Here is a 141,610-nt window from a genome sequence, read left to right as displayed (position 1 = left end):
TCCTCCTGTGTATCAGATTTCTTTCCTCAAACACTTCCTTAGGTACGCTCGTGCTTCTTGCACAACTCCTGTTTTGTATAGGAAATTTTAAGAGGAAACAATTATCCCTTGTTCTGAGTGCATCCTGTAAAACACACAAATGCACAATGTTCACCCAAGAGAGAAGTACAAATCTGTGCTCAAACTTTTATCCTTTACCTACCTGAAAGCATCTCTTTTCTCCCTGGGTACTTTTTCTGTGGAAAATATTGCCTCTCCTCACAAGCCTGCCTTGACTTGTAATTTAAGACCTTGTAGTAGAAATCCTACTAGTTCTGTATGTCCTTGCCCTCTTTGCCAGTTTTATCCTCATCAGATATATCAGAGGGAATTAATGAATAAAGATGGAATGGAATAGAGCTCAAAAGCATGTAGACACATATTCACATGAGAGACCTGAAAATTAGAATGCATTATTTTTTTCTTATTTTTTTTTAACAACCTCCTAAATATGTCTACAATGGTTTTATCTATTAGGATTCAGCTTGATTCTGATTTACTGCTTTTACAATCAAAAAATTGCCCAGGAAAACAAGGATTTCTATAAGGAACCTGGAAAGGTAAGAGAGATATATTTGTCCTGGCTCAGAGCTCTTACTACTGAGGCTGTGGGCTAATGTTGAAAGACTTGAGGGGCATTGAGAGGTCTGATGAACTTGAAGGAGAGGTTTTGTGTGCTGGGATGCAAGGGAAGAGAGGGTGATGAGGTTAGGATGTTGATTTAGGAGGGACTAAATGTGCAGAAAGAGCATGGGGCAGACAGATGGATGTGGGAGGATTGTGGGGAGATTTGTCAGCAGGGATGAGGTCGGGTTCCTGGTCTGGAAAGTTGAGTGTGCAGATTTCAGAGTCATCCTGGCTGACTTGCTCCGTGCTTTTTTTATGTTCTTATTGACTTTCACTGTGTGTGAGGGGAGAATCTAAATCTGGTAGGGGGCTTTACACACATCTGTCCACAGGGGCTCTCCTAGCTGTGTCCACAGCCTCTCCTCCAGAAGTGTACATTGCAAACAAGAGGCTGGGCCATTAAAAACTCTGCCATGCTGGCATCAGGCAGCACAAGCTGGGAGCCACATTCTCCCCATCCCATGGCCACTCCATCTGCTCTTCTGCAGCATTCACAGTGACCCAAATTACCCATTTTCCTATTTCCTGTGTCTCTTTCCTTCTCCTGCACTTGCCTGCCCCCACTGATATTGCATGCCTGCCATCCCATCCTTCATTTGCAAGACTTCCCCATTTTAGGCACTGCACTAAAGTCAAAGTTTTCTCTGAATTATTGTAGTAAATCTGTGGGAGTGAGTGATGGTGGCCAAGACATCCCCCAAGGCTGCTGACTGTCACTGCTCCTTAGAACAATGAGGAGCTTCCTTCCCAAAGAAAGTAGGGCACTGAAATGCTGAGTGTGAACCGGGCAGAGATTCCAAGAGCTCCTTTGGTCTGCAGCAGATGCTCTGTCCCCAGGGGAATTGTCTGACTCCTGGTCACCAGTCTGATCTGAGACAGGATAAATCAGATGCCAGGAGTGCAGGGAAGATCCTCTTTGCATGTCTGACCTTAGAAAGGTGGGTTTACAGCCGGCCTTGAGGATTGCTCTCATTCTGCTGGTGGAGAATGCTCCCACATCACCATGGTCTGTAACTCCTCAAGCCTCCCTAAAAATCAGGGCTGAGGCTGTCACTGCTGAGTAAACCATTGTGCTGGATTCATTCTCATGCTCTTTCTGGCAGCTGAGCTAAGCAGGACATACAAAAGAGATGCCAAACATACCTTGATACTTTCCTACTCTGTCTTTCCCTTAATATGATCCATTCTAAATGAGACTGTTACCAGAGGACTGCTCTTTCTTTTGAGTCCTGAACAGAACTAGGTATAAAAAGCAATTTTAACTGTTTATTTTCACTCAGTGCCACACTTGTAACACTTTCTCCTTTTTTAACTTTTCCTACTTTGCTTTATTTCATCCTATTTTGATGAAACAACCGATGTAGCTTCCTTTTCTCCTCCATTTTTCTTTTGAGGCTTTCAGTATTTCTTACACTTGCCCTCCACTATTTTCATCTGCAAACTGCCTCAGTCTGCATGCTGTGTTGTGGAGGTGATGTGTGTGAGGGGAATAAATTCCTTTGTAGGAACCATGTCAGATCAAATTCATTCTTCTCTGTTTGGAGCATTACAGTGATGCAAAATATCAAAGTAGTTCACAGAAATGAGACTCAGCTCACCTTTCTCTGCCTTCCTCACATACCTGTTTTTGCCAAGGGAGCCATTTCCTCTATTCTCCACATTTTACTTTTTTTTTTTTTTTTCATTTTTTATACTGATTTTTCTGCTACAGTCTTTTATTAAAAAAAAAAAAAAAATAAAGCTCATGAGAATATCCAAACATCTACACTTTGAGTTTATCTGATGTCTCTAGCCTTTGATCACAGGAGTGGGTATGACAGATTTACCCAACTTCAGAGTCTCAGAGGGAACAAAAACAGGTAGAGCAGCACTTGACATTGAAGTCCTGCACAGAAGTGAGTTCAGAGTCCTGTGTTACTTCACATCCTGGGCCCAGTTTCATTCCTCTGTTTGCCTTTATTTCCTGGGTATCACCTTGTCTCTCTGTTCTCCAGGTCTCCCAGCCTGCATAGATTGTTCCTGTCCTCCCTTTCTCTGCTTTTACCTACTGCAGCATGTATTTTTCCACTGAAAAGTCATTTAATTTGTGACTTGTGTTTCTTTGGCCTTAACCAAGATGAGACTCCACTATGCTGAGAGATGCACATTCGTCAAATGAGACTTTTTTTTTTGGCCAGAGCTACTCGTGATTATATTTAAGTGCTCATCAGGAATAGGTGAGTGAAGTTCAAATCAGCTTCAGTTCCCAAAATAGCCATGCTGGGTCAGGCTCAGTGCTGGTCCTACCAGGATCCTGTCTTCTGCAGTGATCAATAGTCCTCCTTGGAGAAGTAATGCAAGAACAGTCAAATATAGAATGACCCTTCTTCTGTATAATCTCCATGACAAATGGAGTGTCAGGAACTTCTCTGGATGAGGATGATATCTGCATTTTAATAGCTTTTGATGGGATTTTATGCTATGCTGGATCTTCACTGCAATATTCTCCTATCACTGATTGATTCTTTTAGCTCACATATACATTTATCCTCCCTAATAACTTATATAATTTATTTAATAAGGACAAGAATTCTCTTTTAAACCTGCTGTCTCAAAAGTTTATTGCCATCCTGCAGTTCTTATGTTATGAGAAAGAGTAACTCATCTCCTCAACTCCTCCAGCAAAGTTGTGTGTGATTTTTACACACCTTTTACTCCATGTCCCTTCAACTGCCTCTTTTTCAGGCTGAGCCAAAACAGTTGGGAAAATCACCCTAGATTATTGTTACCCATGCTTAGACTGAACAGAATAATGATTCCTGTTCATTTGCAGGAGGTCTGGCCTCATACTGGAATTAATCTGTTTTTTCCTGAAGGACTCAGGTGATAGCACAGAGCAAATGCTTATCCTACCTGCAGATGACAAATATGATAAGAGTGGGAGCACCCTCTGCAGGGCAGAACTAAAATTAAGAATTATGTTATCATGCCAGAAAATTCATTTAAGGGAAAAAAGGTTCATAATAATTTTTTTTTAAATCCGTGTTTTTGCATTTAGCTAGAAACAGTTGTTTGTGCAAATCCATCATGAGGGAGGTATTTAAGCAGAGGTAAACAGATTTAAAGCTGAACAGTTGAACATAAGTGAACAAAGATTTGCAGCAGTGAAAAAGGCAACAGTCAGAGCAGTGTGTGTGCAAAGGTGGCCTGGCAAGGTTTAAGGTGTGTGTTCTCACCTGTAGCTTTGGTAAAGGACAGACCTGGGGTTTAAAGGAGGATGCAGATTATTTTGAGATTGAAAGGAATTCAGTAAAAATTATGAAAAAAAGGTTGAGGAAATGTGCAACTTTTCCATTTAAAACAGGTAAATCTAAGAGAAGGCATGGCGGGAACTATCAAATAAATGAAAATTCCTAGCAAGACAGTAAGCTTTTCTCCTTGCCCACTTTTTCAGACAAATAACTGGGAACAGAACAGATTTAACATAAGAAGAAGGCTCTTAGAAAGCACTGACAGCACACAGAGGAAGCCCCTGGAATCAAACTGGAATCAGTTGTCTGAGTTTTGCAGAGACAGAGTATTTCTACCACCAGGGTTTTTAAGGACAAATCAAACATCTGTCAGGGGTTCTTAGGTCTAATTGATTCTGCTGTACAGCAGAGATGGACTAGGATGACCTTTTGAGATTACTTTCAGTGTTCTTTCTTCTACTGTAAAAAAGAAGAATTAAACCTAAGCAGGCTAATCTTGGAAGAAACCAAGAGAGAAACAAAAGAGAAGAATACTAAATTAAAAAAAAAATCAACAAAAAAAAAAAATCAACAAAAAAAAAGGGAGACTGGTTAAGTTAATCAGTTACTGACAGACCCTGCTTTTATTCATAACAGCCTAAGTCTAATGTTCAGTCATTACACTGTTTAAAAACCCTATCTCTGCTTGGCAGAAAAGAGAGATGAAGTTTGGAAGGAAACAAGAGGAGTATCCAAGGGCAAGGCACCTTAGTCAATAATCAATATCCTGTGTCTGGTGCTTTCAGGCAGGGATTGTAGGAAAAGGCTTCCCTGGCACAGGAAGGGGGCTGGGATGCAGGTGAGGTGTGGAATGGGCCTGTGAAATGTGGAATTTATGCTTTGAAATTATTCTGTGCATCGTTCAGGCCCTTGGCTATCAGCTCTGCCTGATCATACCTGTCTGGAAACAAAGGTTTCCAGATGAAATTTAGCTGGCTACTGGTAGAGCTGATCCAACATTACTGAGTCAACACAATTCAGTGGGAGAAAAGGAGGAAAGGTTTCCCTGCTTGAGCATGACCTGTGCTGCTCTGGCTGCTCTCACCCATTTCTTTGGTGCCATAGACATGAGTGGCTCATGTTCATTTTGGAAACTCCTAAAATTTGTTCAACAGGGTGAAGTGGATGATGTTGCTGAAAGAAAAACTCTTTTTTAATGTCAGAGGAATACCTTTGTATTTCCTTTGTATTAACCTTAATATTTCCTTGGTATTAACCTTAACAAATGAATGCCCTTGTATTTCCTTTGTATTAATATCTTTGTATTGACCTTTGTATTTCCATAAGCTAAAACTCATTTTGTTCTTCCTGATCTCTCTAGAAACAGTGAAACTCTTTAGAAAATATTTAGAAAACTGTGTTAATATTCAGTTGTAATTATTTTTTTCACAGAGCAATAATAAAAGAAGATATTTTTGCAGTGAACTCAAGCCAGGAATAGGCAAAAGCCTGAATGACCTGACAGTGCTTCGTGGTAACATGTTAATAACTACTTCAAAAAAAAAAAAAAAAAAAAAGAAAGAAAAAAAAAAGAAGAAAAAAACCACACAAAAAACTTTTTTCTTTTTTAAGATGACATCTTAAAGAAAATCTTTCAGTTCTTATTTTTTATTTTTGGCACATCAATCTACCCCATTTTAACTCTTAACTCTGTTAGAAATCTTCTCAAGAGATGCTCAGAGGAGATATTTATTCAAAAGATGAACTTAAATTTTCTGGTGTACTGATTTGCATAAATCTATTTCACTTACCATGTAAAAAATGCAATTATATAAAATTATATTATATATTATATATTTACCATATATAATTATATATATTTATATGTATTTATATGTACATAGTGCCTATATACATATATATTTATATATATATTTATATGTGTATAGTGCCTTATTTGCAAATAAGGCACTACTGTCTTTGAAGCCATATGAGGCAAATTATGAAATCTGTGTCTTCCAGCAATTTATAAAATCTTGGCTATAAAAACAATTCTTCCTGATATTATTCCTTTTGTTGATCTGATACTCAAGCTTTCCTTAAATCTGTACCTCATAATGTTCTTGCTGTTCTCATTCAGCTCATCAGCCTTGTAATATTTTTCCAGCTGGGTGTGGCTTTAATTTTTAACAGAAATTCAAATAAACTATCAAGTCAGCTTTTTCAACAGTTATCCTCTCAGAAAATCAACCTTTGGGGGTTTTTATGGAAGGATTGGGTACCTGAAAAGGTTCCTGCAGAGCTACAGGTCTGGTGGACAGTCAAGCTGTGGGAAGACAAGATAAGCAAAACAAGTTTCTTAACATTTTGTGAGGTTTTTTTTTTTTCATTTTAAGAAAAAATAAATTGTACTCTGTGTCACTACACGAATTTCTGGAAAATGAGTGGGAAATACTGAACACAATGCCAGCTCTAACAACAAAAAATCAGCAATGAGAGGAAAAGATCGGTGGTTTTTATAGCAGGCTACAATACAAGCTAGAAGGACTGGTTGTCAAAATATCCTGAATGGGTGATCACTGTAAGATATACTGAACTTTTTAATTTTACCACACTTCTTTTTTTCCTTCTAAATCTCACAATATATTAATTCTTAGCTGGTTTCATCAGGCACTGTAGTGATGGAACAAGGGGCAATGGCTTCCAACTGAAAGAGAAGAGGTTTAGATTGGATTAAAGTTAGGAAGGAATTCTTCCCTGTGAGGGTGGTGAGCCCTGGCACAGGGTGCCCAGAGCAGCTGTGGCTGCCCCTGGACCCCTGGCAGTGTCAAAGGCCAGGTTGGATGGGGCTTGGAGCAACCTGGGACAGTGGAAGGTGTCCCTGCCCATGGAAGGGGGTGGAACTGGATGCCTTTTCAGTCCCTTTCAATCCATACTATTCTGTGATTCTCTGAATCTGTAAAACACCAGTGTGTCCAATCTCTGCTGCAGATTGAGACCATTTATTGGTCTCTTTCTCTAGGCAGCACTGACAGAACCAGAGGACACAGTCTGAAGCTGTGCCAAGGGGAATAAAGGTTGGATATCAGGAAAAAGTTTTTTACAGAAAGGGTGATAAAGTTCTAGAATTGTCTGCCCAGGGAGATGGTGGAGTCACCATCCCTGGGTGTGTTTGACAAAGCCTGGATGTGGCACTGGGTGCCAGGGTTTAGGTGAGGTGTTGGGGCTGGGTTGGACTCAATGATCCTGAAGGTCTCTTCCAACCCAGTGATTCTGTGAATTCTGTGAAGAACCAGAAATGCCTTAAGGCATTTCTTAACTTCCTTCATCATCCCTAACTTCCACTTCCTGAAGAGCTGTGGTAATAGCAATGAGGGGGCTGTAGAATAGTCTGAGCATCACTGATCTTCCCAGAACTGGTTGCTTTTCCTCATAAGATAAATAAAACTAACAGACCCCAACTCCTGCAGCTTGTGGCTGGGTGGTTATTGCTGCAGGACTGTGGTTAATTAATGTTTATGTTCTTTAAAATTATCTTGTACTGCTGTTTCTGTGGCTGCCATTAATTATAGAGATATATAAAATTCTTTTAATGCTACTGAGAGAAGATGATAAAAGACTTTATTAATTTGTATTTCACATCCCAGGTTTTGCTGAAGGCTAAAGCACTGGAGGCCAGCAGAAAGGTCAGTGGTTGAGGTGCCAGGCAAGGTCCATGGGGTGCACTGCCTTGGTATAAGCTTTGCTTTCAATAGAATCCTTCATTCTGCTTTCAAAATCAACACTCTTTTCCAGACCTAGCAAAATATGTACTCTTTACCTGGGACTCGTTAGTTTTCTTTTTAAAAACAAGATCCAGCATAATATTTAAACCAAATACTCATAGTCCACACAGAAATACAGATGGAGTAAAGCCCTTAGATGTGGTATTTTAACATGAATTTTAATCCCATACTTTTAGAACTCTCCTCTAGTTCTAAAACTAGAGGAGTGTGTCTGCAAATTAAACATTGTACTCAGCAGTACAGACAGTATTTGATTTAAGATCAATTACTTCCTTAATCCCTAAATAAAACCTCACTTCTGCATGCAAGAGTGAGTTTGTTTGCACACAATTTTTAGGTGCAGTGAACCTGTCAAGTGGCATTTCACAGGAAAATAAAAAAATCACATAAAGCTATGAAGAAGGGCGTATCAGATGTAACAAAAACAAACCTTCTATGGAGGAGAGTGACAGCTTGAGGCAGCCTGGCTGTGACACCTTTCAAAGCCTCTGAGCTCCTGGCAGAGTCTGTCCTTAGCAGTGTTGGCAGGTGATAGAATGAAAAAAGCATTATTATAGAAATTATATAGAGCAGTATATAGAAATATGCACTGCTACAGCCAATGACCTATACAATGGAAAGGGTTTAATTTGAGAGTATCTTCTTACTTTTGGTTCTGATTTTGGCCCTTCAGCATTGCTTTGCATCTTCCTCTAGACTCTGTACAGCATCAGGTTGACCAATATTAATCCAACTACCAAGAAAAGAAAATCTTTAATCTGATCTATTTAATGCTCTCCAGAAAGACCTCCATATATGAAGCACATATATGTGCATAAACACATATAAAGCATAAACTCTACCTTATAGAGAATTTTACAGTGCATTTCTTCTTTTACAGTGCATTTCTTCTCCAGCAGACTCAAACAACATGAGAAACATGTTTTCTTTTGATGGAAGGAAGAACACAGTCTGTTTCCACTGGTGGGGATAGAAGCTAGAGTATGTGATGAAAAAATGAAGTTCTCTGGTATATTCAAGCTCTATATTTTTTTTTATTAAAGTCTATTGAAAACCAGGCTCTATTGTTTTATTCAAATATCGTGTTAGGAAGGGAACAATACACAAGCAAACCATTGTACGAGGATGTGTCACAAGCTTTTTACACAGATTCACAGTGATAAATAGATAAAAAGACATTGCTTTTCATCTATGCCAGATAGGAAGAACACAAAGTGCAGCTTTTTAATATGATACAGTCTCACCCAGAGGTGTTTCACCAGAAGTCTGGCACATAAACTTCTTTTTGAAAATAGAAGTTTCCAAAGCATGACAAGCACTAAAATTGCTTCACCCAGATCACTGGGACAGAGTTGCTGGCACAGGCTCCTTTTAATGTCCATTCCCACCTTCAGAGAGGATCCGTGAGGGCTCTGTGTACTTTGCTGTCATCAGGTAGAAGAGAGCAGGGGCAGGTACCAAGGCAAGCAAAGGCAGGTCCTGCTCAAGCTTATCCAGTTTGGAAATGGAGATGATTCCATAGGCATGGAGTAACCAGTGGCTGAAGAGGACAACGAGCCTTTTCTTCCTCACAAGCAGATCCTTGAAAAACTTGCAAAATAAACACAATATCCTGTTAGCATTCAGCCTGTTACCCAGCACCTGAAATTTAAGAGGTGTGACAGGTAAGAGCACAAAAACCATGTGAAGCCTCCTGGGTTTGAGCCCTTCCAGCACACACCCAGCTTCTCAGTGCACCATCAGAGGGAATTCTCACATGAGATCCCTCCAGCCACGAGGGGAAGGGATACAGGTAAAGGCTTAAATGTAAAATACACCACTGAGAAAAGGCAAGACACAAAGTGGTCTCTGTTCACTCAAGTCTTTTTTACTCCTTTAACATGGGAAACATGTTTACCCACCTCCACTTCAGAAGCAGACAAGTACACAGCCAGTGTAACCAAAGAGAGCACCAGGATGATGTATGGGAAGGCATAATCTAAAGGCAAACATGCAACACGTTAGCAGGCAAAAAATGGCACAGCTTATCCTTCAGCAGAGAATTTTTCCACAGGTGTGAAGCAAACTGAGCTGATCTAGCTGCCTCTTAGCAAGGCACCACACATGCACAGCAGTGAGGGTCAGCCAAGCACAACCTGCACAGCTGTTCCCTCTGGGGTTTTCTGCTATTTCTCAGTGGAGTTACTCAACACTTACACCACAAACTGAAAAAGGCACATAATGAGAAAAGTAGTCAGGCTGAGTGGGGATTTTGTGGCACCTCTCCAAATGTGACAAGAATGCTGGAAGCTAAACCAAAAATAGCCAGTCTCCCCAAATTTACACTGAAACCCATCTCCAAAATCAGACAAACTCTGCCTTAGCAAAAAGTGGAACTAGCTCGCTCTGAAGTACTTTCCTCTCCCACCCCCTCTGCTCCTTTTTTGGGAAAGGGACAGTGTCTAGCAGCACTAGCTGAGGTGAAACAGTGTTGGTCAGGAGCCTGGTGAGGATAGAACTCCTAATGAGCAACCTTTTCAGGTGAAACTCCTCAAAATAACCCTAAACAATATCCTTATTCCCAAAGCAAAAAGTGTCCCGTCCTTCTGTCCCTTAAGTCCTTTCTTAGTGTGCATTTATAGGTGTGTTCAGGAGTGGTTTTAGGAGAGAACTCACAGAGGAGGCCTCCTCCCACGGCCTGCAGCACGGTGAGGATGGGGAAGAAGTAGAGTGCTGCATAAATGCTTTTAAATCGGTCAGACCTTCCCAAACCACAGGCAATCTTCTTAACCAGGAGAGGCCGAAGCAGCATCATCAACACGAGACAGAAGGCATAATAGATAAACACAATGGTGTACCTGGAGAATAAAAAAAAAAAAAAAAAAATTCCTCAAAATGTGCAGTTTTCTCATAGAGATTTGCATCACAACCAAGGAATTTGGGGTTAGTCATGAACTCTAAAGACTTTATAGGCATAAGGTTTAAACACAGAATGATGGGCTCACTTTTCCATAGGGGAAACAGTAGTTTCCTTTCCAAGGAAAGGAAAACAAAAAGAAAAAAAGAAGTTTTGAGCTACATAGTGATAGGCTGAGAGGACATAGTCTCAAGCTGCACATGGGGAGGTTCAGGTTGGACATCAGGAGGAATTTCTTCACAGAAAGGGTGACCAGACACTGGAATGAGCTGTCCAGGGAGGTGATGGAGTCACCATCCCTAGAGATGTTTAAGGAAAGACTGGAATTGGCACTCAGTGCCATGGTGGTGTTGGGCCATAGGTTGGACTCAATCATCCCAGAGGTCTTTTCCAACTAAATTGATTGTGTGGTAGCCTGAGCTACGCCACTTTCTTTGATTACTCAGAAAGCCATGAAGTGTTGCTAAATCCACGTAAAACAGCTCAACGCACAAAAGATTCGGGGGATTGACTGCCATTGATCCCAGCTCTACCTGAACACTTTTGGCAGCTTGGAGGAGAGGCAGGGGGGTACACACTCACAAGGGGTACACGCTCATGGGGGGTACACACAGGAGGTACATGCTCACAGGGGTACACACACACAGGGGGTACACACACACAGGGGGTACACACACACAGGGGGTACACACACTCACAGGGGGTACACACTGGAGGTACACACACACACAGGGGGGTACACCCTCACAGGGGTACACACACACAGGGGGTACACACACACAGGGGGGTACACACAGGAGGTACATGCTCACAGGGGTACACACAGGGGGTACACACAGGGGGGTACACACACACACAGGGGGTACCCATAGGAGGTACACGCTCACAGGGGGTACACACTCACAGGGAGGGTACACACTCACAGGGAGGGTACACATAGGAGGTACACGCTCACAGGGAGGGTACACACTCACAGGTGCTGCACACTCACAGAGGGTACACACAGGAGGTACATGCTCACAGGGGTACACACACAGGGGGTACACACTCACACAGGAGGTAAACACTCACAGGGGGTACACACACACAGGGGATACACACTCACAGGGGATACACGCTCACAGGGGGTACACGCTCACAGGGAGGGTACACACACACAGGAGGTACACACTCACAGGGGTACACACTCACAGGGGGTACACACACACACAGGGGGTACACACTCACAGGGGTACACACTCACAGGGGGTACATGCTCACAGGGGGTACACGCTCAAAGGAGGTACACGCTCACAGGAGGTACACGCTCACAGGGAGGGTACACACTCACAGGTGCTGCACACTCACAGGGGGTACATGCTCACAAGGAGGGTACACACTCACAGGAGGTACACGCTCACAGGGAGGGTACACACTCACAGGTGCTGCACACTCACAGGGGGTACACGGCCTCGTGGGTGCAGTGCACGGTGGTGATGTAGTCGGGGCTGGGGTTGTAGAGCATCGTGTACCAGTCCGAGAGCTTCTTCACGCGGCAGGAGCGGATGTGCAGGGAGCCCACGGGGTCGCCGAGCAGCAGCGTCACCACGGCCGCCACGCTGCACTCCAGCAGCGCCGTCAGGTGCTGCAGCAGCGCGCTGGAGCTGCGGGACAACAGCACCGTCACACTGTCACTGCCACGCTGCCAGCTCCTGCAAATCCCAACGCCCGCTGGAATCCCTGCACTGCGGGGCAGAGCCTGCTGCAGAGTTAAAACCTGCTCAGTGTGGAAACTCTTTGGTAATCTCAGGTGATTCAGTGAGTAAAGGAAAAGAGCGGTGAGGGTAACGCACCGCACGTCTCAGAAGAGGTGACGTTGTGATATAAGCAGAATTTCCACAGCTGCAGGTCTTTGTTGGAGATGGTAAATATTCATATGTTAAACATTCCCAGTCCCCTCTCTGTTCAGTGCTCATAGAACCACAGAATGATTTGGGTTAGAAGGGACTTAAAGACTATCCAGTTCCAACCCTCTGCCATGGACAGGGACAGTTCAGGACACTCCAGAGCCATCACTCCTTAAAAAACTCCAGTCTAACACCTAATGGCCACATGCAGCTGTGCATTTAGACCTCTTTTTTACAGAACTTCTCTGATGTAAAGGCCACAGCAGCTCTGCTATCAAGACCCAAACCCAGAATACATATTTCTAAAGAGAAAACTCAAACCCATCCTCTCATTGCACTTGTGCAGCCCTGCTGATACTGACCCTGGGGAGAAGGGATGATAGAACCTGCTGCTTCTGTCTGCTGGGAAACCAAATCCAGCCCAAACTGCCAGATGGACTGTGCACTGCCACATTAAAGAGGAACAGACCATGCCCTGAGGGCAGTGACTGGACAAGGTGCCTTGCAGGACACTTACATTTGTAAATAAATCCTCTTACAGCTGCTCTAAACTTCTGTGCAACCGTATCAGCTCAATCAACAACAAGGGTGGATGGGGCTCTGAGCAACCTGGTCTACTGGAAGGTGTCCCTGCCCATGAGAGAGAATTGGAACTGGATGATCTTTAAGTTTCCCACCCAACCCAAACCAATCTAGGTTTCCAAGAACTGCTGGACACTTCAGTTCAGCATCTCAGATTGATCACTCATGGATAAAAGATTTCCAATTTTAAACAACCCATCTAGAGAAAGGGCACACGAACCTCTTCTTTCCAGAATACCACTCAATAAAGAACCAGTGTAAAACCAGGGGCAGCATGGCCATGAAGCCGAGGTACAGCCAGTCATAGCGGTCTGGAGATCCCAAACACTCCCGGCAGATTTTGTTCTCATCGGTTCTTTGGCCTCTAGGACACACCTGCAGAGGGCAGAGGTTGTATTTAGAACCCCACCACCAACAGCAAATCACTGCAGTTAATGGAAAAACAGCTTGAAGCACTACGGGGCAAGACAGAGATCAGATTTTTAAAGACATGAAACAATAACCCCAGTAATTCCTCAACTTACACTTGCTCTCCGTGGCTCTTCTTTTTTAATATAAACAAGGGGGAAGCATGATTAAAAGCCTTCATGCAAGCCCCCATTTTCCTCTCGTGCTGTCACACCACTCCCTTTCATCTCAGCTCCCTCACCAGGCTGCTCACAACCGCTGTCCCCCCGTTTCTTGCTTCCCTTTCATCCATCCCACCCCTCCTGGATCTCGCTCTCGCTTAGCGCTCCAGTAAAGCCGGCGTGCACGGTGATTGATTTCAGCACAGCCCTCCACACCGTCCCGTCCCAGCTTCTCCAGCCCCTCCACTCAGCTCGGGTACAGCACCGCGCCTCCAGCACCTCCCTCGGGAAGCGACTCACGGTGCCGCTCCTGTTCCGGTCAGGGAGCCGTTCTCGCCCCGGCAGCCCCCGTTACCGACCCGCAGGGGCTGCGGCTCCCGGCGGGCCCCGCCCGAGCCATCCCGCCCGGGCCCGGGCCTCGCACTCACCCCGCAGTCCCCGTAGGTCTCCACGGAGCCGTTCACCGACAGCACGGTCCTGCCGCAGTACAGCCCGAGGCAGGCGGGCTGGATGTCCACAGCTGCGGGCAGAGCGCGGGCCGCGTTACCGGGAGAAGCACCGAACGCCAGTCCCGGCCCGCTCCAGCCGCTGACAACACCCTCAACCCCATCCACGCCACCACCCGCATTCCCAGCCCCGTCCCGGTGCCCCATCCCGGCCCGTCCTACCGGCGCGGAACATCGCGGTAACCCAGCAACCGCGGGCCCCGGTACTTCCGCCGCGGCACTTCCGCTTCCGCCGCGGGCCGGCTCCGCCCGGGAATGCGGGCGCGGGAGCGCAGGGGGCGTGGTCTATGGGGGTGTGACCCCATTGGGGCGTGGTTACGCATATGGGCGTGGTCATGGGGCGTGACGTGGGCGCGGCCTCAGGCTGGGGATGCGGGAGCGGGGCGTGGCCTCTCAGTTATGGGCGTGGTCTCTCGTTGTGGGCGTGGTCTCTCGGGGTGTGGCCTGTGGCGCGGGCGCGGCCCCGCCGTGCCGCCCCGGCCGCGATGGCGGCGCAGGGCGGCGGCCACGGTGACGGCGGCGGAGCGGGACGGGCGCTGCCGCCGCACTCGCCCTCGGGCGCGGTGCTGCAGACGGTGGAGATGCACACGGGCGGCGAGCCGCTGCGCATCATCCCGCGGCTGGAGGCGGCGGAGCAGGCGGCGGCGGCGGGGCTGTCGCTGCTGTCGCTGCGGCGGGAGGTGGCGGCCGGGCACGACCACGTGCGGCGGGCGCTGATGCACGAGCCGCGCGGCCACGCCGGCATGTACGGGGCCGTGGTGGTGCGCGGCGGGGCGGCCGCGGAGGGCGCGCACCTGGCGGCGCTGTTCCTGCACTGCGCCGGCTACAGCGCCATGTGCGGCCACGCCGTGATGGCCCTCGGCCGCTTCGCCCTCGACTACGGGCTGGTGCCAGCGCCCACCCGCCCCGAGACCGCCGTCCGCCTGCGCTGCCCCTGCGGGCCCGTCACCGCCTTCGTGCCCTGGGACGGCCGCCGCAGCGGCAACCCCGTGCGCTTCCACAGCGTGCCCGCCTTCGCTGCCGCCACCGGTGGGCACCGCTGGGTGTTGCGCGGGGGTTGGTGGTGGCCGCGCTGGCGTTGGGGGCTGGTGGTCTGGCTGAGGGGCATCTGGCAATTATCTCCCTAGTCCCACTGTTCTTCAGAGGTCATCAGGGATGCTGTAAGGTGCCATAGGAGTACTTAAGTTATCATCCCTGTCCACTGCCCTTGCATGTGCCTGCGTTCCTTCACTCTGTATGCAATCCCATGGCTCAGCACAGTTTTGCCTCCTCACCTTCCTCCCTTTCTCTGCTCAGACTTGGCTGTTGATGTCCCTGGCCATGGGAAGGTGGTGGTTGACATCGGCTACGGTGGCACCTTCTACGCCTTCCTCAGTGCCGAGCAGCTGGGCCTCGATGTGTGCTCTTCAAAGACCAGAGACCTTGTCAGTGCAGCGAGTGCAGTGACAGAAGCGGTGAAGAAACAGGTATGGAGGAGCACTGTGGGATCCCAGCATGTTCCCTTTGGGGTGGCTGCACTAGACAGATGCTCAGGGTGGTGGGAGAGTCCCATCCTCCTGGCCCCATGTTAAATTTCAGAGTCCTTATGAGGACAGGAGAAGAAGCCTCCCTGCTTCTGTCTTTGTTGCCTGTGAAGCAGAGGTGGAAACGCAGCCATGTGGCCTTGTCCCCTTCCTCTGGTCTCTCACAGAAGCTGCACTGCACAAATTGCTGCTGTTGTGTGCATTTGTGACCCTCTCTGTGCTGTTCCCAGTTCAAGCTTCATCACCCTGAGAGTGAAGACCTGGCTTTCCTCTATGGCACCATACTGACGGATGGGAAAGATGCCTTTAGTGAGGAGCCCACCACCAACATCTGTGTGTTTGCAGATGAACAGGTACAGAAACAGGCTCTTCTCAGGCACAAGAGGCACCACAATTGTCCCTCTGTCCCTTAGATCCACTGCAAAGAAGAGAGACTGTTCTGGTTCTTAGTTTGGGCGGTGATTCCTTGTGCTGCTGTCATGTCTCTGGAGAGCTGAGTGTCGATGCACACATTCTGGTTTTGCTCCTAATAGCAGAAATACTTCTGCACACCTTAGATGGTGGCGTTTTAAAAAGGTTCATACCCAAAACCTGTTGATTGGAATTGTTCAGGAGCTGAGACAGGATCCCAGCATAGTGCGTGTCACTAAAGTCCTAATCCAGGGAACATTGGCTGGGGATGAACAACAGGAGAGAAAAATGGGGTGTTAAAATTCTGTTCTTGTCTGCAGTGCAGAAGGTATCACATAAATGGCGGGGGAAGTTTTGGTTGGACTTCCCAGCAGTGAGGAGTGTGGAGCACTGGGACAGGTCACCTCAGAAGCTGGCTAACACTGTGGTCTTGGAGATTTTAAAAACCAGGTTGGCCAGGAGCCCCCTCAGGGTAAGGAGAACCAATCTTGCCTTGAGGTGTGAGAATGGGGCAGCCCCTCTCAGTCCTTTTGAGATGGTGCTGGGAAGATTTCAAGTGCTCCTAAATAGCCTCAGTGTTTATTAGATCATCCATCCCTAAGTGTGCCAAAGCCAACCACAGTCCAGAAGTACCCCAAACCTGCTTCCTTCTTCGTTCTCAGTTCTGATGTATCTGGATTCTCTACAAAACACTGGGCTGGGGGAGTTTCCCCTGAGTGCAGTGTAAAGGTGGCAGAACTGAGGGGAGGAATCTCACTTTGTATTAAACCCCAAAATCTAAAGCTGGTTCATCTCTTCTGCTGTAGGTTGACCGAAGTCCGACAGGTTCGGGGGTGACAGCTCGCATTGCCTTGCAGTACCATAAGGGACTCATCCAGCTGGAGCAGACCAGAACCTTCCGGAGCAGCACCACGGGCTCCTTGTTCACTGGGAAGGCAGTGAAGGCAAGTGGCCCGTGCTGGACTTTCCCCCTGTCTCAAGGGCTGCTGGAAATGTGCTCAGTGGGGAAGCAGAAAAGCCTTTCTGTGCCTAGGGAAGGAGGGAGGTGTCTGCGGGTCTTGCCCTCCCACAAACCTGGCACTAAAAGGATTTTAGGACCTTGTGTTGCGTGGCTGCTTTGGGATGTACCAGGGCAGGGGTGTCTGCATAAATGTCGGGTAGCACTGGAATTCTGTGGGGTTGGGAGAGTGGAGAACCTTCTGTTGCCTCTATCCTCATCCTGATCCCTCTGCAGGAGGCCAAGTTTGGGAACTACAACGCTGTCATTGTGGAAGTCTCAGGAGAAGCCTTTTACACTGGCACAGCCACCTTCACAGTCGAAGAGGAGGACCCACTGAAACACGGCTTCTTCCTCAAGTGACCCGAGCCACGGGTGGTGGCAAAGCCTCATTGATGGTGCTGCGCTTCTCCTGCCCATTAATGTCTCTTTTGCTTCTCCACACATTGCAACAGGAACAGCCTTGGGTGGTGTGACAGCATTTGTCACATTTCAGGATAACAGGCTTGTTGCCCTGTTGTGATTAGCATATTGGGTGCACTGTGATTAGCATATACAAGCTGCTCTGAAAAGCTGTAGTATTTCTCTTCTTTTTCTTCCCCATAATTCACAGAAAACTGAGCTGATTTTGGAGAGCTGCCTTTGGATTTATGTGCCTTCTCTATGTCTGCAAATTATGAATTTCAAAGTTAGATTTCTATTAAATGCCAGCTGAAAACTCTGCCATTTTCCTTGTTTTCACTCCCAGATCTCATTTGCAGGATTCTGCTGAGTATGTCATGACCCTGGGTTTGAATTGCGAGCTCTTGTTGTCTCCTGCTCAGCCAGCTCTGCTGCTTTGTCTCATGCCCCAGCTTCCCTGCTCAGCCTGTCCAGACAACCCCTTCCTTGCTCATTTCACCCCACCAGGGCTCTCCTGCATCCTGGGGCTGGATGCAGGTATTTGATCAGAATTTCCTGTGTTCCTGCTGAGTGTCCATGCTGTGCTGCTTCCCTAAGCCTTCCTCTCTTGCTTATCTTGGACCACTGGCTGCAAATACCCTGTGGTTAACTTTCAACAGGAGCAGCTGTGTTTGAAAGACTGAGCCATTATGACCTTTGACTGCTAATTATTTACTGATTTTGTCCCAGTCCAGGGGCAGCTTGTGCAGCAGAGTGCAGTCAGTGCTTGATTTGCCAGACTCCCTCCAGGGAAGAACCAAGCATTTGCAGTGGCAGGAGCAGACCTTCAGCCCTCTGGTGGCCTGTCACTTCCACTGTGTCTCAGGATAAAATGGTGCTTCTTAAATGAAGACACTCAAGGGAGGAACTGGCACTTGTTAAAATGAGACATGAAAATGAGAATGATCATCTCATGGAAGCTCGTGCAGCAGAAGGGTGCATACTGGTGAACTTGGATAAGGTTGGCACAGAAAAGCCTGGGAGGAATTTCTTCTGTCAGCTTGAAAATAACTTTGTAGCACGGGGAAACAAAAATCCCCTGATTTATGCAACTGCTGTGCTGCCAATAGAAGTTTTTTGGGATGCTGTCTGGGGCTTCTGCTACCAGCTTTCCTGTAACTCCCTTTTAAGTCCCATACAGCCTCTGGTCCAGGAGAACAAGAAGTGACACACACATCCTCCGTGCTTGCAGGAGCACACTCTTCCATGTGTTTTCATCTTCTGGGCATCTCCCTTCTGATCAGCCCCCTAGCCTGGCTCTTTGGAAGGAGCTGGGACAGCAAGTCACAAAGCCCAGCACAGGATGTTTGGAGGTTCTTCAGGCATTAATTGGGATGCATCCTTCATTGCCATCCTTAAGAAAATTTTCAGATAGGGGCAGGCAGCTATGGATGAGAGTGGTGGGAAGGGTCCTGCTGCTCATGTGGGGGTCTGATCCCTCAATCTTACAACTGATGGTCCCTCAAGCCCCAGCCTGGTGAGCCGGGGTGGTGGTCCCAGCCTCCAGCTGAGTGTTTGGGGGTAGCTGCTCCTCCGTGACGGGCTGCGGGGCTGCCAGGGGAGCACATCTGTGGGCACCCATGGGATGATGCCGCTGTGGGGTGCGATCTCCCGGCCCCACTGCTCGCCTCTAGGGGCTCCGCTCCGCCGCCCCCGGGTCCAGCTGGGCCGGGCCGGGCCGGTTCCCCGGGCAACGGCGGCCGAGCGACGTCAGCGGCCGGGGGGGCCGGGAGCGGCGGGGCCTCTGCAGCCGCGGCGGGGCCGGGCCATGAGGCTGCGCATGGAGCCGGCGGCGGCCGTGCCGGGCAACCTCTCCCGCGGCGGCGGCAACGAGAGCGGCGGGGCGGCGGCGGCGGGGGCAGCGGGGTGGTCGGCGGCGGCGCTGGCCTCGCAAGCGGCCGCGCTGCTGCTCATCTTCGCCCTCTCGGCGCTGGGCAACGGGGCGGTGGTGCTGGTGATCGCCCGGCACCGGCAGCTCCGCACGGTCACCAACGCCTTCGTGCTGTCGCTGTCGCTGTCGGAGCTGCTGGGCGCCCTGCTCTGCCTGCCGCTGGCCTTCCTCAGCCTGCTCAGCCGCCCGCCCGGCGCTTGGCTCTTCGGGCAGCGCCTGTGCCTGGCCAGCGCCGCCCTCCACGCCGGGCTGGGCATCGCCGCCACGCTCACCATGGCCCTGCTCTCCTTCGACCGCTACTGTGCCATCGTCCGCCAGCCGCGGCACAAGATGGGCCGGCGCCGCGCCGCGCAGCTGCTGGCCGCGGTGTGGCTGGCCGCCCTGGCGCTGGCCGGGCCCTGGTACGGGCTGGCGGGCGAGGGGCGGCGCGAAGCCCGGCCCGGCGCCTACCGCTGCGTCTACGTGCTGCCCTGGGGCTCCTCGCGGCTCGGGCCGCCCTACGGCGCCGCCCTCATCGTGCTCTGCTACCTCCTGCCCTTCGCCGTCATGTGCTTCTGCCACTTCAACATCTGCCGGGCGGTGCGGCTGGCCGAGAGCCGCGTGCGGCCGCTCACCACCTACGGGCACCTGCTGCGCGCCTACGGGGAGATGCGCACGGCCACCACCGTCCTCATCATGATCGTCTCCATCATCTGCTGCTGGGGGCCCTACTGCATCCTGGGGCTGGCCGCCGCCGCCGGCCGCCTGCCCTTCTCGCCCACCATGGACGCCGTGGCCAGCGGGATGGCCTGGGCCAACGGCGCCATCAACCCCCTCATCTACGCCGCCCGTAACCCCAACATCTCGGTGCTGCTGCGGCGCAGCCGGGAGGGCGGCTACAGGACTAGGAACAACATGGTCGCCTACCTGTCGGTGCCGGGCCGCCGGCCGGAGCCCCGGAGCCGGGCTGAGCGGGTCCGGGAACGCTACATCAATCGGCACAGCGGCCCCCCGGGCAGCGCCCTGTCCTCCTCCAGCCCGGCCAGCGGGGGAGAGGTGGCCATGTGGGCCTGCAAGACTCCCGCTGTGCTCTTCTGTCGCGACGGGCAGCCGGACACTGTCTCTGAGGCCACCCTGAAGGCCAAAGCAGGCGCCATCGACACCAGCCTCTGAAGGGATGGGGGGCCGGGATGGAGGCATCTGGGCCCGGGGCTGCCTCCCTGGAGAAGGTCCTGGTGCTTGGAGCCCTTTGCAGCCGGATTACCAGGGAACTGTGATGGGACTGTGTTTCTTCTCCACTGTGTGAGCCCTGGTTTGGTGACCCCATGTGCGGGCAGCAAGAGCTCCACAGGGGAGGGAAATCCCCCTTCCTTTTCAGCAGGCCCGATGGATGCGTCAGTGACAGCCACCGAGCCCAGCCACCGCAAGAGCTCAGCTGCGAGAACAGGACAGTGTTTGCTCCAGACCTGCAGAAAGTGCCACTGCCAAGCTCCGAGGCTGACACACCAAAGCAGCCCAAACTGTCTGAATGACTCTGTGAGCTGCTTGTTAAGTGCCAAAAAAAGCAACTGAAAGCTGAGCACTGACAGCTGGAAGCCACTCTGAAAACACCACACTGTGAAAAACCGCATCATGGCAGGAAAATGTTGCTTTTATCTGTTATATGTGGAAGTGCCAACAGTCATAAAGTCACAGACTGTAGGACCGGCTGAAAAAGTGATCTTTTTTTTTTTTTAATTTAAACACTGAATCATAACAAGAAAAGTAATTGTGAAAGGGAAGATGTATGATACTGGGAGGGAAGGAAAGGAAGGTAATACCTCAGGTGTCAGAATTTCAGCAGCCTTTTCTCTTTTTTTGAGAGTACAGTCAACTTAAAATACTATGAATATGAGAAACATGAGTTCCTCAGACAGACTGAAAAGGGTGTGGGCGTAAACTGTGGTGTGCACAAGATGTATGTTTTCTTTTTGAGCTCATCCAAAGTGTCTCTCATCTCCAAGGGTTTTACCATAATTAGAGGAGCTGTGTGAGAGAAGTGTCTGAAAGGAGAGGCAAAGCAATACCACGTGTTCTCTGTGTGCTCTGCAGCATGTGAAAATGCACAGGACAGATATTGTTGTATTGTTGAATACAATATTTAAAAACCAGCTGTTTGCTGTTGAAAAAAAAAAAAGGAAAATAACACTGTGGAAATGCGATTGCACAGCATAAATTTGAACGAATTTATCAGTGTAATTTTTTTGTTCAAGGGCCCAAAGCCTTAAATTAGTATTTTGAATCTGAAATTAAGATTTGGCCTTCATTTGTCTTTGCCAGAGTTTAGTGTGAGACAGTATTTTTCCTTGTACAGGCTTTAAAAATACAGTGTTTTGGTTTTACTGGATTTTTCAGCTGTTTGTGATGCAAGTGAACACAATATTGTTATTTTGTAAGTGAGGCAAATAAATTATCTTTTATGCAGGAAATGAAAGTGTCTCAGCCTGGCATCATTCTCAGGCCAGCCTTGGGAAGGGAACTCCTGTAAAAAAATTGCCAGATGAATGATAGTAGAGGGACCTAATTGTTTGTGAAATTTTAATGCAGCTGGTTTCCATGCTGTAAGCATTACTGTAACTTTCTTCTCTGCTGCTCCTGAAGCCCATGAGGAAAAGATCTGACCCTTGACTACTCAGCACTGCTAATTTGCCCCGCAGCTACTGGATTTTGCAGGCTGAGCAGTGTTTTCTTGCTGTTTCAGAAAGAAGCTGTGCAGAAAGCCCACAGCTCTTCACAGGAGCTGTTTGACAGCGAGTGAACACGGGTGGCTTGTTGGGAAGGCAGGAGAGGAATTTCTGGCACAGCAATGCCTGGCCAAGTGTAAATGGAAAGGGGTGGTTGTCAGTGATGAGGTTGGGCTTAACTCTTACCTGGGTAGCTGCAGGTGGTAACGAGGAGATTGGTGGGGGATAATTGATCGTGCAGAGCATTTGGCTGAAAGCCCCTGGAAAGGGTGGTGCTGCTCCCCTCAGTGCCTGGCTCTGGCCACCTTCCCTGTCCCTTCTGTCCCCACCACCCCGGCTGACTCAGGCACTGAACAACCACTGGTTCCCTCTTTTTCATACTGGTTTCCTTTTCTACTGATTTGATGTATCACAGGCCAGGGAAGCAGCTCTGTGGCAGTCAGGTATGGCCAGGGAAGGATTGGGGATGTCAGGACTGAAGGAGCTGCACTGGGAGTGGAAGTAGCACAACTTTCTAGGTAAGTGGTAGTGAAGCTGCTATAACACAGGTTTCAACATATTTTTAACAAGCTCAGGCTGGTGCATGTTAGTCTTGTACGTGAGGAACTGAACAAGGGCAGCTGGCTGTAGTCTTGGAGGCATCACAAATTGGCACATTTCTGTGAAAAGCTATCCTGGGCTGTAGCAAGGGGAGATTCTTGACCTGATCCTTTTTGACATGGACCTGCTACAGCTTCAGTAGAGAGCCAGCCTGTGTTTCAAAGCTGTGCCTGGCCTGTGCTCCTCATAATCAGAATCCTAGAATCATTTCAGTTGGAAATGGCCTTTTAGGTCATCAAGTCCCAGCACTGCCAAATCTACCAGTAACCCATGTCCCTAAGTGCCACACCTACGTGTCTTTTAAATGCCTCCAGGGACTGTGACTTTACCACTTCCCTGGGCAGCCTCTACTGGTGTTTGGCAACATTTTCTGTGAAGATATTTTCCCTAATATCCAATTTAAACCTCTTCTAGTGCAACTTGAGGCATTTTCACCTGGTCCTGTTATTTGTTACCTGGGAGAAGAGACCAACCCCACCTGGCTACAACCTCCCTTCAGGTAGTTGTAGAGAGGTCCCTCCCAAACCTCCTTCTCTCCTGGCTAAACACTCCCTCAGCCACTCCTCACATCACAGCACAGTTGAACAAGGTACATAGGTCTCTACAGCCACATTTTTAAAAGTATGTTTTAAAAAATACAGCCAAATGGTATTAACTAAACCACAAACAGCACAAACCACACCAAAGGCTGCAGGCTACCTGCCAAAACAGTCCTTGAAATGCTGCTGGGTCCCAGCTCTGCTGAAGGTTGCTGCTTCTCCCCCAGCACCAGAGTGGGTGAGAAGGTCTGTCCCTGCACCTCACAATGGCTCCATGTGCTCCTCTGGGAGAAAGAAACCAGTGGATCAAGCCACTGTTTAGCTCTGAAAACTCTGCCCTCTGTAGTTGCAGCTGCTTGTTCTTGGGTGAGAAAACTTTGCAGCAGGTGGCTCCTGGCCAAGCCACTATGGGACATCACCCCCACATCTCCCATGTGCCCATGCTGGTGTCACCCCACTTAGAGATCTCCTTTCTCTGGGCTGAAAAACTCAGAAGGCAAGAAGACACTGATGTTTTAGACACTACAAAAAGGGCTCTGAGGCTCCAACCCTCCAGTTTCTTTCCTTTTTCCTCCCTTGAGATGAGCCCGGACAAAGCAAATTGCACAAATCTTATTTGCTCAAGGATATTGGGACGTATTTTAGCACACCAAAAATCATGTGGATTATTCTGTGTAGGATATCCAGCACAGGAGAAAGAGGAGTTCAAGTGATTTGAAGGCCAGTTCAGCCCTGGATACTGGAGAAAACTGCAATCAAAGGCAAATTAAAAATGAATCTTTGGGCTCTTTGGTCTCTTGTTGATGTGCCAGCATATTCAAACCCTCAGTTTAAGAATACCTTACTATTTGGCAATGATAACATGCCACTGACTGAACTAATGTATTATATCTTAGAAGGAAAACATTAAGTCTTGATGAATGACAAGCATTTCAGAACATACTGCTCCAACTGCATGCAGCGGTAGTTTTCCTGCTGATTTAATCATCAGATTCATTCAAGTAGTTATTTTCCCCTTCCTTCCTAATCTGTGGATGAAGCCTCCGTTCAAAGCAAATGCTGTGTGCATAACTTAGGAAGTGTGAACAATTAGCAGTCCAATTAGCAGTATTTACAAGTGACAGCCAGATGGACTGTAATAGCTGCCATCAATCACCAGAACGGGGAGAGCTCAGGAGCACGAAATACCCCACTGCTGCCTCTCTCTCAGCACTGGTGTTGATTCCTGTATCCAGCAGATGCCAGCAGAGACCTCAGCAGCCAGCAGAGCTGTCCCGGCAGTGATCCTGAGAAAAGCCTTTCTGTTAATGAGATCAACCCTCAGAACTGCTGCTTCCCAAATACGAGCACTCAGGGTAGGGGTTGTGACTGATGCCCAAAGAGCACCTCACCAAAACTTATTTTGAAAGACAAAGACAACACATGCTGCTGTTTGGGAAGATTGTTGTACAGGCTGAAATGAATAATTTGGAAAGCACATCAGAAAAGTGGGATTTTGTGCATGCAGGCCAGAGCTGCAAAGCTGCAGCCTGGAGGGCTGCTGAGATCAGTCCCAGTGCTGGCAGCGTGCTTTGTTCAGCAGCACAGCTGCCTCTGCACTCTGGATGCTTTTGTATTTTCACATGATGACTCTGATTATTAATAATAAATGGGTGCACATCCAGATCTGCTTGCAAAGCATTACAGAGCCACAAAGTGCTAAAAAGAAAAGATCCCAAGTCCTCCAGGAGGAATAACCCACAATAAGATCCAGTCTTGGGGGACCTCATGCTCAGCTGCACAGTGCTGCTTTGCTGCTGCAAGCCTTGGGCTTGCCACTGGGTTAGTCCCAGTGGCTTCACTGGGGCTGAATGTGGGAGGACGAGGCCAGCTCTCCCTCCTATAGCATGGCCAGCCCTCCTGCTGTTCCCAGTTTGCAGAGGAGTGCTGCTGGGTTTTCAGTGCCATGCTGCTGACAGGCCACTGAGTGCTGAAGCATCCATGCTCACCACAGCCAGAGAGATCGGGCAGCAGCTCAGCATTTCTAGGTATTTTTTTTTCCTAGAAAATCACCGCTGCAAGAAGCAGGAGGAAAAGTGACGTGGGGAGAGAGAGACTGTGAATCCCTCTCAGTGGCATGAAATGGATGAGTCACAGGGGAAATCAAAGTGAAAGCAGCAGAAACCCCAGGGCACAACAGCGAGACCTGCACTAATCTGTCTGGGGAGTTATGGATGATCTCAGCCACGAAGACCCCAGGAGGCTGTGACAGAGGAAATTTAACGAGGGGGGCTGTGTGCTGGGGCTGTTTGCACAGGGTGGCAGAGCACACCAATGTGCCACAGGCTCATTGGTGATCATAGGAAATTAGTAGGATCCAGCTGTGATTCAGCAGAGGAAGTAAATTCACCCTGAGAGGAACTGCTTGTTATTTGTGTTATTTCTTGACTGCTGGCACTGAGCTCCTCCAGGTTCAACTGGTTTCACAAAGCCAAACACTGCCAGAAGCCCACAAAACCAACAGGGAACAATTTCCATGTACTTGGGATCCTTAGCTTTATACATCCATTATTCTTGCCTTTATTTTTAATCTTATCTCTTGCATAGTCAGTTCAGAAGCTAAGGGAACACCAAAAAGTAATCATAAAGGTAACAAAGTTTTTTTGAAAGATTTCTTTAGACCAGAGGATTGTGCCTTTCCTCAGGGGCCTTTTTTTTTTTGTGCACTGAAGAGTTAAAGGTGTTTGCAAACCACAGTGCTCCACACATTTGCTTTCCCTTCAGACATGGGGACACCTTTTCTCCTTGCCACCAGAAGGAAAAGCAGAAAGATGCAGCCGTGATTACTTTGGGGAAATCACTTAGGAAAATTATATTCCTCAGTTTCTGGAATGGAGATTGGGAGTGGAAATAGTGCTGATCAGCCTTCCACATCTGGAGGAACATCCATGTTTCTCCCAGGGGCCAGAGCTACTCTGGCTGAAGGCAGCAGGGATAGCTCCTCCTGCTTCTGCCAGCAGCTCCAATGCAGGGGCTTAAACACTTTGGGTAGTGCTTGGGGGCTTGGCCAGAGGGATTCACTGAGGGATTCACAGCCAGAGCAGGTGAAAATTGTCCCCATATTGGGGCTGCACATGGACACCAGGCTGGCTCCTATGTGAGATTATGGAAAACACCAGGCCAGCCCAGCCCTCCCCACTCCCATTGGAGAGCAGCTGGGAGGATGCTGGTGCTTCAAAACCCCTCTGGATGGGCCCTACAAATAAACACACTCCCCCAGGCTCATCTACCCTCAGGGTAGATGTGGACAAAACCAGCAAAATAAATTCCTCTGAAATTTGTCTTGCCCTCCCAGCAATTCCCTCACAACCCCATAAATGTAATTTGCTTACCTGATTTAGCAACATACTCTGAACTAATCTCAGCATCAGGGATAAAAAATGTCTTGAGTAACCAGGTCACTTATTTTTTCCAGTGGAATCTAATGTGCTGCAGCACTTGTGCCTGATGTGTGCCTGTGGCCTCTGTGCTCAGTCTGGTGCATTTTACAGAACATTTGGTAATATAGCATCCCTGAGGTCATGTCAAGTTCTGAATACAGCATCTGAATTGTGGAGTCTTTACAGAAAATGTAACTCAAATGGTGATTGCCTCCTGCTATTAAATTGGAAAGATTTACCATAGGAACTAGGTCTTGCCTGAGTGCTTCTCTGATTTCGTAGCAAAAGGGGTTTTAGGCAATGATCAGGAGCTGGGCGAAGCACAAAACTGGGACTTTCTTACTTTTCCTTGAGCCCAGGGGATGCTCTGCACAGAGCTTGGCAAAGTAAAGCCATATCAAAGTACACAGGCACAAATTCAAGCAGATGGAAAAGCTGCTGGCACCCCTCAGCACCCAAAGCCCAGGTAAAGCCAGGGGCACTGTCCCAGCCCAGTGTCCTGGCAGGCCAAAGGTATGGCTTAGGTAGCAGGAACAAAGCTGTGCACTCCAGACTTGCTGTGCTGGTGCCCAGGATAATCCTGGTTTAGAGCAGCTCTGCTTGCTGTTGCCCAAAACCAAAGTGAGTTCATCCTGCCCCTCCTGCAGATCCACCTCTGAGCTGAGAGCGCATGAGCAAATACTGGAATATGGGCCAGTAAAGAAAGTAATGGAGAAATGGCAACTTCAGTGATTTACCTTCACAGAATTGCTCTGAGAACTGGGAAACTCCAGCTTAATTTCAAATTCTTTGCAGTGTGACAACAGAGTGCATACAAAGTGTAAGGAAAGCTGGGTAGAAACAGGCTCCCAACACAAATCCTGGCACTGGGGCAAGCCCTGGGGACACTGTAGTGGAGTGGGGCATTCTGTGGTAATTTCAAAAGCCAAGGAAGTAAGTTCAGATGACCCATGAAACTGTTTTGAGTTACTTTATCTTACACACGTGCATTTTTACACACTGTGCATCCACCTGAAGGTCGGGCATTGCCAAAAGTCACAGAGAAGCCACAGGCTATTTGACTGGAATTACAATAGAGACAATTAAAATTAGCCCTCCTCAACCATGCTGGGGGAAACTTCTATTGAAAATTTAGCATGAGAAGTTTTCAGACCACAGTAGAGATCGCAGAGGAATACAAGAAGCGGAATTTATTTTGTACTTGAGAGCTCTAAAATGCTGAAGGTGGAAAGTGCCAGCAGATGGCACTTTCCTCTGCCTTTGCTGAGGCTCTGGTGGGACCCGGCAGCACGGGATTTCTCCCTGGCTTACCTGCACACTCTCATCAAGCCTGATTTAAGGCTAAAAATGACCAAAAATGCTCAGAGGTTTCAGGTCAGAGCACTCCTGATTCAAGCGGAGAACTCTCCTTTTCACATGCACCTGTTGGAGGACCCTGAACAATGCCAGGGAAAGAGGTCACAGGAGAGATGTCTGCAGGATTTGCTGCAGGAGATGGAGATGAGATGGGGCTCATCCCCTCCCTCCCGCATCCATCACCTTTGTGTCCTCTTGGCCTCTCCTGTCTCCCCCAGAAGCAAAGCTCAAAGAATGTTTTCATTCAATGCACAGGCTGATGAAATAACCAGCTTTTATGGGAGTTGAGAATCATAGAATTGTTTGGAACCACAGAATCATTTAGATTGGAAAAGATTTCTAAGATCATTGAATCCAAGCATTCCCCCAGCAGTGCCAATCTCACCATTAACCATGTCCCCAGGTGCAATATCTACATGGATATCTACACAGATACCTCCAGGTGACTCCACCACTGCCCTGAGCAGCCTGTTTCAGTGTTTGGAAACTCTTTGGACAAAGAACTTTTCTCTAATATCCAATCTAAACCTGCCCTGGCATAACTTGAGGCTGTTTTCTCTTGTCCTGTTGTTTGTTACCTGGGAGAAGAGATCAACCCCTACCAACTCCACCCTCCTGTTCAGGGAGTTGTAAAGAGTGAGAAGGTTCTCCCTGAGCCTCTTTTACTCCAGGCTGAGCCCCCCCAGCTCTCCCAGTTGCTCCTCATCAGACTTGTGCCTGTTCCTGTGGCAGTCCAGCAGTGCCAGCCCTGCACAAGGACTGCAGATTGGATCAGGCTGTGTGATAGTGAAGATGGCAAAGTGCAGTTTTACCCCAGAGCATCTGCTTGAGGTGTCACACGGGGGCAGTGGCAGTGGGGACAGGTCCCACAGCACAGGTGGGAGCAGAGCTGGCAACATCCCAGCTTTGCTTACCCTTTCCCGAGGGCCTCCAGCAGGGATATCAAAGTCTGACAGGACCATTGGGCCCACAGTCCCCTTTTTGGGGGATGAAATAAATAGTCCAGAAGTCCAGCAGCTCCTGGCAGCAGCACAGAGTGGCTGCCAGCGGGATGGGAGCCGGGTGTGTCCCCATCTGGCCGTGCCTGCCCTACTTGCTGAGGTGAGCTTTGCATGCAATGCTGCAATGCTGCCGTGCCTGCATCATTGCCACAAGCCCTTGACTCATCTTTCCCCAGCTGGGGGCGATGCCAGGGATGAGAGGCTGAGTGCGGGAGGTGACACCCGACACTCCTGTCGCCCCAGCCTTGGGCAGCAGGGCTGGAGCAGAGCACGATCACAGCTGGCTCAGCAGGTTTGGTGCCACCAACCCGGGTGGCCCCATGGGACAATTCCTCCAGGAGCGCCGTGCCCGGCAGCTTCCCTGGCACCAGCGGGTCTGGGCAGGTTTGGACCATCCAGCACACAAGGATGTGCTGGCTCATGGCTGGAAGTGGAGGGAAGAGCCTCCAGGATTTGGGGCACAGGAGCCTTTTTTCAGGTGAAAGCCCAGCCAGCCAGGACAGGGCTCACACAGCACAGGTGTGCCAGTCCAGCACAGTGCCCACCCTGGTCCCCTTTCCCCTGGGATGACAAACATTGTACCTGAAATTTGTATTCCTAAACAATAGATGCTGCTAATCCAGCCATGTTGGAAGGGTTTAAAGTCGAAGAAGCTTGAAAGTTACTAGGATATTTTTTCCCATCACGTATCTTGGTTGAATAAAAAGCTGTGTCTTGACCTCGCTCACATCTCCCAGAGCCACCCTGCCCCCATCCTGGGGACCATCCTGTGTCACTCAATGGCATGGCCCAGGAAACCTGCAATCTGCCACAAACTAGAATTTCAGGCCCTCATCGGTTTGTGGGGTTTGGCCAGCTTGTTCACATCTATTTATGGATAAACCCCAACCAGCCATGTTTGCTGGGGACACGGGGATTTATGATGGGAAGAGAAGTTGCAGCTGTTCCCGTTTTCCTTGGGTCCTGTCACCACACAGCCCTGGGCTGCTTTCCCATGGCATCACCAGCCCACGACTGCCGGGGTGGTGATGGAATCTGTGCTCCCTGCCAGCCCCAATCCAAAATGGGAATCCCATGGGTCAGAGCACAATGCAGATGCTCCCACTGGCACAGGCAGTGGGGTCTGGGGGTGTCCTTGGGTGCTGCAAAAATCACTCAAGAGCGCTGGAAAAAGAAAGTAACACAGAGGTGGATGGAAAGGTGTGTGGGAAAGGAAAAGGTGAGCAGGAATAAGCCAGGAGAGGTTTGGGCTACTGCCAAGGGAACATCACTAGACAGGCTTGCTAGAGGCACAGTGGCCAGCCCAGCCAGCACTTCTCCTGGAAAAAGGGACAGGATCCAATCCCACGATGCAAAACTGGCTGCTGCCTCAATGCAGGATACTGAAAAAGCCTTGGAAAAATTCCCACCAAGGTGGGAACAGACATCAGCAACAACAAAACGAGGAGAAATGAACGAGTTCACCAACTGGAAGGCATTTCAGAACCCACAGGTGGGTGACAATGAGGATGCTGCAATCCAGCAGGGTGGAAAAACCCCAACCTCCTAAAACCCAGCACTCAGGGCAAGGGTGAGGGAGTTATCACCTGAGCCCAGAAATGCCTGCAAACACACCCAAAAAAGAGCAACCCTCAGAGAGCCTCTTTTTCAACACCTGCCTCAATTCCTAATTTTCCCATTTTTTCCCCCTAAAAAATAACTCACGCCTCTGCCGTGTACACTCACCGAAATCGTTCTGCTTTATTGCATATTGCCATCTTAGAAAATGTACAGTCTCATAACATTACACAGCATTTCCCACTAGCTACAACTACTAACATCCTTGCACCTAACAGACTACCTTAGTCACTATGAAGCTAATAAGGTCCAAGACATAAATTTTTGTTTACAAATTATTATGGATTTTTTTGTTGTTTTGTTTTTGGCATTATTAAAAAAAAAATCATCTTTAAAATACACACCCAAGAGAAAAGAGTGGCTACTTACACCAGCACCAATCTAAAAGTAGTTTTCGACAATGGCACATGGAATTACCTGCACACAGCCTTTGTATTTATTTATAGAGATATAATTTTTTTTTCTTTTTTCTATTTTTTTGAAAGAAAACAAAGAAATGGCAAAGTCAGCCTGATAATCAGGCTGTTGTAAAACAACAACAAAAAAAAAAAAAAACCCAAGAGGTTTGGAAGGGCAAGAGGAAATCTGTCAGGAAAGGTCCTGATGTGGCACGGGGGTTGCAGAGGCAGGAGCTGGGGTGGGTGCTGGCACCCAGGGACCCCGGGAGGAGATTGCCCTTTCTGACCCCCACCACCTGCCCAATTAAACACATGTGACCAACCATTCCTTAAACCATCAGAAGCCAAACTTTTTCTTTTTAACCTTTTTTTTTTTCCTTCTTATTTTATATATTTTCAATTCCCCCCATAGTCCATTCCCTCAATTGTATCAGCCCCATTTTTTTTCAGCCATAAATAAAAAATATAAATAGAGGCACTTTAGTTAAGGAATAGTATTATCATTACCTTTTGTCTTTATTTCCCCCTCCTTCTTAAAGCAAAGTGCTTAACTCCACCTTTGAACATAATCTGCAGGTTTTGCAGCTGCTTGGCTATGAGGTGCTGGACCTTATTTTTGCACTTACCTGCTTTATTTATTACTGCTTTAAATGCTACTCAGAAAGTATTTTTTTTTCTTTTTTTCTTTTTTTTTCTTCTTTTTTTTAAATCTACAGTGCGTTAAACGTTGCAATGAAGAAAAGAACAAAATGGTAAAACCACAGCTCTTGACAACTCTGCTTCGAGAGAGATTTCACAGCTTTCACTCAGCACACAGACCCCGTGGCCTTCAGGTGCTTAGAACCATATTTTTTTTTATACAAATTAGTTTAAACAGCACTTTTGCTATACAGTACATATAGTTAACTGACATCCCATACCCACCAGTAATACCAATTATCTGACAAAAAAAAAAAAAAAAACAAAAAAAAACAACCAACCTTATTTCAAATAGTGTTAATATCTAGTGCAACAGGGACAAACTCATCTCTCCACAGGAAAAAGAACAAACAAACAAAAAAAAAAAGATCACAAAAGTATTGGTGGTATAAAAAGGTTTTGTTTTGCTTTCTTAAAAAACATACCACAAATAAATAAAAGTAAAAAGTAACAGTCCTCTATATACTCAGCATAATTTAAGAATAGAAATGTTAATATGTTAATGGTGGTTATTTTTTATTCTCCAATTCTTAATTTTCTAAACCCTTAAATTATTACTCCCTGAGAGCTCTGAATTACTTTTATTATTGAATTTTTTTTGTCTTTTTTTTTTTTTTTTTTTTTGGACTGACATTTGACAGGTAGTTCTGCTTACAAATTTGCAATGACAATGAACATCAAACCAGTCAAAAAAGGACCTGGCTAAGAGACGAGTGTTTCTTGGCATCGCTGCTTCTGTGTGTCCGAGAAAGAAAAAGGAAAAGAAGGCGGGTGAAAGCTGGTGGGTTTTACCCCAACCCCTTTGTATTTCAGAGACCTTTGGTCCTGACCCACCTTGACAGAGGATACAGTTTGTCCCATTGAACAGAAAGCAAGAACAAAAGTTACAACGCAAATGTTTATGCTCTTCGTCTCCTCCGAGAACCGAACCTTTCCCACCGTCTTGGGCCAGAAAACGTTGCAGAAGTATAAATACATCAGTGTGGCGTTACAGCGAGAAGCACTTTGGGGTAAAGTCTGTCCTTTAGCAAGGTGGCAGCAGGAGGAAAAAGAACATTTCCCAAGGATGACGGAAAGAGCATCGCCGGGAGCGCCCGCGGCGCCGAGCTCGGGAACCAGCGCGAACGCACAGATCTGCGCGTTTCTCAGAATAATCACAACCATGAGAGAAAACAAACAAACAAACAATGGATTAAAGTTCAGTCAACTTTGCTTTTTTTTTTTTTTTTTTCTTTTCTTCTTTAAACCGCTCGGCTTGTGTGCAAGGCGTCCCCTGCAAACGGCCCTGGGGGGGTCTGAGCAGGAGAGCAGCAGGAGGCAGCTTCCCCGTTGGCTTTGGGACCATGGGGACAACCGGCGGCTTGGGGTTGGGTCCTCTCTTGCTCCACGGACGCGGCATTGTGCTTGTGCATGGGGAGAACTACTTTTTTTTGGAGTGGGGAGGAGGCGGTGCTGGCACTCACCAACGTGAGCTGCCCACGCACCTCCCTCCACACCCCCCGACCCGACTATATACACAGTATCTACACACACACACACTCGCCCGCGGGGACAGAGAGTGTGCCACTGTTCCGCTTGGAATCGCAAGGCAGTGTCATGGAAACAACAACAACAAAAAAAAAAAAAAAAAACAAACCCAAAAACCATAGCCACTTCAGAAAGACTGACCCGCGTGTCTTTTGCTGGGTTTTGTTGTCAGTTTGTTTCTCAGAAGTTGAGCTTGGTGACGGGCCTCTCGCGGCCGCTCTCCGCCAGCTGGTTGGTGATGCGCTTGCGGTTGCGCTTGAGCTTGGTGAGGTCCTTGTCGAAGACTTCGCCCGAGCGCAGGGCCGACACCAGGTCGTCGAACTCGCCGCTCTCCTCCCCGGTCTCCTTCGCCTTCCTCGCCTTGCGCTCCCGCTCCCGCTGCTCCTTCAGCTGCAGGTCGTGGCGGCGGGGGGAAAGAAGGCACCTCAGTCTCACACAGGTGGTTGTGGGGGTGCCCAACACATGCATGGTGATCCCCAAACTCATGGAACGAGGGTTGTTTCCCACCCCAGTGCCCAGCACATGAGAGCTGGTCAGGGTTATTGATAGACCACATCCCTGGTCCTTGGAGCATCCAGTGCTCCAAGGCCAGGTTGGACAGGGCTTGGAGCAACCTTGTCTAGTGGAAGGTGTCCAAGCCCACAGTGATGGGGTTGGAAATAGAACTAGGTCACTTCCAGTCCAAACCATTCTATGGTTCTGAGATTCTGTGATAAAACCCATGGGCTGAGGGTCACAGCCCCCCATGGCTGCTGCTCGTGGGTCACAGCAGCCAACAGACAGCACCAGCTCTGCTGCACACTTCAGCTGCAAGACCTCCCCAACCAAGGTCATTAATCAAGTAATCAAAAGTGAAAAGCCATTGGGACCACAGAAGTTCCCTTCCCAGTCTTCAGTGCTGCCTGTGCCACCCTGACCACCATGGGGACATCATGACATGGTTGCCACTCCCAGATGCCCTGGAGGTGCTGCCAGACTTGCTGGTGTGTGCTCACCTGTGCCTCCATGCGTGCCCGGCGCTCCTCCTCCTCCTTCCTCTTCCTCATGTTCTCATTCTCCTGCTTGGCCTCGGTCACAGCTTGAAGGAACTGGTCAAAGATGCCAAAGAATTCGTCAGGCTGCATTTTGTCTGTGTCTTCTCCAAAGTGCTTCACAGCCTTGGAAAACTGGAAGAGAGAAGACAGGGGTGCATCAGTCTTGGATAAATCCACTGGACTGGTAGAACTCTGCTCTCTCAGAGCAGAGTGAAACACTTCCAGCAGCCACAGCACACAGCAGGGCTTTGCCTCATCAAGCCTTGATTTAAACCTGAAATAAATCACCTGATGTTACCTGCTGCCCTGCAAGACCTGGATCACTATCAAGACCCTTTTCCCCATCTTGCCTCTGGCTCTGCTGAGCCTCCCCTGCCCCAGCTCCACTTTATTAACTAAGCAGCAGTAAAAACAAGGAAGCAAAATATTGTGGGACTGAAGACATAAAACTAATAGTAAACACGGCAGGGGAAGGGAAACTTGCACTTTTAAGTTTTTCTTTGAAGTATTTTTGGGGTATTATTTATCATTGCCACATGCTCTGCTATTGAAACCAAATGTGTTGGTGAAACTTCTAAAAGAGATTTCTGCCCAGGCTCAGGCACAGCCCTGGGCAGGGAAATAGGGAGTTTTCCTGCCTCTTGTGCTGTTTTGCACACCAGTAATGTGAGGGAGTCGAATGAGGCCGTAGCAGAGGTCAGGACAGGACATCCACGATCTGCCAACATGTCCCGGTCCCCAAGCAGCCCCCGAGTTGTCCTTGGGACTGACACTCTTTGTTCTCACTTCCAGGCTGAAGGAGACTCTTTGTGCAGGGCAAGTTTGTTAAAATTGTGAAGGCACATTCTGGAGATAAGCATGCTTAAAAGAGAAGAAAAACAAAATCAAAGCACCAACAGATTTATTAGTTGCTTTGATATTGCAGGGTAGACCAAGAGGAACATTTTTAAAGCCTGCCTGTATGATTTAGTTTTATTTGCAGGGGTGCCCCTGGCTCTTCAAAAGACATTTGGTGAATTTTTATTTCTTTGTTTACTTAAGAGACTTAACACTTCAAGATGCAGGGAGGCATCTGAAAAGTGCCACTATATAAGTCAATATAATTGAGGTTAATCTTGCTGATTTTAATCAAGAGATTACAATTCTCTGCCATGTTACTAGAGATTCTGGTGGGGGAGGGAAGGCTGAAAACGCTCTCCTCATGTGATATAAAGTTTATAAAACGGGGATGTTTCTGCTTTTCCTAAGAGAAAACAGGAACACAACTTCAATCTGGACATGCGTTTAAAAAAAAAGAGCTGGAGCACTCCAATAGCCCATCCCTTCCAACAACCACGGAAAATTCCTTCAGAGTGGGCTTCCACAGATGCTGGGGACCACAACCAGACCTTCTTCTCCTCCAGATCTAGTCAAGTCAGCAGAAGATGCTACAGTTTGCAGAGCATTTGTCACCAGTCCTAACTCACTGCTGAGAATATCTGCCAGGTTACCATCAGCAGGCCAAAGGGGTGGCCTGGGTTAGCCACGGCCTCAGGAAGGTCCGTGGCAATGCCCAAGCATGGGTCAGAAGGACAATGCCAACTGGACAATGGGGACTGCCAGGGAGAAGGAGGTGAGGCTAAAAGCTCAGATCTCAAGGACACTGGTGGCCTTACCAGCTCTTTTGCTTCCATCAGGAGATCTTCGACATCCGAGAAGCTGAAGCTGGCCAATGTGATGAACTGGCTGACCACAGACACAAACTTGTCACCTGCCTGCTGAACCTGAGACTTCTGGAAGTCCAACTCCTTTGAGGGGAAAAAAAAGGTAAATCTGGTCAGGCCCTGGCTGCTGAGGGACACAAATACCACTGGCCTCTGGGAGTGTCATTGGGAGTGTGCCTGAATCAGTGGCAGGGGTTCTGCTGGCACCACCACTGCTGCTGCCCCTGCCGTGCATGACACCCTGGATTACACTGCCTGAAGTAAGCTTTTAGGCCAAATCCTGCAGGAAGGTTTATGGAAGCAGGATAATCCAGCAAGACAGGGAGTCCTTTGGGATACCTCCACCATTTCATCACTACTCCAGCTGTGCTGCAGAAGTGCTCCCCAACCCTCCGTGGTTTTACAGCCAAGGGCAGACTCCTCTGCACATCACAGATCCTCCTTGGGCATCGTCACTAGGCTCACTCAGCCTCCCTCGATGTATTAGACACAAACCATGCGTGTGCCTAATCATACACGGTAACTTCAGTGCCAGAACAGCCCTGAGAGGACAGGCACACGTGCAGGGCAGGAAGGAAAGGCAAACAGATCTCCAGGATGTGAGATAAAAGCAGCTTCACTGGGAGCTCCCTGGCCTGCCTCCCCAAGGAGCGATGCAGTGCTGCTCGGAGCCAGGCTGGACTATACTTGATTTAAATAATACTTACAGTCTCCACCGCTCTCAGGCCGCTTCTCAGAGTGTTTATTTCCTTCTCCAGCTCGGTCATGCTGTTGGAAATAGCAAGATGTTAATTTTCAGCTTTTCCTAGCAAAATCTACAGCTCTCTGACCAACTTGACCATGGTTTTCCCATGAAAAGACCCCAACCCTACCCACATTGCCACCTTTTTGCAGATCAGCGTGTCTCAAGCAGCAAATCAGGCTGACAGCCTCTAAGCTGGGACTATCTCAAAGTGGCTGCAGCTGTTTGTTTCAAAGCAAAGTGCTTTTCTGTATTTTTCATCAAGGGGACTGAGCAGGTTTAGCAAGCTCAGCAGCCTCCAGCCCTCTCCAAGTGAAAGGATGGCTCAGGAGAGTGCCTTGCTGGGCACAGATTTCTCTCCAGGTCCAGAAGTAGATGAGATCATTGTCCCAGTGCACAGAGAAGAGGTATTCAGGGTACCATGGTTGGGTGAACACCAGGCAAAGCATCCTTCCGAGGAGCAGTGAGGCTTTCACAAAGGGAGACAGCCCAAATATAGAGAAATAAAAATAAATCACCATGTCTGGCACTGCCTTTGCTTACACAAGGCTCAAGCCCCTGATGGGCTTCAAATTCAAGTGCTTACGGGTTTCTACCACTACTATGTCAGGGGAAGCTTTCTCACAAAGCCTCAGTGACCACAGGCTTGATGCCTTTCCAGGGGTGTCTGTGCGAGGGCTGGGGTCCCTGGAAATGCTGACGCTGGGTCATGGGGCAAGCATTCCTGGCAGGTTTAGTCTGGGAAAATGCAGTTTTGGGAGGCCTGTGCTCCAGCAGTTCATTACTAGCGGTGGGATTGACAGAGGCGGCAATTTCTGCTTCACAGCTGCAGGACTGGGGGGAATTCAGGGTTTTCCAGAGCTTTAGAAACTTTCTGGTTTCGCTCTAGATTGGAGCAAACCCAAATGTTACATATGGTGTCCAGTTTAGAGCGAAATGATAAAGTTTAGGGGGGTAAAGAAACCCTCTGTGCAGGCGTTTTCTTTCCCATACGTGTGTCTGTGCAACAGCTGCAGGTCAGCAGCATGGGAAAGCCAGAGTCTCCACCAGCATGGAGCATGTCCTGCTCAGCCATGCCCTCAGCTGATGCCTACAAACTGAGCACCACACACCCACAGAACCGTGGAATATCCTGAGCTGGAAGGGACTGACAAGGATCTCCAAGTCCAGCTCCTGGCCCTGCACAGGACAGCCCCAAGAATCCCACCCCGTGCCTGAGAGCATTGTCCAAATGCTTCTGGAGCTCTGCCAGGCTTGGTGCTGTGACCACTGCCCTGGGGAGACTGTTCCAGTGCCCAACCACCCTCTGGCAGAAAAACACTCTTCCCTGCACGCTAAGATTTGTCCTGCCATTGTGCTCAACCCCAACAGCTGGTGATTATTTTACATTTTATACATGAGGATCCCTGTTTTGTCCAGTACACATCTTCCCTGGGAACCCACCACTGCTACAAGAGAGCTTTGAGGCTTAGGAGGCCCTCGAGCCACTGTGAACTCCATGTATATTTCTTAGCATCACGGAATGGTGTGGGTTGGAAGGGACCTCAAAGCTCATCCAGTTCCAACCCTGCTGCCATGGGACACATTCCACTATCCCAGGCTGCTCCAAGCCCCATCCAACCTGGCCTGGAACACTTCCAGGGAGGGGTCATACACAACCTCTCTGGGTAACCTGTTCTAACTGCATCCTCTCTAAAGGGGTGCAGTTTCAGCCCCTTTTCATGTCCACAGCTAACACAAATGGCTGCAGAAACGTGTGATCTTTGCTGCTCACATCCCTGAAGCATCAAAGCCCATAAACTCCTGCTGGAGTTTAAAACCAAAACAGAGCCTCACTGATTTCAGAGGTACTTCAGCACATACTTGAGGGCTTTGCAGGGCAAAGGCAGATTCCTCCTAAACTTAAAGGTTCAGGCTGTTTTTAAGGGCTTTGCTGAAGTGGGACAGCCTGTTCCCAACAGGTCACTGGGCAGGGTTAAAAAGCTGGTTGCAAACCCCAGAAACTCCATGTTGGTAGGACAAGAGGCAGGCAGGAGCTGGATGCAGGTGAGTCCCTCCCAGAGCTGCCTGGTCCTGCCCGTGCTGCAGGCAGAGCCTCCCTGGCACATGAAGATAAACAGCTGCCCTTTATCTGCAGCCACACCGCAGCCGCTTCCTCCCGGATTACTTAATGCTCCATTAGAAATTAATTAAATGCTTTTGCGGTGAGATAGCAACAGGAAGCGGCTGCTCCAAGCAGCTCTCCTCCCCCAAGCTCAGAAGTTTGGAGCCTTTGCTGCAAGGGCTGTGATTTAAAGCTGCCAGGTGATGTTTGCTTCTGAGTGCTGGGCTGCTCTGGGCCAGCGTGGCCACGGCATGGGATACAGCCCAGCAGCCAGGATCTGGCCAGGAGGGCGAGCTGGGGTGAGGTGACACAGAAAAGCAGGCTGAAATGAGGGGAGAGGTGCTCCCAGGGCTGCCTCAGTGCCACCTCAATCCCTGCTTACTTGACTTTGGCTGCCTGTGGGATGTCTCGCAGCTCCTCGTGCAGGCGGAGGACTTTGGGATATTTCTTCTCCACAACAGTGATGAGATAGTGCAGCAGGGTGATGTTCCTAGGAGAGAGGAGCAGAGAGGTCAGTGTGGCAGCATCTTGTGGGGCTCATTGTTCAGTCAAAACCCCTGGTAAAACCCTAGCAATGAACTATTTGAGGATTTCTGCAAGGATGCTGCTTGATGCCTCTCTGGGGACATGGGATGGGTCTGTCCCATGCACAGCTACAAGACAGAGCAGCCTGGTCCCTGCAAGCAAGGGCTCTCCACAGGAGGAACCCAAGGAAGGTGACTTGAGAATCACTGCTCTTGTCCTCCACTGTCTTTACCGATGGATGAGACCAGGCAGGTTTGAGACCTGACCCAGCTCCTCTTGCTCTGTGAACAGAGCTCAGCAGGGCAGAGCAAACCAGGCAATGGCTGCATCAGTATGAGAGAATGGCAGAGGGAGTTCCTGTGGATAAAAGCCCCTGGGAACCCTTTCTCTGGCTCTTGGCATCTCCAAAGGGGTTAAAAAGCATTTGGAAGATGATCCTTCTCATCAGCCTTGGCTGCAGTTTAGCCAGCCCAGGAAGGAAAGGCTCCATCAATCGCTGTGCTGATCTGCAGCTTGGCTTCCCTTGAAAGCTGTCCTGCTCAAAAAAATTGGGCAGCAAGAGGAGGGGACTGCTCCCACCTACCCATGTCCCAGAGGTAATGCTAATGACCTCTGCATGCCCCCAACACCCCTGGGGCCCGTGGATGCTACCAAGGATAAGGGCAGGGGCTGCTCACTTGTCAATGCTGGACTTGGTGTCTGCAATCTTGTTGAGGCTGGAGATCTTAAACCCGAAGGCATTGCCCCTCTGGCCCTTGTTCATGTAGTTCCCAAAGGCCAGGACCACCTCCAGGAGCTGCTGGAGGCTGCTGCTCTGCAGCACTGCCTTGGAGCCAGCACGGATGGCTGAAAGCAGAGAGGGGTGGGACATTACCCCTGGTCACAACAGCCCACCAGCAACCCCTTCAGTACCCCCAAAGAGTGACCCTTCCCTTCCCTTCCCTTCCCTTCCCTTCCCTTCCCTTCCCTTCCCTTCCCTTCCCTTCCCTTCCCTTCCCTTCCCTTCCCTTCCCTTCCCTTCCCTTCCCTTCCCTTCCCTTCCCTTCCCTTCCCTTCCCTTCCCCTGCCAGCTCCATGTGGACCAGGCTCATCCTGGCACAGAGGATGCTCTTCCTGGGAGTGATCCCTGTGCTGGCACAAAGTCCCTTAGCAGCTCTGGTCACTTGCCTTCCACTTTGGGTTTGACCTCTGCAACTCTCTCTGCAAACTTCTTCTTGAAGTAGAGGGACTGCAGTCTTTGCTGATAATGGTTTATCCTGGAAAACAAAGAGGAGGAGCAGGCTGAGCTTTGCTGGCTCCAGGCAGAGCTCCATTGCTCACAGCTGTGCTCACAAAGCACGCCTGAGCCAGGGTGATTAAAAAATAATGACCCCTTTTCTCCCTGAAACTGTGCTGGGATGGGAAAAAATGACAACTGAAGCTACAGCTGTCCTGGGGTGGATCCCCGTGAGTTCTTAAGCACATGCTTAAGCCTATCCCCTTAACTCAGCAGGTTCAACAAGTGGATTTTTACACCCCATTGCTATGAACAAACAGTTCTTTCACAACCACTCCTAAGCAAAGGTGCTGATGAGGTCTGAGCTCCCTATGGCTTTGTGATGAGCTGCAGCTGGAGAGAGGCTCACCTATGACCAGAACTAATGAAACTGGACCTTCTGATCATCAGATTGATGGACTGGGCTGGAAAGCCCCTTTCCTGGGCAAGTCACTGATGGCTCTGCTCATGTCAGTTGTGTTTATGCTAACCAAGATCTCACTTGTATGCACATGGCAGTCTGACTTGAGTCACTTGCACCAAGGACCCACGGGAGACGTGCTCACACACAGAGCCATGAGCTACACTGTTGTACTAATCAGAGGTGACAAAGACATCACACTGGGTTACAGACCACAGGGCAAAATTAAAAAGCCCTGCTGGAAATCAAGGAAAACATTTGCATCAGCACATTGTGCTTTCCAAAGGGTGAAGGCATGGGAGCAACACTTGGGCGAGAGCCTGTGAAGAAGAAAGGTGACCTGTGATAGAAAAGTTCATTCTGAGTGTCACTGAGCCCCGAGGGCTCAGGTCTGAGCTCCACAGCCTCATCCTGCCTGCCTTTGACACTCAGCAAGCACACAGCACATCAGGGAGGACAGGAGCATTTCTATTTTTGATCTCCCAGTGCAATCTCCAATTGTAAAACTCGCTGACCTTGCCAACAAGTGACTGGCTTGAAGTTCAGCTAAGAAATTCAAAGAGCTCAATGCTCAGTTCAATTCAAATAAGGAGCTTCAAGATTTTAACCCAGCACCTCAAGAGGATGTGCATGCAATAGATAAGGTTATTCATCCCTGAAGACTCCTAAGTCTTAAATGATTGCTACCAGGAGCATGAAGAAATGACATTTCCTTTCTGCCTCATATAGTCTCAGGAGCCCTGGAGATGAGTCAGTCCTGAGGTGAGAAGTGGGACTCATCTACACAGCAGGGCAAAATGTACATCCATCAGGCCTGAATATTCATTAGGATGAAAGAGAAAGGAGCATTGTGCTATCATTCTAACAGCACTTCCCACCTGGGCCACAATGAATCATAGAATGGTTTGGGTTGGAAGGGACTGAAAGATCATTTAGTTGCAACCCCTCTGCCCCACAGGGACACCTTCCACCTGACCAGGTTAGATCACAGAATCTCAGAATCATCAAGGTCAGAAGACACCTTCAGAATTATCTAGTCCAACCATCAACCCAGAACCACCACAAAATCCATCTCCCCATCCCTCTCTCCTGCTTCTCTCCAGCTGCTGCTTGTATGGGAGCACAACCCTGATTTTAGGACCAGAGCATCGCAAATAATCCTTATGATTTGGAGCACCTCCTGTCTGCTTGGCCCGCTCATCTCTTGATGTGAAAAACAGTAAGAAGGACTTATTTCCCAAGCAGGCTCCATGGAACTGCCACCTCCCAATCAGCCTGTGCAGCCACTGACCAAAATGTGTCCCCTGAGCCACCAACCTGCTCATTTCGAAGAGGAACCGGTCAGCCTTGGCCATGCGGTCCAGCTCGTGCTTATGCTCTTCCAGCAGGTCAATGTCCCCCTTTTCAGGAACAAACTTCAGGAGCTGACCAGGAGAAAGCACAGCAGTGGATGTGAGATCCATACACACTTTTTCAGGAGCTAAAAAGTGATTTATTTCCTGGAGTCTGACACCTTTTCAGCATGTACAGACAGTGACCCCAAGGCACCTGTGAAATAAGTGTTATTGCTGTCCCTGTGACCTTCCTCACATTACTCCATCACGTCAGTGTCTCCTGCCTCTGCCCTGCCATCACTCAGCTTTTACAACAAATGAATTAAGTCTGCTCCAAGGAGGTTTCAACATCAGCTCTGCCAGAGGAGATGTCAGTCAGGGACTCCCATTTGCTGCAACTCTACTTATTAGCAGATGAAAATTTCATGAAATGAATCCTCCCACATCTCTGCTCGAAGTGCAATTACCAGCTCAGCTTTAAGGACAGGTGAATAATATGCCTCCAAAGGGATTCAGAGGGGGTGAAAATGGGATTCCCCTTTTGAGGACTGCAAAAACACTGTCAAACCTTTCAAAAATAAACCACCACTGAGCACAAACTTCAAGCTGCAGCCACAAAAAGACAAAATGGCCCCACCTCAGGGTCCCAGGGCAGGCCCAGGTACAGGAATGGCACATGGGGGCCATACTGCCCCCAGCACTGATGCCACAACTGAGCTGCTTTCCTACTGCTCCAGCCCACCTGGGTGGTTTTTCAGCATGTGGCTGGTAAATAATTTGGGGGCCAGCACACTCAAAGCTGTGCTTTTGGTCCCAGGCACTTTGCACAGCATTCTCTCAGCATGAGGCAACCATAAAAGAGCACAAGACACGTTGCCCACCTGTTCCAGCATGTCTTTTGGGAGGTCCTCCTGCTCATCCATTGTCAAAATCGCTCGTTTGATCTCGTCATTCGAGAGTTTCAGCCTGGGAGGTGGAGGGAAAGGAGAGTTATTCCAGCCCAGCAGTTGGGGAAGGCTCAGGAGCATTTCCTTACACCCCTGTGCAACATGAACAGCTGAACCCCCAGCCAGCAGCAGCGTCACAAACAGCTCTATCCAGCACATTATGAAGGAGGATGTGTGAGAAATGTGGTAGGGCTGTGCTCTGCCAAGGCTCAGCACAGCACTGAGCAGCCCTGGCCCTGCTGCAAAACAGGGGGTCAAACCCCCCAAACCAATTCCCTCTCCCCACACTGCAGCTGCCATTCCCTATTTCCCTGTTTAACAGTACTTCAGGTAAGGGTTGTAAGCAGTACATTAAATATCCAACTTTCAGATGTAACTCCTGCCCATAGCAATGCTGCTCCTGCAGTTCCAGCACCCCCAAAGGCCACAGGGCCAGTGAGGTTACATTCCCACTGACAACAGAGCCCAGCCCAGGCTCAGGAGTGCAGCTCAGCACTGCTCCTAAACCCAATCTCACAACCCTTAAGGAAAATCTGGCCAATTTCCACTGCTGTTCTTGGATTCAAACATTGTCTTCTCTCACTTTTCCTGACCACCTTCAGCCTGAGTCTACCTCTAGGAAAAAAATAGAAAGAAATCCAAAATCTGGACAAGTGGATGTTCAGCATCCCAAGGAACCCATCAGTTTGGTTTTCTTTGGAGGGGTGGGGATTCAATGCTCTTGTAAGTGTAAGGTGCTGGAAAGCAGTCTCTCCTCCACCTTTTTCTTCCTCTACTTCACCTAACAGGAACTGAAGATGCAGCCTCAAATTGCAAATTTCCAAAACCACAGACCACCGTGTCACAGCAAGCACTACCAGGCTGGGCTTTCCTGGCAGGGATTTTTCTGCCAGCAGCCCACACTGAGCTGAGGCAACAGAGATGGAAAGACGCCCTCAGCTCCTCCTGGGCTACAGCAGCCATTAATTACAGTTTAATTTGACTGCAAGGAACCGCTCCCTGCAAGGACTTTGATTGCAAAACCACATGTATTTTTCTTATTTTTTGCATTGTGGTCTATAAAATAATCTAAATTAAATAAAGGGAAAGCCTGGAAACTCCTGCAACTCCATTTACATCCTCTCTCTCTCTCCTGGCATGCACTCGTGGTTAAAGCCATTGCAACAGATCCAGCTTAAAAAATGTAATTCCCTGTACTTGCACACAGGGAAAAACCACAGAGTTGAAAACACCTGTTTGAGGAACCCCATGGCCTCAGTATTGGTGATCAGTGCTGCCAAAGGATGCTGAAACACTGGATGTGGCTCAAAGGAATGAGCTGAAACCAGAAACACACCCTACAGCAGGATGTGAGACCTTGGAAGTCAACCTGATCAGCAGATCAAAAAGAAGATTGGGAGTTGACTTGATCACTCTGAGTAATTAAACAAGCTCAAAGACTGCACAGAGCAGCGGCCAAGACAATTGTTGGGGTCATCATGCAAGGAACAAATCCAGAATCCTTGGAAAATATCCCCTCTGCTGCTTGCAGTGGGGTCACCCCCACTGTCCCTTACAATGGCAGTAGCAAGGATGGGACATGATCCAAGGTGGGATATGAAACTGCAGGAGAACTCCTTTTACACCCCAGCAGAAACAGGAATGCTCAGACCACCAGCACCGGTCTCCACCCTGATAAAAAGCAGACATTGGCTAGATCTGGGCATTTGGGGATCCCTGGGAGGCAAAAATGCTCCTTATAAAGGGGTGGGCAGGCAGCTACTCCTCATCCATAGCAAACACCTACAGCACAGAAAAGTACCATGATCATCTCCAGGAGGGTGGGGGAAGATGAGGGTGACTTTTTTAAGCCCTTACTCATTGAAATCAAAGTCAACAATAAAAATGCATTTAAAAAGAACGAGATTGGAAAAAAAAAAAACCAAACAACTTTTCTCAGGAATCATCACAAGCCAGTGCCAAGAACAAGAGCCTGCCCCTGCATCAGCAGAGAGCAAGCGCGGGGCGCCAGAAGAAAACAGCTTCTCAGACAATTTGATGGGAAAGGGGCCAGTGAAAGCTAGAAGCTTATCTATAACTGCAATAATTATCATTGTTGGCAGCAGCTGTCGAAGGCGAGCCGTCTGAGAGGAACGGGGTCACAGGACTTGCTGTCACAGGGATTTAGAGGCAGCAGCCCGGCGATGCGAGGTGACAGCTCGCCAGCCCGGCCTGCTCGCCGTGGCTTTTGTCAGACCCCGTGGAGGACGTAATAAGTGTGAAGGGGAAAAACAAATTCCGCCGGGAAAGGGACGCGCCCTCCCTGAAAAGCCACATTCATTTGAGGGGAAAAAAAAAAAAAAAAGCCTCATGTTGCCTCGCTGGGAGAGAGGAATGAAACGGGCCATTCACTGCCAGCACAGGCGGAAAACGGTGGAGCGAGGGGCACGTTTGCATCTAGCAGGACTAAAAATACACACCCATGCACAGGGAGCAAAAGCAAGGACGTGCTGGGTTCACAGAGGGAGACACGGTGAGGCACTGACATCAGCAAAGCGATCTCCAAAAAACAGAAGGAAAAAGCAAGCATTAAAAATATTCTTGTGCTGCATTACAAGCTGGAGGAAAATCCAGTGATCTCACTGTGCAGTAATTTCTCCCAAAGCAAGGGAAACAGGCAAAAAAATAAATCTACAGAGAAAGATAAAGTATCTCACTGGCCGTAATCTTTCCACGCTGCGAGCCAGACAATGCCTGGTGAGCTCACAAATGTCTGGGCTAAACCAGGGGCCAAGCCTGCAGGTCCTTTCACATGTGAAAGTCTGCTCAGCCCCATGGTGGCCATGCAAGAGAGGTGGGACAGCAGCAGCCCAGGTGCCAGACCAGTCCCTTTGGAACACTGGGACCAGGGAACCACTGCTCTGCCCAGCTTTGGGGTGGGCAGAGGCAAAAGGGTTTGCCCAGTGATCCAGTCTGCTGGAGATGCAGGAGCTGGACCTGAGAATACTAAAAGGATGCTTGGGCTTTATCCCTACACCACCTCTGAGATGCTTGGCATCAAATCACCCAAAGGGATTTCGGGGAGAGAAGCTCAATTGTGGTCCTGGGAGTACCATGGGATGAACTCCAAAGCACTTCCAAAGCAGCATCTGAGGCAAGTCACAGCAACTTCAAAGCCACTCATCCCTGCATGAGGATGGGCCTTGGAAAAGCCATAGAGAAGCCTGAGGACCACCTTGCAGGGCAAGTCTGATCCTGCTTCTCCCCTAGGAGCTGGCCCACAGGGAAAGGCAGGCAGGCAGCAACCTCCATCCTGCCCTTTTTGTGGGATTAGTTACTGGCAATTTGTTTCCAGCCATTGCTTTCTTGGAAGAGAAAGGTTTGCTGGTGAGATGAAATTGAGACCTTCACTCAGTAGGATGTGCAAGATGCCTTTGAAGTTGAGTGGTTGGGTCTCTCCCCTTCCCACTGAAGGGCCTATTTGTGTGCTTAACTTCCAAATATACATTTAAACCTCTGGCTGAATCACACCTAAACCCACTCGACGCTCAGCCTACGTATGCCAGGAGCAGCTCAGCCAGTGCCCCAAATCCCATCGTTTTACTTGCTAATAGCTGCCTGCCACAGACATACTCATTTGCCTGCTGCTTTAAACTCTGCTTTCATCATCATCCTTTTTTATTTGGACTGCTAGGAAGCACGAAAATCCCCAGAAGCAGCCCAGAGCAGAGCCAGCCAAAAGCAGGGCAGTTTTACCCCCAAATGCTGTGGCACTCATCGCTCTCACTGCCCACGGGCTGCCAGCCACCTCCAGGAGAAGCACCAGGGGCTGAGTTACCCACCCAGATGGGTTTTTTTTTTTTTTTTGCAGACATCAGCCTCTCCAAGCTTTCTAGAGAAGGAAATCAGGTGGGCTGCCCAGACAAGGCACCATCTCCACTTGGAAGAACCAGACAGAACCCACAGTCTGGAAAAATACCAAATTTGGCTGCAAACCCAATGTAGCAGCAATGCTGCTACATCCTGGCCAGTCCTGGGTAGCACAGAAGCTTCTGTGCTCCAGACAGCAGAGTGAATATTTTTAAATTTTACTGATGGTGGATTTATTTTTTGCTGGGTGAGTCAGAAACAAGTGGCATTTTCTGCTGCTCTTCCGATGTTTTTTTTTCCAAGTAGCTACACTGACAGCTCATCCTTTCAGACCACCGCAACCTGGTTTCCCTTTGCTCAGGAAATTCAGTCTTATTGGTGTAGTTTATCTTGCCAAAATAATTTTTATAATTTTGGCAGTCGTTTGGAGATCAGATTAAATTGCTGGTAGCAGTGCTGAGCCTGCCTGGTGAGGAGTGTGAGGGAGGCTGTCAGACCAGCAGGGCAGCTGTAAGAGGGGGACATCCCCTTCCCAAAATTCAGATGTGGGCAGCAAGGTCCTGGCCCAATTACTGCTGCTCCCTGAACCCTGCTGATACCCAGCACTTCCCCAGCCCAGACAGACCCTCTTCAACCACCAGCAAAGAGCAAACAAAACCCAGGCTGAGAAAGAGAAGAGGTGAAATCAACCCCCTTCCACCTGCTGTGAAAGCTCACTGGGTATCCCAGCCCCTCGGGGGCTTTCCAGGGACACCAAATTGCCCCCTTAATGGCACTGCCCCCCCTCCAGGTCACCCCACCTTGAGGATGTAAGGCTATAGCTGGGTTCAGGTTTCACTGGCTGTCCTGCTGCACTGGCTCCTGGCATCAACCCCCTGCTCCAGGGATGAGGAGCACACTCAGGGCAGCCCAGGGCAGGGTGTTAAGCATCCCCCCACTCCCCAGAGGGCAACAAGGCATCAACCATACCTGGAGAGGAGGATGTTGCAATTCTGAGCTCTTCGGCCGTCGATGACAGAAAGCTCCTTGACTTTGTGCCGGGAACTCAAAGTGTCATCGATGGCATCTTCCTTCTACAAGAAAATAATAATAAGACAAGCCTGGAGAAGAGCCATGGAGCAGCAAGGACATTTAGTACTCTCAGCACACAGCAGTGTGATACACAGTGGGCCCCCATTAATCAGGAGTGTCACTACAGGTTATGGGCAAAACCCCTCGCCTGTAACCAAAACACAGTAAGTCATTTCATAAACCAGAGCTGGCTTTGAAGCCACTGGTTAGAAATGTAAATATTTTCTCAGACAGGGAAGATTTAAAAATCTGCAAACACACGGGCGCTGCTGAATAAATAAAGGCTGGCTTTCTTAGCATACATACTTGTGATACTTCATTAAACCCTCGCACGGAGGATTTCATTATGGGCTGCTGCACACACTCAGCATCGCTCTTGTTCCTCACCCCTGCTCCAAAAACATCTGTGATCACCCTTCATGCATCAGTCCTCCCGAGCCAGCTGACCAATTCAGGCTATCAGACTTGCAGAAGCAACCAGCAGCTTTTTCAGTGAAATCCTCCCAAAAGAAGGGATTTGAAAGCAGGAATCGGTGTGGCATAAGCACCTATATCTCCTAAGTGGCTTAAACACATTACCTTCAGATGAGTAACAATACTGTGGTTGTGGGCAAATGGGCAGATCAACGTAACAGCAGCTTTGTAGGGCTGCCCGAGGAGTTCATGTTGCCCCAGGTTTTAATTTACCATATTGCATATTTTAGTAAGGTTAATCAATTAAAAGCTGGCTATTTAATCCTTCTGGAAGGAACACAATCTGGAGCTGCAAGGTCCTGAACGTTACAGATCCACACTAAACATCCACGAGCATAGGAGACCTGGCACATGGCCACTGCAAGGGCAGAGAGTAAGCACTGAAATTACCATTTTTTCCTCATTTTCTTGTTTCAACAAAGAGAACACACAGATATGAGAAGTGGGAAGAGAGGCAGGTGATGGAAAATGAGCCCCAAGTCACCCAGCACCAGCTGCCCCTCTCATGTGCCTTGCCAGCTCTGACCAAGCAGAGAGCTTCAACCCGTGGTTTTATTTCCATCTTTTGAAAACAAAAACTCCTCAGGGCTAGGAGCTTCTCTGGGTTCAGCTGCATCTAAAAATCCAACTCCTGGACTCAGACATTGGCTTTCACCTCAGGCCAGGCAGCACAGAGGGTGGGGTCTGCCTTACCAGCCTCCCCAGCATCAACTTTCAAGCTGCTCCTTCTGGTGATCTCTGATTCAACCCCGTTTGTCACACATTAAACCCCCCTCAGAAGCAGCCAGGTGCCCCCGTGTCCCTGTCCCCAGCCCCACATCACACTCCTACAGGTGCTCACTTACCTGTCTGGAGCTACCATTCACAAAGAAGTCCTACAGCCATAGCAGAAGCATGGAAAAAGGCAGTAAAAACACATGCAGTTCAGTGATCTCAGCAAAACCAGAGGGAACTGAAGCACAGAGGAGGGAAACGTGCAATATGGGGGGGTTTGGCAGCATGGGGAGGCACTTGGGGGTGCCAGTGCCGAAACAGGGGGGATGCAGGTGAAAATGTGGGTTACAGGATGTGCAGAAGGGGAGAGCTGATGGAAGAGGAGGCTCCATGAACGGATCATGCCGAGGTACACTGTGCACAGGGGTGAGGAGGGGACACGGGATGAGGTGGGAGGATGCTGGCCAAGCCCTGCTACTGGCCCAAAGGCACAGCACTGCTCAGCCTGCCGTGCCGGGAGGAAAATTGCTGGTTCTTGCACATCTGAGGGACTGAAATGCCAATGTGACTGCCAGGAAAAACAGGGCTTTTAAGTGGAAATAACGAGAGGCGCATCCCACAGCAAATCTGGCCACAGCAAAACTTTACCATTTGCCACAGCAACATGCTTCCCCTCGAGTTCTCATCCTCCTCCTCCTCCCTGCTTCTCCAGGGCTCTGCAGCCTGGCCAAGTGCCACCCCAATACCCACCAGCACCATGCCCCTCCCCAGACCTGGCTGTCCTGCTGGGCTCTCCCCAGCCCACTGGAAGCAGGTGCAGTAAAGCTGGCACCGCACATGTGTGCACACACATGGGAGTTTTCCTTCCCCATCCCCTTGGCTGGGCTCTGCTGATCAAGAGTCTTGTGGCTAAAAGTCTCTGGTTCAGTTAAGGCTAAGGAGCAGAGTTTCACTACTCAATCTGTTCTCAGAAGTCTCCTTTGTGGGACAGGCACAAAGCACACCCACAAGCTCCAATGGGTATCTTTATCTTCATTAAGCTGGTCCCTAATTAGGAGCTCTTCCTTCCATTTCAACCCTGCCCCACGATGCTCAGACTTGCTCCAGGCTGCTGGAGAAGGAGGACATGGTGGTTTTCTTTGCAGTCCCCTGCTCTAGGAGAGGGAGGGCTCCTCATGAATTAAGGTAGAGAAAAGGTTCACTACAAAACCCCTCCCTCTCTGCCTCAAACCAGCCTCATCCCTGCCCCTCTCCCTCACAGGAACAGTGATCCCGCCTCTGCTGCAGGATGGTGTAAGGAGGAGCAGTTTTAAATGTGCTGTCACCATCCCCACAAACAATTCCCAGCCCTGCTGTCCCTGGCCCCTGTGCAGGTCACTCTTCCTCGCACGGAGGAGCTGGAGGCTTTATTTCCTTCATCCTTTTTTGGGAGATGAATTCTTTCCCAGCTCACTGCTAAGCCCCTGGTTCAACAACACATATTTTTTCCACTTGGCCCTGACTCTTTTACATCACTCACCGCTGCAGGACCTGCCAGAACTGCCCTGGCTGTGTCACTGCTACTTATCAACATCACTCCCAGCCTCTACCCCCATGAAGACTCTCAAGGCATCCCTGAAAGAGGCACAAAACCCCTGTGTAGTTTAAGCCCTGATGGTCCTGGACTTGCCTTTCTCCATCACTACATGCACAGCCTTACACAGCTACTGCCAGTTCTCATGTCACAGCCAAAAACTCCTGCTGGCTTTTCTGTAAATGCTGGTATTCTGTACAGCTGCAGGGCTGAGACCTCCTCTGGGGACAGGGACATCTGCAGAGCCTCGGCTGGGAGGACACAGGCTCTCCTAACAGCTTCGTGCAATGAGGCAGGGATGCTCCCAGGCTGATCCCCAGGAAGCCCAGAGGGTTCCTGTCCTCCCCACATGGAAAGGGCCCTTCCCCAAAGCTGCAAAGCTCACTTAATAGCCTGCATTTACATCCCAGCCTGTGATGTGGGAAAAACATTTGAAGAGATGCTTAAAATTAAGTACATCATTAAGCCTCGGGTCTGTGCAGCACTCAGGGATTCCCAGGCGCTCTGGCAACAAAACCAGACAAATCCCAGCAAAGGCAGCCCCACAGCAGCCACCCTGGGGGGGGTCAGAGAGCTCTGTGCACTGCACACCCCTCTGCCTGCTGTCCCCAAGTCCTGCTGGGGCAGGGCCACAGGGATGCACCACCTGACCGTGCATTTTCAGAGCCCTGCTTTGTCTGGGGGCATGGGCAGACAGGCAGCCCCTGATGCCCCATGTCCTGTGGATATTGTGACTCAGGACAAATGAGAGACATGATCACTGAGCAAGTGGCTCAAGACAGGGAACAGGGAGGAGAAAACCCCACTCCTCCCTTGCTCCTTCGTGACAGAAACCAAATTTTGCTAGAGCTTGAAAATGCTGTGAGTTATGAAACCATTATTAGTTCATTGTGCCTCAGGGACAGGCTGTTCACTCCCCCAGCCCCCCACCATGTACACAGTGCCCCATGGTTTGCATGTGCTACAGAACCACAGAATGGCTTGGGCTGAAGGGACTTTAAAGGTCCTCTAGTCCAACCCCCCTGCCATGGGCAGGGAACATTCTGCTCAACCAGGCTGCTCAGAGCCCCATCCAGCCTGGAACACTTCCACTTCTCCTGATCTCATGGAGCACATCTAACCCCACACACAGGTGCCTGCACTGCTGCTGGCTGCAGAGCCATGCACCCCCTCTCCATCCTGGGACTAATGCTGGGAGCACCCTGGGGATTCCCAGCCAGACAAACACATCCCTCAGGCCCAGGAAGATGTGTCCCATGGCTCCACTCACACACAATGAACCACAGGGTGAACCAAGAGGAACTGTGCATCACGTCCCCATGGGCAGCTCCAGCCCCAGCAGCATCTCACAGGTGGGATTTTGCCTTGTCTTTCCCATCTGCCTTTCAGATGCTCTCGCAGCATCTTCTGCCAGTCCCACCCCAGGCCCTGGCTCCTCCATTCAGCTCCCTTTTGGTCCTCACCCCATCTGGGATGTCACAGCTCTCCTTGCACCATCTCCCTGTTCCTCCTGGCCCCAAACCTAACCAGCCACTTCGCCCAGCAGGACCTCAGCCAAGCCAAATTATTTTTAAATTCCTGCCTGGCAATAATCCGCACCACACCAGGTGACTCACGGGCTCGGGCAGGCGAGCCCGAGGGCAAACCATCCTGCTGACACTCAGGTTTCTATTCTTGCTCCTCTTCCATTTCCATTCCTTGTCCTCAGACGTGCCCTCCAGTAGGCATGAGTCAAGCTCAAAAAATGCCAGGGGAAAGAGAAATGCTGTGGTCACCTATTCCCAAAACACCGGGGCAGGCAGCACGTACTTCTGCTGGTGGGTTACTCTTGGTACTTGCCCTGCTCTAATCCACCCTGATCTTTCCCTCAATTAGCCTCTGGAACTGATTAAACTCTCACACTACCTAATGAGCTTATGGGTCTGGTCCACTCCTTCCTGGCACTGTCCCTCTGACTGAGCCTGGCACGAAGGAGACAAGCTGCTCTCTCCTCCCAGGAACACAGCCAGGTGTGCAGCAGGTGAACATCCTTTTTCAGCTTCTCTCCTGCCTTCTTGAAACATTCATTGCTTTTGTCCATTTTCATCCTGCCTGGGGTAAAATAAGTGTCTAATTTTCTTCATGTGCTTTGATGCCTTCCAAACTGGGGCTACAGAGCTTGAGCAGGAGATTAAAAAGCAGAGACTTTTGCCTGCAATGACATTATTTTGGTTTGGGATATTTGTTCAAAGCTCACATTTTGCTCTTGGCTCACTACAAAAATAAAAGAAGAGACCCACCCATGGTAGATGTGGGCAAAACTTAGTCCTTCTTGGCCAGAGAGGGATAGAAATTTTCCACCCAATACAGACACATGGAGCAGTTGCTGTTAAGGGCAATCCAAAAATATTCCCTAACTGTGGCCACATCTGGGGGTTATTTTCATAGCATTCCCTGTCTCATTTTTTCTGTGTGTGTGTTTTTGGTGATCCATCTTCAGGGTGCAAGTGATCAGGTGTGTGGGCAGGGGTGGAATCAGGCACAGTGAGCCGTGAGCGGCCGCCTCAACGCCAAGGCTCTGGCACGTGGATGAGAGGGCAAAGCAGATGAAGTCGATCTGGCAAACATGGCTTTGGTATGAAATGATGATGGGAGATGTGTTTTGGGACCACAAGTGAAACCATGTGATCCCACAATGGTGGCACCTTGCCCAGGTGTGCCCACCCCGGGCCAGCTGTTACCTGCTGTCTTTGGTAGGCCGAGAACGTCCTTTCCAGGTCTTCAAGGTCCAGGATTTTGAACACCTTTGTGTCATCTATGTTGGTCCACACGGTGCCTGCCAGCTTGTTCTGCAAGACAGTGGGAGCATTGCAGGTTGGGGTCTCTACCCACTGCCCTTAACATCACCATCCAGCACCTCCAGTCTCACTGCCCAAATTACTGCCCAGCTTACCTCTGGAAGCTTGGACCAGTTGAAAGACTTGAGGGCGTTCGTTGGCTGAGGGATGCTCTTCTTCTTGAAGGCCATGCCCGGAGGTGGTCCAAGGGGAGGCATCAGCCCACCCAGGGGTGGGGGGCCAGGGGGAGGGGGGGGACCACCTGGAGGAGGTGGTGGGGGAGGCGGTGGGGGACACACCCCTGGGAGTGGTGGGGGTGGCGGAGGGGGAAGAAGAGAGCCGGGAGTTGGAGAAGGTGAAGGGCCACCAGGTGCTCCTGGTGGCATGGGAGGTCCTCCAGGACTGGCAGCACAGATCGCCCTCTGGGAGAGAAAGAGGAATGGGGACTGGTCATATGGAGCTGGGGAACACCACCTAAGAAATACCCCCATGCTGATTTTTAATTAATTTGGTTTAATTTTAGGAAACAAATGAAGCATTCAAAGACTTCAACACTCCTGACTGAGGCTCAGTGCAGCTGAGAGGCAAAATCAACCCATCACTAGGGACTGACACCTTGGTGGCTCTTCCAACAAGCCTCTTTCTCAGTCCCTCCCACGCAGCTCAGCCTCCTGGAATCACCCCATGGCACGTGCAGGGGGTTACAGACTGCGCCCACAACAGGAGCACGTTGGAGGTCTCACCCTGCTCATCTCGTGGAGCTGTGCTGTGAGATCTGCCACTTGCTGCTTGACCTGCTTGTGCTCGCTGGACTCCTTCTCCAGCTTCTCCTTCATCTTGTTCAGCGTCTGCATCATCTCCTCCTTCTCCTGGGCCTTGGCGTCACACTCCCGCTCCTTCTTCTCCAGCTTCTGCTGCAGCTCTGTGTGCTCTGCAACAGCCCCAGGAGACCATCGTGGGTGACAAACACTCCCTTGTGCCAACAGCAGCCCATGGGGGGCTAAACCCCACATTGCCCTGCAGAGAAGCTGCAGCTGGCAAAAGGGAGCCTGTGCTGGGCCTCAATACCCCATTTGGAGCCTCTCCATGAAAAAATATTATTTGCTTTGCCCATTTCCCATGTCAGCTCCATGGCATGATACTATCTGAGCCCTTCAACAAAGCCTGCAGATACATGAATAAATAAACATACAAATACATGTGTATGTTAACTGTTTAGCCAAGGTTAGCATTGCACTGTGTATTTCTCCATCACCCACCTTTTCTCATTTTCTCTGCTTGCTCTTTCCACTGTTTCACTTCATTTTCATTGACTAACCTAAAAGGAGAAGAGATGTGGCACATGAGACGATCCTACTACAGCAAATAGGAGACCACCACCAGCAAGGAACACGACTGAGGAAGTGGGATTTAAGTCTCCCAAAGTGGTACACCCAATAGTTCTGCTGTGTCTCCCCTCAGCAGGGTTATGTAAAATTTATCAGGGAGCAGGCAAAAAATCCTAAATCTCAAATATGACTTGCAAGTGCTGTCTAACAAAAAGGATGGGCTTCATTGCTAAGGTGGGGTGAGTCCTGGGAAGCCAAGAGCTCCGAGGGGCAGGAACATCTCTGTGTGACAGCAACGAGCAAGGAACAGTGACACTTGAGCACTTACATTCGTACAACATTTTTAATGTTGAAGTTTTCCAGGGGAGTGGCGTCGGGGTCCTGCCCTTTGTCACTCTGGATGACGATCTGCTGCACGATCCTGTCGAGCAGCAGCCAGTACTGGACAGTGTTGCCACTTCTTTTATCTGCAGGGAAGGAAGGGGAGAGACTGCCGTGAGCACAGGGGAGGCTGTGACGCTGCTGGGCAGGAGGGCTGGGCTGCCAAGCCTCCAGCAAGCCGTGGGTTCCCCGGCCTCTCCTGGGACTCACAAGGCATCTGGAGACAGTGGTGCAGGATGGACATAAAGTGCGGGTACGCCTCGCTGTGCGTCAGCCTCTTCCTCGTCAGCTCGAACATCTGAGTTGCACTTTTGGTGTCAATGTGGACCTGTGGGCAGGAGCCAGGCAAGGTCAGGCCACCACACCCACATCAGCGTCTCCTGTTCCCCAAATCTCAGCTCCACAGCCCACGAGCCACCCTCACCCCAAAACTGATAGACAAACTGGCCCCACTGCCCTGCGAGGGGCAAACAGAGCTGTTGGGCAGGCAAAGGGCAAAAGGGCTAAAGCAGGCTCTAGGACAGGGCAACAGGAAAGATTTCCAAGCTCCACATTTTATCCAGAAGACCACTCTTTGTCCCTTTGAACACTCCTTTAAAACTATGACACTGGGTGCCAGTGTCTGTATCAGCAGCATTCGTACTCACCAGCTCAAACCTTTTGGCAAACTCCAGTTCATCTTCATTCCTAAGCATTTCAAAGAAATCTAAGTGCCTGAGGAAAGAAAGGGGAAAAAAACCCAAACCAGAACAACCTGTTAAAAGCAGATATAAATGTGACAATCAATAAACTACAGGCAGCTGGTCTGTCAGTGGACCAGACACTGGAAGGACTTGAAACACCAAGCGAACCTTCAGCCCTGACTTCCTAGACACTACAGGATGTGCAAGGAGCCTTTTGGGATGACAAGAGGTGGATGAGGGCTGACAGCATCCCCATAACCCCTGATGGCACATCCTCTCCAGCTCAGCCCTACATCAGTATGCAACAAAACCGTGTTGGAATTTCTTTCTCCCTCTCTGGAGACAGCAAGGAATTTCTACAAGAGGTGTGACTCTAGAGCCACGTGATTTCCCCAAAGGCCAACACCTGAAGCAAGGGCAGCAGACAAAAATCACAAGTGTGCTGGGGGTCACTACTCACCGGTCAAGGGTTGAATTTTCATGTTGTCTTAGTTTATCAATGACTGGCTGGATGCCGAGCATGAGGAATTCGTATCTCAGATGGAGTCTGAAATCCAGGCTTTCCTGCAAGGGACAGTTGTGGGCTCAGCACAGCAAGGAGCACATCCTCAGCAAGTTCACTGCAATAAACACCCCAAGGCCTCCCTGTCCCAGAGCCCTGGTGCTCACCACGCCTGCCCCCTGACTCAGGACGGCGTTGATGAAGGACATGATGGCTGTCTTGAGGCTCACTTCATCTCGGTACCGGCCCGTGCTCTTGTCCAAGTCGTTGATCAGCGTCTGCCAAACACACGGGGTCAGTTCAGTGCCCTGTGACAGCCCCAGCGCTGCCCAAACAGCCAGGGCAGGAACAACTCCTCGGGATGCTCCCACGAGGTGATGCACCATCAGCTGCTGGCCACCCCAGCACCCCTTTGGGCCAACACCAGTCCCATCCAGGCATGCTGCAGCCTTGCAGAGCTGTGATCCCAGGGACCCTGAACAAGCAAGCCTTTTTTTTTTTGGGTGGGTGTCACCCTAAATAACTGTTTCCTCCCTACTCAATCAGCTGCAGGTCCCATCCGACACGGCTCTGGGGTAATTCCAGATTTTTCAACTTCCAAACAGCCATAACAAAACATTTGCAAGCTGCCACTTTGACATTCAGGAGGAGAAAGGGACAGGAATGATGAATTTCAAGGGCTGAGGGGTGAGAGGAGACCCACTGTTGTGGTTTGGAATGGAGGAAATCTAGGGAAGTGATGTAAAACTTTTTGTTCCCAAGGATGAAGATAATTTTAGAAATAAATAATGAAAACTTTCACCTTTAAACAACTCATCTTTAAAACAATACCACATAAATCAACATAACCCATCAACAAACTGGAAGAAAACTTGTAGAAGACAGGAGGTACTTCATGATAACAGGGTTCCCCAAGCAGCTGCTATCAGTGAAGGAATTAGAAACCACAAAAGAACTGCTTTTTTCCCCTTTTATAAAAGGTCTCCATAACATTAACAAAAAAAAAACTTCTCTCCCTAAGTAAACTGAAAAAAAAACTTTTAGAAATAATAAACTGACTAGAAATTTTAGATTTTGTTTCTTTACATTATCAATGAGAAAAAAAAAAGGTTGTGAAGTGCTCTGATGAGTTTGTTTTAATTCCTACTACTTTTTTCCTTTTAATTACTGCTGATAAAATTTTCTTCATACCCTTTTAAAGTTTTAAACCTGCTTTACCTTCCTCCTCATCCTATCTCACAACAAGAAGTAAACACACTAATAACTAACCAACACCAAACCCACCATACTCCTTAAAACATTAACCAAAAAAAAAAAAAAAAAAACCACCTCAAAATTAGTAAAAATCTCAAATTAACCAACCACGTACCTGAAAACGAGTCCTTTCACTGGCATATTTCTGGTAGTGCAGCATGGCCTCCAGTACCTTCTTGTGGCCCCCGGGAACCAGGCACACGGCGCCCATGATTTCCAGCACTGCCACCTTTGTCTTTATATTCTCCGTGCTCAGACTCTGAGCAATTACATTAATGCTCTCCAGGTGGGCCAGGACGTGGGCCCGGCCCAGGGAGTTGTTCATTAGTGCTTTTATACATCCAATGAGCGAGGTATGTATTCGAGACTCTGCTGTCTCATAGTCCATGCTTTTGAGGAAGTTGAGGATACATGATAAGCCATCCAGGTCGATGAACCGGGTCACAAACCTGCCAGAAAAAAAAAAAGGGGGATTTTCACTTTAAAATGCTGAAAGTCTGCCTTACCCTCAAACAGAGTCTGTTGGTGTACACCTAGAACCTTCTGTATACTTCTTCTTGGATACCAGAAAGCCTGAAGGACTCAGAATCACAAGGTTGGAAGAGACCTTCAAGATCATCGAGTCCAACTCCTTCCCTAACACCTCAACTAAACCCTGGCACCCAGTGCCACATCCAATCTGTTTTTTAAACACATTCAGGGATGGTGACTCCACCACCTCCCTGGGCAGGCCATTCCAGAACTTTATCACCCTTTCCATAAAAAACTTCTTCCTAATACCCAACTTCTTCCTAATATCCAATTCTCTTGAAATTGTCCAGACACAGAATTGTGGCCCAGGCACAGGGATGGGGTTGTAAAAATCAAATGCTACCTGCACAAAGCTCTTCAGAGTGAGGATATTTCAAAGAGAACCAGCTAACCCAGCCATCAACACAAGACTCGGGATGGAGTTGGAAGTTTGCAATCACACTGCAAAAATACCAACCTGAGTCTTGAGACCAGTTTTGAACTGGAAGAAGATCCCAAGCCCTGAAGTCATCTCCTCATCACTTGCAGACACCTCAATGTCAGCCTTTCTGCTACCTCTCCTGCCTCACCATCCACACCCTTCTCCTCCCTCAGGCACAGCTCCCCAGTTTCAAGGGATTTCTGATCTTTGTGATGACTTACAACGCCACTGAACAGAAAGCAGACAGCAAACACAGGGCAGTGCCCCAGGCAGATTCACTGGAGCTGGCAGACACAACAGTGCACACTGCTGAGGCATTTTAGGGCCCCCATGCCCAGTGCCATCCAGGCTGGGTGTCCTCTGGTTTGGCAAAAGGCACGGGCTCAGAAAGCAAACGAGCCAAGAACATCCCAGCACTGGGATGATTTTAATTCCAAACAAGCCATGCTGATGGGCAGCAACAAAGGGGGTAATTGCAGGCTTGGGGAAAACTGCTTTCTCTGCTTCAAAGCCTCCTCTTCTTCCAGCCAAAGTCAATAGGAAAGTTGGTGTTCACTTCCCTGGGTGCAAAAATAGGTCCAACAGGTAAAATTTTCTACAGAGCCTGCTGCATCCCTCAAAACACTCAAACTTTTAAGGATTTTATAAAGTTTCATGGCTGGCCACCAGCTCTGCTCACTGCAGGAGCCAACACCCACAAGGTCCAGGCGTCACAGAAATCAGGTGCTCACCCTAGACCTTGAGAATTTCTTACCATCAATCACAAGTGGAAGAGGGGAAGGTATTTGCAAGCAATAGTGAATTTGTTTTTTCCACAACCAAAACAGATCAGGCACTTCCCAATGGAACATATTCCCATCAGAAGATGTCAACCAGAGGCACTTTAAGTGTTGCAAAAGGGTGCATGCAGACTCCAGAGAAAACAAAATTAGGAAAAGCTCCAGACATTCAGAAAGCATCCCAGCCTTCATTTATCCTCCCATCAAAAACTGTTTTCCATTTCATAAAAGCCTGAAGATTCATGTGACTTTATTCCCTTTTAAAGTGCAAGAGGAGTTGAAGTTGAAACAAAGATCCTAGCTGACCAATAAAAATTGTTGTTTTCTTGAAAAAAAAAAATCATTTTCTAAGGATTTTTTACGTTCTGTTCAGTACAAAGGAAAGTCTGGAAAAATAAAAAAGTTGCCTGATTTGCCTGAACAGACAGGAGGTCTTGGTCACTAAAAGGACCAAGAAAAATGAACAAAATGACAAAATGTGACATATAAAAAGCAGTTGGTAAAACAAAAAAAAAAAGGCAATTAGTGCCTCAGAGTCCTTGCCTCCCTCACCCTGTACAATTCCCATTTATATTCCTGTTTAACCCCCTGCTCTGCCAGAGAACTCAAACCCAAAGCCACAACAGCAGCGGGAAGGGAAGGGAAGGGAAGGGAAGGAAGGGAAGGGAAGGGAAGGGAAGGGAAGGGAAGGGAAGGGAAGGGAAGGGAAGGGAAGGGAAGGGAAGGGAAGGGAAGGGAAGGGAAGGGAAGGGAAGGGAAGGGAAGGGAAGGGAAGGGAAGGGAAGGGAAGGGAAGGGAAGGGAAGGGAAGGGAAGGGAAGGGAAGGGAAGGGAAGGGAAGGGAAGGGAAGGGAAGGGAAGGGAAGGGAAGGGAATTGCCTCATTGGTTTTGTCCGCAGTGCAGTCTTCAAACTTTCGATTGTTTTATTTCTCTCCTCCTCATCTTCTTTTTCCAAGGCGATCAGTGATTTTCTCTGTGAAGGAGGAAGGCAGAAATCAGAAGGGGAATCTCCCTGTGTGCCCGAGGAGTGGCAGTGCCCACCACCCACTGTGCCAAGCCATGGGGATCCTAAACCCATCCTGGAAGTCTAGAATCCTTATGGCAATCCCAGAACTTGGGAAAAGGAGCAGTGAGGAAAACCAGTCCATGTTCTGCAAGGAGAGAGCCTGGACTGGGGACAGAGGGATGAAGGCACTGCTTCCAAGCCCCTCCAGAACTCCTGCTCTGCTCTGCACTGGTGTGGCCTCACCTTGAGTCCTGGGGGCAGTTTTGGGCACCACAATGCAAAAACAGACACCCAAAAAAAGGCATTAGGCTATTGCAGATCATCCAGCGTAGGCCATGGGGATGGTGAACAGCCAACCCTGTCATTCCCAAGCCTCCCAGTGCAACCCAGCAGTGTGCATCTCAGCTGGGGACAGTGGCTGTGTGCACAGGATGCATCTCCCACACTGGATTTTGCTCTCCAGCTGGGGCTGGGCTGGGATTTGACTCCTACACCAGGGCTGCCTGCTCCCTGGGCATGCATGAGGCACAGCTACAGCTAAAGCAGCTCCCCCAGTGGTTCCTGCATCACCCAACAGTGCTGGGCCCCCAGAGGTGTCAGGGTGAGCCCTGCCAGCCCTGGCTGAGGCTAATCCAAAGCAGAAAGGGTCCCAGCAGATATGAGGAGCTGTGCTGACCCCTCCATTTAACCCAGCTCCTCTTCAGCAGCACGTCAGGGAGATCAAAGCCACCCTCCAGGCATCTGGCAGGCTTTGATCACAAGCTCTGCTCAGGCTCAGGGCTCTGCCTGGCTGGCAGCCCATGGCCAGCACTGGGTGTTCCTGCCTTCCCAGAGGGAAGCAGCACGCTCCCTCCTGGCTCACAGCCCCTGCTCATCCCTCTGCCCCATCCCTGGCAGTGTTCAAGGCCAGGCTGGATGGGGCTTGGAGCAACCTGGTCTGGTGGAAGGGGGTTGGAATTGGATGTCCTTTAAGGTCCCTCCCCAGCCAAACCCCATCCATGGTGCCGTAGGAACATCTCCATTCTGCAGCTGTACCTGCTGGTCTAACAGGTGACACTGCCACCCTCCCAGGCACAGTGCTGGCAGACTGTCCCCACCCTGCTGCTGCCCCACACGGGGTTCAGAGGCACCAGGGCTCTGGGGGAATACTCACAGCAGCCATTGAATTCAGCTGATCAATGTAGAACTCTGGCCAGCTGGTGGCTCCTTTATTTTCTTCCTGGTCCTGGGTAGGGGATAAAAAAAGTGAAACAAAGCCAGATTAGTAAAAAATAGTATCAACATTCCCTGCCCTTCATGACCAACCATTTCTGAAGCACTCCTGAACACTTGCATGACTTTATATTCATATAAGTGTGACTTTCTGCATTCTGAGCTTACCCCTGACTCCGGCCATACAAACATTACCTGGTTTACTGCAATAAATACAATTACACCACCTGCCTATGACCAAACACTGCCCCACTGATACTGCATTGGTCTTGTGATTATCAGCTTCAGGGAAAACACACTGAAATTTTACATCCAAGTCTCTCTTGTTTCAACTCTACAGTGCCCTTGAAGCTTTGGCTGCACAGCCTCGAATATGCTCAGGGGGGAAAATGTTTACAAGCAATGAAGAATGTTTAAATGTGACATGATCTAGGCTGCACTCCTGGAGCAGAACCATGACTTATCAACATATCAACATCCTAAGAGAGACCCCAGGCACAACAGCTCCTCTGGGGACTTCATAAGTCACTGGGAAGGAACATGCATCTGGCAATGTCACCTCTTAAAGGATGTCATCCCTGGGCCCATGATCTGTGACACTGAGTGATGCAGAGCCTCATCTGGCCATCCTGGTCCACGATGCCCTGCATCTGTCAGGGTTCATGAGGGGTTTTCAGGTTCTACCTTGTTCTTGTAGGACCTCTGAGCCCAGCTCAGACAACTAGTGCTGCACACTCCCAGGGGCTGCATGGAGTAAGTAGGCAGAACTTGAAGGAATACTTCATAATTAACCTTTCCCCCCACTTTCTTTTCCTAAAGACATATATATTAAAAGAAGAGGGTTTCACAGCAGAAATGCCACACAGGCCTAGGCTGGAGTGAACAAATACTACACAAATCCCAAACATTTTCCATCAGCAACCACCTTCTGATCACAGCCTGACTGGCTGCATGGCTCTGCCCCTTCCCTAACGTTAAGAGATGTTTGTAAACCTCATCCCACACCACAAACACCTACGATGGTGGGAGCTGGCTGACCTCCTCTCTGCCCCCACGTCTGTGCTCGCAGACAACCGCAGCTGCTTTCAGCAAGCCCGAGGAGCAGAGTCCCAAATATTTACCGTGGCTCAAGAGGCTTATGTGGAAACCTTTTGTGCATCCAGACTTCCCGAGCTGCAGCGTGCCAAGATGAGGACAAGCAGAGTCAAGGACAGGTAATTTGGACGAGACTCAGTTTGCCCCTGGGCAGAACAGCCTGTGCCTCCAGACCTGACCCTTCCTTCTGCCGTGCCTGGCTCCAAAGGAGGGACAACACAAGTTTGAGAGCACCAAGAGGCTTGGAAACCTCTGCCCTTTGCTCTAACACTTTTCCTGACCCCACAGTCCCTCAGAGGTGCCAAGCAGCTGGGCTGAGGCTCAGGCCAGCTGTCTGCTTGGTGTCAATTCTGTCTGACACGGCCATCGGGGCTTTCAGCTCCTCAGCTGAGCCCTGGGCACTCGTGCCAACCCCCTCCTCCGAGCTGCCTGTGCCCTGCCAGGGGAAGGCTCTGCACAAAGCTCGTGGGCATCCTGATTTCCCAGCTTTCCTGCCCCACTTTAGAGTCCAGCACGCAAATGTACTCCAAGGGACTGCAGAGCTGGGACACTCACAGGTGCCTTGAACATGGTCCCATCACCTCCTGGAGGTGTCAGAGAAAGTCTTTCCCATTGCCCCTCTCGTAAGGAGCATCTCTTTTCCACCAGAGACACCAGCTGGGAAGGGTGGCAAGGTCCCCACCATGGCACAGCAGCAAGAGGTGTCCAGATGTGCCCAGCCACGAGACCTGGGCAGGGAGTGAGATCCATGCTAAGGAATGGGGAGGGGAAGCAGCAGGGTTGGACCATCCCACATCCCAGGACCTTCCCACGTGCTGTGAACACCTGTGAGGCAGGCAGGGATGTGGACCTGCTGCTCATTTAGGGTTGAAAAGAAGCAGTGGAGCAAATAAAGGTCTCCAGGGGGTGGAGGGGAGGCTGAACAACAAAATTGGCTAAACTGCTCATCTATAATTAACATGCTGCATTATAAATATTTCCCTTTGCTCGGCTCCCTCGGGCTCTTGCATTTCCTCCCTGAAACCCCCAATTTAGGGAGTGCTCTCAATTAAGTGCAGCAGAACCTCATTAATTCCGATGAGCAGCTGGGCAGGCTCGTTGGAAAGCAGCTTCCCGGGCAAAGGGGGGACTGCACAATAAAGCAGGCAAAGATCAGGGCACGGGCTTCCCTCCCCTCAGTTCGCTGCAGGACGTTGCTCAGTGGTAATTACTGGGGCTAATGGTTTACAGCACATTGATAAGTGTCCTTTGGTGTATTCCTGGTGGTAAAGAAATCTCCTGACAAAGCGACAGCCCGGAGGGAAGTGAGTCACAAGGCTCTGCTCAGCGCCAGGAGGAGGGAGGAACCTCTCCAGCATCAGGGTTTGAAAAGTTGAGTGTGTAAAATGGTTTCCCAGCAAGCAGGGTGGGTTTCGGGGGTGTGGGTTTTGCAGCCTGCCTTCAGGGAGGGATGCCCAGACACAGAGCTGAGCACCTCCAATGTGAGTGTCTCCAGGATGCCCCACTGCATCACTGAACATCTCCCAGTTTCTTGTTCTCTGGGCTGAGTCTGCTGTGTGTGCTCTCAAGCAGCAAAGAAGTGAGGGCTGATCTGAACCCTGCTGGAACCCAGACTGAGCTGCTCTGTTAGAGACACACTGATGGCTTTAATTGCACATCAACATCCCTCTCTGTCCTCCAGGCCCTGATGTGCCACCACACGTGCTCAGCTGTGAAAATTAGGACATGCCAAAGTTGTGCAGACAAGGGCAGACCTTGCTCCATCCCCTGCTTTGTTCCACCTGCGCCCCTCACCTTCTTCATTCCAGGGACCTGGCAAAATCACAAATCCCATCAGCTGCAGCCCTGGTGTCACCATGTCACCCTCTCATGTCACAGTCTCTGCTGTCCCTTAGCCCTGGCTTCTGTGCAGGGGGCTGATGGATGCTGTTCTGTTCCATGGTGGCAGGGGCTGCTGTGATGTGAAGCCCATGAACGAGCTCCCTCCCCTCCTCAGCACCCAGGGAAAGCAGTGCCCAGCCATTAGCAGGAGCTTTCTCAAGTGAGAGTCACCAATCTGCCAGCTCCAGCATCCCTCTGCTCTTCCCAGGGAGATTTCACACTCCCCAGCCCTGTCATGTCTTGGTTATGAGTCTGACACTTCCACAGCCTTTGTGCCTCCCCCTCAGAGTGTCAGCAGCTCCCACAGCCAGAATTCCTTCTCTTCCCAATGACCACTGGACTGAGGAGGTGGGGGCTCAGCCAGTGGTGGCTCAAAGCAATTTCAAGGCTGGTCTCAACCTACTTGCACCTGGAAGGTGCATCCCAAGAAGCTCCTGCTGCTCTGACCTGCAGGAATGCAGCTGCTGGGAGCAATGCAACCTCACAGCATGTCCCCATGGTGGTGGGGAGAAAGAGACCTGTGGTGCTCCTCAGTGCTTTGTCACACTTGCTTTGATTCCTAAATAAGCTTCTGGCCACATCTTACAGATCCTCAGTCTGCAGGTGATGTCACATCTGATCCAGCAGCCTGCTTGCCTACACTCAGAGCCCATGGTGGTGCTTTGGGATAACTGGATCTGGAGCTGCTTTGGGATGATGGTGGCTGGATGAGCTCCCCACCCACCTGACGTCCTACAAGGCTGGAAGGAAAGGGCTGGCTCACGACAGCCAGCTCCAGAGAGCCCTTCAGTGACAACAGCTGTGGCTTTTCTCCAAGGTAGCAAGTGATAGGACAGAAGGAAATGGCCTCAGGTTGTGCCAGGGGATGTCTGGAACAACTTCTTCACTGAAAATGTGGTCAGGCACTGGAACAGGCTGCCCAGGGAGTGGTGGAATCACCATTCCTGAAGTGTTCCAAAAAGTGGGGATGTGGCACTTGGGGCCATGGTTTAAGGGGCCACGGCAGCAGTGGGTTAATGGCTGGATTCAGTGATCTCAGAGGTCTTTCCAACCTTAACAATTCTACGATTTTGGTGGTTCAGCTCCCTCTTGGCACCACCTGCAAGGCTGGTCTGCCCCAGGAGAACTCCCCAGGAAAGTCACAGGAAGGAATTAAAAAAACCCTCTTCAATTGGCACCAGCTGCAAAAACAGAAACACCCCCTTCATTTTTACACATTGTCCTGACATAACTTTCATTTTGCACAGTGTTCCCCACCCCTCCTTGCTGCTCCATAGCAGCAGAGCAAGGGAAAGCTGGCAGCAGCTGGCAGCTCACTGCATTTTGGCAACCCCTCCCTCCCTGACTGCTCGGGGTGATCCACCTGGATGCTGCTGGCAAGGTCAGAGAGGAAGCAGGCTGTGCATGGATGGGTTTTAAAGCCAAGGGGGTCTGCAGCCTGTATGAGATGTTTAAACCCAGCCCAGCTCCACTAACATGGCCCAGCCTTTGCCAGGTATGTGCTGGTGGAAGTTTGGGCCCACCACAGCCCCCCAAGGCTCCCTCATCCCTCCAGGTGTCCCTGGAACAGCACCTAAACGATTCAATAAAGCTGCTTCCCCATGGAGCCATGCTGCAAAGGGCTGGAATTTCATCAGCCTCTCCCCAAGCTGGGATCTCAGGGTCTGAACCAGCCCAGCCCAGCCTGCTCTGGTTTTCCATATGCTAACACTTGCTATACCCTCTCCTCCACAAACACACACGTGCCCTCGTGCGCTTTTCCCAGGGTTTAGGAATTATGCTCCCCATAAGCAAATATAGCATGACCAGATGCCTTTCGCAGTCAGCTGGTTCATTGTTTGAAAAGCTTCGCTTCAAAATCCAAAAAGATTGCTAACAGATGCATTTTTTGGCCGGTGAGCGAGAAAAACCTTGCTTAAACAAAAGTGTGTTGTGATTGGAACTAAAAGGGGAATTACCTTGAAAGATAAAAACTATAAATATTTCCCAGTGAAAAACATCCCCAGCCATGCAAACAGGCGGTTTCTCTCGGTCAGCCTGAGCAAATGACACCTGAGATGGTATTTCAACCTGCTGCTGCAATAACAGTAGGTATATCTGGATGTTCAGAGGTCATGAAATCCTTCTCATCCATCCCAGGTGACCCTGGAGCGTGGCAAAATGCCGAGCTATTTTATCCTCCCATCCCCTGCATGCCATCTTTGTCAGCTTTTGCTCTTAGTTCTGCTACTGCAGCAAAAATATGGGGAATTTATGTTTTTTAAATGAAGGAAATGGAAGGCAAGCCCCATGAAGGAGCTGCAGGACTGAGCAAGACAAGAGGAAGAACGAGCTGGAAAGCAGAACTCTCTGGAGGGAGTGGGTGGAAGGAGCAGTTGGAGGGGAAAGAAGCTGTCTGCCTGGGAAATAGAGGATTATTGGAGAGACATCACTCATTCATTACATATTTCCCCTGAAAAATCACCACTGCTGCCTCTTCCTAGTGCGAAAGGATCCTGGTTTTTATCTGACCCCTGAGGAAATTTTAGATACGAGCTTTGCTTCATACCACTTAAGAGTGATGCACGCAGGGTTAGTGATGCCACTGGGTTTTCAACACAAGCTTACAGAGCTCAGCATCACTTGGCATCCCTGCAGGTCGTTCTTCCTCTACTCCAGCTTTAGAAATGCTCAGCTGGACCCAAAGGGAGAGGGGCAGAGCCAGACCCTGCATTCACATCACCTGCTTTTCACTACCCATCCCTCCCACCTGGTTATTTATTCTCAGCTTCCAACACCCTGTACCCACCTATATTTTGAAGCTCATAAAAGCCACCCTTTGAGCTGCTTTAACAGCTTGACATGAGCTACATGGGCTGTCAGGAGCCCAATCTCCTGTGGTTAAACAGGTCCTGCAGACTAAGCACGAAGGGTTAATCATTAACTCCCTCTGGAGCGTGGCCTCTGGAAAAAGGCCATCCTGAGTCACACTCTTCCACTGAGGCAAACCCACAGCCAAAGAAAAGCAAATCTGGAAACCCTCCTGCTTCCTCCCTGCACTTCCGAGCAATATCCTCTCCTGGAGAGGGGGGCCAGCAGGGAGTGAAGTATTTTGGGATGAGCTATGAAACGAGTCATGGTCCAGAAATACCACTGCTAAAAGCAGATTTCATCCCACTGTCGCTGCTTCTCTGCCTTTGCATTTCCTTGCTTTACCCCAGCCACAGAGGGGCTGACAACTTCACAGAATAATCTTTAAATCTCTCTCCTGACCCTGCAGCCCTGCACAGCTGCTGGATTTAGTGCAGACCTCAGCTCCTCCTCGGGCTGCTGCTGACAGAACTGGCCAGCCCCATCACGAGATGAGTTTTGTCTCTCTGTCCCCTGAGCAACACAGGGTGATGCAGGAGGGCTGGGACCACGAAGAGTTCATGCAGTGCAATCCCCAAGGATGGGATCAAACCCACTGTCTCCACGGATGGAGAATCAGGGAGGACAAAGCCTCCACCATGCCAAGCCAGTCCTGTGGGCTGGGATAAAACCAGCTGCTAGAAGGGCAGAGAAACCAGGATATAGGGCTGCAGGCCAGGGGGAAATATTCCAGGGAAAGAAACATGCCTGGGGAACAGCTGGATTTCCCCTATTTCCTCTCAACAGGCGCTGCCAAGGCCAGGTGCTGTCAGGTCTCTTTCCAGGACAACCCAGCAAAAAATGTCTCATTTTTGGTTCCCTTTTACAAAATCTTGCCCATCATGAGAATATATAAAACAGCAACATCTGGGATGTGCTCTGGAGAGCTGAGTGTGGTGGGTGACACCAACAGCAAAGCAGAAGCGCCAGCCAAAACTGGCAGCAGAGTAAAGAGCAAAAACTGCTCAGGGGACAATTCTGGATTGTTGATAAATCAGGCAGCTGCCTCAGACTGATGTCCACCTTTGCCAGCCTCCTGGGACCCAGCAGGTAAAACTGGGTGTTACAAGCATCTCAAGCAGTAACTTGTTGTTAAACACAGGCTTTGGGCACATTCTGCACTCCCCAAATCGCTGCCACTCAGGGTGCAGCCAAGCCAGGGAGGTAGGAGCACTGTCCTATCCCCAGCTCTGCTGCTCTGCCCAAAAAGCAGACCCTGCTCTCAGCTGGAGAAGTCCAGCCCCTCTCCTCAGTGCCACGCTGCCACGTAGGTAATCTGGCCTCATAAATACACAGGATCACAAGTAAGATTTACCACGAGCTGCCAGGATATCCACCAGTGTTTGTGCTGCTCACCAGTCATCCTCACACAGGGCAGGACAGCCTAGAGCCTGCTGTGCACAGACATGTTCTCCAGCCCATGTAATTGCTGATTTCCTCCATGGCTGGAGCCTTTATTGATATGGTCTCACTCATTTTTAATTAAAAAGCAGGAGAAAAGCATTTGTCTCCATCAGAGCAAGCAGTGGCACATATGCTCTGCAGCTCACTGTGATGGCATCACAAGTAGGGAAGGAGTGGCTGGGAACAGCCAGAGGAGACCAGCAGCCAGGATCCAGCCTCACATGGATGCCTGCTCCCAGAACCTCAGAGGATGCCACAGGCACTTCTGTGGCTCCTTCCCCCCGTGAGCAAGGAGTTCCACAGCACAGCCTTTAAAAAGCCATGAGAGCAAGGAGGTTCTGGAAAGTGAAAGAGCCACCATCAGCTCCATCTAAACCCTTCCTCAGGAGATTAGATAGCACATAATCTGCACTCACAATAATAATTACACAGCTTTGCTTGATTTAACTCTCCCATTATCCAGACACACCAGGGCAAGGCTCTGCTTATCCACCAGGGAGTGACGAGTGAGCATCCCCTGCCCACTCTCCTGTTGATCCAGACCAGTGCCTGTAATTTGTTCACATCCCTTCTCCCCTCCCATTTAAATCCCGGGCATGGCAGGCCTCTGTCTAACAATAATACAGGGATTTCAGGGGTATTTATGAGAGGCTTAAAACTTAATCCTACATGAGCAAGGTAAGCCTGCTCTTGGCCTAAAATGTGGATGGAAAATCTGGTGCCATTGCTACAGCAGGAGAAAAGAGACATTTACAGCAATGAGCACCCTTTGAGTGGGGCCAGGGACTGCCAGCACTGCCCAGCCACCACCTGCAGCCAGGTGAGGGCAACAGTGACAAATCAGGGAATCACAGAACCCTCAAATGGTTTAGGTTGGCAGGAGCCTTAAAGATCAGCTGGTTCCAATGCCCCTGCTGTCACCAGGAAAACCTGCCACCAGTTGCTCCAAATCCCATCCAACCTGGCCTGAAAAAATTCCAGGGATGGGGCATCCACAGCTTCTCTGGGCAACCTGTGCCAGCGTTTCAACACCCTCACTGTAAAAACCTTCTTCCTTTAATCTAACCTAAATAAACTTCCAGTTTGAAATTATTACCCCTTGTCCTACTGCAACAGCCCCTACTGTAAAGTCTGTCCTGATCTGTTTGATAAGCCCCCTTTAGGTACTGGGAGGGGCTCTAAGGAGATGGTGAGCAGCCCCTCACCCCTGCAAGGCCAACCTCAGTGCCCACAGAGTTCCATGTGGCCCTGATGTGCTGGCAGGGATGAGCATGGGGTTGGGGACACCCATGTGAGTTGTGGGGACACCCAAGTGAGTTGTGGGGCCACTCCCTCCAGCCTGAATGGGCTGGGGACCAAAGACTGTCTTTTCCCAAGGTCAATCCAGGAACAGGCCCATTTCTGTGACACCCCAAATACCACCTGGCATCCCAAGAGAGCTGTGTCCTTCCCCCAACTCCTCCCCATCCTGCAGGAGAGGGAGAGGCTCAGCACCCAACAAGTCTCTTACTTTTTTCTTGCTGCAGTAGATCTGCCACTTCTTCTCCGCCGGCAGCGCAAACATGGCCTCTCTGTGCTTGTCCGTGAGGTCAAGCTCATCCTGGAAAGGGGAGAAGAAACACAAAACATGCACCATGAGTACACAAACAGGTGATGGCACAGACACAACCCCCCAGAGAAGCAGTGTAAATCCATGTGGGGTCACACCACAGCGCAGCAGTGACCCCACAGCATCACCCCGTGACTCTCGATTTGTCGGGGCAGTGATGCCAATTCTCATCCTGCTCTTGCTGACCTCTCCTGACTCTGGGCTGCAAACTTCCCTGCCTTGCCCCTCCCAGACACCTCCTTCATTGCTTCTAAAGGCTGTAAGTGTTTTGGAAAGGACACCCATGAAGCCATCACGGCTGCCCACAAGACTCCCACTGACAGCTTCAGGTGAGCAGCCTCATCTAAGTCACACACAGCAAAGAAAAATTCAAACAGGACCTTTCTTTTTTATCATCATTACTTCACTGGAGCACCTCACCCCAAGTGGTCCAGCCCATTTCCATTGCTGACACCCTCACATCATCAAAAACTGTGGTGTTTGGCTTTTGCTTTGTTTTCCTACAGCTAAAAATAGAAAGCTCTTTTCCTAATACCTACGGTTCATAAAGAGGTACATCCTCTCCATCAAAACTGGATCATGCACTGCCTGGCAGAGATAAAGCTGTTTACTGACTGAAGCCTTTATTGGTTTATCTGATGTTTTAAAGTACACATCCATTTTTGCTTTGGAAGCTCGGTTAGCAGCGTGCCCTCCGCTGGGATGCCCGAGTATTATCAAAGCCTCATCGCTTCCTGGTGCTCGATGTAGGTCAAAGCTTTTATGAGGGAGCTAAATAAAACATTCAGGCAGGGCTGGGAGGCTCGTTGCTAAAGCCAACATTGGTCTTAGAAGCATGGGTGTCTCTTAAAATCACCAGCACTGATGATAATCCTCATGCTGGAGGGGTTTGGGGGCAGCCTTGAGAGGCTGTAGAAGGTCACAGGAAAGCCCTGCCATAGCTTCAAGCCAAGTCATCCCACCCAGACTGTGGATTTAAGAGGCTCCCCATTAAAAATTACACATTTAATTCCAAGAATCAAAAAACCCCATTTGGAGAGCTGTTAAAGCTTCCCTGCCTGAACAATAACACTAAAACAACTAAAACTGGCAGCTTCTGTACCCCAGCCAAAGGCTCATTTGCGGAAGGCTGAGCAAGATGCCTCTGGCAAAAGATGGGTCCCAGCATCAGCAAGCCCACAGGCCACCAAGAAATTCAGCTGATAAAATTCAAGCTCATGCTCTATCCAGTAGCCAAGGAAGGGAGCTTTCAGCCCTGTTGTAACCCAAACCTAGGGGCCCTCCAGCACAACAGCTAGTGACAGAGGGCTGCTAGCAGTCCCAAACATCTCAGAAAGGCTTATCTATCCACTGCAGGTATTCAGTTCTCTTCTTGTTGAAATTACTCCTCAAAATGAAAGGTGTTGCAGAGTTTTTTTCTATTACACATTCATTGAGGAGGCTTTGCCTCTTCCCTGACGTTTTTGCCCCAAATCTTCAAACCACCATGATGATACTGCTGGAGTTCTGGAAGCACACTTGGACACCTTTACAACAGAAAAACCCATGCTGCTGCAAGAGTGACTGGGGAAAAAGAGAGGACTGGGAAAACCTGAGCTCAGTGCAAGACACATCTCATCCTCCTGCACCCAGGGAGGAGAACCTGGGCTAGGGACTACTCCAACGAGTGCCATGCTCAAACATTCCCGTGTCCTTACAGTTTGGGAGGTCAGAGATTCCTATCAAGCAATCAACCTCCACCCCAGCCTCGGGCAAGTCTCATTACCCTTCCATGCCTCAAAATCAAAACTGCACTTCCCCGTTGTCTCCTCAGGCTACGAGCCAGTCAAACATCCAAGCTCTGCTTCAGCCTCAGATCAAAGAAATCACAGAATGGTTTGGGTTGGGACAGACCTTAAAAATCATCTAGTTCCAACATTCTCCACCCTCTAAACCAGGTTGCTCAGGGTCCCATACAACCTGGCCTTGAACACTTTTTTGAAAGTCTAAAGGTGACCAACAGGATGACACCCACACAGGCTGAAATTCAGCTCATTGGAAAAGTAAATCTGGGAGTGTGGGGGAGGACAAGGGTCTCTTGATGAGTATTTACCTCTGTGGTGAGGATTTGAGAGAGCACAGGAAACTGCTTTCCACTGTGACCCCACTTTCTGGCCATGTGAATCTGATAACCAGGCCTGAAAGCACCAGCCACGCACATCTGCACTTAGGTCCTTAGAAAAATATTTACTGAAACTTTCAAAATGCCCATACCCTAAAAAGACAACTTGTGCAAATGTAAAGATTTATTAACCAAGGAAAAAAAAATCTAAACCAAGCTGAAGGCTAAGCAGGAGCAAGAAGGGACAAAACAGAAGAACATATTAGGTAGGTGCTGGCACATGACAACGTGCAAACACATCCAAAAAAGGTGCAGAAATGCTTCTAAGTCTCACACAGCACATTTCATCATGCCTCAGCTCTAACACATGCAGTCATCACAGCCCTGCATCACTCAGCAACACCTACCTAATGATATCTTGCAGGATGCTTGGGAGAGGTGTTTGAATAAATACTATGTGGCACCCAGTGAATATGAAAATCCTCATAATCAAAGAGTGACTAACGACTGTTATTCGGAGCCGTAGCAGTGACTCAGCTGTGAGGAGTCAGGTCTTTGCTGGTTTTTACGTGTATGGGGATTCCTGCAGCCACCTCCAGCCCTTTGCTTAGGCTCACTGATGTGCATCTCAGTGCAGGCTGCTTAGAAACTGCCCTTTCCAACTCCAAAAGATCAAGGAAGGACAGGAACAACACCTGATTTCTAGGGGCTCATCGTCCACTGTAGAAATGCAGCTCCCACAAAGCCTTTAACAATCGACCGGAGCGCAGCGAGGCAGAGAAGCTGTGCAGAAACTCACACCCATATGGGCCTTCAATTAATAATCATGAGCTTGATAATTAGGTGATTCTAACTGGAAATTCATTTTATGGGCCATTTGCAATCCACGCAGTCCCACCACAGCGTGTGATGCTGTTGAAGAGCAAGAAGACAACCAGTGGGTCGGTGTCCATCACCCTCACAGCCCTCACCCCTCACCTTTCACAGCTCTGCCCCTTCCACCTGGCTGCCTCCCATGTCAGGATCTGCCAGCTTCACTATTTTTAATACTGTTCTGGAATCAGGTCAGTGGCATAAAAAATAACAGCCTCGTTTTACCACCAAAAGGAAGTCTCTGCCCAGAGTGTTTTTACTGGAAAGAGATATGCTACTCTTAAATATTTATCCTGCACAGCTAAACTATTCACCTTTACATCAGGAAACAGGTTTCCACATTAAATCTTTATTTGAATATGGTTTTAAAAAAAACTCACAGGGAAGCTTTGATTCTCAGTGTGTATTTTACTATTTCTAGGAGGTACAATACTTCCACGCTGTGTGCTCTGCTGACAGCTCTCCATCCCAGCCAAGCAAACCTCACCTCCTCTCTCTGAGCACAGCACGGGCTCCACTGAAAATGAGATCTCACAGCATTCTCCTAAAGCTACCTAAGAAACGTGTGGCTCAGCTCAGCACACGGTGAGCACAACACTGTGGGCCAAACAAGTGGTCCATAGCTCTCCCTTGGAGGACACACAGCAGCACTCAGGGATGGATGTTCCCATGGCCTGCACCTCCCCGAGCTGGCTACTCGATGGTATGAGGAGCCCTGTGGTCAATCAACCCCCTGGTCACGCAGGGCCACTGCCCAGGGCCATGTACAGATGGCTTTTTGAGTATCTCCAAGGAGGGAGATGTCACCACCACCTCTCTGGCTGGTAGCCACTGCCATCTCCTACCACCTCCTGAAGGCAAAGCCAGATCGAGCCAAAAAACCACTGGAAGAAATGCTCGACCCTCCCAGCAGGAAAAGCACCAAGTCCAGCCTCAGACTCACAGCACAGTCCTTTGAGACAAACTCCTGTCCCTGCCACTTCACTCATGCCATGTTTTAATGAGCACCTTCCACAGACTGAGAGCCACAGGCATCAGTGGGGGCAACAGGAGGGAGACAGCAGGATGCTGCAAATCTCCTGACTTCAGGAATGACTTCCAGGATGGGCTCCTGGAGCTGGGTGAGCCCAAAAGCTGCCCACCCATGTCCACAAGACCACAGCGTGACCAGCATGGGTTCTTCCCCTACATCCCACAGGTCCTTCGTGCCATCAAACATTCTGCATGAAGCATCTGGGGAGTAGAGATTAAATAAGGAACAACTTCCTACAGAGGGGTCTGCAACTCCCAAATATCCTTACAGGTTGTAAGAAAAGAAGATGAAAAACCTTTAAATCCAATGTACCTTTCTGGTTGATAAATTGTGTAAGTTTAGTTCATGGAGGAGACTGGGGGTCACCCACTGCCATAACTGAAATAATGATTATTTAAAATTTGCTGGTTTGTGCTGGGTTTCTATGTACATACATATGACAGAAAAGGTTGTTTTGGGCAGGACCATAAAGACCAGCTAGCTTAAACACATTCCCTGTGAGCAGGGATGCCACACACTAGACCAAGCTTCTCCAAGTCCCATCCAACCTGGCTTTAAAACTTCCAGGGATGAGGAATCCACAAATTCTCTCTCTCTGGATTCACTTATACACACCCGTGTGCATATATATATACACATATATATATATATATACACACATATAGAAAGATGTCACTGGATCAGTAAATGACCAACATAATAAATAGCAAGTGAATTTACTCCTGGTGGATGGATGCACAAACTTTATAAACTTCTTTAAGTGAGGCTACAGCATGTAAAGATGAGATCTCTTGCATCATCAAATGAAGCATGAGAGAGATCCAAGAATGTTCAAAATGTTTGGGAAAAAATAGAAGGAAAAAACAAAGTGTGAACTTTTTGGCAATGTTTGGCATTAAGGGGTCCAGCATGGGAATTAAAATTCAATAAATAATGACCTGTTGAAGCCTGCACCACCTTCCTTTCTCAGGGGTCATATTGCTTTTTCACTCTCTTCCAGGCATTCTTCTCCAAGTTCATCAATTTGATTTATCCCAGAACGCTGTGGTGTCAGGGGAAATGGCAATCAGCATTTTTCCCCCCATTCCTCATCTCATGTTTTTCCGCTGCCCACGTGGCCGGAGCAGCAGCTGCTGCTTCCACTGCCGGCCCTGCTGCCTTCAGCAAACCCCTGCCTCAGAACACAGCTCCTTATTTTCCTTTCAAGCTGTTTTCATGGAAAAAAAAAGACATATTAATCCTTATTAACCAATGGCTGCTACAAACAACCCCCTGCCTCCACACCCACCCTGTGCCGCAGGAGGAGCTCCTCCAGCTGCAGCTTTATTTAGGCAACTACAATTCTCAGTGTATGCAGATTTATCTCAGGGTTTTTTTAAAAAAGTATTTTGTTTTTATTATCACTAATAAAAATGCCTCCTCCTCAGCACACTTCTTTTCAGCTACAGTACCCTGAGAGCTTAAAAACAACTCCTCAGACAAGCCAACCCCTGCTAATATTATCACTGTGTATTTTTAATTTCTCCATGACAACTTGCAGCTGCAATTACAGAACATGAACAAAAATCAACTATTCATATTTCTAATGAATAAGCATAACAGATAAAAGATTATTATTCATTTTGCCTTTATGAATTTCCTGAATAAAGGAAATTGCTTACAGCCAAGTGAATGAGTAGCAGCAACAAGGAATAACAGAAGCACTTGGAAGTGCTCATGCCTAGTTAACCTCCTCCCACAATGAATTTTTCTTCCTAGTCTCAGAAAGACCCCAATCCACCCTGATCAGTTATTGACCTGAACACGTTGGACAGACATAAATGAAATATATATTCCTTCCTCCTTCTGCAGGAAAGATTATGGCCATCAATAGCTGATTTAGCCCTTCAATAAACTCCAGCTGCAGCTGATTCATGTTCCCATCGGTTCAGACACCTAACTGAGGCAGACAGCATGTAATGCTTTAATATTTTAATTCAATCATTATTTTAATAGGCTAAAGGTTTCAAAGCTGCTCATATTTCAATATGACTGTATTTTAAGAGAGGTATCCATTAAGTTTCTCCTTTTTTGTTCTCATATATATAAATATATATATATACTTTTTTTTTCTAATGTTATTTATTGAGCTCAGCCTCCTGTGACCTTTTCACCGACCTCATCTGGAAAACCTTTCTCCCATTTTAATTAACCCAGGGTACTTTTCCAGCCTGAGTTATTGATCTACACAGTTTCACCCTGCAGAGCACTCTCAGATCCAGAAGCCCTGCAGGTGCATCACCAGCGTGCTTTTTCCACACAATTGTACATACACCCTGGAAAAACAACAAAAATAGGTCTCAGCCTGTTATCTACTACTGTTACAGCTCAAATGGATTCAATCCCATCAACCAGAGCTGGGGATGGCTGTCCTTTGGTGGGAGCACCTCCTACCACAACAAAGCATAGAGCTGGAAAATAGGTAAGGTTTCAAACGTGGACCTCTCACCTCTTTACAGAACTCAAACAGCAGCTCCCTTTTCAGTCAGATTTTACACTGCCTCTGCTGCTGGCATCCCAGGGAGCTGCTCAAGCTGGAAATCAAGCCAGCAGGTCAAGAGTGGCTCCAGATGTCCCCTGCCTGACAGGGATGCTCAGGTAGGAACACTGTGGATGGTTGCTCTGGGGCTAAACTGCGCCAAGGTTTCCCCAGATAATGCTCTGGGAAGGGTTTCAAAAGGGGCTGGATGGAATCAGAGGCTACAAAACCCCACATCAACTTGATCCTGGAAGTTTCCCAAGAGGTACCTTGGGAACTAAAGACTGCAGCCACAGGAAGCAGAAGCCAGCTGTAGTCTGATGCTGATGGAGCAACAGAGGATGGAAATGGATGGGACGAGTCTTCATCCCCCACAGGCCTGGCTTCGGTCACACCTGGAATCCTAACAGCATTTTTAAGAACTTACCCAGGTGCAAAGCAGAGCCACCCTAAGAGGAGGATTCTTCTGACCAAGGCTGGATGAGACTTGGAGCAACCTGGTCTGGTAGAAGGTGTCCCTGACCATGGCAGGGGGGCTGGAATGAGATGACCTTTAAGGTCCCTTCCAGCCCAAACCATTCTGTGATTTCTATGACTTTGGGGTCTGACACCCACTAAGATGTCACCTGCACACAGGCATAGCCTGGCTTATAGATGTTGGGTGTGGCTGGGAAAGGGAAGCTGATCCCTGTAAATAACGGTATTGATTTGAACGCTGGAGTTCATGGGAATTGGGATCACTGGGCACTCAGGCAGGATCCTCCCTGCAGGGCTGCGAAAGCCTCTGCTGCCAAAAGCTGACCTTGGTGATGTTCCCACGCTGAGGAACACCCAGACTCTGCCAACAACAGATACTACAGCAGCATGGACAGCTTCCACTTGTATCTGCAAATGGATACAAGGCAGGCACAGGCTACTCCAAGCAGGAATGCTTCCAGCTGAGTGAGCATGGTGATAGAGCACAACTCATCTGCTGTCCAATCCTGCTCGTAGCTCCAGCAACACCACCCAAGCACCGTGCAGTGAGGAAGAAGACTGCTGCTGGAGCAGATTCCCTGTCCAAGGAGGCTGGTACCCTCCATGGTGACCTGTGCCAGAAATACTCGAGCAAGTGCAAGCCAAAAACCTAAATGCCTCAATTAAGGTCACCGATGCGTTACCAAATGAGCTGCCAGGCATCTCCCAGGGATGTGGCCTCCTCTTTTATGAAGTGCAAAGTGGAAAGCATTTAGCAGGTAGGCTGTATTATTTTTCCACTTCACTTGGACTTCTCCTGGAAACAAAGGGGTTCCTTATGTGCTCTCTGCCTTCAGCTGAGATTCACATTGTGCTGTAACATGGCCCCTTTGTAGAATCAGGTTGGGAACAGCAAGTTTTTTGGGCAAGCCCCCACGCTGGTTTGTAGCAGTAACAGATACTGCAATTACAGAGCTGTTCCTGCTGAAATACAGAGTTCCTTGGTGGATTGGTTCATTCAGGTCCAGGGAACACACGTAGGCAGGAAACCCTTATTTTCTGACCCAGTAGGTGTGTGACTTCTCTATCAGATGCTTGCCTATCAAAAGGTACATTTAGAGATTATCTGGGAGGGTGTTAACAACACAAGGTGATGAAAACAAGCGCCGTGAGCGCCGGGCTGGGATGGGAGCCTGGCAGGTCCAGACTGCTCACATCAGAAAAACAAAAACTGGGCAGCCTGGTAAAAGCTTCCGTATGGCACACGGATCCTCGCAGAGTGAATTTAAAAGCAGATGTTACCGGTCTTTGGTTTGCCTTCTTGGAAGTGATTCGTAAGCCAAAGGAGCTTGGTTCTGGGAGACAGCAGTGGGATGGGGTCAGGAGCTCCACGCTCAGCATCTGGCTCTGGATGGACTCTGCAGAAAGGGGTGGCTTGCCCAGGACACGAGGGCTACTGCAGTTGCAACTTTTTTCCAAACACCAACCACATGCTTTTCTTTGCAGATATAGGGGAAATGGCTTTGGTCATCATTCAGTGGTTCTCAAAATCCTGAAGTCCTCAATGCTGGAAGGACCAGGCAGCAAAATACGACAGCTGACCTGAAAGCATGAAATGCAAAGCTTGGCTTTGCAGCTGATCCCTCAGCTGCTACTTAAAAGCCATGTTGTTTTGCAAAGCCCAAAACCTCATACTTTCTCCTTATTGGATTAGAAACCAGGGGGAAAAGCACATTGCTGAAGTTCCTAAGTACAATGCAGATTGCCAGCAATGAGTTCCCAACCCAGAGCTGTTATTGACACACAGCAGTGCTCACACTGACCACACCACCATTCCTCCTCACGTTTATATGCTCCCTGCTCAAGTAGCATATAAAACAGCCATCATCCAGCATGCCAAGAGGAAGGCAAGGCACAGCTCCAAGGGACAGTTATGCTTGGAGAATCCTGCCCCAGCACTGCAAACCACGAGCCACAGACCTATGGACCACCATGAAGCATTTAGCATTTCAAAGATAACAGATTTAATGTTTGTGACAGGGGATGCTATCTCCGAACTATCTCCTGATAGCATCCAGAGAGCAGCTCAGATGAAATGCATTAGTTGCCCCAAGTACAGCAAAAAAAAACAAATGCTGTGATAAATCTTATAAGCTGCCAGAGACCTTTTTATTGTTCCTCAGGCTCACAAGTTTCCACTACTTCATAAAGCAGCAGGGAGGGGATGCAGCCGCCTTCCATGTGAGGGGAAGGCAAAAAGCCCAGGCAACATCAGTGGGCAAAGGCCTGCACCCATCCTGAGTCTGGGCGACTGGGGACACTGCACAGCCACAAGCCTCCTGCTGTCACCTCCCCACATCCCAAAAAACTTGTCAGCTGCTGGAGGCTGGGCAGAGGCACCAGGGAAGGTTACCTGCTCTGGTTTCACAGCCTAAAAACGGGCTGCTGCACATCACAGGCAGGATGCAGGGCAGGATGGAGGTTGCTCTAATTTCTTCTGCTTCACTAACTCAGAAGTGAAAAGGCTGCGAAGCCCCAGTGGGAGCAGTAAATGGAATTTCCTCAAAGCCTGGGCAAGACAAGCATTGAGGAATGTCTGGGGCAGCATCTCCTCTGAACCCATCCCTCCAGCAGCAGGGATGCAGGCTGGCAGCAGGGTGTGGGATCACATGGGGCAGCATCTTGTGCTTCAGGGGCAAGCAAAGCCACACCAGACTCAGCAGCTCCTCTTGAGCATCTAAGCTATGTCAGTAGCCACCAGAGCATCACTCTCATTCTGCAGGGATGGAGAAGCCCCTGTGACCCACCCCATTGTGAGGAGAGCCAGAGAGGGCCCCTGGGTCACACTGGGGCTCCTCCTATCCTCTCCAAACCAAGCCATCCCAGCCCCCTGCCCGGTGCACACCACCACACACAGAGCATTTCATTACGAGCCTTGGAGTGACAAGGAGTGTTAAGCAGATATAAAGGACATCAGTCATTCACCCATCTGGTGGAAAGTCTAGTTGCTGGCGGAAAATAGAGAGGATTGTTATGGCAAGATCTACCATATGGCACCATTATGTGGAGCTTTGCAAGTGCTTTCTCTGAGCATGCAAGCAAGACTTCAGCCTTTGAAGAAATGTTGTATTGTTAGCCTGGATACGCAGGAGCCTCTTGAAAGAAGCTGTGGCAGATGGCACAGCTTTGTTCTCTTGGTTCGCAGGCGGTTCGTGCAACCCCAGATTTCCTCCTCTCTGGGGCACAGGGATCAGTGATCCTCCTGATGTGTCCTATGGGAGGACTGATGGCTCCTGAAACTCCTTTAATCCAATGGATGCTGCCTGGCAGGTGCCACACCTCTGCACGAGCCTCAGGAAGCAAACACCGCCTACCCGAGCAGGCAGGACACAGCGGTGTTGAGGCACGGAAAGCTGCACAAAATCATAAAGCATTGCCCCAGCCAGAGGAGCTGCAAATCAGTAAATCTTGCTGAAATACTCTGCTTTTGTTTGTGCCTCCCTGCCAGCACCTGCTCCTCCCTGGGTGGCTGAGCCTGGCCGGAGCCCCGGCAGGACAGGGGACAAAGAAAAGCCTTTCAGACAGGGCCGGTGCCTGCTTGAGCGACATCCCAACAATGCTCCAACAAAACCCATTCAGACCAGGCTGGGGGAGAGGCAGAGAAAGGGAAAAGGTTCCTCTGGGAGGAAGCAGTGATCAGTCATTGACCACCACAACAACATCTGCATCTGCCCTGAGCCAGGGAAAAGCCCCTGCCTGCTGCATACGGCTGGCTGGGACAGGGAGCATCGTCCCTGCAGCCCGGGATGAAGATCAGGCATTTCTTACTGCTGAAATTTGTGCCCAGGTGAAAAAAACATCCCATTTCCCCATTGTTTCTAATGCAACTAAGTGAAAAACACTTGCACAGACACAGAATAAACCCCCTAACTATTTATCTGTTCTACTGACCTACCCCAATTAAAATCCAACGTGTCCATCTAACACAAAACAGGCCAAAAAAACAGACACTGGGAGAGCAGCCCAAGCCTTTAGCTGACCTTGGAGTCACAGCTGCTCCACATCCCTCTGCAGCTCAGGCCCTCACCCTGTGCTGCTGGCATGGGACAATCACCAATTTCTCACACTACGGATGTTTCCTGCCTCAGATCAACAAGGCACACTTAAAACCACACAAAGCTCTGGGAATATTTTGCAGGATGGCTCCAAACAGAAAGGGACTTCGCCCTTCGATGTAAGCAGCAGGCTGGGATCTGTGGAGCAGGGATTCCACTCTGTTGTTTGTATCTGCAGGAGGATTGTCCATGCCTCCTGCTGCAATGTCCCCAGAGATACCCCCCATCCCAGGCCTGAAATCCTCCATCCCTCCACTCTCATCCCTGATGCAAACAAGTGGAGTAGAAAAGTCAGGATTAAGCTGCAAGGGAAGAGTTGGCAAAGGACCAACTCCAGCTGGCAAAGCCTCCAGACCCGCTCTAACCCCTTTAACTTCCCTCAACCCAATGGGCTGAGACAGCCAAGGACTTTGGAGCCTCAGTCCCACAGAGGCACAAGCCATCCCACCCAGGAGGGCCGAGCACGACGGCATCAGGCTCCTGCAGGCGTAAAGATCAGCCCAGCAGCTCTGAGTGCTTTCTCTGTCTCTCTTCCAAATGTTACACAGTGGGTTTGTAGAGGAACAGTGGGATATTTTCCAAACCATTTAACTAATGCTGAAATCTAACACCCAACACCAACAGGTTACAGAGAGCAAGAAGGAGCCGTTGTAAGGACACAGGGGGGATTTACAACTGCACTCCCCTGAATGGGAATCTGCCTTCTTGTGCCCACAGGGCAGAGCTTGGCTTCCCTCTCCCTCCCACCCAGTGCTGGCTTGGGTTGAGATCTGCCTGATGGGTTTTTTGGGGAGCCAGGGGGTTGCAGCTGCTTGTGCAGGAGCACAGTGGGCACCCATTGTCCCCCTCCCTGCATGAGTTCAGTCCCCAGGGAGCTCCTGCTGCCAGCATGCCCTGGAGCAGCAGCTGCCTCTGGGCCTTTTTCTCACCCTTGGCTGGGGAAAAAACAACTAAAAATCTCCTCAGCACGGAGAAGGGTTGGGGAGCAGAAGGATCACACCAGGGTGTGCCCCAGGCTGGACTGGCTCCTGCCTTGCTGCACACACAGAGGTTCCCTGTGGCACTGCCACTGCACAAAGCATCTGGATGAGTTTGGAAGAGATGTTTTGAAAATCCTGGGCTGAGATGAGGTGCATGGGTTTGGTGGAGCTCCAGAGATGCCTCCAGAGATGCCTCCTTCAGCCCAACAAGGCTTTGGCTGGGGCATGGGAAAAGCGATCCATGGGAAGAATTTCCCCAGGAAAACTTGTTTTTTGGACAAGTTATCAGTGGAGAATAAACTGGGACAGAGACAGCCACTTCTCCTGAACAAACTCAACCTGACCAGAAGAGTTCTGCTGCAGGGACACCTCATCCCCACTGTGCTGTGTTGATGCCCTGGTCTGCCACACCCTTGGAGAAGGATGTCTTGGCAAAACCAGCTTTTATAATACAACCTGGAGCTTTCCTCTGCCAAGAGGCCTGGCTCAGCAGATCCATGCTGCCTGGCATCTAATGGGATGTGCTACACCTTGAGATGTGACTGACCAGTGTCACAATTCCCAGCTCCCTCTGCACCCAAGCACTGTAGGAAAAGCTCATTTCACTGCTGAATGAACTCAAAGTAGAACGCCATCCAAAATACCACACCAAAATGTTTTTGCTGAGAGGAAATTAAAGCTTTTTTTGGCTGTCAATATTTTTATTAATCCATGTTTTTCCAAGCTTTGGAACCAAGGGTTCCAAGAAACAATATCCTGACTTTCCAAATCTCAGTGTAGCCCACACCTGACAATTTCTGTGAAGCTGATTGCCCAGCAAGTAAAGTCACTTTGCACCTATGGGGAACATCCTGCTTTACCAGCTTGGACCCAACCCCCTGCTATAAGAAATTAAGAGTTTCTAATGAGAGAGACCACCCCAAAACGGCAGGACTTCAAGGAGGAGCAGAACTCAGGATTCAGCAACAGCAGCCTCCTTTCACACCAAAGTTTGCCTGAAAACTCAGAACTGGGGAGACTGCAAAGAGGGGGTTGAGGGGAAAGAGGGAAAAACCCCAAAACTAAAACTGAAATTAAGAAGTGTCCTACTTACCACCAGCTCGGTGAACATGGCATCCAGCTCCTCCACCGGCGGCATGGGCAGCGAGGGCTCCATGGTCTGCAGGGCGAAGCTGCTGTCATTGCGCAGCCGGTACGTGATCTCGGGGTGGTCGCTGCTGCGGAAGCAGCAGAAGATGAAGGAGATCCCCCGGCCGCTCCTCTTCCTCGGGGCCATGGCCGCAATCCTCTGTGTGCCTCCCTCCTGGGCACTAGATCCTGCGGGGAAGAGAAGAGAGGAGGCTCGAGCAGCCGCCCCGCAGCGCTGCGCTCCCGTCCCGCGGTGGGAGGAGGAACCGAGCCACCCACGCGCTCGGCACGGAGGGGAAGAGCAGAGACAGTTTTCATGCCAAATATTTCTGCTCAGATTTGACGTTTACGGTCCTGGCAACCTTGACGACCACGCAAATTAAAAAGATGCATTTGCTTTGCCTCGTGCCAGAGCTGGCAGCCGCAGGGGTCACGCCACTGTCCCCGTGGGATGAGGAGTCCTGGACCCCACCGCTGTTGCCAATCCCAGCAAATCTGCACCAATCTCCCCATGCCATGGCAGCCAGGCCAGCCCCCCTCATACCCACACCTCACAACCCTTCATGCCAGGCGTATGGAAAATTCAGGGAACTGCTGTCAGAACAGCTGGATGTGCTTGGGGCCACCAGGTCCTGATCACAGATGATTCAATCCTTGAAGACCTCATGTGGCTCAGCATGCCCTGAGCTACAGACAGCAGCAGAGCTGAAAAAATATCCTGCATGCTTCCCCCAACTCTTACACGTGTACCTAAACATCCACCAGCAGCCCCTGTACCGCGGCTCCTTTTCATGGAAAGTTTTGCTTGGCTTTAATTAGATAAACCTTACTCGCAGCTCCAGTAAATATTTACAAGAGGCGATTTCAGCTGATAAAAATCACACGGTGCCGGTAGCTCAGATTTTCCTAAGCAGTGCTGACATCGGGCATTGCTCGCCCTGGCGGCTGCTTGGGTTTTGCTGATTTCTGAAACTCTGGTTAGGAGCAAAGCTCAGGGCAGGAACCATGTGCCCTGCCTGCCTCATGACAGCAAGGACCAGGCAAAAGCTGCCCCAAAACTGGGACTCCTAAGTCACCAACACAAGAGGAGAGTCACCTATGAGGAATGAGGAGTGTGGAGAAACACTCTAATGAGAAAAATCAACCAGCAAAGTAGGGAATTTTTGGAAGCCTAAACATTTGTCTTACAAAGTTACACACCCACATATTTTATCTCTGCGAAACAAGACACTGAGATGTTAAGAGCCTGGACAAACAGCCAAGGTTGAAATATGGATGACTCAGATTTATTAACAAAACTATGAAGAGACTCGGGGAAAAAAGGTCAGCATTTGGAAAGGAGTGTCTGATCTCCCTGGAGCCTGCCATTCCCTCCAACTATGGATTTATCCAGCAGAATAAACAGCTGCTGTGCCCTGTGGAGAGCCAGGGCCGGGGTCAGACCCCAGGTCAGACCCTGCACCACCACAGCATGGCAAACACTGCCCTCTGAAAGCAGAGAGCTTGCAGAAAATTCAAGCTCTACCCACAGTCCTTTAATAGAGGATTTGACCCTTGAAATGATCTCCATGGCACGCTTCTAGCACATGGTGTAATCATCTGCTGAACCACGAACGATGGGAAACAGCTATTGGATCTTCACGCAGGATAATCCCAGGCTGTGCAATTGCTCTGTGCCCAGCCTGGAGAGTCCCCCCCTTCCTGAAGGGCCCCAAATCTCATTTCACATTTTTACATCTTGGATGTAGAAATATGCAGCCGCTGGAGGAATTTCAGCTGCCATGAAAGCTCTCTCATCACGGCTCCCCGGCAGCCAGCACCGCAGCAAATCCATTAGCTGCCTGCTGGCATCCCCTCGGTGTCAGCAGGGTTTGGGGACCTGCTGCAGAGCTTCTCTCCTAAAGAAGGGAGAGAAACAAAAAGCCAAAGGCACAGGGATTTCTGTTCACTCCAGTATGGGAGAAAACACTGCAGGTTTGGGTTTTCAAGAGCCACAAGGAGCAGGGTTTGAAGGGAGATGCTGGTGGCTGCCCAGCGCTTTGTGCCCAGCACAGGAGCTCTGTCCCAACCTACGCTGGGTCCTCGTTGTGCAAAGTTTGGTCACTTGGTCATTCCAAGTCCGTGGGTACAGCCACACCAGTCCCAAAGCAGCTCCTGCTCCAGGAGCTGGTCTGGAGCAAACAAACCCAACTCTTTCACAGGGCATTTTCCATCCCCGTTTCAACACCATGTCAGCCTCGTCCTTGAAACCTGCTGCTACATACAAGCTCTGACTTGGGCTTACAAAAACGTGTGGAAAGCTTTTATCAGAACAACACCTGCTCTTCAGAGATACGCACTCCTGACAATGTTTTATGAGGAGTCTGAATGACAGACCAAAAGGCAAGGTTTTATTCTGGGGTTTAAAGCAGACAGCCATGTAGCAACCAAGACAAGGTACTTTTGAGCTGCTTCCAGCTCTGGAGCTACTGAGGTTCCTCATTTTCATCTATAAACAATTTAAAAAACCAAACCACCCTATAATGTCGACTGAGTGGGCTGTAGGTTATTAGCAAGCAAGGCTAAAAAAAGGTTAGGGAGAGAATATGTTAGCTACCAGGCAAATAGCATTAAACCTTCAGAAGGCTGATGAATATTCATTGACATGATGGATCAAAATCAAAACACAGCTCCCTGGCAGGTCCTTGGGAGCTGCAGACAGCTCAGCTTGCATCATCAGAACAAAGTCCAGCTACACAGCCTCCTCCTCCCCTGCAAATCCTGCAGAAATTGGTTATTCAAGAAGAAAAAGCAGCAGCCCCTGGCAATCTGGAGGCTTGTGTTAAGGAGAGCAGAAGGGACAAGTTCTATGCCGCATCATATGTTAAGTGTCCTGCTCCCACCTCCTGCTTGTACCTTTGACTGCTAATTAGATCAATAAATTTAAGTCAGATTGTGATCTGATGGTGCCTTCTGGCCTCTAGTATTGAGTGGGCCAGAATAAATTAAGCTTAATTGCCCCTGTATGAACAGAGCCAGGGATGATAGGTTGGGAAAGGTCACTGAGGGAACTTGTAGCCAAGCCCAAATCTCAAGGCAGGACTGATGGGGCTGAATCATTCCCGAACAATTCAGTCTTCACAGAAACAAGGGTGAAAATGTTTTTGTGATGGGCTCAAACTGGAAACCCAGACTGAAGAGAAGGAGGAGAAGGAGCTTAGCTCATGTGTGTGCCCAGGACAGACCAGGACAGATGGAGGCCACCCCGCCTCCTGTCTCTGTGATACACGGAGACAGAAGTTTAGTTCTCCCCAGCCCTAAAAAGAAAAGCATCAAGCCTGCATCGCCCTGAGCAGTGTTTAAATGAAATCAGTCATTAGGAGAAAATTGGACCCTGGTGTCGCTTCCGCCTTTGCTTTAAGGAAAGGAGAGCAGCAATTACCACTTGCATATTCAACAGCCTCCTCAGCAAGCTAAATTAAACTGCGTGGAGCAACGAGCTGCCAAAGCCTGTCTGTGACCGATGCCCCAACCAGCTGGTTGGGAGCCAGCACCGGGATTGCAGCACTGCGGTCTGCAGCCTAAAAATACCCAACAAGGGCACAAACACATGCAAAGCAGCGCGCACGCTCCCCTTCACACCCGCCTCCTCCAAACCCACCCAGGAGCCAGGAGCTAAATCCTCAAACATGAATATTAGCTTGTTGTTTCCCTGGCTCCCCTCCCAAAATGAGGATGCAAGATCCTGAGTTAGCTCTGTCTCTGAATGTGGAGCTTTATTCCAGTGTGCTGCACAAGGAGGGAGTGGTTTTGGTGTAACAGCGCTCACTGACCCTCTCTGCCATGTCCTCACCAATTTCAGCATCTTGGGCCATGCCAAGCTTTGCCTGCCTTTACTCTGCAAGAGCTTCAGCACAGCCTGGGATGCTCCCAAACAATGGAAATACTCCAATTCTCATCCATCACTGCGAAGTGACGTCCTTGGCTGGTGATGGCTGGGAGGCACTTGGCTTCAGCGAGGACTTTAGAAAGACACCATCACTGTCACCAAGTGTTAGAGCCAGGTGCCCTGGACCCGTTTTCTCAGCTCTTAGAAAGCAGGAATTTGGCATTCCACACAGTGCACCCTATAGCTGTCCCACCCCATCACTGAGCAATGCTCATCCCCCCTTGGGGCTTGTCCCCACAAATTCAACATCCAGAGCAGGGCACAGTGCAAGATACCTCACACCATTTCTCTAAATAAACAATTCCAGATGATTTTTCCTCCCGTGTAAGTCACATCCAGACCTCCACAGCAATAAAAAATGGATGCTCCCACAACATTTTTCAGATCAGCTGTACATTTGCAGCATTCCCTGAGCAGCACCAAAGCCCTTCCCAGGCACGTTTTATTTTTTCACCTTACAGACCCAAGACAGTCAGCACCTTCCTTGGCTTCACTCAGTAACCCAATCTCTTCTTGGGTTTGGTTGTGATTGTGAGCCCACCAAAGTGTGTTCATGGTGCTCTGCCCATCCAAAAGGCAGCTGCACATCCCTCTCAAGAGAGAGAAGTACTCCTCCATTTCACATTTGCACCAAATGTGCAAATGAAAATGTGCAATGGTGCATGAAAACACTTTTTATTGGGGGGGGGGGGTCCTAAGTATTATTCAATTTTAAAAATATAAGGTTTGACATTGAGCTCTTGCATGATGAAATGCTCAGAAATAGGATTGCCTTCCCCTGAGCAGGAATCATCTTCCCTCCAACACAGAAGCTTAAGGGATCCAAGCCCATTACCAGCACCTCCACCGTGCTGAGCATGGTGCTGGTATTCCCAGCACAGCTGCTCCTGTTTAAAGCAACCAGAATTATTTTTTTGGCCACAAACTCTCACCCTGATTTCCAAAACCGCCTTTCTCCAGTGCAAAGCTGTTTTCAGGCATAGGCTGTACAGGGGAGCAATGTTTGTGTTTGGTGGAAATCAGTGCATGTCGTCAGGAGGGACCAAAAAGCCCAAAACATTCAGCTAAAAGGCTTTCAACTATTGATTGCCTTATCTCCACCCATCTACTCTCAGAACAGGAGCCCAAAAGGGATGGGAACAGGACCCTTTCCATGATGCAGCTGCCACCAGGAGCCTGACTCATCACTAGTACATCACAAGAGCTGTGATTCTCAGCACATGGAAATCTCAAAGACTTGGGTTTCATGGATTTATAAATACACCTGCCAAATCCTGAATTACCCCCGATCCTCTTTCCTCATCCCAGAAATCCTATTATGCTCTGTGAACCCAACAAAGAGTGTTTTGTGTCTCCATACCGTGCCTGAGCTACCTGGTACCTGAAGGCCACCAGGACACTGCCCCTGATGCCATGAGGAGATGGCTGCAGCCACAGGCTCTCTGCTCTCTCCAGCAAAGCCCCATCTGCCAGCATCATCAAAAACCCAGTGCTTGCCTAAAATGTGTCATCTCCTCTTTCTACTCTTTCCTTTTTATTGTGGAATTTGTCACATCCTGAAGCATACATCTGGGCCTGCTGTCTCACAAGAAAACACTTCGCTCAGCTCAAGGGCAGGTGAGCTCTGGGGGCTTGATGGCCACATCCAGGGTGCAGCAAGAAAAATTAGACCAAGTATATTACAGAGCCAGCGAGGGAAAGACATAGCTTCACAGATTTGTAACACTCCAGAAAAGCCCTCCTTTTTCCACTTTAAACTCACACCTATCAAAAGTGCTGGGAGAGACTTTTTGGTGTGTGTCTGCACGGGGCTCCCACCTGGAGGTGTTGATGCTCTTCAAGGAAAAGAGCAACAACCTCCACGGTGCTGTGGGAGTGCCATGGCCTGGCCTGCCTGTCTCCAGCACACGAGTGAGGTCCCTGCCAAGGGCAGCACACACGCTGCTGCCTCTGTAATCCACTTTTCAGGGGGAAGAGCGTGGTGCACAGCAGGGTGAGACGGGATCTGTCTTAACGCTCTCCAGCTGAAATCAATCCTCGGAGCAGCGCTGCTCGCTTTGGCAAGCCAGCCAAAATCTGGACCAGGCTGATGGTGAGCTGCAGGATGTTCATGCCAGGGCATGGAGACAAGCTTGGATCCAAGGAGAAGCTGAGGGCTTGCAGCATCCATCAGGAGCTGGTCCAGGGAACCCCACACAGCCCTTGATCCCTGTGGTGCATGGCTCGGTGCACGCATTAATCCAACCAGGAAAGACGCTGCTGCAGCAAAACTTTGTTTAGTTTTTGAGGATTAAAAACCAAACCTTGCTGGAAGTTTCCCAGCCATCTAGATGGTGAGCAGCACAGTAACACTGAAGGTCAGAGTTCTCCACTAAAAGGGTAAATTTCATCAGTGACAAGCTGAGATCCTCCAAACCACTACAGACCACTTCTTAGAAGAGCTCCAGCAGATCAGCTCGGGCAAATACCATTTACTTCAGGAATAAGGACAACAACATGGAGCCACAGACAAGACCTAGTTTGCAAACCTATATAAATATATATATTTCTTGATATTCACTAGGGTGAATGAATGACCCAATTTTACAGACACACACATCCCATTTTCCCAGAAACCAGGCGGATTCGTGGTCCTCTTTTCACAGAATCAAACCAAAAAAGTGGGGTGGGCTGGCACTGGTGGAAGGAGGAAAGAGTTTTCAAGTCACATAACGCTCCCTTAAATGCACTCCATGATTTGCATCCTGAAACCAGGCACAACACTTATTCAAGCCCAAGAGACTTTCCAGGAAGGCAGAGCGAGGCAGAGCTGGCTCTCCAGGAAGGATGCTGGGGCATTCCCCTGACCTCCCTGTGTCCCAGACCAGTTCTAAAAGGCAACATGGAGAAAAAAAAAAAAAAAAAGAAAAAACCAAACCAAACCAAACCAAACCAAAAAAAAAAACAGCAGAAAGGAAAGGTGGTGTGAGGGGCAGTGGGTCCCGGTGCTCCCCTCACCCTACTCTTGTTTTGGGGCAGCAGCTGTCAGTGCTGCATTGTGGTGGGGCTCAAAGAGGCAGACACGGCCCTTTCAGAGCTGAGGTTATGTGCAGGGAGGGATTAGCACCCACCCGAGGCTCTCCTGAAAGCCTGAAGCCCTGCAGGGAAGAGCCTCCCAGAATTTCTCCTGTGCCATTTGAACCTGGTGTCTCAGGCAGCCTCTGGGAGTGTCCGGGCTGGGTGATGCCAAGCCTTGTCCAGGCAGCCCTCAAGGACAAAACCAGGTAAGAGAGAGGGATGCAAGACCCCCAGGCAGCTCAGGGGGCTCCTACAGCCTCACTGAGCATCCTGGGGGAGCATCCTGTTCCATCCTGGCTCCATCCCTATCACCCAGCACCAGCACAAGCACCAATCCAGCCCCAGTCCCTTCCCACTGCTGGGTTTGGCCCCAGCTGGGAGAAAACTGCTCATTCAAAGCACAGCACACCTCCAGAAGCTGCTAATTCCAGCTGTAAAGCCCAGCCCAGATATCACAAGTTCTGACTACTCCCTCTGACAATGCAAATGCTGTTAACACAAACTCAGCAGCCTGGCAAGCAAGAGAGGAGCTGCATTTCCCACTGGAGGAGGATATTTGTTTGCCAATTAGCCTCTTCCTGGAGAACAACAGTTCAATCAACAACCTTCCTTTATTTTAATCCTTCCCTTTTTTTCATCCCTGCTCCTCCAATGAATATTTGGGCTGTGAATGTGATTTATTGTATGCAAACCCTCACTGCTGAGCTTTCCATTTCACTGCTCCCCGTTTCAGCAGTAATCCCCGGGGTGAGACTGGCTGAAGGCAGGCAGGTTTTTTTTCCTCTTTTAAAGCCTCTTAATTTGGCCTCACAAAGCGGAGTTTCCAAGTTTCTCAGCAGCAGATGCTTCCAGTCCATCAGCACAGCAACATCTGCCATGGGGCCACCACCACAACAAGGCAACAAGGAGCTACTGGCTAAGTCCCAGAGGGCTTTTTTTTTTTGGGTGGTGTTTGTAGTTTTTTAACACTATCCGTGCTTAAGGTGAGGCTACTGGAACCACAGGTGTTCAGGCATTTTGTGGTGTGGAGCAAGCTGGTTTCTTTCTCTCTCAAAATGGAAACTGGATGAAGGCTGCTGTAAATAGGAATCCTTCCCAGCAGGGACCCTGATGGCTAAATATCATTAAACTTCAAGATACCATTAAACCCACAGTACTGAAGGTGCCCAGAGCAAACAAAACACACTTGTCAGATCTCTCAGCTGGCCTACCCATCTGCAATGCTGATTTTCTTTTAAAGGTTTTTAAATTCTGATGTTAATCCAGAGTGATTTTCCCCCCTGAAGTACAAACCTGGGGTTGAGAATTCCTTGATAAATATGTCTAATGGCAGAAAAGGCCCACTGGCCTTTTTTCCTTCCAGTATGACACTAATACCTCCCTGTGCTCCAGGAGATGAACACCAAAAAACAAAGCATGTGAGCTCACACCAGGCACAACGTGATCCCATCAGCCCCCACCCAGCCTGGGAAAAAACAGCAACTTTTATCACATTTCACTGAAATACCGTTTGCATTTAAACAAAAGAAAAAAAAAAGATCAGATGAGCACAGCAAGTGAGATTAACTAGAAGGCTTGGTCATACTTATTTTATGTGGCTACAGCATAATGTAGCTTATGGCAAAAGCTCTGCTTTGACCACAATGGGTCTGCACCATCCCGAGCCACAGGGCAGCAGGACTCGATTTTCCAGGACAGCTGCTCAAATCCACCACCTGCAGTTCAGAGGACCTGTCTTAATGGGGGCACGTGGTTTTAATTGCCTAATTATCCAGCCTCTGACCAGGGGAGGGATCCTTCCACACATGGCTGCTGGGGATGGACCAAAGGAAGGCTCCTCTTTTCCTGCTGGAGCATCCAGAGGGGAATGTCAGTCCAGTGGAGGTCCCAAGGGGATGCATTTAAAAATCAATAGAGGCTATTTTAATGCTTAATCCAGGAAAGTATCAGCATCAGTAGTGTCAATACAAACTGAATTTAAACACACTGAGTACATGCACAGGATTGTTAGTTTTTCCTCTGTGCTTTGATGTAACCAAATCTGGTTTTCCCCAGAGAGTCTGGAGTCCAAACAAGGCATCCACAGCATCTCTAGTGCTTCAGGCATCCTGCCTGCCTTCCCCTCTATATACTGCTCAAAAAATGAGCCTCTCCACCCCACCTGAGCAAACATTTCAGTGAGGAAACCCCCTGAAAGGGCAATATCACAGCAACAGCGGTCACATCCCTGCCACAGCTACATATGGGAGGGGATTTCTCTTCACAGGTTTTCACACTGCACCCGGTACAAACTGCAACACAAGCTTCCCGCCCCTCTAGATATTTATACAATTATCTCCCTTTCCTAAAAAAAAAAAAAAAAAAAAAAAAAAAAGCCTAGCAATTGCAAATAACAACTTTGAAAGAGTGACCCATGGGGCTCCTGAGAGGCGCAGACACCCTGAGAGAACATAACCATGTTTCATTTTTCAAGTTTAATCACGTCTGCAGCAGGAGGGCAGACTGGTGTTGATATATCTGGGACTCACCACACTTCAGACATGCCCACGAGCACAGATGCACCTTCCCCAAGGCCACTGCAGGCACGGTGTGGGCTCACAGAGCCACAGTGGGGGCTCAGAGAGCCACAGTGTCACCCACTCCTGCTGGGGAGCAGCACCAAACTCTGACACCCACCCACTGCCCTCTGCAGAGATGCTCCCATACCACCACGTCACCCCTCTCACCTTCCTCAGAGCAGTCCTGCCCCTTCCCAAGCTGGTTGTGGCTGGAATGCTTGGTTTTCTTTGGTTTTGTGCTGGAAACTGTGTTGCTAATTCGGAGATGTTTGAGTTACTGCTCTGCAGCCCTGGCGCAGAGTCAAGGTCTTCTGTGCTCCTCACCCCACGCCACCAGCCAGGAGGCTGGGGGTGCACCAGGAGCTGGGAGGGGACACAGCCAGGACAGCTGACCCCAGCTGAGCAAAGGCTATTCCAGAGCAGCTGGAGTCATGCTCAGCAAATAAATCTTGTAGTGACGGCATTTTTACTTCTCCCCATCAACACCAGTCTGGTTCACCCACAATCCAAACCCACGGAGAACTTCACACTTTCAAGAGGTGAGTCCTGGGGATGGTGGGTCTTGCAGAGCTCTTCACACCTGGGTAAGGCTTCAGGTGCTCTGGTGATCAGTGACTTGTGGCATTCCTTCAGAGCTCCCCTCCTTTCGTGGCTTCAGGGCAATGCATTTGACTGACACCAGGTCTGCCCAGCTGTGCAGTGAGAGAATACATCCCCAACACCCTGAAACACCCTCCCATTCCTTCTGCAGCTCTTGAAACACCTCTATCAGCAAAAGTGGCAATAGAGGCCACTCAGGGGGGCAGCTCTGCCTTCACCAGAATGTCAGGTCTTCCAACACAGCCCACACAACACCATGGATCAGAAAGTGGGGTCCAGCAAGTCTAAGCCTAGTACTGAAACCCATGACTCCATCTCAAACCCCCTCCTAGAACAGACAGCCTGCAGGTTTGCTGCCCAGACACTGCCCTAAGCATGGAAAAACATTTCCCCCCCCTTGTCTGACCTCTGCATCCCATTGCCCCAAACTAACACTGCAGTCTGGATGGCCTGAACACATGGTAATGACATAAAGCAAAGAGAGACTGACCCTCAGATCATCCACAATCTTCTGACTGTCCAGAGGCTAAGGAAATTAAATGGCTTTTGGATAACAAATCTTTTTCCAGCACAAGACCTGTAACATTGAAGTGAAAGCTTGAAGAAGCTGCAAAGTTGATTTAGGTACCTGAAAATTCCAGATTCACTCCACTACTGCCAGAGTTGTCACAGGAAAAGAAAGCACCCCGAAATAATTGCCTCTCCAGGCAAAAACTTTCAAAATGCCCTTATTGCAGATTTGTAGAGCTGGCAAGAGCTACCCATCGCCATGGACTGCAACATGAGCCCTGAGAGCAGGCAGAGAGGAGAAAAAGCATCTTCCAGGCAATCACAGGCATTTTTTTCCCAGTGAGTGCCTAGTGAGAAGAGCAGCCCATGCATCAACAGGAGCACTTGACGCATGCCAGCGCTTTCTGAATTCACTTCCAGAAGATTTGCCAACACATCCTGTGGAAAAGGAATGTGTGCTATGCAAATCCAGCCTCAGAGTGCTCCCTGCCTAATCTAGCTTTAGGTTCAAATGCTTATTACCACGGCGTCTAATCGGCCCCGTGTGCAATACACAGGTTTAGTTTGGGCTCCCAGGACTTCAGCTGTGTTCTTACTAAGGCACTGAATGGAGAAAGAAAAAAAGAAACAAAGAGGGGGGGGAAAAAGCCCCCAACACTGCAAAGAATTCCGGTTTTGGTGGAAACCAGGCCTGGAAAGAAGCATTGACACCTACTAGTAAAAGCCAGGCTGATATGCAAACATTTGGCAGCTCACCAAGAACATACTGAATGTCAAATCCTGTTTGCACCCCATCATATCCCTGCAGGGAAGTGGTGGTGGCTGGTCTTTTCTTTCAGGGTCTCTCCCTTCCCCCTGAGACAAGGTGATGAAAAGATCTCACACCCACACAGGACCCATCTATCAGCAGCACCAAGCCCAGCTGGTCACACCATAACCCCCAGATTACCTTACAGATGCTCTGAGCACCCACACCAGCACCTCCAGAGCCTGGGTAACGTGTGCCAGCCAGGAGCTGTTGCTGGTTTAGGGAGGAAGGGGGTACATCACTGCACTAGGGTCTGCAGCAGGACACAGAGACCATGGGAATGTCATCCCAGAGGCAACCACCTCCCTGTTTGCTGGCACCAGCCACACAGCTCTGGCCACAGTAACCTCTGTCCTAACCAGCACCAGGCAAAAATGCTTCATTTAACTTCTGCGTTTGTGACATTTGTTCTGCTCAAACCAGCCCTGGTACCTCCAGGACACAACCCACAACCTCTTACCTCCACCATGCAGCTGCAGCTCAGCCACTGGGCACCAGAAACAACCCAGAGGCAGAGACACAGGACCCCCCCCCTCCCTCAGGCTTCTCCTCTCCATCTGCTGCTCACCTGCCAGACTGTGCTTTCCTGAGACACAGCATGGTGAGGTTTCCAACAGCATGGTCCAGCTCCCACCCTGAGGATGCTGAATCCCAGCAGCATGGCCTCCCCTGCCTCCACAGTGCCAAAATGCACGTGGACTGGCAACCAGCTCCAGCAAAAAGTCAAGATATCCAAATGCTGCTACCAGTTTCTGAAGACCCTACAAGCCAGTGCTGACCCTGTTATGCTATCAAAACAATATTTAGTGGGTGAGCAGCACTAGGAATACCAACATGAATGGAAATATTTCCTTCTGTGAATCTCAGCAACACAAGCCACTTTTAGAGTGAGGCTGCAGGATGAACTTACATTTATTAGACATCAGAGAATTCACTGAGGTGAACATCCCCCAGGCAACACCTACATGTCTGCACAGAGACCTGCAGGCTCTCTGCTGTCTCATAACATGGCAAATCCAACTAAAGCACTCTTTATGGCTTGGATGTTCATAACATTTATGTGTATTCCCTGGTGTCTAGTACAGGCTGAGGTTTCATTGCATCCCTTAATAAAAAACCTCCGTAACACCCTTCTAACTTGATGGCTGTTTCGACAAAAAATTGCAGCAGCCCCACAAATTTGAGGTGAAAAAACAGTCTGAAAGAAAGGACAAAACCAGGCAATGGACTTAATGAATTGTCAGTGATGGGAGGAGGAGCAGATGGACAGACAGACTTTAAAGCTTCCCTTCATTAGGAAATGGAGCTAAAATCATGGGTTAACTTTCAACAATGCATGTTATTACTGAGGAGAGTGAGGCAGCTGATATTCTGCCACTCAGGCACATGTTTCTCTATGCTTCATCATTTACTGAATTAATAATCAAATGCTTTGAAAAGAGAAGTAAAAAAAACCCCAGAGAAACCGGAGGCTGCAGCTCTCAGTGTTCTCATCAGCCTGTTCAAAGACCAAGCCAGATTTACCAGTGCCTGCATCGCTGCCTGGCTGTGCTGGTGTCTGGCCAGGCTCTCCCTCCAGCACCTCCCCAGCTCACAGCTGCACCTGGAACTGGTCTGGGGGACTTTCTTCCTTGCTCCCGTAGCCAAAACAACCAGCAGGGATGGTTAAACCAGGTGGAAAGACCCCTGTTTCCATGCAGGCTGGCCTGGGGCACAGAAGGAAGAAACTTTGCAAGACTCCCTGCCCGAGGACACAGATGGAGGATCTTGTGGAGGAGCCCTTCCCAGCACCAAAGGAGCCATGCAAATAGTATTTACCAGGTCACAGGTACTAAATACCCCAGCAAAGTCATGCTCACTTGTGAACCAAGAAAGAAAAATTCACATTCCTGTATTTACAGCCACTGCCACTTCTACAGCAGTTTTCAGGACAGGGTCATTCCCAGTGATGACTGTGAGGAAGTCCTGGTGAAGAAATCCATGGCACAGAGACTCATGGATAGCTCACACACAAGTGAAAAGATACTTCCAAGCCTCAGAAGCCGCATTGCTGGAGCTGTGGATAACACTCAGGCAGACAGCATGGTTTGCTTATGATAAGCCAGGATGACAACCCAGTGGAAATGTAAAAATAATTTAATGAATAAGTATATTTAGATTTATAATCCCACAGCAGCTTTATTTATAGCAATGCCAATCACTTTTACACAGATATAAAATTGGCTGGCAGAATGCCTTAGACTATATCCAGAAACCCATCTGTAACAAATCTAAGCTGTGATATCCCTGCATACACTTGGCCAAACAATAACACTGATGCCAGTCATCTTCAAATGTGCAGATGGGCCAAGGGGGGCTCGCCAAGCCTTCCCCACAGCCAAAAATGGATGAACTCCCCTATCCCCTACTGTGAACTGGTTGGGAAAAGGACCAGATGAAGGAAAAACCAGTCACCATCTGGGCTCTGGGGATCACAGCACCAATGCATTGCTGGCTGGAGAACAAGCCTGCATCCAGCTGGCTACAGGTGAACCTCTTTCAGAACCTTCCATCACTGAAGTGGGGAGCTGCAAGCAACCCATGGAGCTCTGCAGCACCTTTAAAAGGTGGGGGCATTAAAGTAGGACTCTTGGGTATGTTTTTTTTTGATTCATCGTTCAAGACACAAAGCTGGGACAGAGGAAGATGCAGGAGAAATTAACTGAAAGTCATCACTTGGCTCAATCTCAAAGCAGATGAGGATTTCTAGTGATCCTTGCCCAGGATCTTACAACTTTTATCTAAGCCTGCAGATGTCAAAGGGAGAGGCTGCTGTGGGTTTCCACAGGGCAGGTAAGCACCTGGGAAACTGAAAAGTCACAACTAATTCACAAGAAACAAAGAAAAACCTGCTCTTCATCCCAGTGGGACTTCTAGGGACTGGTTGTCTCAGAAATGGGGCAAAACAGGGATTGCTCCATGTCAAATACAGACTGTGGGTAAGTGCAATTCATCCATAAAGCTTTTAGTATATTGCCAAATGCCAAGGTGGAAAAGCTTACTCTGGAATATTACTTTGAATAGCTCTGGGAACAAACCCAGCATTAATTTTCGACATTTATTCAGCAAATGATTTGAATAAACTGAGGAAGGCTCGTGCACACATACTGACAGCATTATTTGGTTGATTTTTGCCTCTGCTCCTGAGATAATTTATGACAAAACAACTTCCAGCAAAGACGATCACTTTCCAGACCAATGAGCGTATTCAACCACCCTTGGGGACAAGGTAGCCTCTCAAGATCCCTTCCAGCACAACTTTAGTACCATTTTACACCACAAACTATTTTCACACTGGCATTTGCTCTGATTTATCCCTGGAAATAAGTTTGTCTAAAAGAAAAACTGATGGAAAGAAAAAACCAGAAACCAAACAGCACTTTTCTCGCTCAAGGACAAAGCAAAGTAAAACAACCAAGCGCAGAGCTACGGCATTCTCGATCCAAATGTTTTCCAAAACATTTCCAAATGTTTCTCAAAGCTTCCAGATGAAGCTTTCATAACTAGGCTGCAAACTCTCCAAAGCCTCGGGCATTGAGCATGGCATCCTGGTGTGCTGCAGCAGAGACACCAAGGAAATGGCTGGTGGTGACTTTGCCCATGACACACCTGCCCAAACACACCCGAGAGCCCTGCACAGAAAACCCAGTGTTTCAAAGAAAAACTGCCTCTGCTTCATGCACAGGGCATATTCCAATGTGACAGAGGAGCTTGATTGCTACGTGGGCTTTCAGGAAGAGTCAGTCCCTCTGTACTGAGCACTGGTGAGGCCACACCTCAAGTGTTGTGTCCAGTTCTGGGCCACTCACAACAAGAAGGACATTAATGTGTCCAGAGAAGGGAAAGGAGCTGGAGAGGGGTCTGGAGAACGAGTCTGATGAGGATCAGCTTGGGGGGCTCAACCTGGAGAAAAGGAGGCTCAGTGGGGACCTTCTCACTCTACAACTCCCTGACAGTAGAGTACAGCCAGGTGGGGCTCAGGCTCTGCTCCCAGGGAACAAGGGACAGGACAAAAGGACGTGGCCTCAAGCTATGTCAGGAGAGGTTCAGGTTGGACATCAGGAAGAATTTCTTCACTGAAAGGGCTGTTAAGCATTGGGACAGAGTGCCCAGGGCAGTGGTGGAGTCACCATCCCTGGAGGTGTTCAAGAAACAACTGCGTGTGGCACTCGGTGCTGTGGTTTGGTTGGCAAGGTGGTGTTTGATCAAAGACTGGACTCAATGATCTTTTCCAGCTTTAATGATTCTATAAATACATGTGGCCAGATGCCCTCACCTTCTCAGCAGGCTTTTAAGTCTATTCCAAGCAACTTAGGAAGATCCTTCCCTGCCTCTCTTTAGGAATTCCAAAAAAACCCTCCAAAAATTATTTTAAAAATTCAGTAAAATAATAAAAAAAAATTTAAAACCCACTTATGGAATGGTATGGAGAGAAAGCCATACATTTTCTACACTCAAGCTAAAAATTCTCAAGTTCTGTCCACACACCATCAAACGTGGATGTTTATGGTTATTACACAGAGAAAACTGAGACACTTGTGGAACATTCTGGTCTGAGCAGCTCACCACGAGCACAGCAGCCAAAGGATGAGCCCTGAGGTGTCAGCAGGGCTCAGCTGCAGGAACTGACCGCTCTGGGGAGGGGGGACTGGAGCACAGCTGGTCCCCATCCTCAGCCTCCTCATCCCACTGCTGACACAAGTTCCATTGGAAACAGCGGCGCCTCTAAAGCAGGGTCCGAGTCCTTCAAAGCCCAAAGCTCATCTCCACCTCTTTCAACATGCTCCTGGACACAATCAAAGCCCCTCCTACCAACTGTACATGGGCTTTGGATTAGACCTTTTGTAGAGTAGGAAAAAAAAAAAAAAAAAAAAAGAGCCTTTCTTGAGGATGATAAAGTCTAGACACTACAATATATTTTCCAGCTGATGCAGCAAACCTAAAAAGCCCTCCCTTGATCTCGGACTGTCACGATCAAAGCCATTATCCCGTTCGGAGCCCTTCTGAAACTTTAGCTTCCAAATGTGCAAGTTATTTTTAAAATCTAAACCAGGCCAAGCTTCTTGTTTGGAGTTTTATGAGGAAAATGGGGTGTGCTCCTCCCAAACCTTCCCCCACCACGTCTGGAAGTGGCTGGTGGGCACATGGTGGAGGGACCAGAGCAAGGAGGGAGCCCCATGCCTGGGACACCTCAGTGGCACCTGGTGGCCACGATCTCCTTGCATGGGGGGACACAGCTGAAGCCCCAAGGTGGCTCTGTGGTGGGGAATATTCCCCATCCTTGACTGAGACAGAGTTTTTTGGAGACCAAACATTGTTTGCATCCCCATCCTCAGGATTTGTGCCTGCCTTTGGCACCCTCCATCACTGAGTGTGTTACTCTGGAGACAAAGAAAAATAAACATCTTGAGATACTTTCATTTTCTACAGAAATTAAATAAAACTAAGCATTATGAATTTCCTTTAACAGTAGCAGGATGATCAAGTGCACAAATAACATCCAGCTCTGCACCAAGGTACAACCAGGGAAATAAGGCACTCAAAATAATTCTCCAGTCTCTTGGAGCAGTTTTTCAGCTGGCTGAAAGGAAAGAAAAAATACACAGCCCTTCAAAAGAACAGGAAAGCCAAAGGGGCATCAACCTCTGCCTTAAGTGGGGTGCTCAAGGAGAGATGGTGGAAGACCAGCCAGCTCAGCCCAGCCCAGCTGGTGCTGTGTGATGAACACCAGAGCTCCTGGCACGCTGTGGCCTCTGCAGGAGAGGGAATCTGTGCTCAGTCCCAACCACCAAAGCTCACAGTGCCCAGACTGGAAAAAAACAAAGGATGGATGGTCTGGAATGATGAGGAGCTTGGGAGAGAACTTTGAAAGGCTTTTTGAAAGCAGGTGACCACCAAGCTTCCTGTACCACATCCTAAGGTAGACTTTTAACAGGGATATTCTTCCAAGAGAGATGGGGACAGGAGGTGGCTCTCACTGCAGAAAGAAGAGAGCAACACAGCATTCGCATGCTCCAAAGCTATTTAAAAGCCAAATGAGGCTCCCTAGTGAGCACTTAATTTAACTAAGCAACTTCTAAAGCACCAGGCAAATGAGCCACATCATCTCCTCTTCCTCCCAGCATCCATCTCCACCACTCTGTCATCTCCCTTCCCCTCCATGCTTCCACTCTCCTCCACTCCTAGCAGCTCTGCTCCTCCTCCCCACCTCTCACTCTGCCCAAGCCAAGCAGATCTGTGAAAGGCCCGGTGAAGCAGGCAGGCACACACCAGTGGGATGGGGATTAGAGACCTGCCAGCCTCTCCAGCATCCCTCACTGTGGCTGGAGGGACCATGCCAGGCAGGAGCACTGGCTGTGCTGCACATCACACATTCCCAGTGCTTCGGGAGGTGTTGTCTGAACGGCCACCAGCTTTCCAGCTGGGCAAACATCAAGGAAAAAATCAGGATGACAGGCTTTCTTAAGAGTATCTCCATCAAGTAGGACTTTTCTCACCTCCACACACATCGGAGCAGAAAGAGCAAAGGCCACCAGCAACACACTGCTGCTTGTGACAGCCACCACAGCGGTCCCAGAGAGGACAGGGGGCTTGCCAGGGGATTTGTCTCTCCAAATTGTTACTTGGGAGCTGGGACAGGATGTGGGATCATGCCCAGCTTCAGCTCTGCCACAGCAGAGTCCAACACATGACCCATCACTTGTCTTTACTCTTCCCAACAAACGCAGAGAGAAGATGGACTTCAACCTCAACCTTCACACAGGCAATTTTCCCTGAGGCCACCAAAGCCCTGCAGATCCCTTTGGTCCCACCTCCAGGCCCCTTCCCTTTCATGAGCTTCTCCCAAGGAAGGAGAACAAAGCCCAGCTGCGCACCTGTATCTCCAAGAACGGCTAACACAAAGCAATCAACGTCAAAAAATGTATGCTCCCTCTCACACAGGAAAGCAGAGAAACTGATGGCAAAGGCTGCTTCTGGATTTCAAAGTATCTAAACCCATCCTCGCTCTCAGGGTTTGCACAATGACACGATAAATGAGGCAGCAAAGGCAGCTGACAAGCCAGCACCTCAGAACCCGACCCCGACCACGCCAGCTCAGGAAGGAAGAGAAACCAACGGGAAGAAAGCAAATTGTCCAGCCCCACGCTGCCATCAGAACAGGGCCACTCATCTGCTCTCGGTGACAAACTCTGAAGGGAAAACATCACACAATTCACTCAGGTTCCAGGCAGGAACTAGGGCTGGTTCAGCACCTCACTGCTCTCCCTGCGAGGCTTCCCAGCCATCCCACCCTCCTCTGCAGTGACTTCCTGAGTCTTTCTCACCTCCTGTGTTAGAGATGGGAAATGTGTGCATTAACAGTCCCCCTTCCCAAACCAAACATGGCAAATACAGGCTGAAAAACAGCTAATTCCCAATCCTGCCTAACTTACAGTGGTAACTTATTTCCAGACAGAGCTGTGATTTTTATAAGGGATACTGCTGGGTTAAGGAGTCAAAGCCATAACTGTACGAGTGAAAGCAAAAGCCTTTCATTCCTGTAAGGTCTTTTTTTCCCCCCCTGCTCCTGAAATGACAGGGAGCAACACAGCTCTTGCCAGTTTAGCGGGGTGAAGGCTTGGCTGAGAGAGGCCTCATTAAACTGGCTGGGTCGTTCAGCGCCAATCCAAACACTCAGTCCTCTGATCCCCACATGACGGGCTGGGAACCACAGGCAACTCACAATTAAACCCGTGACAATCAGGAAAAATCCGTACAAACCGCCCCCCCTCCCCAAGCTGAATCCACCAACACCATCCCCACCCTCCCTGCTTTCATTTATTTATTTATTTGTTTACTTACATAAGCCTCATGGCAGGTAACTTGGAGGAAATCGGATGCTTTAATGATTAAGCGACACTTAGGCAGCCCTCTGGAAGATAAATGCACCCCTTGGTAACCCTGCAACAAAAACAGAAGGTACAAACAGACAGTAACTAATTATTCTGACTGAATCTTGGAAGACCTGAAATACCCGACTGCAGCAGAACAAAGCCAGCGTGCGCAGGGGCTGCTCGTTAAAAAAAAAAAAAAAAAAAAAAAAAAAAAAAAAGTCACACCCTTTTTTTGAAAGAATTCACCCAAATAAACCTTAAGTGCTTCTGCGTTGTGTTTGTTTGTGTGTTTTGTTTCTTGAGGTCTAGGCAGCTGATGGGAAATCTCTGCCATACCCTGGAGGGATCCCGTCGCCTTCAGCTAAAATTAGACTTCAAGGGAAGCGGGCGAAGGCGGCGTCTCCAGCCCACCACGCACTCGAGGAGCGGCGCGTGGGGGTTTTTCCTCCTTTCCCATCGAAACCAAACACAGAGGGGTTTTCGGATGAAAAGAAGCTAAGGAAAATAAACAAATAAGATGCACTCCTAAGGAGAAAGAGGGGGAAAGCAGGTCTACCCCGCTGCTAGGCTGGGAGGGATGTGAGCCAGGGATGAGGTGTGGGCAGGTGGGGAGGCAGCTGAGCCACCGGGACTGGGCAGGATGCAGTGGGATGCTCCATGCAGCAGTGAGAGGAGCTTGCAAAGCCCACCAGCAGCCCATCCACCACCACGGATATGGAGTGAGGCACCTGCTTTATTGGTGTCCAAGACACCCACGCCAGGAGCCTGTTACAGCCAGTGCTGCAGACCAAGACAAGGGGATGTGCTCAGCACATTCCCGTGCTCTCCTTGCCTTGGAGGAAAACCAGAATTCCCCTCCACCCCTTCCCTCTGCCCTCCCCCCAGTACACTAAATGCCAGTGGAGCTCAGGGGAATATTTAATCTCAAACCTCAGTAATCAATCAGTTCACCCTCATGCATGAGAAAGAGTCACAGCAGTAAGCAGCAAATCCCATTTCCATCCAGCAATACGACGGTTTAATTACGTACATAACACTTCCCTTTTAACATAAATCCTGAAGAGATCCAGGCAGCCCCCAGGTTATGGGTGGGGAAGGACACAGTGAGGGGGAAGAACATGGGGAAGGGGTGGAAGAAAGGGAGGAGAAGCCGTTATGGCAATTATTTTAAATGACAACTTTCTATGGCTGCTCCACTTCGCCGCTGGCACAGCCATTGTTTGGCCTTGTGTTTGCTGTCCCAGAGGATGGGCAACAAGCCCAACATCCAGCCCTGCCACCAGAAGCTGCATCTGCTTCTTTCCAACACACCAGCAAGCATGTGGGAAAGAGGGCATGGAAAATGCAAGAAAGGCACACATGGAATGGACTGCCCAGGCTGTGACACAAATAACAGCAACGGAGCCTCTCCACTGGTGCTGCCAGACTTACTCCAAAGCCTGCTCACTTCAAAAAGATCCTTCCTAGCTGGGTCTGAGCAGGTTTGGGATGACTCCCTGCCAACACCTGTTATTCCAAGTGCAAGAACGGCTGGACCAGCAGGACCATCACACAGCTGCCAGTGCAACAGGTAGGCAGCTGTGAAATACATCCCTCCTTTGTCCAACCAGACCAGTCCCGAGGGGCACAGCTCACAAACGGCCATGCTGAAATATATACATATTGGTTTTAAATATAAACACATGCACAGACTTTTCTAATATATAGGAACAAAAGAGGGGACACCCTGCTGAAACCCCATGTGCAGCTCCACTGCTCTCACAGTGATGAAGGAAATGAGAAGCAGAGACCAGGCACACACCCGCTTGCCACGGCGTGTTTTGGCTCTGGGAACGTTTCTGGATTCTCCAGCTTGAACTCTGACCTCCAAGAGATATAAAATGGTTTTGGAGTCACTCTGGAGAAGAAGTGGAGGGGCCCCTGGGGGCTCAGCCAGGCAAGGGGAACAGGATGGAGAGGTGGGATCCAGGTGCTCACAGGGACAGCTGAGCCAGTCTGTGCCCCACCAGTTCAGAGGCCTTCAAAACACCCATTGTGCACAGGAAGAGGCCAGGAACAACCCCAAACCCCCAGTGCACAGCAGAAAGCAAGGTCTTCTCATCCATCCATGACCACAGTTCCAGCCTCACCAGACACTGCTCAGACAAAGCAAGGGAAACAAGCTCAGGACTGGGGCGGGTTGGGGGTTACCTTTGACTTCTCTGTGTGTAGCAGAGCTGTGTTTCTGAACTCTCTTTTTCCAGGCAGATCCAGTGGCAGGCTTTGTAAACACATGTGCATTGCTTCCAAGGGGCTCATAAAAGCAGCTTTTGGAAAGGGAGGTGGTGCAGAATAACAGGAATTCCTCTTGAGAGGAAGCATCACTCAGAGATGTGGAAGGGAAACCTACCTGTAACCCAGATTTCTGCACTGTGGTCTCTTCAAAGGCCAATGATCCTGCCCCTCCCTTTTTTATTTTTTTTGCTTCAATTTCCCCAAGATGTATAACATCAGTAAATGCTCGGCACGATGGGACTAAGCCCTCAAACTCCACACAGGGAAACTATTGCTCTTACAGCCTGCCTGAACTCTTCAGCCCACACCAGGAGGTGCCCAATTAACAGGGATCAGGCACCATCAAATGCTGGCAGCATGTTCCCAGAGGATCCAGCTGTATCCTCATCCTCTCCCAAAGAGCAGAACTTCGCAGTGCAATTCAGGACAGAGATACTCCGTGCAGTATCTAGAGCAAATTAAACCTCCCAGGCACAGCAGCAAGCATGGATTTATTGATTCATGGAAAATGTCCTTATAAATTACTTCATTTGGATCAACGGGACAAGACAAAACGAGGACTCTGCTCGGCAGTGAGAGGTTGCACTGCAGTCGTTTCAGTCCCACATTCCAGCAGAAATCACTTCTTCCAAGTAGACATTTCTTACAGGACTTTGGAGGGCTGGAAGAGGGCAACACAGGGACCAGTGCAGATCTGTGTCACATCTCACCTGGTCCTCACCTCTTTGCCCCAGAGCAGGCAGAGCCAACAGATGATTTTTGCAAGCAAATAGGGAAAAAACACTGCCTGACATCAGTTTCACAGCAGCAGAAACTCCATTCACACCTGCTTGCTGGCTTACACAGAGTTGCAGCCACCAGGTGGGATGGGACACAGAGGCCAAACACTGCCCCAGCCACCCCTCTGGGCTCTACTCACTGTGGAACAGGGAGGAGGGACTGTCTCCCTGGTGAGATGTGGCACAGATCCATTAGAATCTCTTCTGCATTGTCCTCCTTCAACCCTGTGAAGCTACATGAGGAGTGTTTGCTCTGAAAGCGATTTCTCCTAGAGTATGGGGCTCCCAAAGACTGCAGCTTGTTGATCTTATCTGCTTCTCTTGCTACTGATGGCTTAATGTGCTTTCATCAAGCTCTAACTCCCTTCAGGGCTACCTGTGGTCTGCATTCAGGATGCTGAGCCAAGGCTAAGGCCACTTTCTGCAGGTGTTTGTTCCAGTAGCCAAATGTAGCTCAAATATAAATAAAAATCCAGATGTCCCTGTGCCTTGTTCAGGATTGCATGCACCTGGCTTTGGCTTCCAGGCATGGGCTGAAGAGCTGCTGGATGCCATTTTATAGCTTCTTGATGAAAAGGCAAGAGGAGCATTCCCATTCCCCAGCACAAAACATTTCCCCAGCTTTTATGCACATGCAGCACTTCCCTGCACACTCATCAGCCAAACCAGGGTCAGGCACTGCCCTTCCACCATGGGTTCAGCAGCAGCCCTGCTCCCAAACTGCCTCTTTTGCCAAGCACAGCTCAAAAAGCAGCAGCTGACAGAACCAGAGGACACAGCTTGGAAGGTGCACCAAGGGAAATAGAGGTTGGATTTTAGAAAAAGGTTTTTACAGAAAGGGTGACAAAAGTTCTGGAATGGCTGCCCAGGGAGGTGGTGGAGTCACCATCCCTGGGTGTGTTTAACAAAGCCTGGATGTGGCACTGGGTGCCAGGGTTTAGGTGAGGTGTTGGGGCTGGGTTGGACTCGATGGTCTTGAAGATCTCTTCCAACCCAGTGATTCTGTGAAAATGCTATTTCACAGCTCCAAATCACTGCCTGTGCTCGCTGTCTCCTTCATTTTACCTCCTAGCTTTGAAAATCAGCACCAACCCGAGGCCCACTTTAAAACACCATCAGCCAAGACACTGAGTCACGCTGCTGGATGCCTCCAGGATGGCACCCACCGAGGGCTTCTAGGAATGCCTCTGCCTCCTGTGAACTCCCCCGCTGGAAACATTAAAACTACAATTATCCCAGCAGATTAATAACGAGCACAGCATCTCTGGCAGCAGTCTGAGGCAGGGACTCCCAGCAGCAATGAGTTCAAGTTACCAGGGCACTCAGGCACACACAGCTGTGTTTGTGGTCCCCATCGATCTCAGGCACCTCCGCCCTGCCACGCTGCCTCACCCCTGCCCCCAAACACACCCCGTTTCCCTCGGCACTGATCAGCATTGTGATAAACAAACGTGTCTCATCACATCTATTCACTGAACCCACCGCCGAGGGGTTGCCATGCCCACGTGCACTGGCTTTGGGAACGCCATTAGCATTTTATTCTGCTGTGTCCCTGTGATGTGGTCCCTTGGCTCCTCCCAGCCCCAGGGCACAGCTCCTGGCTCCTCAGCATCCTCCTGGCTCCTCAGCATCCTCCTGGCTTATGGAGCCTGCAAGGGCAGGGAGGCTAGATCTCACCTTTCTGAGCTGAAAACTGGCCCCACGGTGGAGAGCTGCTCTGCTCCAGAGACACCAGGAGACAAGGACAAACTGCCCTGCCCCTGGAGAGCAATCCTCTGCTTCCCTGAACTAACAAACTCAGGCACTGCCACAGAAGACAAGGAGCTGATCTATCAAGGGTGAAGCTGATTTCCCCTACTTTATCTAAAATTTGGGGCAGGCACTAATCTCTTCTCTGTGGTTGCCAGTGATAGAACCTGAGGGAACAGGATGAAGTTGTGTCCAGGGAGGTTTAGGTTGGATATCAGGAAAAGGTTCTTCCCCCAGAGGGTGGCTGGCACTAGAACAGGCTCCCCAGGGCAGTGATCACAGCACCAAACCTGACAGAGTTCAAGGGGTGTTTGGACAATGCTCTCAGGCACAGGGTGGGATTCTTGGGATGTCCTGTGCAGGGCTGGAGTTGGACTCAGTGATCCTTAAGGGTCCCTTCCAGCTCAGGACATTCTATGCTTCCATGATAATTTACCTCCCCTCTCCATCTGTAAGCCAAATCAGAGATACAGCAGGTCAGTGGCTCATTATTTTAAGAACCATGATGAGACATACATATATTATTTTTTTTTAATTAAAGGGAAACTTATTTACTTAAACACTTCAATTGGCTTAATTATCCCAATCCAAGAGTTTGCTGGTGCATTTTTTGTTTTGTTTCTTTTTAAATAACAAAAGCAATCATCCCAGGGAGGGCAAACATCCATTTCCCATGGAAGTCATCCAGGCTTTTCCCAGCATCCTGGGAGGGAGGAGCAGCAGAGTGTGAAGGGCTGGCACAGAGGTGGAAAAGAGGGTTAAATCCAGCTGCTCAGAGATAAGCTGGTTACACACCAGGGCAGCAAATGGGGGAATAGAGGTTTGCCAGCCTCCAGCAAATACCTGCACAAGGCACTTGCATGGCTGACACCAGGTATTTAACTCAGAAGTTGCCAATATTAGAGACCCTGAAGCCATATTTCACTAAAGCTCTCCTGATTAACTGTTTTCCTGGCTCCTCTGAAGCCAGCAACAGTGAGGGCAGAAAAAAAAATAAGTGACTTTGAGGCCATCATGGCAGGGAAGATGCAGCAGTACATTTTACCAGTTGTTGTGACTTTCTGGTCTTTCAAGGTCACACTAGAAGAGTCTGAGATGCTGTCACACAGGACAAACCTCAGGAGATAAAGCAACCAAAGACCCACGCAGCAGCTCTGGCAGAGCACCCACACAGACAGAACAGGCATCTCCCATCACACAGCTTGTGTGCTGTGTGACTAATCCCAGGAACACACATTCCCAGGTGGCACCTTTGGACTGACACATTACATTTCACCACTGGCCCTTAATTTCCTTTTTGCCTTCCAAGACTAAAACTTCTTCCAATTGCTGCTCAAGCTGACCAACAGCTTTTTATTTTCCTTTGCATCCAGAAATGCAGAATTGCTGCTTCTGGGAATTAGGCAAAGATGGAGAGGGACCTTTTCTCTGTCCTGAAGCCACCAGCCATGCCCAGGTAGGTGCAGCTCAGCCACTAAACTTCAAAACCTGTCAGACAATGGAAGGCTTATGGCTATACTGGAATTCCTCGTGCTTCCAAAACCTGCATCACACGAAACTCTGCAGCTGGAGCCCTCCACACAGATGCCCATCGAGCATCCCACACTTTGGCCCTGGTCCAGATACAGGTAAGCAGGAGAGATTTTCAGCCATGGGATGCCCCAATCCCACTCTTCTCCCAGCTCCATCCGGAGGCAGCCAACTGCATCCCGTGTTAATGTGATTTCCATAATCAAAAAGGGAGTTAGCCTCCATAACCACAACCCAAAGGGTATATTTAGCTCAACTGGAAGACAAAGGAGATCATGTCCACAGCAGATTAAATTAGCTGAGCCTGCTTACGCCAGGAGCGCCAGTCTGCCATCCATGGCAGCTCCCACGGATTTATTCCTAGCTCCACACTTTAGTGGTCCCCCATGGAGGAACAGACCTGCTCCACCAAAGCTCTGAAAAGCAAAGAGGTGGAAGGATGGGTCCAACAGGTTTCCAAAGCCTTGGGCAGGACACAGTCTCTCGCAAGGGTTTGTGTCATCTGTCTAGACCCTGGAGCCATGGCATGGGATGAGGTGCAGGAACCCACATGGGGCTGCACCTCCTTCAGCCCACAGTGAGGAAGAGGATGACAGGGAACCCTGGGGGACCCTCTGAAACCAACCCTGAGCTCAGCTCCTGCACCCCAGCACAGTATAGGAGGGTGAGGACATTTCCCTCACAGTCTTCAGGACCTTTCCTTCAGATCTGTCTCCCAGGAAAAAGTTCATTTCTCCTGCTTCATTTCCATGGATATAATTTCACCCCCCACCTCCTCTGCTGCAGTCTCACGCAACTCAAAGACGTAGCCAAAGACGTGGTTATTTTTACATTTTCCTCCCAGGAGATGGCATCTCCACAGGGCACGGCTGCCATGCCTCATCAGATCACTGCACCAAACTGCCTCAGCCCCACGACAGCAGGACAAAGTCGGGGAGACACCCTGCCACCAGGTATTTTTCTGTCTCACTGCCATCAAAACTCAGCAGCTTTTCAGTCAAGAGCATCCCAAAAAAGCAAAACAGCACCAGTCCTGGAGGTTGTTCCAGCTCCTCTCTCTGTAACTCCCACCAAGCACTGAAACCATCTTCCAGCCATCCCAGTTTTAGATTTTTCTGAGGCTTTTGCAGTTGTCATGGAACCCTGGAAGGCACTTGCTTCATCCACATTCAAATCTTTGTGGATTCAGGATTCCCAAATTTCCCCAGCACAGAAAGTGACTGGGTTTGGCCATGCCATGATGTCAAGGTCCACAACATGACCTCCTTGATGTGGCACGTGGGCTTCAGCACAGCATTCCGTGTCTTTACACCCACATCTCTTATTGGGCACTTTTACACTGGGAGAAGGAAAAAAGCAAAACTTCCATGAATAACCCAAGAGCTTTTGGAATTTAGGGAGTGGGGAGATGGAGAGCAAAATTCTAGGCATGCAGGGAAAAGCTGGTTTGTGCTTTTTGTGTTCTCCTGTCCCTAGGAGAGTTCCAAGCGGAGCAGAAGGGTGATCTGCTGCATGTTACAGCACATCTGCAGCAGCTACACCCTGCAAGTTCACCCAGTGTTTTCCTTTCCCTGAGATCACTCTTGCCATCATTTGTGCCTAACAGCGAGGCCAGGCATGCAGGGAAGAAGGTATCACCTGTGCATGGCTTATCTGTAGCTACTTTACAAATAAAAGCGATCATCATGAACGTTCGCACCCTAGAAGAAACCCTAGTGCCCTTCCCCCTCCAACACCTCCCAAAGCAGAGCACAGATCCAGCTGCTCTGCAACCTTATCTTGATGCAGAAACAGTCTGGGACGGAGATAGAAGGGCTCCCCGAAGGCACAGCTTATTAAAGGCATCTTTCCTTAATCGGTTCTCTTCAAAAACACCGCGCTGAAGAGCCGTTCCTGGACTGGTTTTCATCCCAGCAGCAGCAAACACCCCCAGCCTGGCGAGGTCGTGTGTTCCCCTGGAAAGCCAAAGGGTTTTTCCAGGCTAAAAAGCAGCTTAAGACCAGACAGATATACCCAAGCCAAGGCACTGTGGGGGACCTGCAGCTGAGAGTCACAAGCAGCTCCCAAACACACCCTTGCTCTTGCCCCAGGGATGTCACAGGAATGGGGGCCAGCACAGTAGTGAAGTCCACGGGATGCTCCCTCTTTATCCAGCAGCTTTTCCCTCCAACCCCACTCCTGCTACCGCAGGGGATTGCACACTTGCAGCCAAACACTGCTAATCCCAGGTTTCAAGAACCAGAGCTACAAAACAACCACACAAAGAGGCAGCAGCTCGCACGCATCCCGCATCCCGGGAACCTCCCTGCAGCCAACGCCTCTCTGTTTATCCAACACGAGATCTTCACTCGTTCAGCTATTTCCATCCCACCCTGCTATTAATGGATGCAGAAGGCGGTTGGGTGAGGCGTTTGACAAAAATCTCATTTAGAGATCAAGACAAGCTTAATTGGTTTCTAGCCAGACCTGCACAAAGATGGGTTACTCCACAAATACAGTTGCTAATCTGCCCATTATACTCCCTAAGCTCCCACCCACAAAGAAAAAGAAAATAAAGCAAAGATGCACAAAAGAATGCAGGATTTTGAGCATGTTACTTCCAGCTAGGAACACATCACGAGGGGTGAATTCTACAAGAACAAGCGCTTTGCTTTTCTTTGAAGGAAAAGGATAACCAAGCAGTAAACAAAATAACAACAAAAAGACCTAACATAGATTAAATCTGCATTTTCCACAGGCAATCCCCAGCCATTCTTGAAGAGCATTTCCAGCAGCTATTGTTTCTGTGGGCAGGGGAAAAGCTTACACGGCCAAGGAGACATCATGTCACAAGTGACAGAGTAGAAAGGATGGGGAACCTCGTGATTAAAAAGCACAGGACTGAAACCCTGGAGAGCTGAATTCACTTCCGAACTTGGCTGTAAAAAAAAAATTTGCGAATTTCCTGTGTGATCACATCCTAGATGATTTATTCAAAACCTGGTGTTGAAAAGCAAAGGGAGGGGGAAGGAAGCAGGAGGAGGAAGGGGAAGACACGGTCCTGTGGGCTTTTAATGAGCTTGGGGTTAGAGCAGCACTTGCAAGCTGTGAACATCCATCTGTGTTGGGCACTGCATGACCTGGAGCTGGTGCTGGGAAAGCACTGAGGATCCCACAAGCTCAGGTGAGAGCCTGCCCTGCTGCTGTGCCCAGGTGTGTGCCATGGGCTCACATCCCACAGGCTTCTGTAACGCTGGACTCCCAGCCGAAAGAAACACAGCCACGTGCAAAATGGAAAGGCTGGGGATGGTTTCCCCTCCTGGAGCTACACGAGAATTGAGAACCAAGAACATAAAGCTGTCCCCCTAATGCAGTGTGTTATAAATCAGACACAGCCCAGCTCCAGCGCTGCAGAGCAGCTGCAGCAGCAGCACAGGTAGAGGCAGGCGATGAAAGCGTCCTTTGGTTACAACCTTCTCCCCTCGTGCAGCAGCCCAGGACTCCCAGCTCCAGAGAAAGCCTGTTTATTTTCCTGAAAGCCAGCCAGTTCTGCTGGGCGGGAAGCACTGCACCCATGGGAGAGCTGGGCTGCGGATCCTCTGGCAGCGCAGAGCCAAAAACAAGGCCAGAGCCAGAAAGGACAGGGGTCCTGTGCTTGGGACCTTCACAGCAAGGTCCCCTGAGCTCCAGAGCACCTTTGCAGGGCCTTTTGCAGCAGCCAAGTTCAGAATAGTGCAGAGAGACAGAGAGGTGTTCTTCCAAGACCTTCAGCCACAATGGTGAGCACAAACCCAAGGCTTGGTGCAAACAGCAGCCCAGTCTCTGGCGTTGGACAAGAGCTTCCAGGCACGGAGATGTGGGCTTGGTGCTGTCCCAAAATGCTGCTGTGGGAAACTCAGGGTGAACAGATTCAAACTTTTCCTTTCAGCAGCGAGACAAGCTGTAATTAGCAGCACTGAGTCCGACCCAGGGGCTGGATAAGGACATTTCTGTGACATATCTGACAAGGCGACTGCTGGATATGTTTTCCTTGGCTTTTTTCCTCCTTGGAAAAATGAGCACCCATTTTTCACAGGTCTTTTTTTCCCCCACTCTGGGTTGCCTGGAGTCAGTTTCCCAGAGAAAGGGCATACAATTCAGAATACACTGTAACAGCCCATTACCACAGCTGGAGCTGGGGTCTTGCCATCCCCAGGGGTGGATCCCTCCTTAATTATCCCACACCTCATGGCATACTGGGGATGCCAGACCCCAAAGTCAGAGTCTCAGTTTGACTTTCACCAAAATGAAAAACACAGTCCACACCACAAGGCAAAAGTAAAATAAAAACGTGAACATGAGGCAACTGAGCTACAGCTTCGAGACACATCATCACCACTGTCTCACACGTCTCTCACCCAGCTCAGCCTCATCCCCAGAGCAAAACCAACAAAGCTTCCTGTGATGCAACTACAAGCAATGCTTTGGAAATCAATTCAGAGAATTTTGAGGCTGAAGTCCCTCTTTACTGTCTTTTTCTCATGATGAAAGCTGCCACGCTATAGAATGGCTTGAAAAGCCTGCATGTAAGGTAAGTTCTACTGTGCCAGCTAAGGGAATGGCACAATTTCATGACTAGGTAATCCACATCACAGCCTGTAACACATCACTGCAGTTTGAACACAACTATGACCACCACTGCATCAATTAAGAACTGATAAATTTTGCTGAACCTGGTAAGTGGAAGAACAGCATTTAATACATAAATAAATGGGAAAAAAAACAATGAGCATAAAAGCTAAATTCCAGCCCCAGCCCCAAAAGCAAAACTGACTGTAGGGATTACAATATTTAGCATGCTCCAAAAATTTTCCTCAACATCTTTTGTTCCATGTGATGGGCAGGGATTTCTTGTGTCTCCAGAGCCACCAGCTACTTCACATGCAACTTACCAGCAGCACTCTCCATGGAAAAACAGATGGAGCTCATAAATGGATTCAAGTGGCCCACAAAAAGGTTCCAGTCTCTTTGCAGGGTGTCTCCAAAACGCCGGGACAAGGAGAGAGCACGGTGAGGTCTGAAAACCAATCTCCCAGACCTGGAGAGCTTTGGTAAGCGAATGGCTTGCGTAAAGTTTCTGTCAGAACACCCATGTGAAGCGCTGGCATTGTAAACAAGGTTGCTCCAGAGACACCTGGGATTAGCACTGTTCAAACAGTCCTTGGCATGACTTACCGGAGTGCCCAGGAACAGATTTGCAAGTTCAGCTTTTCTCCTGCCTGATGCTCCAGTCTTAACCCTTCTGTCTCCTACACGGAGTTTGAGACACAGGGATGGGCATGGCAGGAGCCCTGTGCTTGATCGCAGGACTTAGTGGAAGAAGAAAACCCAAGGAGGCAGCACCGTGGGGCTGCTTTCTTCCTGTGTTGCAGGATGAGATCCGACACCAGGCTGTCCACGAGCAAGCTGGGCACACGAGTGTCCCTCTGCAGAAGCACGGCAGCTGAAAGCCGTGTATGGGATACGCAGGGAGAATGGTGCCAAGCCAGGCAGGACAGCTGAAAAACACCAGGCACCCTACAGGCTTACCCTGATATCAAGGCACAGAGCAGCCTCTCTTCCCTACACTGGGCACACAAGCCAAGACACTCCTTATGCCTCAGGGGCAGAGGGAAGGAAACCTCAGCCGATGAAGCTCCTTTGCATGCTATTCCTGTGGAAGCCAGGCACGACAAGGGTACTCATCCCCCCCACCCTCAGCTCTGGCAAGAAGGTGCTGTGGTTTCCAGGAGCAGCAGCAGCATGAAACAACAGGAACATGAAGGAAGACTGGAGTCACGGCAGGGAAAGCTTTAGACAAACAGATTTACGGTTGCTTCCATCCACACGAGCATCCTTGAAGGAAACAGCTGCACCGGACCACAGCTGACACAGACTCTCCAGGATGGGACATGAGTTCACAGCTCCTCTAAGCACCATTCATTAAGTTGATGCTGAGACCAAGCAAAGAACAAGCACTCAAAAAAAAAGCTACACCTCATGTCTAGGTAAAAGTCAGACGGATGTGCAGCTCCAGAAAGCTACCTCAGAAAGGTATGGAAAAAAGAAAAACACTCAGGAGCAGCAGCAGGGCAGACCCACCATGGACTGAATTCCATGTCACATAACACAACACAGACAGAAAACATCCTCCTGTGCTGCCTCCATGGCCATGCCACAGCAAACAATTAATCTTGCTTGTCTGGTGTGGGGGAAATGGTCTCTGGACTGTTCCTCCATCCTCCTCCTCCTCCCTGCTGGAGCTGGGAGGAAAGCCTGCCAACAGAGTTTGCCTGTAACAGGCACCAAGCTGCTAGAAAATCACTTGAGCAACATAAAACATCTTTCCACACCCCCCTGTAACACACTGCACTCTCCTCCTCACACCTCAGACCTGAGTGGCTGCAGATCACACCCCTGAACGATGCCGCTCTACATCCCCCATTTTCATACTCCAGAGTTTTTTTTTTTATTTCAACAAAATAATTTTTTAAAATTATTTTTAAATAAAATTAATTTATTTAAATTTTGTTTTTAATTTAAACTTAATTTTTAAATTAAAAATTAAAAAATCTCCTCCCAGCCCAAGTGGTGCAAAGCTGGCTCTCAGGTGCAGAGCCCCCAGCTCCCCTGCCCTGCAGCCTCAGCATAGGGACAGTTGTGTTCCTGCCCAAGAACAGTGTGAGCACTTTCCTGCTTGGTGACAGTCTGCCCTCAAATGCTCGACTTCTGAGGATGCTCTGCTCACTAGAAGGGGAGACAAGCTGATCCTCACTCCTGTAAAGCATCGGAGGAACCCACACCCTGCAGAGCCTTCCCCAAAAGCTGCCAAGCTCCGTAGCTCAGTTTTGCATATTGGTACAGAGCCCAGCTGCTGGTGTTTCACACACCACCCCCCAGAGTCTGCCTCTGAATGGCACAATTCTGAATTGCTTCCTCCTGCCATACTGCCCCAAGGCAGGATGTGCCAGCAGCCCAGCCCATCGCCACGGGAAACAGGATGAAAGCCCCATGTGAAAGACCAGCAGCAGGGAGCAAGAACACCAGGAGATCCCACTGTGTTCTTCTAGGGATGGGCACAGGTCAGGTGGATTAATTGGGCCCTTCCCCTCTCTTTATCTCACCGATCACTTGCTGTTGCCAAGTTGTTTTGAGCTTTGGCATGGCTGCTTTCCACCCAGGGCCTGCACAAAAGGCGATGAGGAGCCTCAGTGCAGAATTCCTGGCAACAGTCCAAACCCAGAGGTCGGTAATTGGGTCACTGGGTTCAGCTTCCGAAAACCATTCCTTCAGGAGGTGTGGTAAACGCAGGCACAGTCGGCAGACGGAGCCGGACACTCCTGCAGCTCCTCCACCACACCCTCCACACCTCATTTCATTACCCTCTCACAAAAGCACTCGGTGGCACAGGGACAGAGCGGCCTGGACAGGGAGAGCCCCGACTCGCAAGCTGCGTGCAGGGGGGAGACATGATTCAGGTAAGCAGCACGTAGCTGAAAGCACATCGCTATGCAGTGCTCAGCCCCAGGAATGCAGAAGGGAAACATGAAGCCACTTGTCTGGCACGGCAAATAACCCTTCAATCATCCGCCAGGCCCTGCCGGGGAGCTCGGGGCTGGGAAAGGGAGGATGTCTCCAGCCAGCAACGCACCAGCTCTTACCGACCGCGCCACGAGGCGCTGCTGCGCTTCCTCCGTGTCTGCAAGTCAGCTCCAAATACAAAAAAATAAAAATTCAAGCAGCAGTGAAGCAAGTGGCGTGTACTGCAGGAAGAGAAGGGGTTTGAAGAGCAACCAGCACTGGCACCCATCGGCACTGGCAGGATGAGCAGGCAGCTGGTGGGTAAGAACACGCCTGTCCAACGCCGCCCTTCCAGCGGGTCACGGCGATGTTTTGAACACAGTTTCTCAAGGCAACTCCACCACGAGGAGTAAAACATGGAGAAACCTTCTGAGTCATGGTCACACTGGCTCACCAGTGAGTGCCTCTAGGCTGGGCCACCCCATCCAGTTTGGCTGACTCAGGAAGGGACCATGAGCAACCTCGTCTCCCAGGTGTTCCAGGCAGCACAAACCTCCTCCATTTAATGTATTTACCATAAACTCTTCCCAAAAGGCTGAGGGTGAACACAGGAGGGAGCACAAACAGGACTGGGTAACCAGAGACTCATGTGAGGGCACAGAGGTTGCTCCAGACCTGGGAACAGCATGGGACAGATGCCTTTGGGAATGACCCGACCCAACCCCACCATGAGGAAAACACAGGCCAGATGTTAAGACAAGTTCAGGCATTAATTTGGTTAATTTGCTATAATTCAGGTGGCTGGTGTTCAGGCCACACCAATCAGGACACTAAGTGCTGTCAGCTCAGATCCTAAAACTCTTCAGTCAACTAACTGCGTCCTTACAGTGTGCCAGGGCCGTTCCTCTCATTTCCATCTCCTTTGGTTTTCTTCTCAGTGGCCACAAAGATCTGAAAGCTTTATGACTCACTGAGCTGAGATTTTCTGTGCTACCCCAGAACTCCTGGTCCCTCAGTGAATTCCAGAATGCTATAACATGCCACAAGGACAGAAGATACCAAGTGCAAATGGTCTCCTGAGAGGGCAGGAGGGTTAAGTAGGCACCAGCACAGCTTTTCTCCCAATTAAGGAAGAAAGAAAAGAAGAATCAAAGGCAAACAGCAAATTACAACATGTATCTGGCAAGGGGCTGTGGAGCCTCTAATTTCTGCATTAAATACAAAGTTGGAAATCATAGAATCACAGAATGGTTTGGGTTGGAATGGACCCTAAAGACCATCTGGTTCCAACCCCCTTCCCCTAGTTTAGGTTGCTCAAAGAATATGTCATGAAGGGTGAGGGAACTAATGCAATACTCAGAAAAGCTTCTGCTGGAATATTTAATGACTTTCCAACCCTTAACTAGCTGTTTCTCTCATCCCCTAGTATGGTAAATACATAGAGTGAGTAGATCTATGTGACTTAGCATCTAAATTAACCAACACACAAGTCAGGATCAGGCATTCAGTATTTCTGCCCCAATTTATGGCCCTTTGCTCAGATCAGCTCCTATTTTTTCAGCATGGCACTGACATCTGTTGTGTTGCATGAGTGAAAAGTACATATATGATTAAGGGGGGGGGGGAGAGGGGGAAAAAATCAATGTGGACATGACTTGAATTTCGTGGCATTTGGCTGCCACAACTTGCAAATAAACAGCTGTCCCAGCAGGTCCATGCAAGCTTAACAGCACAGCAGTAAAACACAAGGTTTTTCTTCCCCTTTAAAAGGGTTTTACTTATATAAAAAAAAGTATATTTTTATAAGAAAATAAATTGCAGATTGAAGAATCATAGTTAGGTCACACTCAATTCCAGCAGAACAAGCACATCCTGCTTCACATGGCCTCACCAGTCACTCCACAGCAGTGGCAGCTTTCTGAAGCCAAGTTAAGATATTTAATTACCAGCATCAAGTCAGAAACCAAAGCGTCCAACAAAATCCTCATTTGTGAGCGAAGCCTGCAGAAATGCCGTTGAGCAGGCTTTGGCAATCTCCAAAGCTGACAGCTGGATGCCCTGGCTTATCGACTGCAGGAGCACACGCGGAAAAAAGCTCTGAATAGTTGCAGTGCCGAGCAAGCCTTCCAGGCAGCCCCGCCAGCCTCTTAAAAAGGCTCGCAGAAATAGGCAGGCTTCATTTATTAATACTTCAGAGATAAAAGTGGCCGTGTAGGAGCAGCTCAGTGGGTGTCTGTGCAGGAGGAGGATGGGCAGACCACTCACTCTGGGTGGTGCATCTGTCAGGATGCCCAGGATCGTTCAGGTTATAAATGCACCACTGTGCAACCCGGGCACATGGGTGGGCTGCTCCAAGTGCACCAGCTTTTAGGGATGGACCCAGCAGGGATGGTCAGTGCATGGAAACTTGAAAGCAGGAAGATGGAGCGAGAGGAGCCACGCCGCTGGCTGGCTGACAAACAGAATTTGTGGGAAGCCCAGCTGCCCAACAGCTCCATGTCCCCACTGCCTTGGGTTCCTCAGCTGTGACGTGACAGCGCGGGAAAAAGTGCAGGAAGGAACCAAAACAAAGCACAGAAGCAAAGGGAGATAATCACAATCCAGTTAGACCAGCTGTCCCCAGGTCTTGCCTGTCCTCACCGGAGGAGCCAGCCTGCTGTGGCTGTCCTTTCCTGCTCCCTCCTGCACCCCTGCCACAAACAAAGGGTCAGATAAGGAGCCAGCTCAGGTCAAGACCGGTTTGACTCCGTTTCAAGCCCAGGGGAGCGGATTCAGCGCTGATTTTACACCTCACCCATCCTGTTTGCCTCCCCGGGGCAGAGGCCAGCACATAGAGCAGGGTGCACGCCTGGCTGGCTGGACCCAAAAATCCCAGGGCCGTGTCAGGGCACCACCGGCAGAGCCACACACCAGCTGAGCGCTGGCCAGAGCCAGGAAATGTCACTGCTTCCTCCCGTCCCGGTGTCACACAACACTGGGCGGTCAGAGATCGTGGACTTTGGCTTTTGCTTCCTGCTCCTGACAGCAGAGGCAGGTCCCGGCGTATGGCCACGGGGAGAGCAGGGTGAGTCACTCATTAATCCAGGAACAGCAAGGTGGATGTCTGACCTGCGAGGTTTGGGGGGAAACGCACGCCAAAACAAACTCCAGTGCTCGTGGAAAAAGGTCCAGATGCTGCAGGACATATCTACTCCTAACAGGACTTAAACAGGGGCAGGCAGGGAATGCCAATAGTTTTGGAATACATTGTTTTTGGCAAGGGAGGATAACGAGGTTGCACCATGGTTGACCACTGAGGCATTATTACACACCAGCACTTGATTTTGTACACAGTATCACAATCAACCTCTAGAGAGGGAATAAAAGGAAACCAATGGCTTCTCCCTCTCCGTGCTGCCGGGAGAAGCTGCTGGGCATCTGCAGTGCTCAGGCGTGGTCAAAACCACCAGGGCAGCCTGTGCCATGGGCTGCCCTCTCCCCAGCACCTGGAAAAGGGGACTTGGCTGCACCCCATGATCTTCCACCTGCCTCCGATTTCCACGGGGAGCCCTTCGCCCCCAGTTTGGCAGCACAGCCTTGTTGGTTCACGTGGCTTTTGTCAGGAGGCACATTATTGTCACATTATCATCTGTCTGTGCCTTAAATTAACCTTGATCACTTAAAGATGCAGAAAGACTGTTTCACACCAGCACCAATGCAAGAGGCAGCGTGGTGTGAAAGCCATGAGCGTTGCAGACCCCAGGGACCAAACCCCACTGTTCACACTGAAGACTTCATGCCAAGTAAAAGACCAGGATCCGACCACAGCCACAGCACAGCAATGGCAGCCAACCCTCAAGGCTCCACGCAGCAGGGACATTGTCCCTCCTCCAGGCAGACCCCTGACCAGAATCCTCCCTCCCCGAATTTTTGGGCGGGTGCAGCCAGTGACAGACCGGACCTCCCCACCTGGTGCCTGAGCCACACACCTGCTTGTAGCCAAGCCATAGCCCAACACCGGCACACGCCGAAATCCTACTCCCACCCCGGCTCCCACATCAAAGCACCGGCTGGACAAGAGCACGCCTGCAGCAAAATGTGTGACACCAGCACCAGAGGCTTGGCACATACGGACGACGGGGCAGCCCCAAACTGCTGTGCCTATGGGGAGGCGCTCGGGAAGCTGAGATTCCCCAAGGCCCGCGGGAGCCCCATCAGGGGGGTCACATCGGTGGTGTGGGAGTCGCCGCAGGGGTGGGAGCCGCCGTGCCAGCCGGCGCCGGGGCTGCAGCAGCCTCCGGAGGCGTTGCCATGGAGAAGGCAGCGCAGCAGCAGCATCCCGCATCCCACGCCCCCGCGTGGGCGCCCCCTGCCCGGCGCCCACGGGGCTGGGCACCGCCCGGGACTCGCCGGGGCCGCGGGACACGACGGGGCGGGGGGACACGCCATGCTCCGGGGGACACGCCGTGCTCCGGGGGACACGCCGTGCTCCGGGGCGCCGGCAGCGGAGCGGGCGCCGCGGGGCCCGGGCGCTCCCCCCGGGGCAACAGCTCCACGCAGCGCCCGGGGCGGGGTGGGACGCGGGCTCGCCTCCCTCCGCACGGCGGGGAAAAGGCAGAAAAGCGGCGGCTCCCGCCCCGCTGCCGGCGCTCCCGAACCCCTCCCCAGCACGGCCGCGGGCTGCGGGAGAAGGGCAACGCACTCCGCCGAAAGCCCCCCGAACCGAAAGGGGAGGAGCGCCGAGGGGCTCGGAGGACTCACCGCAGCGCGGCCGCCGTTCCTGCCGGGGCGGAGGGCTCGCTGCCCGCGGTCCGCCCGCCGTTCCTGCCGGGGCGGAGGGCTCGCTGCCCGCGGTCCGCCCGCCGTTCCTGCCGGGGCGGAGGGCTCGCTGCCCGCGGTCCGCCCGCCGTACCTGCCGGCGCGGCGCTGCGCGGCGCGGAGCCCGCCCGGCCCCTGCCCACAATGGGCCGCGCCCGCCCCGCCCGGCGCGCTGGCGTCACCGCCCGCCCGCCGCCGGGACTTGTAGTGACGCGCGGGGCGGGGGCTCCGCCACCGGGGGTGCCCTGCTGGGGGTACCGCACCGGGGCCACTACCGGAGCTTCTACCGCGGGTACCGCAACAAGGGTACCGCAAGTAGGGATGCTGCAAAGGCTGTACGGCACCGCACCAAGGGCACCGCACCAAGGGCACCGCACCGGGACACCGCACCGGGACGCTCCGTGCTGCAGAGGAGGCGGAGGGCAGGCGGGAGGGTCCAGCTCTCGCCGAAGATAAAGTTTCAGCCGGCTGGCGACACGCGGGATCTGTGTCGCAGCTGCCTGGCAGAGGCCTCCCAAGATGCGGCAGTCTCAGCTTGGATTTAAGAAATCAATTTTCCAGAGGTTCCCATTTCACGTGAATCAGAGCAGCAATTGGATACACGGTTGGATTCCCACATGCATGGGAATAACCTCGCTGCATGAGATGGCAGAAGGAGCAGTTGGTGTTCTTGGTGCAAATCAAAACTCAGATCAAATTAATAGCGTGGAACATTTTACCTTAAGTAAACTTTTTTTTTTTCTTTTGGGAGAAGAGGTCAAGCTATTTACATCTTGAATAATTTTTTTTTTCTTTCTTGGCAACAACTATATGGGAAGGTCTGAAAGGCAGGAAGGGATTTACTATGATTGTGTTTCATATGGAGTCTGCACAAAAATTGATGCAGGGACAAAGGAAAAAACAGTGCTGGGAAAGTAAAGAAAGAGCATCCACAGAGTTGATACCAAAGTGTGAAGTAAAATTAACAGAATCACAGAAGGGCTTGGGTTGGAAGGGACCTTCAAGCTCATCTTGTTCCAACCCTCCTGTCACAGGCAGGGACACCTTCCACTAGAGCAGGTTCTCATTGGCCTTTTCCATCTGTGCCTTAGCTTTCCTGACCCCATCCTTAAACATCAAAATCATATCCCTGTAGTCTTCCTAGGTCACCTGTCCCTGCTTCCGCTGGCTGAGTATTTGCTTCTCACTCCTCAATTTGAGAAGCAGGTCTCTGCTCAGCCATGCTGGTCTCCAACCTGCCTTGCTTGATTTCTTGTCCTTTGGGTGTTGAAGCAAATGGGAGGCAACAATCACAGAGGCAGTTTTGGGATAAAAGGTGTCAAGGGCAGGTTTTCTGAAGCAGCAAACCCAATGATGGTGTTGTGAAACTGGTGGGACAAGAGGATAAGCATCTGTACCCAGGCACCGGTTTTGGCAAGAGAAATTATAACTCACAAAATCTACCACAGTCCTTGATGGAGCCAAATACGTGGTAGATCTAATGGATATAAGAGATATTGATTTCTTAAAGGCTCTGACAAAATCCTTCATCAAAACATATTGAGGGGAGTAAGGAGCCATGAAAAAAAAAACCTCAGTGGTTGATAGGCAGAAACCACAAAGGCCAGACTGGGGTGGTCAGTCTGCACTGGAGCCATGAGATGGGGAGTTTCACAGAGATCTGAGCAGAGGTCTGTGCTCAGCATCTTCATCAGTGATGTAGGAGGTGGGGTGGGTGGGGACATGCTGATGGCTTCTGGTGACACTGAGCTGCTTGGAAAGACCCAAGGCACCAAACTGCAGCGGGACCTGGGGACACACAGTGACAAAATGACAGATGAAATACTCTGGAGACAAATGTAAGTGATGAGCCTCACAGGGAGCACTCCTAACATCTTGCACATGGCAACAGGCTCTGAACTGACTGCAACCCCCCAAGAAAAGCATCCCAGGTTACAACAAGGAATTTGATGAAAGCATCAACTCACTCCTGAGCAGCAGTCAAGAAAGCAAACAGACTGATAGGAGTTAATGAGGTAAGAGGAAAATCTGCTGTACAAATTCCTGGTTTGCTCTCCTCTTGAATACTGTGAGCAGCTCTGGCCTCTGTTCTCACCAAAGAACTAGTGATCAAAGATAGGGAGCATTTTTCACTGAGGTAAAGGGTTAGGCCAGGACTATTCAATCCAGTATTTCTATACAAGCCTCAGGCTCAGGAAGTCCTGGAGCTGCGTGCAGCCTGCTGTGGGCTTGGAGAGTTTATGGGAAAATATCCCTGAACACTTCTCATACCCCTGGCTTATCATACACCATTGGCTATGAGAGGATGCTGGGCAGAATGGTCCCTGCCTCCATCCCAGCACAGCTTTTCTTTTGCTCTTCCATTCATCTTATTTTCCTCCAAAAAATGCCTTCCCAGGAACCCCTTCCCACTCTTCCCCTCCTCAAGGACTTTGTTAACCACATCGTGATGGTTTGATCTGCAAGCTCCCAGCCTGGGTAAGTATCAGCTGTATGGCTGGCATCTGGAATTGCATCTTCCTCATCGAAACTGCTCAGCCATTTTCTTGTCACTGCCTCCTCAGAGCTTGTTTGGACGCTGCTTATCAAGCCCCATTGTGTTGCTTTCCTGCTTGTTTTTCCAACAGCCGCCTATTAAATTAAGCTCCTGTATTCAGACAGGAAAACCCAATAACCAGCTGCCCAAAGCCTTTTTGGATAAGTAGGACACATGCAATAGTCATCGTGTAAGACTGATGAGCATCCAGCCCCGAGAAGGGGAGAGCATGGGTACCAAGCCTGCTTGGAAAATAATCCTTGTAATGCCTTGTAACAGGAGGGGGTTGGCAGGGTTTGCTCATTGGATGAAAAACTAAACCAGGACTTTCTCAGAGCTGAGGGAAAGAAAATGGGTTTCTTGTTCTACATCTGTAAGAATATACTTGGTAGCCTTCGTCTTTAGATACTCACTCGACCCTAGTAAATGTTCTCTGCGACCAATCCATGTCAGATCAATACTATCTTATCCCTGGGGAAGAGTTTTTATGTGTTCCAGTGAAACCTAAAAGGACACTCTTGATTCAGCTGACAGTAATGGAATATGGAACCCATCCCCTTACAAAAATTAAGTAAAATTGATTTTGGAGGAAAAAAAGCCCTCTCGAGGTTATAGTCTTTCACGTTGCACAGATGATATGCTCAGCAGAAAAACAGGCCACAGCTTTTATTTAATTGTTGTTCTGGTCTAAACCAAAGACTTGAACCAAAAGGACAAAATCACCATCTGAGCCCCTACCACCATCCCAGACCATTGGAGCTTGTGGGAATATTTCCATCGCAGCAATCAGGGCTGGTTTTGTCTCAAAGGTAGGAGACAGCTTTATGCTTTTTGTTCTTTGATAGGAGGTTTTTTTGAGTACTTAGAAGACCTTTAATGGTTCTGTATCTGGGCTGGGATGTTCTGTGTGAAAACAAACCACACCCTAAACCAATGTTATCTCCAACAGCGCTGAGCCCAATCTCACCCCAGGGTTCACATCAGCTCCCTGCAGCTGGTAGGGGGATGCAAAGCTTGGCTGTAACATTTCATAGCCCCAGAAGGGAAAATAGACACATTCCCAAAGCAGGACTCAGCGGGCTGGGAGCATTAGCAAAGACTCAGTGGATTTAGGCCCTGATTCTGCAAAGTCCTTAAGCTTGTAAGGAATTTGTAATTTGCTTGTAAGCAAATTCCCATCCGCTTCAGTGGCATTTAATCACATGCACATAAGTGCTTTATGGCGTACCAGGGAGTTGTACCTTGGTGGTGGTGGTGGGGATATTGGGAGCCCGAGCAACCAAATTCTTCTCCAGTGTGTTCAGAGAAGGGTAAAATCATGGAATAGTATTACAGAATCATAGAATGGTTTGGGTTGGAAGGGATCTTAAAGATAATCTAGTTCCAACACCCCTGTCATGGGCAAGGACACTTTCCACTAGACCAAGTTGCTCAGTGCCCCACCCAGCCGGTCTTTCTAAGAAATAAAAAATGTAAGAAATAATTGGAGAGCAGATTGTGAGACTTACTGCAAACAGTTATTAAAACAAGGTCTTGCTCCAGCCCTGCCCTGTCTAAACCCATTCTGCTAGGAGATGCTGGGAGAGCACAGCCTTTCCTGGCTGCTTCACCTGAAAGATCACCATGCCCTGTGGGAAACAGATGACTCAGATGAGTGGCAGAGAGATATGAAGCACTTTTAAGTGTGCTGGGGTGTAGGAAGCTTTAAATTATCTCTGTGGCTTGGTCAGGGCCCTCCACCCCACCCCTCTCTGTGCTCCTGTCATTGCCTTCCTCCCCTCCTGCAGCTGCCAGAAGCCCCTCGTGTTTCCCTTGCCATCCATCCTCCCACCTGTCTCCTGTGAGATGCTGCAGGTGTGGCCATGCCCTGGTTTGGATCATCTTGCTGGTACCTGGCGTGTCTTTGACAGACTCCTGACACTCAACTCCTGATTGCTCATTAAGCCAAGGGTCAATCTTCCTCCCTGGAATGTCCTGCCAGTGCCAAGCTTCATCCACAGTCTTGTGCCAACCTCAGATGCTGGGTTTGGGGGAACAAGTATTGTTCAGGGTGGCTGGAGGGCTCTATCTCCTCTCCCCTAGATTCTCTAATGGCTAGAAGACAAGCCATTCCTCATTAGGGATCTGTAACTTTGCCCAGTTTTTTCCCCTCCCTATTCCTAGAGATGACTTGCACTGAATTGCTGTAAAAGGTACCAAACAATGAACAACAACAACAAAAAAACCCAGTGCAAATTCTCAATGGATGAACGTTCAGTGCCCTGTTTTCTTCCTCACATCCTTGGTTATTTATCTCCTGAGAGCAGGAAAGGAGGTGAGATGAGGGGTAGCATCCAGGGAAGAGGTGAGGCTGGAAGAAGAGGAGTGAAGGGGTGGGAGAGGGGTGTAAATCAGTGCCTCTCTCTCAAGGCCAGAGACTGCTGCAGATTTCCACCAGCTGTTGCTGGGGCTGTCAGAGAAGGGTTTAACAGGGATGTGTGCACACACAGCCTACAGGGAGAGCTGCTTTTATTTGTTCACATCTAGCAGGGGTTGAATTTATTGCCTTTGCAGAGGGGCCAGCAAAAAGCCAGAGCATCACTTAAATCCCATTTAAAACCTCAGATTAAGGCTTTGCAGGAAGGGAAGACAGGGAGGTGGAAATAGCCTGGCCAGATCTGGCTCCATTGCTCGGGGGAGTGGGCTACAGATCCACATGGCTACAACAGCCAGGGGGACAAGTGAGGCTGTTGTTTTATCACTGGAGCATCCTTTGCTCCACACCTTTAGCAGCTACAGAGTGAGGAAGTGCCAAGTCACCTTGCACTCATGATGAGCCTCCAGCCTCTTACTGGAGCATAAAACAGTTAACCCCCAGGTCACCAGGTGGGTTCCAATTCTGCCATCCATTAAGGAAAGAAGCTTATCCAAAGGAATTAGGAGCCCTCATCAAGGGCCTACCTGCATTTGCAATATTTTAATCCTCATGATTTTTGACACGATTCAATATTCTATACCTATCTCAATTTTGTAAGATGCCCAAGCCAATTCTTGGCAGAATTTGTCCAAAGTGACCCAGCCAAGGTCACTCTTAGATTCTGTGGTTGACCTGGGGATGGCTCACAGATAGCTCATGTCCTGACTGAACACAATAAATCACAAAATCCTCTCTATCTTGCTCACTATTTTGGTCCCCCTGATTTGTCCTGCATCATTAAATTTTTACAGTGCCTGACTCCAGATGACTTAAAGTTTGTGCCTCCTGTCTCCAGTAACTGCAGAGATAAGAGGTTTTGTTCCTCCCAGCACAAGGGCTGGAATGTGAAGACTCAGCGACCAGCGCAGGCAGGAATATTTCTCCCATCCCTCACAGCTGTGTAACTGGACATACATGCTCCTGGTATCTTTCAGAGCATCAGTGTGGCTTTTACACGTCCTGGTGCTGTATTTTTTTCTAATCAGCAGAATTCAGGACAGATTTGTTGCAGGACTTGAACAATGATGTTGCAGTCAGCAGAGCAGCAGGGTCCTGTTGCATCCCTGCCAAGAGGTTACATCCTGCATGGATGGAGCGAGCACAGGACTGCTCCAGCCTCCCTGCTCCATCCCTGGGCACTCCTGGGGTGACATCAGCACCATGAGATCATCTCTCTTGACTGGCTAGATTTTCTTACAGGTTTTCCCTGGAGGGCTTCTTGTTACTCTCCGGTTGCAGTTTCTCTGCTGCAAGGACTTCCTCAGGCTCGTGTTCCCTTTTCCATGGTGCCCAGATGTTGCTCCACCCCAGGCTCTCCATGCAGCTGTGGCTCCATCAGCTGTCACAGCCACTGTGCTAGGAATGTTTGTGATGGGGAGGTATTGCAGCCACCTCTGGCTGATCCAGGCTGTACCCACAGCAATAAACCTATTGGAAAGTTTTCCTGGTTTGGCATGGGGTTGGACTCTGCAGGAAAGATCTTCTCTTTCCTCTGCTCAGCCTTTTCTCTGTCCAAGCACACAAACCTCCTCCATCTGCCTTGCAGGAATTTTAGATCCATGCACAAGGACATCCTGGCAGGAAGTCCTCAGCATCTAAACACTGGCCATGGCAGGTGATGCTCAGAGGTCTCAGAGTCAGGTTGCAGCCTTGGGAGAGCAGCACCTCCCTGGCACAGGAGGAGCCCCTGGGAGTGCAGGGAGGAGCAGCTGGGAGCATTAGGAGGTGTGGCAGTAACAGTAACCTCCCTGTATCACTGTTGTGGATGGGACCCTGGAAATGCCCTCACTGCCTCGGATTACTGGTGACAAAAGGGTGTTGCTAAACTGGCAGAGAGGGAAATCACAGTCACAACAACAGCAAGAGGGACCTCCCCAGTTAATCCTCCTTAGTCACAGCTGGATTACCAACCCCATCCTTATATTTTCCATGGGGGCGGCATGAGTAAGAGCTGACTCCTAGGGATGTCTGTTGCCTCCAGAACCCCTTAAGGACAGAAATGCTGATCAGGCTTGGCTTTTCATCCCCTTATGTGGGATGTTGAGTGGTTGTGCAAGGACTGGGATGGTGACTCAGGTACAGGACAGAGCCAGTACAGGGGGCCAGGATGTTGAGGATTGCCCCAAGCATCCCCCAAGGCAGTGTCACTGGCAGGGAATAGGCATGCACAGTTCTGCTTTTTCCACAGTATCTGCAAGACCTCAGTCCCTCCAGAGATTATATTTGGGACACAGACTTGCCTTGCAGAAGATCCCCCAGCCCCTCCAGCTCTGTCCATGGCTCTCCCTGTTTTGACCAATGGCGAGTTGGGAGTGAGATCAGATCTTGGGAGTCTCTCAATACCTCCCAGATGCTGGTTTATGTATAAGGGACAGTGCAAATGATGAGCACAGGGCTCAAACACACGCCAAGTCTCACAGGTCTCCTGCAGCTCCCAGCCATGGGTATCCTGGGAGCCTCAAAACTCTCTGACTTCAGCCTCCCCATGGCCAGCTGGGCTGTTGGGGTGCAGGAGAAGGAGATGGCAGCCCCCAGCTCCCTCCAGGGCCAGGGGCTGCACCCAGACCCCAGCGTGATCCCCCTCTCTGTGGAGACCTGGGAAAGGGAGGAATGGGGAAGAAGGACTTGGGCAAAGCCGATGGGAACAAAACCTTGCTCCCTCAGCCCTGACTGCCGAGGCGGTGGGAATGTGAGCTCAGCCCCTAGGCGACTTAATGGGCTTTTAAAAAACCCCTTTGTATTGGATCCATTCTTCTTCCCAAAGCTTGCTGGCCCCGCTCCAAGGGGAAACCTTTGATTCTACAAATACACCACAATTATCATCCCGAGGAGTCTCAGCTATCAGGCTCCCCGCCTCCAAAAGATCAGCAGGATGCCGGAGAGGTGCTTAAATCATTTCATCCTAAGAAAGCCTTGGGCTGTAACAGCTTCCCTGTTGCTCGGAAAAAGCCACCCCTCTCCCAAAAGCTTGGCTCCATTTTTCTCCCACTGATGCCGTCGCTAGTGGAGGCAGGGCAGGCAGCGCTGCGGAAACCAGGCCACTGGGCTTCCCGGTGATTTCATCGGTCCTGGGACCCAGCTCGTGGAGATTTATGAGCTCACAAGAATGTCGCCTTGGAGTTATCTCCCCCTCCCCTCTTTTTATGGCTCTGCAGAAAGGGATTCGGCGATAGAGCCCTGCTGGGTACCGTAACAAGCTCGCTCTGTTTGACAGTTGCAAATATTTTTTTTCTCCAACATTGCACAGGTCCATGTGCTGCTCGGGCTGCTCTCACCAGCGTCACCGCCACCCAGCACCGGGAAGCTCGACTTGGCGTGGGGGAGATGCAAACCAAAAGCTTGCCAAAAGCTTGCATCCACTCCCTGACTCCTATCCCTTGCTCACGACTCCCCTAAGCTCACCTCCAGGTAGGTTTTTATTATTTTTAAATTGTTGTGCGGGTTTGCTTTTTTTTTTTTTTGTGTGTGTGTTTTGTTTTGTTTTGTTTTTTTTTTCCCAGAAGTATTTTTATTTTCTTCAGGTAATACAAATCCTGCCCTTCTGCAATGCTCTCCAGTCTAATGCTGGGGTTTTTGAAGGGGCTAGGTGCTCCACTTCCAGCAGGAGTCCAGCACTTCTCTCCTTGCAGAAATCCCCCTTTAAAGCACGTCATCAGTACTCTTCTGCAGCTGTTTTTCTCAGTAGTCTAAATAAAGCTTTCAAGTTAGGACTCCTTGATGTGAAGCCAGATTCAGAGGCTGTCAGTTCCTTTGTGTATCCTCAACTTGTCCGGGGGTGTTTTATTTTGGGATGGCTGCTTACTGCAAAGCTGTCCATTTAGCAGCCCATTCCTGCCACATTCTGCTCCTTGCCAGTGACAATGTAAACTCCAAAGCGCCACTGAGTTCTGCCCCTGCAAACCCTTTGCACTGTGCCTGCCTTTCTGAGAGGATAAACTATTTTACAAGCAGGATTTTGCTCAGGCCACAGGCTCACCATGACAGGAGACCCAGTGAAAGGTGTTTCACTGTGGCTGAAGAGCCAAGGCCAGTGTCCTTCCCCAGCTGTTGGGTACAGATGGAGTCCCTTCCTCATGGGAATCAGTTATACGGGGAAGGCTGATCCCCTTTGGTGACACACAGCCACCACGTGGGTCTAGCAGAGGCTGCTGTGACATGGCATTGTCTTTGGGGATGGCATCCAGGGCCGTGTGCCACTCGCTTGGTCACACTGCTGTGGCCAAGCCAGCCAGTTCCCTGGGCCACTCCAGGACAAAGGCGATGGGAGGCTGAGCCAGCTCTGCCACCAGGAGGAATGTGGACCCATAGCCAGCTTAGGGACCCACACAAATCACTCCAGGAATCTACAGGCAAGCAACAGGCTGAGACCAAAAATCCGCTCCTATCCTTTATCAAAACCACTGCCGCTTAGTTAGGATGCTCCAGGCATGATTCAGCACTCATTATCTCCATTGAACTGGAGATTAGGCTGCAATATTCCCAGATAATAGCTTTATTAACTCTGTATTATTCTTTCAACATTATTTATTTACACTAAGTCAAGAACACTTAAAGCTTTCATGAAACAGTAACAGCAGTTCATCAGAAAACATTTTATGCTGTGCTTTTTACAGGAGCAAAGATCCTGTGTAGAAGGAGCTACCCCAGGACAAAAGTACTCTTGCCAGTGAGGTCTTTTTGGCTTAAGGAAGCTGCAGGTGTTATGGTTTCCCCACAAGATGCTAATAGTGTGGAAAGGTAATTTTCTAGAATTTCAGCACAGGCAATGGACTGTTGTTTCCCATTACCTGCTGTGCTGGCTCTGCCGGCTGCTCCTGGCCCAGGGACAGCTGACACTCATGGCACAGCTCACCAGGGCCTTTTTCTTGAGCTCCCATGACCTGTCTGCCTGCAGCCATCCATCCTGTCCCAGCACAGGCTGGCACCAACACTCTTTTGGCTGGAACAAGATTGCATTCTCCTTCCCTGTCCCCTGAGAAAGGAATTAGACTGATTTAATGATAAATGCATGGGCTCTTGGCTTTGGCCTTGCCCATCAGCCAAGACAGCACATGGGCCACTGCAAAGCTTTGGTAGCCCAGAGAACCAGTCGAGGGTACAAGGAGTTGGCCCCAGGAAGGGCTGCCTGGGAGGTCCTGCACTCTGTGCTGGTGATGTAACCAAGTCCAGGTTTTCCTCTGACTCGGTGTCGCTGCAGAGGATGACTGTGGGGGATGACAGCAGCTGAGTATCCATTCACCTTTGCCCTATCCTTAATGACCTTGTCATGGAAAATGGGAGCTGACAGCCTGACCTTCCAGACAACCAGCTCCTCCCTGGGATGCAAAGGACCTTTTCTGGCACAGGGTACTCCACTTTCTCCATTTCTTTCCAAATGACTCTCTTTGCAATCAGAGCTGCTAACCATACTATTAGCACACTGCCCAGTCTGGATTAAAGGGACCCAAATGATGCTGGGGTGGTTTTTTTTGACCCACATTTTCCCTATGAGCTCTTGGGTACCCATTGCTTCCAGAGCTGAGCACAGCCCCACATGACACATACACTCTCTAGGGAGGATGCTCCAGGAATGTCATATTACCCACCTGAGTCCAGCAGAGATGAACATGCACATTCTTGATAGCCCCAAACAGCCTTGCTCTCCCCACTTCACTCCTGGAAGAAGGATTCCCACTTGGGGAGTGACTGCTTGTGATGTTCCCACCACACAGATGCTGTAGCTCCCCAACAAACCTGGCAGATGCTGGGGGCCGGCTTTGATGTGTATTTCTTTGCTATTTGAAACAGTCTCTCCTGTAAGGGCTTGAACTGGAGGCTGTGTATAAAAGCTGCCATTGTTTTTATTGGGCTACCATCCATGTGTTTAGAACACAGATGCCCTGAGTGATTCTGCTGGCGGGAAGTGGAGGTGAAGGGGCTCCTTTGGATATGCTCAGAAATCATCTCCACATCCAGGACTCCTTTTAGAGTTGTTTAACATCATCCATCTTTCAGGCCTCTCACAGCACTGCCACATCTCTGGGGTTTGGTATAAACACTCGAGCTCACAGTCAGTGAGACAGTGGGGCAGGCAGTGCAGTTATGAGATGTCCTGCGTCAGACGTGGTGCAATTTGTAGCTGCTTGGAAACGCCCTGGCAGAGAAACAGGGGATCTGGGAGACACACCTCTCCATTCCCAGCCCAGCCCAGGGGCAGCCTGCCAGCCCCAGAGCACAGGCACGAAGCCCTAATGGAGCTACAACACAAACTGCTCCTTTGCTTGCTGTTTGCACTCCACATCAACCAGAGCTGTCTGGAAGAAGCTCTGGATAATATCTGCTTGTGTGTTCCTCTTCAAAATCCCAGCTCCAGCTTTCTGGAGCTGCTAGGAATGTACTGCCCTGGCACTGCCTCTAACTGAAGCTCTTGTCAGCCAAGAAGGAATGAATTTGTCCCTTCTTTTGAACCACAGAAGGGGAGTCTCCATCCCTCTCCCCACCTGTGGTGCACCCACCAACATCCCACCTTGGGCTTTTCCACTGAACAGCCACTGCCACCACCAGCCCAGCTCCATCTGCTCCCCCTCTCTCCCATACCCATCCCTTTCCTTTGGGACATACCTTCCCTGGGTGCAGGTGTCCAGCACCACGTCCTCTATGCCCTCTATGCCTCCAGCAGCTCCTGGGACTTGGAGTGCAAGCAGATGTCTTGCCCAAGTCCAAGGAGTGGATCAGTGTCAGAAGAGGGATGTGGACATCCCTCCCTGTGCTGTGCCTCCCTCCCAGCCCCGCTGCGTGTGAAAAGCGCACAAACCGGACATTCAACTTACCAAGTCTTTGCACAAGGCCGGCCACGGCTGGGGCTGCCAGGGAATTATCAGATGCTCTTGTGGCTCTGCAGAGAAGCCAGGATTCTAAGGGAAGGGTTACTGATTGCATTTTGGCCCTGGGGAGCTGTGTTGGACAAACTGCTGTATAATCACTGCACAGTCCAGCCTGCAGAACAGCACTGTAATATTTTTCTCTTATCATCGTGCAGCTTTGGAAGCTCTTATTTGATCTCCTTTATCCATGTGAATGTGTTCAAGAATGCAGCAGCCTCTGCCTGCAGAATAGTTCCTATTGTTCCCTTTGTTCATGTGTCTGGGCTGTTCCTCAGCCTCCTCTCTCCCTTCCTGCAAAGAGACACACTCTGCATGGTCAAAAAGTACCTTTACAACTTGATCTTAGATATTAACTCAGCCATGAGAAAGGCAGGGAGCATATTTTCCTGAATATTACAGCTTTTTGTGATGCAGAGGAAAGCGTGGTGAAGGGTACCCTGAGCTCACAGTGAATTAGCTGCTTTTAATTTCATCCAGGATCTCCTCACCCATGCCCAACCTGCCAGCTGCTCTGAATTAATGCTGAAAATGGATGGCATTGGATTGGGCATATCTGGTTTATCTATCTGTGTTTCTTGAAGTACTGACCCTCTTAGTTTGAAAAAATCCACAGTAACACAGTGAATCAGCCTGGAAGAGAAACAAAGAATCTGAAGGCCATGAGAAATACAGATCCACATTTCAATTTTTTATCCTGCTTTTTTTCTGATACAAAAGCTTATACATGCCTTCATGCTGAAAACAGGCTGGAATTGACTTAGATATTAAAAGTGTTTAATTTGGAGACTTCTTTTTGTGAGTGTGGAACTGAATTCAGTGCTTTTCAAAAGCAGGCCTCCAGCTTTGCAAAAATGTCTCTCCGATTTCTAGATCAGCCCTTTCTACTTCTCCTTTCAGACAGGTCTGCAGCAGGTTATCCTAATATGATCTGCACAATCTTTAAACCCCATCGAGTGCACAGCTTCAAAATAAACCTCAAACAAACCTCAGCTCCATCTGAAAACCCATCTCCTCTCCATCCTCCTTGTGGAGAACCCGTAGGAAAATGTCAAATTAAACAAATGAGAACTTTGGCACTGCTGAGTTAGATCAGGCTGAGTTAGTCATCAAAGTTACAGCTGGAGGTTGTTAATCTGTTGGTGATTTCCAAGCAAATTATTTTTTGTATTCTGCTTACAAAATAAGAGAATTGAGATTTTTGGTTGAGCCTGGAGGCTGATGCATCACCAGCTATGGTAAAGCAAAGATGACACAGAGCTTGCTTGCACACTGAGGAAGGTGTGCTCCTTAATTTAGCCTGAGTCATCACTTCCATTAGGAGCAGGATGGAAGGATGGCACCAGAGCCAGTGGCTGCCACGGGGCAGGGGCCAGAACCTGGCTGAGAGCCTGATCCTGCACTGCCTGTGGCACACATGACTGGTGAGACAGATTGGAAATCACTGGCTCAAGGCTGGATGTCTGCTTTGGCTTTCCTACCTGCCTCACTGGGAATTCCTTTAGAAATCCTCACTGGGAATTCCACCTTAGACTGAACTTACGTGAGCAGGAGGCCAAATAGTTATTTCAATTTTTTAAAGTCTTGTTACTTTTTTGGGTACTGAATGAAGCCAGGGAAATCACTTACTGCTGCTCAAGTCTCATGGATGTGCAGTGCTGTTAATCACAGACTTCATAAATTGTAAATTAAGGTTCCCAAAATCATGAGATTCTTATTTGTTTATTTTTAAGTAGAAGAAGTTGTCTCTTTTTATTGAGGTTTTGTGCTTTCAGGACATGACGTGGATTTTTTTCCCCCCACATGCAGCAGCAGAAACAATCCTAAAAATTAAAACCTCTATTGCAATTTCCTGACCCTAGAAACAGGAATTTATAAAAACATCCCCTTCCACAAGACCCAACTGAGACCTTTGGACATGAGCAGCATAGGTAGAGGCAGATATATTTTGGTTCACAGGGACCAAGTTCTTTCTACCCTGATCTCTGAGCAGTGGACTCTGAGCCTGCCATTGCTCAGTACCCATTATTTGATCTGCAGACTGAGGAGGAAAAAAAAACCCAAAAAGCAGCTGATTTGCAACGTGGCCTCTCCTCTGCCTTGTGGCAAAACCCCTTCCCAGAGTGTGGAAAGCAGTAAAAGCCCCCTGCCCAGCACTTCTATTTTCAAACAATGTCAAGGTGAAAAGCCCCCCGAGTGAACCCTGAGTGTCTCTTTCCTCTGCTCGACTCACAAAGCAGGAGCAAAGAACAAATCTCCTTTCCTGTCCCTCCTACCTCCCTGAATCCCTTCTCATTAAGGAAAGAAAAGGTCAATATTGGTGGTGTTGAAATGAAGCACAAGGACCGAACTGCCTCCTGAGCCTGGTGCAGGGCGCTGAAAGAGCCAAGCGTGAAACAACATTTTCCAGAGCCTCCATCAGCTCAGGGGGCTGGTTTGGTCTGCCATTGTGCAAGGAAGGAGCATTATTTCAGGAAGCAATTTGCAACCAGCACCTTAGGAGACTAAGGGGGAACAAAAGCACCTGTGAGTGGGTCATAGCTTGGCCTCTCCTGACAGAAGGTTGAAAAGTCCCTGGCAATTTGGGAAATTCAAGAGGTGGTGGACAAGTCCCACCAGGAGGATGCTGAGGAAACCTGAGGCTTGCCACACCAGAGAGCTCTTGGCAAGGCTTCCCATCTTGGCCCAACCACTGTCTCCCCTCCTCTTAACATGTTTGCCAACCCATCCATGCAGCAAAGCTGACGCCTGAGCCTGTGTCGTCCTCATCACAAGCACAAATTCTCAAAAGTGGCATGGAGAGATGATGTTTCCCAGCCCACCAATTTACCACCCATTTTATCTCTCTCTGCAGCTGTCTTCTGCCTCTCCACAGCTTCCTCTCCTGGTAGATGCTCTCCTGGTAGATGCTGTCCTGGCCAAGCATGGATTTGGTCAGTCATAACCATCTTGCCCCACTTTCAATCCCAACACCTTCACGTTTCCTCCTGTGCTGCCTTTTACTCTTCCCATTCATACCTCATCACCCTCTTTGAGTCCTGCCTGGTGATGGTTGCAGAGATTGAAGCTGGGACTGGCACCCAAGGCTTTGAGGCTGTACCCTCATGGGGAGTAGACTCCTGTATTATTGTGTTCTCCTGTCTGTTCATCTCCATCCACTATTGCCTTTGCTCTTAAATCTTCTGGCACTCTGGGTGCAGAGAGATGCCCCTTTGGTCTGTGTTTATCTACCATCACGTATGATGCTGTCGTGGGTGCATTATGAGAGATTGCCTAAGCCTGGGTGAAAAACAGGGGCCAAAGCCCCTTGGCATCAGCATCACAGTGATCTGTATGCTGCAAACTGAGCAGGGATGGAAGGCTTAAGTGTCCCAGAACTTTGTAACAAATACTGTCCTGTGAAAAATAGGAATATTCTGTCTTTTTATTGCTCTGATTTGGTATCAAACTAAGTGTTTAAAAAGTTTGACTTTTCTGCAGGTATGGAACATTCGATTTTTGACCAACCTACCTCTTGCAATCTTAAACCTGTTTTAGAAGGAACCTTTTTTTAACCTTTTTTTTTTCTTTTTCTGTGCAAACAGACATAATTTCTACACCACCCAATTACTCCTTTCTTGTGTACCAACAACACAAGGCATTTACCTTGGCAGACCAGGTAAAAACAGTGCCCTGAGGGAAGCTGAACAGGCCTTGGTGATGAGTTACAGTGTCTAACACTTCCCAAGTACAATCACAATGATTTATGACCGCTGACATGACAAAGATTTTGTCTGGTAGTGAGGAGTGATGGCTGATGTCCCTCTAAATGCTTATCATTTCTGGCAGCTTAATTGAATCCCGTTAACAGATGCAACAAAACTGAGAAACATTTCTCCTCCTAGCAGTCCTCATCAGAGCAAAGCAAAGACCGTGTTGGCATTACTTCCCTGTTTTCAGGAATTCTTCTTTGAAGTCAGAGGGTGCAGAAATGATCTTCCTAAAAAGAAAATGCCACCAAAGTAGTATTTTATCTTCATATTTGATTTTAGGACAGCTTGGCAGGAGAACAACCTCCCATGGTGGGTGGTAAGAAGGGACCCTTGGAGAATTGCTGCAGTTTCCCCCTGCGGAGTGAGGCATCCCTCATTCAGCATGCAGAGGACTTGGGCTTAGGTCCAACTTGGAGCCTTGCCCTCCTCTTGGGGGTTTTGAAGCCTTTCAGACCAGTTGAGCAAAACCTCAGATAACTGTGACAGCCAGGGCATCCAGCCCTGGCCTGCGAGGTGTTCTGGGAACAGCTCTGCAACACAAGAGCTCTGGCACATGCAAGGGAGGAATGCAGGCATTCTGACAGGCCTGCAGGCAGCTGGGAGCACTGCAGGAGATCCCTGGGTGCTGGGTGGCTGCAGTGCTGCAAAGGGGCAGCGTTTGCTCAGCACCCAAGAGAGCAGCAAAGCCAAGGCCACTGGAGGCAGGTGGAGGGAGAAAGCCCCATACTTCAAAGCTGCTGTGTGCAGAAGAAGGTTAAAATGTGGGAGATGGTTTTCAGTAAGGTTCACCCACAGCAGCAATGGACACCTGTGGCCTGGAAGGACTTTTAGGAAAGATAAAGTTGTTCATACAGCATGTCCTCTTACAGCAGCTGAGCCATGCTAGTCTCTCAGCCGGTTTCATGCACCAGGGTGTTATCTTTTTCTCGGGAAAACCATGGAACTGGGTAGAATTTAAATTATACCCCAGAGAAGCTAGCTCACTTTTCTGACAGAGGTCATAATGAGGGAGTTGGGATTCCAGTTATAGCTCAGCACAGCAGATGTAGCTGGTTTTGCAGATGATAAAAATACAGCCTTGTCTCAGGAATGCTGCAGAAGTGAGGCATGCGGGTGGCTGGCTTCTTTTTTTCAGAGCTGTTGTTTAACTCTGGCTGTACTGTACAACAGTTGTTCCCGTTGGGAAATCAATATTTACAGAGTAAACAGCAATGAGACATGGGCTGGGTGCCATCCAAGCACACAGCAGGACCTGCTCTGGTGAATGAATGCCCACACTTCAAACTGTAAAAAATGTTACTTCTCTCTCTTTTGGGGTAGGAGTACTTTTCATTGCCAGTGATGAATACTGCTTTATTTTTCCTTTGCTCTGTATGCTTTCCAAGGCCAGCTTGCGAGGAAAGAGGAAGCCACTGAAACATGGAAAGCTACATTATATACTCTCCTATATCACACACAGCTCACCTCTTCCAATCAGAATTTAGTGCTCAGTGCATAGAATTAGCCACCCACCCCAAAGGAAAGCAATTTATCTGAGAAAGCAATCAAAACTAACACTTCAAATACTGAACTTCCAACTCGAGCTTCTGCTTGCTCTCATCTGTATGTCACAGAATCATAGAATTGTTTGGGTTTGAAAAGACTTTCAAGACTATTTTGTTGAAACCCCCCCCTGCCATAAGGAGGGACCCCTTCCATTAGACCAGGAGGCTCAGAGCCCATCCAGCCTTGGCCTGGGACACTGCCAGGGACAGAAGTGTTACAGGGACCTCTTCAGGGATCCTGCAGCTCCACTGCCTACAGAGACCTTCCCCTGCAGGACAAACACCAGTGACCTGCCTTCAAGGAGCAGGTCACTGAGGCTCAGCTGGGACTAACACAAACCTGGCAATGTGAACTTGGTGCTTTGCTGTTCCCCAAGGCACTGCCAATGGAGGAATGCACTACAGGCAGAGTGGCACTGCCACTCTCACTTTACCTGGATACTACGATGAGTCCATGTCCTCTTGGATTTGCAACAAGACACTTGAAGCTGGCTCTGTAATACTGCCTGGCCCTGTATTCCCTCCTGTTTGCAGAAGCACAGCTGTAAGGAAAATTTTCTGTCTCTAATCTCTATTTACACAGGACGCTGATAAAGAAATTCCTCCACAATCATTTAATCTCTCTTTGGGCTGACACCACCATCTTTGCTCAGCCCAGCTCCAGAGCAGCAACACATGCAAACACCACACAGTGATTTGTGAGCTAGGGAAGGACAGTCATGTGCAAACAATCTCTGTACCAAAGTACCCCTCAAGTCTTGTGCTCAGTTTTGAATCTCTCACTGCAAGAAAGACATTAAGGGGCTAGAGATTGTCCAGGGAAGGGCAATGGAGCTGGGGAAGGGTCTGGAGAACAAGTCTGATAAGGAGCAGCTGAGGGAACTGGGGGGATTCAGCCTGAAGAAAAGGAGCTTACTGGGGACCTCCTCACTCTCCACAACTCCCTGACAGGAGGGTGGAGCCAGGTGGGTGAGTATCTTCTCCCAGGGAACAAGTAACAGAGGAAATGTCCTCAAGTTGTATAGCAGGAGGTTTAGATTGGGTATTAGGTGAAATTTCTTCGCTGAAAGGCTAGTCAGGCATTGAAACACTCTGTCTGGGGCATGATTGAGTCACCATCCCTGGAGGTGTTCAGAAGGTGTGTGGGTGTGGCATTTTGGGACATGGTTTAGTGGTGGGCTTAGCAGTGCTGGGGTAACAGTTGGACTCAATGATCTCAGACATATTTTCCAACCTAAACAATAATGTGGTTCTAAGTTTTTTGCTGAGCACTATGAGTGAAAATGAGTGAGATGAGTATCCCACCAGGCAGGACGATACTGAGAGGAAGGACAGCCCCATCTTCTGGAACCTGAGGTGATTTAAGCTCTTATCCAATTCTGGCAAGAGATTCGAAACAAGAAGCCTGCTTTGGGGTGGGTTTCTGCTGTAAATTCTGTTGGCTGTCTGCAGCAGTAAGGTGCCACTGGCATACGTGCTGTCCCCACCGTGAGCTGGCCTGGTCAGGTCAGTAAGCTGTGAGCAAGCTCTGCATGAACTCACTGCCTGGCCCTAAAGGATTGGCAAAACAGGAAACTCTTTCAAAGGTGTCTAAGGACTTGATGTTGATGTTTGAATTTCCCTTTCATATCGCTGCAGCATTATTGTCCAGGAGCTTTATCCCTGCAGCGCAAAGCTGTCATTTATTTGTAGTCAGAGATTTTGTGCTTTTGACATGAAAGCCAAGGCAGACAGAAAATAAAAGTATTCCAAGACACTTTAGTGCATTAAACAAGTGTTAATTAGGGGAAGCTGAGTCTTTCCAGCCCTTGGGGCAAAGCATATCTTACATACAAATAATTCAGAAAAAGGCAAAGCTGTTCTGCTTAGTGAGATTTTTGGTTCTATATGGTTTGAGGAAAACACAGAATGTACTCATCAGTGGAAACAGAGTTACAACACAGTGAGAATAACTTAGAAGGAGCTGACGGGGTCGGAGGCCAATGCAGAATGCGTGGCCACAGCTGGGAAAGCAGCATCCTTGCTCACCAGGCACACAAGCAAGAAAATGGGCTGAGGAAACATGGCAGAGTTATTAAGGGAACTCCTCTGGTCACAGTCCTACCTGTGAAATGGGTTCTGTCTGCTCACAGCCTGTGATCACAGTAGCAAGCAGGGTATCTCCTTATCTTCCCATGACCTTCTGGGAACCAGCTCCCAAAGCAGCAACTGCCAGTGATGGTTGTTAAAAAATACACTCCTGAAGCTGCACCTAAAGCTGGCCACACTGTCCTGCCAATTTTCGGCAAATTGTGCACTTGGAAGAACTAAGGGAAAAAACCACCAAGAATCTCTTAGGTGAAACTCTGTCCCACTTGTTACCCAGCTCAGCAAATGTTAATGCCCTGCCCCTGAATTCAAATTCCCATCAGAGCCATTTTCCTCAGACAATGGCATTCTTTGCCCTGGTAAACACAGAAAGTGGGCATTTTCTCAGAGGAA

At 49.5% G+C, this 141,610-nt stretch overlaps 4 protein-coding genes across 6 annotated transcripts; 2 read left to right on the top strand and 2 right to left on the bottom strand.

Annotated features, from left to right (window-relative positions):
- Nucleotides 1-8,674: 8,674 nt before the first annotated feature.
- JKAMP (JNK1/MAPK8 associated membrane protein) lies at nt 8,675-14,361 on the bottom strand. 2 transcript variants are annotated; one of them, XM_053945409.1, is made up of 7 exons: nt 14,262-14,361; nt 14,022-14,113; nt 13,245-13,399; nt 11,993-12,199; nt 10,316-10,497; nt 9,562-9,638; nt 8,675-9,250 (listed from the first exon to the last, which is right to left on the bottom strand). In XM_053945409.1, the coding sequence occupies exons 1-7, from the start codon at nt 14,272-14,274 to the stop codon at nt 9,032-9,034; spliced, it is 945 nt and encodes a 314-aa protein (XP_053801384.1). In that variant the 5' UTR covers nt 14,275-14,361; the 3' UTR covers nt 8,675-9,031. The 2 variants fall into 2 exon arrangements, with proteins under 2 accessions (XP_053801384.1, XP_053801385.1); XM_053945410.1 differs by lacking the exons at nt 14,022-14,113; nt 14,262-14,361 and adding an exon at nt 13,549-13,591.
- Nucleotides 14,362-14,471: 110 nt separating this feature from the next.
- On the top strand, nt 14,472-17,766 carry L3HYPDH (trans-L-3-hydroxyproline dehydratase). Its single transcript, XM_053945408.1, has 5 exons — nt 14,472-15,128; nt 15,396-15,565; nt 15,853-15,975; nt 16,840-16,977; nt 17,268-17,766. The coding sequence occupies exons 1-5, from the start codon at nt 14,585-14,587 to the stop codon at nt 17,391-17,393; spliced, it is 1,101 nt and encodes a 366-aa protein (XP_053801383.1). The 5' UTR covers nt 14,472-14,584; the 3' UTR covers nt 17,394-17,766.
- A 1,473-nt stretch (nt 17,767-19,239) lies between these two features.
- On the top strand, nt 19,240-21,523 carry GPR135 (G protein-coupled receptor 135). The gene has a single exon (XM_053945407.1). It carries the CDS (start codon nt 19,240-19,242, stop codon nt 20,512-20,514), a length of 1,275 nt encoding a protein of 424 aa, XP_053801382.1. The 3' UTR covers nt 20,515-21,523.
- Nucleotides 21,524-30,695: 9,172 nt separating this feature from the next.
- Nucleotides 30,696-121,996, bottom strand: DAAM1 (dishevelled associated activator of morphogenesis 1). 2 transcript variants are annotated; one of them, XM_053946296.1, is made up of 27 exons: nt 121,926-121,996; nt 103,304-103,402; nt 83,927-84,150; nt 70,659-70,748; nt 61,821-61,892; nt 60,540-60,634; nt 58,046-58,379; nt 56,844-56,954; nt 56,635-56,738; nt 56,139-56,205; nt 55,702-55,819; nt 55,439-55,577; nt 55,042-55,100; nt 54,526-54,713; nt 53,899-54,204; nt 53,687-53,794; nt 49,525-49,554; nt 48,104-48,207; nt 43,220-43,304; nt 42,322-42,428; nt 40,496-40,584; nt 40,006-40,174; nt 39,186-39,293; nt 36,665-36,725; nt 35,910-36,041; nt 34,216-34,386; nt 30,696-33,610 (listed from the first exon to the last, which is right to left on the bottom strand). In XM_053946296.1, the coding sequence occupies exons 3-27, from the start codon at nt 84,107-84,109 to the stop codon at nt 33,401-33,403; spliced, it is 3,240 nt and encodes a 1,079-aa protein (XP_053802271.1). In that variant the 5' UTR covers nt 84,110-84,150; nt 103,304-103,402; nt 121,926-121,996; the 3' UTR covers nt 30,696-33,400. The 2 variants fall into 2 exon arrangements, with proteins under 2 accessions (XP_053802271.1, XP_053802272.1); XM_053946297.1 differs by lacking the exon at nt 49,525-49,554.
- Nucleotides 121,997-141,610: the final 19,614 nt, after the last annotated feature.

Source organism: Vidua chalybeata, chromosome 6, assembly GCF_026979565.1.
Source record: "Vidua chalybeata isolate OUT-0048 chromosome 6, bVidCha1 merged haplotype, whole genome shotgun sequence".
Lineage (NCBI taxonomy): Eukaryota > Metazoa > Chordata > Aves > Passeriformes > Viduidae > Vidua > Vidua chalybeata.
This window is presented reverse-complemented; position numbering and strand designations above follow the sequence as displayed.

Excerpts from the sequence above, each read along its gene's own strand:
- DAAM1 (XM_053946296.1), bottom strand. The coding sequence starts at position 84,109 with ATGGCCCCGAGGAAGAGGAGCGGCCGGGGGATCTCCTTCATCTTCTGC. Across the intron at positions 60,635-61,820 it reads AGCTGAATTCAATGGCTGCT|AGAAAATCACTGATCGCCTT; the intron begins GTGAGTATTCCC and ends CCTCCTTCACAG. Across the intron at positions 33,611-34,215 it reads GGGCACGCATGGAGGCACAG|CTGAAGGAGCAGCGGGAGCG; the intron begins GTGAGCACACAC and ends CACGACCTGCAG.
- GPR135 (XM_053945407.1), top strand. The coding sequence starts at position 19,240 with ATGAGGCTGCGCATGGAGCCGGCGGCGGCCGTGCCGGGCAACCTCTCC.
- L3HYPDH (XM_053945408.1), top strand. The coding sequence starts at position 14,585 with ATGGCGGCGCAGGGCGGCGGCCACGGTGACGGCGGCGGAGCGGGACGG. Across the intron at positions 15,566-15,852 it reads CAGAAGCGGTGAAGAAACAG|TTCAAGCTTCATCACCCTGA; the intron begins GTATGGAGGAGC and ends TGCTGTTCCCAG. Across the intron at positions 15,976-16,839 it reads GTGTGTTTGCAGATGAACAG|GTTGACCGAAGTCCGACAGG; the intron begins GTACAGAAACAG and ends CTTCTGCTGTAG.
- JKAMP (XM_053945409.1), bottom strand. Across the intron at positions 12,200-13,244 it reads TGGTATTCTGGAAAGAAGAG|CTCCAGCGCGCTGCTGCAGC; the intron begins GTTCGTGTGCCC and ends GTTGTCCCGCAG. Across the intron at positions 10,498-11,992 it reads CACGAGGCCGTGTACCCCCT|GTACACCATTGTGTTTATCT; the intron begins GTGAGTGTGCAG and ends TTTATTCTCCAG.